Genomic DNA, 121726 nt, shown 5'->3' with positions numbered 1-121726 from the left:
GTCGCATTGATTGTGGGTCTTTAAAATGACTTGCATTTGCATTGCTTTTTAAGGGAGAGCATAGAGCTGGGTGGGAATTTTGTGTCGGGAGGGTTTTCCATCGGGAAATGTCAACTGGCTGCAAGCAAGGGAAACGTTCTGGAGAAATGTGTTGATTTCAACAACATTTAATTTGGGGAGAGGGCGGTGGGAAGGGCCGGGCCTGGAAGCATTCTGACACAATCAAACGTTCCATTTGGCTGGTTTGGGAACTCAGTGTTTCCATTTTTCATTTCAAAATGACTTTTCGTTTTGAGGTTTCTTTTATTTTAAATTATAATTTAAAAAAAATCAAATTGTCAAAATCGGAATGAAATATTTTGATTTTATTGAAATGAAACATTTCCATCCATCCAAGATTATTTTATTAATGTATTGATGAGAATTTCGTTTCACGGGAAATTTCTGATTTTTTTGTGTTCAGGTTCCATTTCAGAATAGGACAAATGTTGAAATCATGGAATTTCCTGTGCAATGGGAAATCCAGTTCCCGCCCATCTCTGGAGAGCAGCACTCTTACAGGAATGCAAACTTAACATGAGCTGAGCACTAGATAGTTTCCTAGCTCTGGGCTGATGTGCCAGAAAGGGAAGAGGGACAAAGAGTTTTGCTTTGCCTAGGCCTTGTTCCTGCACAAGGTAAAACTTTGGTCATCATACTTCTGGTGTACGAGGGCTAAGGGACTCTAGCATTAACAGTGGTAAGGACAAGGAAGGGGAAGTGTGAGGGCAGAGCCAGAGCCCCACCCCTTCACTGGCACCAGCTTGCAGTGCACTGGGTATGTGATTCATGAAGCAGCTGCTCCAGTGCGCATTCTCCCATCTCCATTACTTTGCACCTCATGGCATCATTCATGCCTGTGCCAAGTGGCAGAACACTACCATTCTAACTTCAGTGGTTTCTACTCACTCTGCACAGGTGTCAGATGACACAAGGTGTCCAGTGAAGTTGATGTTCAGTCTTTCCTCATGACCACAGTATCAGCCCAACACAGGTTGTATTGCCAAACAAGCCCTGTCTGCGCTCATATATGCCAAAAAGATCAGAGCTACAGTGTGAATATGAATGACAGAATTTAGAAATGGAAAAGACCTATGAGGTCATCCCAGTTATTCCTCTGCCAGGGCAGGATTGTTCCCACTAGTACATTTCTTAGTGATTAGTTCATTCTACTTTTAAGTGTCCCAAGTGAGGGTGTTTTCCCTGTTTCCCTTTGGATATTATTCCCTGGCCTAATAGATCTCACTGTCAGGAAATCATATTCAGCCAAAATCTTCCCTTATTTACTTTCATCTTGTTAACTCTTTCTGTGACCCTCTAAAATTTCTCTCCCACCTTAGTAGTTACACAGTTCACACATCTGTAAACTGCTACCACGTCCCCTTCCCCTCAGTCTTTACTCAGCAGTTATCACTCAACATTCAAACTACACACACAAGACCAAATCCTGATATCCTGACTCATTTTTTTACTTCAATTCTTACTCAAAGCGCTCATCAGGCCAAATTCAACACCTAGTTTCACTGGTGCAACTGCATTGCCTGGTGTAACTGAGAACTGAATGGGGCTCTTTGACTCCACTGAGAGTTCACATCACTGAGACAATATTTTGGGATTTGGTCCACAGTAATTCGCTCTTTCAACATTTCCTCTAAAGTAAATCCTTCCGGTCCCTAATTATTTGTATCCATCTTCTCTGAGCACACTCTAGTGTGTTGTGTCTTTCTGGTAATGAGGTGCCCAAAACTAAATGTACTATTCCTTGTGCAGGAACCTGATTCTCCCCATATTACTTGGGAGTAACTCCACTGAAATCAACAAGATTACAGCAGTGTAAAAATGGATTGAGACAGTGGTGAATCAGGCCGAGCGGCCAGCTGGCTCCCATCCTTGGTGCAGTCAGACAATTATGACTACCTCCTGTGCAGAGTGTCCTCTTCCTTTAACACACCTGCTCCGGTTCAGTCATGATTTGGCCTATTGAGAGAGAGAGAGAGAGAGAGTGCTGAAAAGAGCCACTGCTTCAATTAACTTTACCTAAAGTCTGCAATGACTTTTAAGAGCTATTTAAGCAAATCTAAATGCTTAATGGATTTAGTAACTTTCATCTAGCTCATATAAACAGCCATCTACTTGTCCTTTCAAAGCCAGTAAAAGATTGTCCTGTGGTTTTTGCCAGCTTAATATAAAACTAAGCATATGTTTGCAATAATAAAGAAAGAAAATAGGATAGAATACAGTACCTAAGTAAACACACACTGAGTGTATGAGAACTAGTATCTCATCCAGTGCCACATTATGTGAGCAAACATGTCTAATCTATAATTAATAGAAATAAAATAAGTGCGAGTTTTTATAAATACAGGTAATAGTTAACTGTCAGTTATTCTTTGCTGATGCTAGGTAGACAGTGCACTTTAATAAGCCTAAAATAGTTCCAACAGGTTTTATTTGAAAAATATATGTTGATATACTAATCTATGGAAGGAAAAATTATCCTGGGGTATTGTGTTACAGTGTGTAGAAATAGCTTGCTTGAAAGCATTTGGCATTTATAATTTCACCAAAATCCAGTCCCTTCACATTATTCCTGGGGCTAAAACCCTTGTTCTTGCCTTTGTCTCCAACTCTCCATCTTTCTCTTTGACTACTCCAGCCTGAACTGCCTTGTCTCAAGTCAGTCTGCTTCCTTCCAGTCTAACCAGGGTGCTGAAGCAAAAATTGTTACTTTCTCATTGCTTAAACCAGTGGTTCTCAAACTTTTTTTTCCGTGGACCACTTGAAAATTGGTGAGGGTCTCGGCAGACCATTTAATGATCTTTCCAAATGTTGTTTGTACTGTTAGCTAACTATTGTAAAGCACTTTGGATAAAAGCACTATATAAAAAAACCTTAATAATAATAAACTTTTTATGTTCTACAAATAAAAGCACACGACTCATATTTTAATATCAGTAGTCTTACCTTTCTAATGCGAAGGATGTGCCCTCTCTCCCCCCGCTGCGGCAGCTCCTGAGGTGGGGCTAGGAAGGAGGGCCATCTCTCCCTGGCAGCCGCAGCCCTGGAGCTGGTGAAAGTCGCCTCTTTCTCTGGCCACTGCAGCCCTGCACATCCCAAATTCCCCCCACCCCCTCTTCTCAGCCCATTTCCCCCTCCCATCTGCCCCTTATTCTCCCCAAGGCCACCACCTCACCTTACATGTACATCTTCTCCAGGGTCCAGGCACCTAATTAGTGGAGCCACGCCTGGTGGCCCTTCATTCTCTCATGTGCGGCCACCCAGGCATGCACCTTAGAGGGAACTATCCGCGGACCACCTGAATGGAGCTTGCGGACTATTGGTTGTCCGCGGACCACAGTTTGAGAACCTCTGGCTTAACTATGTTGCTCCCATATTATTGTTATTTTTCCTCAGTATTACATCATGGGGATTTCTTTTTAAAAAATAGCCTTCACAACTTCCAAGATCTTTATGCATAAAAAGGGGAAACCTACTACTAAAATTTGTCCCCATGAGTCACCAATAGCAACTGACCTTGAATCAACCCCTTAGATTTGGGGAGTCAGGAGTGTTATTGAACCCTATGCAGAATTCCTGCATTTTAGGTGCTCAATGCACTCATTCTCCTTTGATTTTCCTTAAAGTTCTCACAATGTCTAACAGGGCTGTTTTCTGGAGGATACTGATAGTGATGTATTGTACTCTTAACATGTCCTTGAGCTGCTCCTCATACCTTTTGGGATCACTCTAAGAGCTCCAACAATCACAGGGATCATCTGTGTTCTAGTTTTCTGTAATGGTTCCACTTTGTGGCAGCATTCTTCATACCTCACTGTCTCCTGTTGTTTCTTTTTTATGTTTCTGTCTGCTGGCACATCACTATCAATTAGCATGGGCTTGTTTGTCTTCTTTTCTACAACCACTATGTCTGGCCTGTGACGCCTGCACTGTTTGGTCTGTGACAATTACCAGATCCTACAAAATCTTAGCCTCTTCATTCTCTAGAGCGCTTTCAATTTGGTGGTTGTAGTTCTGCATGGCTCATTTGAATCTGTACTTGTCACAGAAGCTCCAGTGAAGACACTTGTTTAACCTCGTTGTACCTGTCCATGTACTCTGTCCCAGCCAGGCTCCTGCAAGCACTTAGTATGGGCTCCACCATCCCTTCCTTTTCGGAACACATTCTGCAGTTCGGGGAACAGTTCTGTTGGTCAATTTTGTTGTGAATATAATTAAGGCTTAAAGACTGCTCATGTGCACTCATAATAAGGATCTGTCTCTCTTTTGAGGTTTGCAGTGTATTCTGTAGCTCTGTTGGTGCCAGGATTTTAGAGAGAAAAGATGGGTGAGGTAATATCTTGTATTTGACTGCACCTGAAGAAGAGCTCTGTGTTGGCTCGAAAGTTTGTCTCTTTCACCAACAGAAGTTGGTCCAATAAAAGATATTACCTCACCCACCTTGTGTCTCTTTTGAGGTACCCTTCTACAAGCCATGAGTTTGTTAATCTTGGTTAATCGCTGAAGTGTTCGATCTCTCTCAACCACTTTCCATGCATTGATTTCTGTGTAAATCTTTCAAGTCTGTCTTTGACAATTTGTTTTCTACTTTTTTTTATGCTTTCTTGGGCTGGGATACACAGACAGTCATTGCTTGTTATTGCGATCAGATGATCTCTGCTCTGGCTGACTCCTTATATATTTTGATGCTGCATTCTTCATTGTCAATTGCTTCCTCCACAGAAGCAGACCTTTTCTTCCATTGCAACATCAGATGTACATCCTGTCCATATCTTTTCTTCTCTTCTTGATTTCACTTGATCACCCCAGCAGCGTATGCTACGACTGGTATCACTCACATAGATGAATGGCTCCAATCAAATTCTTCAAGCTGAGTTTTGTTCTTATAGCAGTTCTTATTCATCTGTAATAATCTTTTCTCACTTCTCCTTTGACTTCCTTATGTTGTAATTCCAACATTTCCCTAATTCCAAGGCATTATTATTATTATTGCTAGTATTATTGCAGTGCCTAGTGGTTCTAGTCATGGACCAGGACCACATTGTGCTAGCGCTGTACAAACACAGAACCAAATGGTGGTCCTTGTACCATGCATAAGAACATAAGAACTGCTATACTGGGTCAGACCAAAGTATCCTGTCTAGTCCAGTATCCTGTTTTCTGACAGTGGACAATGTCAGATGCCCCAGAGGGAATGAACAGAACAGGTAATCATCAAGTGATCCATCCCGTCGCCCATTCCCAGCTTCTGGCAAACAGAGACTAGGGACACCATCCCTGCCCATCCTGGCTAATAGCCATTGATGGAACCTATCCTCCATGAATTTATCTAGTTCTTTTTTGAACCTTGTTATAGTCTTGGCCTTCTCAACATCCTCTGGCAAAGAGTTCCACAGGTTGACTGTGCATTGTGTGAAGAAATACTTCCTTTTGTTTGTTTTAAACCTGATGCCTATTAATTTCATTTGGTGATCCCTAGTTCTTGTGTTATGAGAAGGAGTAAATTACACTTTTTTATTTACTTTCTCCACACCAGTCATGATTTTATAGACCTCTATAATATCCCCCTTTAGTCATCTCTTTTCCAAGATGAAAAGTCTCAGTCTTATTAATCTCTCCTCATACAGAAGCTGTTCCATAGCCCTAATAATTTTTATTGCCCTTTTCTGAACTTTTCCAATTCCAATATATCTTTTTTGAGATGGGGTAACGACATCTGCATGCAGTATTCAAGATGTGGGCATACCATGTATTTATAGAGAGGCAATATGATATTTTCTGTCTTATTATCTATCTCTTTCTTAATGATTTCCAACATTCTGTTTGCTTTTTTGACTGCTGCTGTACATTGAGTGGATGTTTTCAGAGAACTATCCACAGTGACTCCAAGGTCTCTTTCTTGAGTGGTAACAGCTAATTTAGACCCCATCATTTTATATGTATAGTTGGGATTATGTTTTCCAATGTGCATTACTTTGCATTTACAATCTACATATAAAACAAGACACAACATATGGGGACAGACAGATGTGGGAGTACAAGGAAACAGTGAGACGATATTGGTCAGTGTGAAAGGCAGTGGTCTCATCACACCAACAGCCTAACCACTGGCAAGAACTTTGTGGGCATCACAGCAAAGGAGAGTTCTGAGAGGGGCTTCGAAAGTGGATAATTGAGTATCTTTGTGGATATTCCTAGGGAGCACCTCCTAAGTGTAAGGGGCAGTATGGGAAAAGGTGCTTGTTTGAAAATTTACCAAGTTGGGTACAGAAGGCCCATGGCCTTCCCCAGCATATCTGAGCTCCTAGACAACTCTCCCTCCACCTATATTTGTACTCATTTCCACCTACTCATTCCACTCCACTTGAGCCTCCAACCTAAACACTCCTCTTTGTAGTGTATATGTCAACATAGGCAAGATGTTATGATTCCATTTTCCACATGCTGCACCTTAAATGTAATGAACCTCCTTGCCTGTCTGTTGAGGAATGGTGCTGTGAGGCAATTGAAAAGGGGTTTTACAAAGTGAGTAACGCACTGTGTGTTCTCTCTCTCTCTCTCTCTCTTGGAAATTTATATTTGTTCTTTGTTGTTGGACACAATCTCAAAAGCAGTCAACCAGACAGAAAGGGCATGTTTTTGTCTTTGGTTATTTGTGAGTTTGTGTATGGAAAACATATTATCTTCACCATCTCTTACGACTCTTATCTTTGGGCCTTCTTCCAAAGTCTCCTTCAAGTCTAGAAAAGCCTCCTGTTTCTTTTGCACTAAAAAGCTCTGTTTCTTAGAAAATCTCACTCTTTCCATGAAGCCTTTCAAGATGGATTTATGCTAGAAACAAATCCACAAATGATACTAAAGATCTGCGTCATCATTAGTCTGTGGTCTTTATTTGGCTAAAATTGCAAACTCTATGCTTGTCTAAGACCCTTGGAGCAAAGACTGTGTCTTCCTCTGCATACTACACAGATTTGAGCACACTAGTACTCAGTTAAGTAATACAGTAGGCATGGATGGTCTATCATGTTACATTATGGTGCATTCCCTTGTGCCAGATGTTGGAATGGTGTTTTAGAAGTTCATGAGACTAACCTATGGTAGTAGTATTTCTAGAACACAATATTTCATGTTTCACATAAGTTTTGAAGCCAGAAATGCAATAAGGTTGATTTCACTTCTTTCCCCAAACGCTGACCCAGATTGCCTTCACTACATTGCAAACATCTTTTCTCCAGGGAGAGAGGAGTACATTTTTAGAGTAGGTGGGCATGCACAGCTCCCACTAGCTTCAGCTTGGGGCTTGAGTGTTCATCACATCTGAAAATTGGGTTCACTAGATCAAGCAGGATGCCAGTTTCAGTCAACACTGCATTGGATGAAGTCTAGATGACACTGGGAGTCAAAAGCTATCTTCTTAGCAGCCTGTATGCCCAGAACCTCTTTATTTATTCTTTTCCCATTCAAATATCAGGGGGTAGCCATGTTAGTCTGTATCTACAAAAACAACAAGGAGTCTGGTGGCACCTTAAAGACTAACAGATTTATTTGGGCATGAGCTTTCGTGAGTAAAAACCTCACTTCTTCGGATGCATCCGAAGAAGTGAGGTTTTTACTCACGAAAGCTCATGCCCAAATAAATCTGTTAGTCTTTAAGGTGCCACCAGACTCCTTGTTGTTTTCCCATTCAAAGTCACTGTCATGGTTTCTGTGCCTATACTTCTGGTGGTGGTTTCTTGTGAAACTCATGGACATGAAAACCACCAAAATTCAACAGATTTTGGATACAGTCCTGAAAAATTCCTCAGATGCCTGTGTTTGGGCAGGGTGTAATAGTCCCCATGTGTTCAGTGGCACACTAGAACTACGGTGCACAATTTGTATATGATATGCTTTTTATGCCAACTTTCAGAAGTTGGAACCTACCAAATGGGTGCAACTTTTCTTCCTAATGTTGCCAGCACATCATGTGGTATTTAATGTTTTGATCTTTATTTACATCAGTATGACTTAGCTAGCTGTGAGAATCTGTGTGTTGAACTGAAAACTATGTGGAAGATAAATGTGTAATAGAAATAAAATTTGTCATTGATTTGTTCCCGTGTAACTTTTTTATGTTGACATAAGTATATGGAAACTGTTTTATATCCTTCCTTGACAAATACACTACAATAGAAATTTTTATATGGTGTTGACTTCTGGATTATTAACGTCTATTTTTTGGCATGATCAAACACTTATTCCTTTCCAAATATATTTATAGTTCTTTAAATGAACGGAACATTCAACTTCACACTATTATAATGTTTAAAGTAAAAGGCCAGGTCCCCTGTTGATATAAATTGGTGTTGCTCTTTGATTTCAGAGGAGCTATGCCAGTTTACACTAGTTCTGGCCCACTGACTCATTGCAGATGATCAATGACCATCAGTGCCTGGAGTAAAGGTTGTGATTTCTACACATTTACACCTAATTTTAGTTGCTTTTTTGGCCTGAAAATCAGCAAGTTACACCACTCATCGAAGGGAGCGGTAAAGAGGTCTTCAACATTGTGCTTTGAATCCTATTTCTGTGATACACTGGCGGTTTGGGTGAGATCAGATCACAAAGGACATTTCTTGGGCATATAAACTGGCAGTATTTCTACAGTATTTAGTGTATTGTAAAAATGAGCTCCAAATCTCTTGCTGAATTAAGGGAAGGTTTTCTCCACCCCAGCATATGTGTCCACGTTTCCATAGTATTTTATATAAAAATGGCCAAATTCAGACCTGGAGTAACGGGGGCCTGGCTGCAGCATTTAGTTTCAGTGTGTCACAGAATACATTGATTTCTAGATTTGAAGTCAGAAGGAACCATTATGATCATTCACAACAGCAACACAGGCAGTAGAACCTTATCAAGCAATTTCTACCTCAGGCCCATAACTTCTGGTTGAGCTATGGCATATGTTTTAGAACAGCAGTCATCCTTGATTTGAAGACTTCAGGTGACAGATAATCCATCACACCCCCAGGTAAGTCATTTCAATGGTTATTTACCCTCACTGTTTAACATTTGAACCTTATTACTAGTCCAAATTTGCCTGGCTTCTATTTCCAGCCAGTGGATCATGTGATGTCTTTGTCTGCTAAGTTAAAGAGCCGTCTACTATTAGAAAGCTTTTCCCCATGTAGGTACTTACAGACTGATCAAATCCTCTCTCAATCTTCGCTTAGATAAACTAAATGGAATGATCTTTTATTTTAGTCTATCACTGTAAGGAAGTTTTCCAGACCTCAGATCATTGTTGTAGCTCATACTGAACCCCTTCCAATTTGTCCACATCCTGTTATACCTGGTCGAACTCATCGGGGAGTTTTCCCAGAACTACATCTAAAATCTGTTGAATTTTGGTTGTTTCATGTCCATCATTACCCAGGTACAGAAAGCATGAAAGTGACTTTGAATAGAAGAGAAATAGAGAAATGGATTCTGTGCGGGCAAGAGGCTAAGAAGGTAATAGTCTTGAATCCAAGTGTCATCCAAGTTCACTTTATAGTAGACCGTGTGTGTGCGCGCACACGTGCACACACACATGTGGGTGCAGAAAGGAAAATTTTAGACATTTCAATTTACCACTGTAGATTATAACACATGATTAAACAAATGGGTCTTTCTTATTCCTTGGCAAACTATGGAATAACAGTTAACACATGCCCCCTGCAGGATTAATGGTATAATTCCATGCTATCTATATACACTGTGGGTTAAAGCAAATTTGTTAGCAAAAAATGCTATTGAGCCCCTCTTTTTAAAAAGCTGAAAAAATGGTCATGTTGATAGCGGGCTAGTGCTCTCCATGGTGTCACAAAGAACTTGCTACATTCTCATGTTTGTCTTGGTAATTCCTGATTGGGCAATCTTCCCCCCCTTAATATTGAAAAATAGTGTTTTCAGAAGAAGGTCCACAAACATAGTGCTTGAGTTGATAACCATTTCATGAAGACTATCATCCAGGGCTTAAATTCAGCTGGAGCTGTCTGCAGTGGAGCTCCAGTAAATATTTTCCCCAGCGCCTCCCCTGGGTCCTGAGTGCACCCCACAGGGCTGAAGCCCCAAGCCCAGCACCTCCTGCGAGGCTGAAGCACTGAGCCCCCGTGTATCCCCCCACTCCGCGGGGCTAAAGACCCCAGCCCCAGTGCCACTTTCACCCCCCACAGGACTAAAGCGCCGAGACCCCCCACCCCACAGCTGAAGTCTGGAGTCCCAACTGGGGGACGCGTGGGGCTCTGGGAAATAATCTCTGAGAATTTAATCCCTGCTATTATCAGTATGAAAACAGAGACTTAAAGGGCAAACTAATTCATCACAGAACTGTAATAAGTGCTTCCTCAGGAACAAACACTGCTCACCAGTAGATGGTGATGTTTGAGCATTTATTTCCTTCTTGTGCTAGATCCAGTCTCTCATTTTCTGCTCTGACTTTCTTTTAAGTGGAGAAATAGCCTTGTTTGTCCAGGAATGTGCACAACATCTCCTTTCCCCTCTTCAAGTGAGATTCTACACAATGTGAATTATTATTTTTTATTTGTATTTCAATAGCCTCCCCTCCACTCAGAGATCCCAGTCAGCAACAGGGCTTCATTATGCTGGGCCTTGGACAAACAAAAAGGAAGACATGGACTCTAGCTGAGCTAACTATCTAAAAAATGTATAAAAACATGTGGGTGATGCTTTGAGAGATGTGTTGTATTTTTTCTTCTATGGTACCTTCCATTTGAGAATATGAACATTAATTAACAAAAATTAAATAATTTTAGCCTCTTAGCACCCCCTCTCCCTCCCGGCCATGAGTTAGATAAGCTGTATCAGTACAGCTGTGCTGCTGTAAGTGTGTAAGTGTAGTCATGGTGTAAGATAAAAACGACCTGTGCGTCACTCGGAATGTACATTTTTTTTCAGTGAAGACATACCTGTCTTTGCCAAATTTTGTGAAAATCTTTTTGGCCTTAACACAAGTGCGTGCTCCTAAGCACTTGCCAGCTGCAAATGGTTTTGCAGTTAATGTTTACACTCTGCCTAAGTGGAGGGTGTCCCTGGGAAAGAAGGTAGGGAAGCCAGCTGAGATTTTCTATGTGCAGCTATTCAAACAGCTTCACCTTTTCTGTGAATTTTCCAAGAACATGGACTGGGGTTGGAGAATCCGTTCAACCGTGACTGAGATGCATGGAGAGTTTATGCAGATATTTCACACAGTTGTACCAGCAGCTCTCACTGGAGTAGCTGCAGGTCATCAAGGCCATGAAACTACTCTTCTTTTGTGTGAGACAGGTACCACTGATGCTTCCATCACTCATTCTCACAACTAGTACTACAGGACTGGAAAAGGTACTTAATAGGTTTACATGCCTTTCTTTGAACACATGGTTTGAACTAGCTGTGCTATCATACAGGAGCAATTCATTTTATGTCTCAGATTTGACATTCAATGCCTTACAGGTTACCACCACTGCTAGTCATAGCACACATGGAAATGTTCAAGAGTGGCAATTTGCTAAGTAAGAAGAATGACATCACACTGCCCAAAACTTGGTTATTTTGTGTGTCCTGTCAATTACTTCATCTGAAAAGTCCTTTTTACATTTCATTTATATATGTGATTAGCTAGGGCCTGATTCTCAAAGGGAATCAGATGCCTAACTCCCATTGAAAACAGTGTGTGTTAGCTCCCTTTAAGAATCTGGGTCTTAGGACCTGATCCAGAACCAATTGAAATCAATGGCAGACTTTTCATTGATTTCACTCAGCTCTTTAGTTAGCAGGGCAAAAGTGCCATTTTTCTTGTGTAACCTCTCTCACACACACATTGTCGCTGACTTACCCTTCTGCATTCTGGCTGAGGTGCACATCCTTTGATATTTGTCATCCTGGAGAGAAATAAAGACATTCATATGCTAGCCAGTCTCAGAGTTTGACCAAAGTTTAATATAATTTGATCAAAGTTTTGCTTTTGTTCATGTTATCCACCTACAAGGCTTGTCATTAACAGGTCAGCATTTGCCACTAGATGACACGTAGGGCTAAATTCACAAAAGGACTGAGGCACCTAACTGACACTTTTAGGCACCTAAATCTCAGAATCAGGTCCCAGTGGGATTCACAAAATCCCTGCTCAAATGCCACTGAACCCTATAGATACCTAAACTTGCTTGGAGTCTGTAGCCTGGTGGTTAAAGCACTCACCAGGAAGATGAGAGACCCAGGATTCACTCCCCCGGCTCTAATTTTTTAATAATTAAGTATCTGCAGTGGAACAACTTCAAAAGGATGGACTGAGGGAGGCCCACATCAAAATAGCCCATTGCTCACAGCTTAGGGCACCCACCTAATAGGTAGCAGATCCCTGTTCAGACACTGTTTTTTTTACACCCTCACATGGAGGACCCAGGACCTCCCATTTTCCAAGTGAGTACTCTAACTGATTGGCTAGAAGTTAGGAGGAAGTGCCTCCTAGTTCCTCCTTCCCAGGGTTCTCACAAAAATGGTGTCATCACCTAATGCCAAGAGAGTGTTTGCAGCTGAGAATCCCAAGCAAAAGGAGGCACCCCCTTGTAGACTAGCTGCCTCTGTGTGAGAGAGGTGTGGGGCTTAGCGCACACCCCTTGGCTTGGCATCTCAAGGAGGTTTTGTGACTCCCATTCAGAGGTGCCTGTTTCTCCCCATTCATTGTATAGGGAGCCTAGATGCTGAACTCAGACTTTGGGAATCACACAGGTACCTAAAAGTTAGACGCAGTGATAGACGTGTCCATGCCTAAGTTTCTTAGTGAATTTAGCCTGTAGTAGCCACAGTTATTTTTCTAGTCTAAGGCGTAGGAAGAAATTGTGGTGTGCTTCTATGAGGTAACTTTTTGCCAAAGCTGATTTTTAATGGTTACAACTGTGTATCATATATTCAGTGATGGTCAGAGAATGGCCAAAGCGCTTATTAAGTGCCTGTCTTCAGTGGGTTTTGGATCAGGCTATACTTGGCTAGCTAAATAACAGTTACATGTACGTTTTCAATAGTGGTGTAGCAGTGTTAGTCCCATATGAGGGATCTGAGAGAGACAAGGTAGGTGAGGCAATATCCTTTATTGGACCAACTTCTGTTGGTGAGAGAGACAAGCTTTTGAGCTTTCATGTGACCTGAAGAAGAGCTCTGTGGAGCTTGAAAGTGTATCTCTTTCACCAACAGAAGTTGGTCCAATAAAATATATTACCTCATCCACCTTGTCTCTCAGTTAAATGTATGTTCACTTTACTCCATACAAACAATCATGGAAGTACAGCACCCTTAATGAAAACACAGATATTTTCCGCCAAGATCATTGGGTCTGATATCCTTATGACAGTGGGACCACAGCTGTAAAAACAAATCCTGGTCAGAAATACCTTCTTTTATTCTTTTAAAGTAAATAAAAGTTGCTTAGCTTTCAAAGTTTCTGAGCACCGGGGTGGAGGAATCTTGGGATGCAGGCCCAGTGGTGAGATGAGGATAAGTGAAATAGAGACAGTTAATTCCTTGCTCTGACTCTAATCCCACACTCTGAAAAGGATTGTGGGGCTTGAGATGGGCAGACCAAAAATAAGGGGGCCAGGAGATTAACTGCTATAGTCCTCAGAAATACACAGCAATGTCTAGGTTAACAGCTGCCTGTGAAGTAATGTAATAACGGACAATGGGGCAACAAGCCTACCTCTTTCTTACTTTCTGTTTATGACACCAAACCACAGGGTACAATATCCTCTTAGTTACAGCCAGCCTCAACTAGTCTATTCCTTTAACTGGAACTCCTTAAGCACCATCTGTTCAGTCTGGAAGTGTTTTGAAAACATCAGAGAGGCCATTACTGTGTCTCATCAACAGACTAAATGAATGGCAGATTTGTGCCGGATAACAAATTTAACAGTACAGCCTGCTGCAGTCGGAACCTGATGTACTCTGTAGTTATAGGCTATTTGAATCCTTTGTAATTAAAGGTATTTTTGTGCTTCAGTCTTCTGAACTGCTGTTCAACACTGTGCCTCATAACAAAACAGTACATTTAGTGGGGATTTGTTTTGTCTCTGCTCACGGGTAATCACAAGAGCTCTGTAAAATGTTTGACTCAAACCTCAGAATCACAGGTGACTTGAGTCTGGCCAGTAATTCATTGTCATTTTTATCTGTCTGCAAACTGTATGTCAAAGCTTGCTAGAGACATTTTTTGATGCATGGTGAAGAAGGATGAGCTTGCAGTTAAGGTGCTAAACTGGGAACTGAGTTCCATTCTTGCCCCCACCATGCACATCCTGCTTTCTTTTCGACAAGTCACTTTATCTCTCTAGTCCCCATTTGTAAAGTTTCGATTTATTCTCCCTTTTGTCTGTCTAGCCTTTTGGGGCAGGAATTGCCTTTCAGGGTATGTCTACACTTTGATAAAAGACCTACAGCACAGCTATGACTGGCCCGGGTCAGCTGACTTGTGCTCACAGGACTTCGGCTGAGGGGCTATCAAATTGGAGTGTAGACATTCAGGCTCGGGCTGGAGCCAGGCTCTGGGACCCTCCCCTATTGTGGTGTCTCAGAACTCAGGCTTCAGCTGGTGCCTGAACATCTATGGTGCTGTTTTATGATCCCACAGCCCACGCCCTATGGGCCTGAGTCAGCTGACCTGGGCCAACTGTAGGTCTTTTATTGCAGCAGAGACATACCCTTGCCATGTGTATGAACAGTGCCTAGCTTATCCTGGTGGAGCTCTCAAGGTGCTAATGTAATACAAATAATAGCCAATTACAATGTATCTTGATTTCTGTGAAAAGGGACCATGAAATTTTTTTGCTCAAGAAAGAGAAAGACCTTGTTCTTTACAAACAAAGGTTAATTGATAAAGTGGCTGGATGCATCAAGGACAGGGGTGTCCTACATGCCAGTCATTGTAAAACTAATTGGCAGCAGTATGGGGAGAAAAGGGATGTTAGCAGCAACACTGATCATAACAAAACAAGGTACATGAAAAGTCACTGGAAGAGTCTCTCCTCATGCACGTGACCCCAGCACTCAAGGAATCTGCAGAACACTGAGCATTCAGATGTTGGAAATTTATCTTAGGACTCTTCTGTTGCGACAATGAGCACTCACCCAATGTGAGTAAGGGCTGCACGATCTAACCCACAATATATGAATGATTTAAGCAAGGGGTTCTCAAACTGGGAGTCGTGACCCCTCAGGGGGTCATGAGGTTATTACATGGGGGTTGTGAGCTGTCAGCCTCCCCCCGCCCCAAACCCTCTTTCACCTGCAGCATTTATTACACTGTTAAATATAAAAAATATAAGGGGGGGTTGCACGCAGAGGCTTGCTGTGTGAAAGGGGTCACCAATACAAAAGCTTGAGAACTACTGATTTAGGCTGACCTACTTGAAATCAGGAAGAGTCCCCCTTCCTTCCCCTCCCCCCATAATCTCCTTTGTTGTTCACATAAGAACATTCTTCCTTCTGGGAATAAGAGATAGTAACCAAGATCAACCCTCAGCAAAACCTAATTCATTGATCTTTTTTTTAAAGAGGCAATTATTCAAAAGAAAGGGTTTGACAGCTTTTCTGTCTTACACTTCTTCAGCATTTTTTTCTTATATGTAAACTTGCTGAGAACATACACTGATTTATCTCCTGATTTATCTAGTTCCAGTTCAATGTCACTTCATTAAAAAGGAGGCATTTCCAAAGTCATTGTTTATCATTTTAAAAGAATATAAATAAAACAGACTGGACAAGTACTAGGCCTGGTGAACATGAAAGCTCTCATGGGAATGAAGCTCACAGTGGGAAACTCAGAGGATGGGTTCAGCCTCATAGACTCTGAAAAATTCATAGCACAAGGACTCACACTACCATCTGGACAGTCTGTGAATCTTGATTTTGAAATATGAGCAAAAAGAGGGTCTCAAGAAAACTGTGAGGATTTAAAACTTGGCAAAAGAGCACTGGGAAATCACCTTAGCAAAGTACAAAACCGATTGTTTTATGAATTGAATTATACATAATAATATTAGCACTTTACAGCTTCAAAGCAATGCAGATGCTCTACAAGGTTAATCCTCACCATCTAGTATCATTATCCCATTTTTACAGATAAGGAAGATAACCCATGCTTTGGCTAAATCCTCTCTTAGGTTGTGTTGACATTACAAGCTAGGAGTGTGATTCCCTCTTCGTTTACACATACTCATGCTAGCTCTCCTCAAGTTAGTGCAAGAATAAATAGCAGTAACACCGGTAGTAGCAGCAGAGCCAAAGCTGAGCTGTGCCCAGTACAAACCCGCCTGAAACCAGTGGGTATGTACTCAGCATGGTGCTACCTGTGTTATGGTGGCTACCCTCCTATTCCGATTCCTACTAGCTCGAGGAGAGCTAGTGTGAGTATGTGCCAATGAGCAGGGAAATCACACCCCTAGCTTGTAGTGTAGACACAGCCCGGGTTACATCTTTGCAATTCCATTGTGATTTTCCCAAGGTCACTCAGCAAGTTAGTGGTAACATTGGGGTTAGCACTGCGGAGTTGTTGATTCCCAGTCCCATCCTTAGATCACATGGCCTCTCATTTAGAAAGTATCTAACTGCATTTTGTAGAAATGGGAGTGTGGGGAGACTAGCACTCTTAGTTCCTTTATTTTTAGATGTTGAAATGAACTGAATGCTTAATAGAATGCTGGATGGATGAGATTAAACATAAGGGAGCCAATTTCAGCCCTAAATGCATAGTTGAAGCTGCCACTGAAGACAGGCACATGCATTTTTGGAAGGAATTTTGCATGATGTTTTATTTACCACACAACAGGCAGCGATAGATGCTGAAATCATAGTCTCCCCACAATTCCGCACCAATCTCTCTTTAGCCCTATTCTGGAGAGACACCTCTAGGAGTAACAGAGCCGTCAGCTCTCCAGGGCCCAGGCGAAGGCTCCCAACAATGGTGCCAGCTGTAATAAGAAGCTATGTGTGTGTGTGTGCATGTGCAGTTACCATAGAGATGGGAAAAAAGAGACAGTCAAGGTCAAAGCATCTCTGTTGAATCCTATCAACCCAGTTGTCCATTCAAGGGAGCCTCGTCTGAGATGTTTTTGTTTTTCCATCCCACAGGATGAAGTTAGAACATTGTTTTAAAACAGTGGATATTCATTTCAAACTATTTTTTTATCCAGAGCCTCTTTCATTTTGTCTTGTTTCATCTCTGGCTTTTAGTGACTGAGTTGCCCGTGGTTCCAATGCCAGAGAATTCGGGAGGCAATGCCCAGCCTAAGAGTGCTTGGAGTTGGGAATTCCCAGTGCTATATGCTATTGCAAAATTAATAAGCCAAAGCAGGGCTGTGGTAAGAGCTGCGGCACCTGTCCAGGGAGCCCAAGTCACTGTGGGCACCCCTGGACCCTCCAACTGCCCTGGGCAGCACGTCCTGGGGGGCTGGGACACAGACCGGAGGCTACTTTCAGGCCTCCTGGCTCCCTGCCTAGGGAAGGTGGAGGGTTCGGGGCTCCCGACAGCGACCTGAACTCCCTCGGCAGCTCTGGCTTCCGGTCTGGCCAGGGCCCAGGGAAAAGAGGAGGAGGGGTGGGGCCAACACTCCTGGGGGCCCCCAAATTGGCTGGGGCCCCTGGGCACAGGCCCCCAGAGTTGTATAGTGGGGTGCTGAGAGCCACTGAACCAAACTGTAAACCCTGTATATTATGGAAACCACTTGAAGCCAGGGGGTGCAGCAGCACCCCTCGTTCCAGCACTTATGCAGACCCCATGGACCCCTGCGTTAATATGCCATTGTGCCAATTGTTATCCAGCTGTGTATCCTAAAATGATGTGAGTGATTCCAAGCAGCCGGGAATGAAAGTTTAACTGAAGATGCAAGTCCATGTGTTCATTTGCCTTTCACAGAATCCTGGAGTGGCCCTTAAATATACTAGTATGAAAATAATAGGTAGTTCCCTCTCCTCCAGGTTGTCCAATTTAAAAGAATATGGGTCAGATTAAAAAGCATATATTTAAAATGCCCTCACTTATGTTATTAATAAAACCTAACCAGTGCATTTATAACCTCTAATTTACTTTTCATCTTTAATGGTGATTTATTGATTTTGTTTCTTTCTTGCAGCTTGGACAATGAGGCATTAGGGGTCTGTCTACACTGCAATCAGAGATGTGATTGCAACTCCTATAGGAATACGCACACTAGCTTTAAAATAGCTGTGAAGCTACGGTGGCACAAACGTCATGCCGGGGACCCTGGGTAAATACTCGTATTGCTAGTCCACACTGAAGCCCCTGCTGCCAGGTCTTCACTGTTATTCTCAGCCTAGATAAAAGTTAACGTGAGTAGGTCTACACAATCTGCAGTCACTCCTCCAGCTGCAGTGTAGCCATACCTTTAGACTCCAAGGTAATGAGTGTATTTCAAGTAGCACAGACAGACAGACAAAGAGACACAGGATAACAAGTTTCACTTTTGTTTCAACTCAGTTTCACTTTCTGCTCAAATACTACCAAAATAGTACCATGCTATTTGGTTTTCCAGCACTGTATTGGAATGTGTCAATCCAAATAGAAAACTGCTTCCATGGAATTTAAACATAAAATGTCATGGCAATGTTTCTATTGCCTTTACATTTTGTAAACCCCTTTGCTTTTTACAAAAACTACATTTTAGATTTAAATCAACTTGCCAATGACCCTTTAGTAGTTTGTGTGTGATTTGGGGGCAGGGGACAGAGTGTGGCAGAGAAACTGCTTGTTGTACATATAGTGAGCCATGCTATAGGATTATAGAGTACATGACACAATAAGCATGACAAAATAATTTTGTAATTGTTTTCATTGCTGCTGTTGAACTTGCCACTTGAAAAAAATGTAATATAATACGTCAGTGTTGCTCTCTTGCTTTTTATTCTCCCATTAGTATTTATATCTTGAAATAATATCAGTGTTATGTCGTCGTATAATACAAAACTATCTGCAAAGTCCACTTTAAATAATTAGATCATATTGTGTTTAGGGTTGCCAACTTTGGCTGGATGAATTCCTGGAGGTTTCATCACATGACATTATCTTTAATTAAAGATTAATCTTCAATTCCTGGAGATTCTAGAACAATCCTGGAGGGTTGGCAAACCTAGTTGGGTTTTGAAACCTGGTGAGGGAATGTTTGGTCTGTTCTGCAATTCACTGAACTGTTTTATCTTCATGATGCCAGGGTAAATCTCTCAGGTCCAATGGTGCAAGGTGGTAAGCACTCACAGCTCCCCTTGATATCAATGAGCACTGAGGATGTGCAATACCTTGCAGGATCAAACCTCAATCACTCTGCTATGACTAAGAGCAGAATTTGGTTTGCTGTTTCCAAACTTCTCACTAATTAATGAAACTATAGGCAGTAGCAGACTAGCTGAAGCATAAATGCTGGTGGTTTTTTTAAGACCCAGCTCCTGGAGTCATGTCATTATGTGAGAATTTCAGCTTTCCTTTTTTTAAAAAAGTAAGTTTCTAGTCCTTGTGCTTGCAGAGAAAAGCTTGAAAACATGCACTCTGAAGGTTCAAACACCAAAAAGCAAATAAAAGAACCTCAATGTATTATTATTATGCATCTCAGGATTCATCTCACCAAAAATTGTGAATGTTTCACAGCTATTCCCTCCAATGTGATTTCTTTACCACTCACAATTTGTGCTGGCAATACTAAAGTTAACACTTTTAAAACCAAAAACGTTATCTCAGTCAATTAGGGTGACCAGATGTCCTGATTTTATAGGGACCATCCTGATTTTTGGGTCTTTTTCTTATATAGGCTCCTATTACCTCCCACCCCAGCCCTATTTTTCACATTTGCTGTCTGGTCATCCTACAGTCAAACCATAAGTCTTTTCAATTTATAATGTGCCCACATTCAGGCAACTCAATTCTACCATCAATGTATATGAATTCAGGTAAAAGATAGTTGCACCCATGTAAATGAGAACCAACTTTGACCAATAATATTTAGGAATCAAAATATTCTCATTACAATATATTTGAGGTAGATGAAACACTTAGAATCAGTAAAGCCATTCATGATTAGTGTAAAGGCCAGCCTGGCAGCCCTTGCTTGTGAAATCATAGTTGCAGTTTCATTTAAATCAAAGAGTTTAGTTTCAAGTTAGAATATATTTACAGAGTCTACATACTGCCATATGACGATACTTTCTCCCACCACTGGGAACAAAACAAAAAACATGAAGTTCCTAAGTGAGTGCTAGAAATCAATGTAAACAGCCATGAGTGTGAGAAGATGGAAACCATGATGAGTTTAGGCAAACAGATGGCCAAGCATCCGAGTCCAGCAATCATCTCTGTTGTTGGGTCAAGTAACTTATGCCCAGGCTTCTAACTTTCAGATATTCTTTTTCTCAATGCTTCTCTGGTTTGCTGCTGCTGGAACTCCATTTGCTGCAAGAGCGTGCAAAATCTTTATAGCAAATTGCAAAACTACTTGGGGATGAAAGCTTTTTGCAGATAGCTGCAAATTGAAAAATGGGCCCATTTTGCAGAAGATATCATTAAGCTAAGTGAATCTTCTGAGAAAAATCAGGGATTGAGAAAATGGGCCTATTTTTAAGGGGAAATGACTTTTGCATTAAAAACATTCAACTTCTTGACATCAAAATAGTGAATACATCTAAAAGTCAGGGATGTGAAGTTGCATTAACTGAAATGGTGAAATTTTTCAGTCAAATGTTTGTGGAACAAAAATTGTGAATGTTGCACAGCTATTCTCTCCAATGTGTTTTCTTTACCACTGCAACTCTGTCCATCATTGGCTCTAACCAGTTCTTATTATCTTTTGCTTAACCAAGAATTGCATCTTCTTCCCTAGCTTTGAATTTCACCTTACAGGTTATGAATGTAATGCTGACGGCTCTTCCACATATAATAAGCACAGGAGCAAGGCTCTAAATAGATGCAATGCTAAGCTCCAGAGTAATCCAAAGGTTCCACAACTACAGGTCTGTGACTGAATCTCTAACTAGTATGTGTTTTACCACACCAGTATATCCTGAATAAAGGAGGATACATTTTTATTAGTGATTTTATTTATTCTTATAACTGTGGCTTTGAAGGGAATCTCTTATTAGTTGCTATTTAGTAGAAATGAACTAACACAACAACCTGTTACTTACATTATGACTAGCCAGAGGTAATACTGAAATATTTCCTTTGTGTGAGCAATTAGAACTCTCCAGTACCTGCACTCAAAACAGATGTAGAAAGTTAATCTGTTAATTAATGGTTTATAATAATCTGTGTTAAGACAGAGCATTTGAACAGAAGACTATCTACTGATTTTTTCGCCATATCTCCCTCTCTTTGTAGTCTCTTAGCAGAATGGTTTCCTGCAGATTCTTTGTTTGTTTTTTTTCCAGGAAATTTCTACCTACCTTATCTCAAAGGAATTTTTACTGGGGTCACCTGCTCTGGCTGTATGCTGTTTGCAGAAGTGTGTTTATCCTTATAACACAAGCCTTATTACCTGAGCTGTGTCTTTTCAGTTCTTTAAAAAAAAAAATAGCATAAAGGTAATAATAATGAAGAACTTGGGTCAAATTTTCAGAAGTGCCAAAGTGATTTAGGGGTCTAAATCCCATTCGTCAAAGTGACCTACACAGCCTCAGATTTGTAAAAATATTTAGGCTCCTAACTCACATTGATGTCAATGGGAGTTGGCACCTATGTAACTTTGAGGATCTGGGCCTTAGGAGCCTAAGTCTCATTGAAGATCAATATGGATTAATTTGCAGGGTTGGGCCCTCTGTAGATGTTTCAAGGAACAAGCACACTTTGTATTAACTTGTTTTTGTTCTGAGAAGAGAGGAGATAAGGTAAAGTAAATAAAATTGGGTGATTGATTCTGAAAAGAAAACAGACAAATATCTTGTGTTTGAGTCACACCTGCCACACCTGTATTTTATGGGACCTATTTGTAAAAACTTGCTTCCATTTCTCTACCCATTACTATCTGAAGGTGACTTGTGTCCTCTGAATATGTCAGGACTCATCCTTCAGAAAAAATAGAATGTGTACACATGATTAAAGGCTCTAGCATAACACATATATATTTTGCACAGCATGAAAGCAACCTTAGTTTTGGAGCATCCTAGTTTTCGAGTACTTGACTTTGCCGCTCAGATATTATATTACATTATAGTAACTTGCTTTTTGTATGTAATATGTAGAGAAGAAAAATTACAAACGGCATGTGAACTTATTTAAGACATTGTTTGACCTTACATCATATCCTTGGTGTAACCTTTCCTTTTTGAAGGGCCATAATCTTTCCCATTAATGGAAGTTCAAACTGTGCCTCCCTTCATTAGCGAAGGACACTGCAATTGGTAGAGGTGGGGTTTATTTTTATCACTGTCTTTCCCCCAGTGGTTCTGTAAAGGGAAAGCTTTAATCTCTCACAGCTTCACAGGAGCCTAATCAGTAGAGGCTGCACTGATGATGTACTGTATCAGCATATGTCCTGACTGCATCCCTTCCCAGCCAGAGCAGACCACTTTAGGGGCTGCACAGGGTGACTACAGGCCCGGCCTCACTCACAAAAAGAAGATTGACAGCTCATAGCATTATTAGAACCCTCCATTGGGCAGACTTTCCACCACCCCAGACTTCCACAGAGTCTATTGTAGCAAAAGCATCGTGGATCATAGCATCGGGTGATTCCAGCCCACAGACAGCATCGTGTTAGCATAGATATTACAGTTCTAAGTCTTCAAGGACAAAAAATATACATTTTCCCATTATGTAACTCATGTGACAGCAGCCTAGAGGACAAAACTAATTACCTTGAAAACTGAGTTTGTTTCTTTAGGAGTTAATGTGTTTGGTTTTCAGCCAATCTCCATCTGACTGTGGATGATTTTTTACTTTCTATGACTGTGACGACCCTAAGCTTTTTCTCTTGGCACAGTCAAAAAATAAAAATAATAGGCTGTCCTCTGCTCCATACTTTAATTTTCACTTTTTAAAATGAGCTTACACTGTTACCAGTGTGTACAAGTGAATGTTTGAATATAATTAATTTAATGTATTACTTTCTTCTTCTCTTCTTTCTATTTCTCTTCTTCTTCTTGCTTGTCTGTTTGAATGGACTGAGTCAAAAGACACTGGGCTAAATTCAACAGTGATGTTAATCTAGAAAACAGCATCTTTTGCCCACTGCTGCCACTTCTGGGTTGAATTTTTGGGCAGAATTAGGGCAGCTGGTTTCAACAGTGTTACTAAGAATGCTCAGTCTATGTGAGCATGCTCAGTCCAAACCAAGCAGCAAATCTGGGGGAGCATGTGACCCTAATGTCCCCCCCTCACACAACTTGCCTCTGCTCATGCTAGCTTGAGGAGAGCTAACGCGGGTATAAATAGTAGTGTAGCTGTGGTAATATGGGCAGCGACTGCATGGGTCAACCATGCTGAATACATACACAGGAGGATTTGTACTCAGCATAGCTAAGCTGTGCCACCACTGCCACTGCCTGTGTTACCATGGCTACACTACTATTTCCACTCATGCTAACTCTCATCGAGCTCATATGTGAGCTGGGATCATGCACCTAGCTTGTAGTGCAGTAGACATAGCCTTAGACACATATGAACATTCACATTTCACCCTGACCTTATCTTCTCTTCACTAGACTCAAGGCTATGACTTTTGGACCTGTATCTGGGAGGTACTGAACACCTTCTAGGAGACCCGGAATACCTTCAGCTAATAGTGATTCCAGAAAGACCTTGCAAGAGCAAGTCCTTTAACTTTCACTGCTTGCGAGCCTTTCAGGCAAGCTGTTCACTCCTCAGTGATTTCAGAAGGGCCCTCTAAGGAAGACATATACCCATTGTTAGTTTGCTGGCCAGAGCAATAATAGGGACATGAGCGGAGTGAGATGTAGACAACAGCACTCACAAACTGACATTTGTATTGAATGAACCTTTAAAGGATTAGGGATTATGAAACCACAATATTTACAGTACTCTCAAGATCAAGGGAGTGATGTAGGAAGCTAACACTTTTTTTAAACGGACGCTTCGAAAGGCAAAACATGTAGCATGGTGGGAAAATAGCCAGTCTTTAACCCTGCTCAAACGCAAACATGAATAAAAGAAAACATTGACTTTGGCTCTCGCATAGCTTTTTAAGTACAAGGGCATCATATGGCCATGTATTTTTTCTAAGACAAAACAATTACCGAGGAATCCATATTATGCAAATAACGTAGCAAGCCCAATGATATTACTGGAATGTATCAGAGCAACAAATATTTGCAATATACATTTCATTTTTATTTAAAGAGCAAAGAATCACATACTCTTAGAATTGCCTTGACCAGCTGACTCGGCTGCAACCATTACAACAGCAGAGCAGGGAAGAACTTGCTTGCTCAGATTTTGGTTTCTGTTGTTCTCCAGTCACTGTTACGTTGGGAGATCATGTACACAGGACAGATAAAATCTAGCAGAGCTCATGTACAAAGCCACAGTGAGACAAAGCTTACTTGTCATCTTGACCTTCCTGGTTTATTTATGATTGCATGTCCAGACTGCATTTATCCAAAGTGGAAACATTTAACACTGACAGATTTTGGGGGCTGGCATAAAAGAGCAGAGCTAATCGCAGCCACATACAAGCATAGAATCTGTGCAGGGGTGGTTGAGAGGTGATACAGTGTGTGCTTTGAGCTATCAGAGAAATGGGCTGGATCATTGTAGGAATTTGCTGAGAGGGGATCAAATGTTCAGTTCAGCCACAGTACCTGCATTTCCCATCCACACGAACACTGACCAGGTTCAGAATGAACCAGTGTGGGTAGAATTGTTTATAAAACTTGCTAAGAGGTGGTACAATTGGCCACACTTATGAAATAGGACCACTTGTGTGTGTCTCACAACTGCTCCAAGTGATTGCACCATTACTGGAAATGCCAAAATTCTCTAATTCTACACAAGCAAGAATAAGAGGAGATAATCAAACTGAAGGAAAGCCACTCCTTCATAGACCAGAAAAGCATTTCAAAAGTGTTCCACTAATTACTGGCCTGTATCTAAAGCTATTTCTGTAAGAATTACCAACAGACTTTTGGATCACCTAGGAGACATCTGGGTGTCTCTTCACATAACATGGAGAATCCCCCGTGATCATCCCTTTCTTCTTTCAAGTAACTCCAAGGAACAGATGTTTTATCTTAAGTCTTCAACATTTTCTTAGGGTCTGTCAGGTCACTCCAGCTTTCCCTGAACACTTCTTCTGCCCATCAGTGAGGAAGGGCAAGTCTTTCCCCCAAGCACCTTGGTTGAGTCCATGGTCCACAATTCAAGTGGCTTCACAAAAAAAGGTCCTTTGAATGAGCATCACTTTTGTCTAGGATATGCAATGAGAATATCTTTACAAATCCTCTAGCCCGTGGCTTGCACCTTTCTACACCAGAAACTGGCTTGATATTTCTTAAATAAACCTTTCCTGTTTCTCTGCAAACAAGGAATCTCTTAGTGCTATGATACAGAGGGACTTCATGATCTGATGTACACCTTGTAAATTTCCAGTTTGTAAAAATTATAATGCATCAATGAAAAAGGGATTTTTCAACTATCTAACTGATTCTACACTAGTACATTAGGTATATTTATCTGGCTAAGATATTTTTAAGCACCTAGCACCTTGGTATCCAAGCAGCAACAGATAACCAGCAGTAGGATACAATGCTAGAAATAAAAGCTTAACCCAGCTATCCACAAAAATGTTTTACACAGTATTGGTCCAAGGGAGGAACTCCAAGCAATTTAGGTTATTGCTCACATCATTTCAGGATGTTTTTTGTGCATCAAATTATGCACAAATTATGTGTAATGTTTATTCTGTCAACTTCCATTTTCCAAAATGAGGAGACAAGGATTTCATTTTCCAAATCTAATCCTCCTTTGTAGAAATGACTAACTTGTTGCAGACAGGGCAGGACAGAAATTCCAGCTCTTACCTGCTTCTAAACCACAAGCCATAATTGCTAATAAATCTTGAATGATCAAAACTGTAATCTCATTGTATCCTTGATGCAATAGTCAATGGTAGGTCCTTGAAAGTTAAATGGGGTAAAGTGTCCATGTGTTACTCTAGAGATACTTGAATCTTTCTCACTAGCTTCTCAAGGGAATGGCTAGCTTCAATTCCAAGCTGTTCATATTTCAGAGGATATCATTTTGGTAGGAGAGTTACAAGAACACATATACAAAACGAGATGTTGGATGGCATTTGGTGGTGCAAAAGGCTATGTAATGAACAGTGATTACACTGTGATTTTGCTTGGGGAAAAAAATGATAGAAATCTATCAGTATGTGTTATGCCATCAATATTTAAGAAGCATGCCTGTAGAAAAACAGAATATTGCATGGGGTTGGTTAGTCCCAAAGTAGGTGTGGTCCACATGTAAACCAGTGTAAGTACATTACTGTCAAACTTGATTGACTAATCCTGCTGTGCAAAGCATCTGAGTAAGTTATTCCATTACTGAGATGCTAAGTGGATCCACGCCTCTACTTATTTGCATGCTGATATTTGGCTTGATTCTAATCAGATTCTGGTCACAACGCAATATTGTGCTAAATGGCTATGCTTATGTCACTCTTGGTGGGTGAATACCTAAGTTGTTACAATAGGTGGCCAGAATTTGTCAAATAATGAAAAAAAAATATTCAGCCAATTTATGTTGTACACCCACAAACAAATTTGGGCTGCAAATGAGAAGATGGTTTCTACCCATCCGAGGGGTAAGGTTCTGGAACAGCCTTGTGGAGGCAAACAACTTAATTAATTTGAAGGGAAATGGACAAATTTATGAGTGCAATTCTATGACAGGATTGCTTGTGATGGTAGGGGCAGGGCTCAACAGCCTTTGGGCTCACTTTCTGTTTATATCTTATGTTCCTAAAAGCACACACTTCAACATTTCAGTTGCTCAGCTGCAGGGATCAGGAAGGGACCCTCCCCTACACCCAACATATTCTGTTTTGTGTTTATTTGCTTTGTTTTTTATCTCCTTCCTCTGAAACATCAGGAATGGCCACGTTTGGAGATGGGTCACTGGATGGGGAAGGCCAGAGCTCTGAGGTGGCCCTGAGCATTCTTTCTCTCAGGTGCTTAGCTGGCTGGTTCTTGCTCACATGCTCGAGTCTAACTGATCACCTTATGTGAGATCAGGAAGGAATTTCCCCCCAGGTCAGATTGGCAGTGACCTTGACTATTCTTTGCCTTCCTCTGAAGCATGTGGGTGCAGGTCACTTGCCAGGATTTCTGGGTGTTTTTCTGGGTGTCTCTCACTCAATCATTTCTCTGCCATTTCAGGGGCCTGAGTTCTGGTGCACCTCAGTCTCACCTATTCTCTGCCTGTGGCACAAAATAGTCTAATCTCCTGAGGGCTGCAATATTTGCGTTTAATTTCAGGTGTTTGGTTTAGCATGTGGGTGCTGGGTGGTGTTGGGGGCCTGGGATATACAGGAGGTAAGATGAGGTGATCTGGTGGGACCTTCTGGCCTTGAATTCTATGATTCTATGACTCTAAGCTAGATCTGAATCTAGCCCTGAGTTAGGAGCTGTGTTGGCATGGTATCTTGCATAGGTATTCTTACATATTTGTTTCAGTCTTTAATTGTGTTTAATCATAAATAATGATATGATCTACCTCCATTTACTTGGTGTAATGCAGTACCATTGCTCTGTTTATAAGGATTGTAATATAAACATCACGGGTGAAAGCATCTCTGTGGCTGGTGCTTTCCAGCCTGCAATACAGCTGCCACATCCCTGAGAAGGGCTGTGGCAAACGGAAACACTCAACCTTGAATCTGTATTGACAAACCCCAACTTGATCACAAATCCCTGTTGCACGTTTCCCCATATATTTGTTGACATCTGGTGAATCTTTCTTTGGCCTGTGGTCATTCTTTCCTCTTCAGCTAGTGAGTTCTATTGCCTAGGTCCCATTGTCTCCCAGGCCCATGAAGTTCTGTCTCCCAGGCCCAGGAATCCCCCTGTGTTACTCTCACGATTTCAGTGCAATATAGCTATCTTGGGAGGACATGGTTGTGGAGCAACAAAATTTAGGACTAATTTCATGGAGGGCTTTGAATATCAGGACCAAGACCTTGAACTAGACTCTGTATTGAATATGGAGTTATTGCAGAGAGAGAAGCGACCCGTGTTTCTAAATAGATGGACTTCTACATTTTGTACCAGGTGGAGCTTTATGAGGGTGTGTAGATTGATTATTAGTTCTGAGTTGCAGTAATCAAGCTTGGAGGTCACCGATGCATGGATTACTGCTCTTCTCCCCATTGCTAATTTCAGCTAGGCATTGAGAAAGCCAGGAGATGGACATAAAGAAAAGATATAACTCCATGATGTCTCCATATTCATCAGCTGCTGAAACCTTTATGTCCCTGGTAATATTGTGTCTGGCTATCCTCTACCTTCTAGCAGTTTTTCAAGATGACTTTGTTTATACAGTGCATTCTTCAATTCAAATCTCTTTGTCACAGGTGAATCTTAACTTACTTTTTTTTCTCATTTGGGACAAGCATTTATTCAATACATTTTGGGGGTCAAATTGCATATGGATTTATCTTATATTTGTCTGGGTTGTATGTGGGTGTACAACATAAATTGGCTGAATATTTTTTTTTCATTATTTGACAAATTCTGGCCACCTATTGTAACAACTTAGGTATTCACCCACCAAGAGTGACATAAGCATAGCCATTTAGCACAATATTGCGTTGTGACCAGAATCTGATTAGAATCAAGCCAAATATCAGCATGCAAATAAGTAGAGGCGTGGATCCACTTAGCATCTCAGTAATGGAATAACTTACTCAGATGCTTTGCACAGCAGGATTAGTCAATCAAGTTTGACAGTAATGTACTTACACTGGTTTACATGTGGACCACACCTACTTTGGGACTAACCAACCCCATGCAATATTCTGTTTTTCTACAGGCATGCTTCTTAAATATTGATGGCATAACACATACTGATAGATTTCTATCATTTTTTTCCCCAAGCAAAATCACAGTGTAATCACTGTTCATTACATAGCCTTTTGCACCACCAAATGCCATCCAACATCTCGTTTTGTATATGTGTTCTTGTAACTCTCCTACCAAAATGATATCCTCTGAAATATGAACAGCTTGGAATTGAAGCTAGCCATTCCCTTGAGAAGCTAGTGAGAAAGATTCAAGTATCTCTAGAGTAACACATGGACACTTTACCCCATTTAACTTTCAAGGACCTACCATTGACTATTGCATCAAGGATACAATGAGATTACAGTTTTGATCATTCAAGATTTATTAGCAATTATGGCTTGTGGTTTAGAAGCAGGTAAGAGCTGGAATTTCTGTCCTGCCCTGTCTGCAACAAGTTAGTCATTTCTACAAAGGAGGATTAGATTTGGAAAATGAAATCCTTGTCTCCTCATTTTGGAAAATGGAAGTTGACAGAATAAACATTACACATAATTTGTGCATAATTTGATGCACAAAAAACATCCTGAAATGATGTGAGCAATAACCTAAATTGCTTGGAGTTCCTCCCTTGGACCAATACTGTGTAAAACATTTTTGTGGATAGCTGGGTTAAGCTTTTATTTCTAGCATTGTATCCTACTGCTGGTTATCTGTTGCTGCTTGGATACCAAGGTGCTAGGTGCTTAAAAATATCTTAGCCAGATAAATATACCTAATGTACTAGTGTAGAATCAGTTAGATAGTTGAAAAATCCCTTTTTCATTGATGCATTATAATTTTTACAAACTGGAAATTTACAAGGTGTACATCAGATCATGAAGTCCCTCTGTATCATAGCACTAAGAGATTCCTTGTTTGCAGAGAAACAGGAAAGGTTTATTTAAGAAATATCAAGCCAGTTTCTGGTGTAGAAAGGTGCAAGCCACGGGCTAGAGGATTTGTAAAGATATTCTCATTGCATATCCTAGACAAAAGTGATGCTCATTCAAAGGACCTTTTTTTGTGAAGCCACTTGAATTGTGGACCATGGACTCAACCAAGGTGCTTGGGGGAAAGACTTGCCCTTCCTCACTGATGGGCAGAAGAAGTGTTCAGGGAAAGCTGGAGTGACCTGACAGACCCTAAGAAAATGTTGAAGACTTAAGATAAAACATCTGTTCCTTGGAGTTACTTGAAAGAAGAAAGGGATGATCACGGGGGATTCTCCATGTTATGTGAAGAGACACCCAGATGTCTCCTAGGTGATCCAAAAGTCTGTTGGTAATTCTTACAGAAATAGCTTTAGATACAGGCCAGTAATTAGTGGAACACTTTTGAAATGCTTTTCTGGTCTATGAAGGAGTGGCTTTCCTTCAGTTTGATTATCTCCTCTTATTCTTGCTTGTGTAGAATTAGAGAATTTTGGCATTTCCAGTAATGGTGCAATCACTTGGAGCAGTTGTGAGACACACACAAGTGGTCCTATTTCATAAGTGTGGCCAATTGTACCACCTCTTAGCAAGTTTTATAAACAATTCTACCCACACTGGTTCATTCTGAACCTGGTCAGTGTTCGTGTGGATGGGAAATGCAGGTACTGTGGCTGAACTGAACATTTGATCCCCTCTCAGCAAATTCCTACAATGATCCAGCCCATTTCTCTGATAGCTCAAAGCACACACTGCTCTAGCCTGATAATCCACCTTTCAACACAACCCATTGTCTCTTCCCCTTTACTCAGTTCCTAGTCCACCTAGCATTTATTCCAGCATCCAAGACAGGAGCTGTGCCCACCCTCTCCCAGAGAGGGTACTAGAGAGTTATTGCCTACTACTGTATCCCATCACATTGAGGACTCTGCTTCCACAATACCAAGGCAGTGAACTGACCTGAGAATCGGAGATCAGATGTCTTCTTTAACTAATTCCCTTAATTTCCCAAAGTCTGCCCTTTTGAAATCAAAACTCATAGTTGATGAACTGATTTTGATTATCATTCCATTTCATTTAATTGAATCAACTCATGGTGTAAATCAAGAGCAATACCAGTGAAATAACTAGAGTTAAAGCAATGTAAAACTGGTAAAAGTGAGACTCTGCCCATCTGTGATTGCCATAAGCACTTTAGAAATTGCAGTCTGCTGTCGTTATAGCCCATGAACAGGCAGTCTGAATATAAGATGGAAAGAGGGAAGGCAGCTGATGAGAGAGAAGCAAACTGTGTGACATTATATAACAAAGAATGAGGTAGACTGCTGACTTTGGTGGAGATTAACATGCATATTTGCCACTGGAAACTAAAACCAACTATCAACATTGTGAATGGAGATTTTTAAGAGGCTAGCGAGAAGGCTGAAACTAAGCCTATGAGTTCAAATTGAGTATACAACGTGCATCCTGTTTAAGTCTTTATGTCAACAAGGAAAAGGTGATTGCTTAGCTGAATATGTCTGCTATGTGAAAAAACAATATTCTTATATTACAGTTGCATTTGATAAACACCTAGTTGAACCAATTCTCTTCATAGTGATTTGGCACTCTACCAAAATAGGCAGTGTATTGAGAAGTTATTGTGAAGATATAAAAATAGGTTTGCCAATGTCAAGAAAAATCAAGTCTGTTGAGTTTTATCTACTCTGTATCCTAAGGCTATGGTGCTGTCTGTGCAGTAGCATCACTTGGATACTGATCCACAGGAAGTAGGATAATGAGTAGTTGTGATACATTAACAGAGAGCAACCATATGCTAATGATTAATATTTCTTTATCAAAAATAGCCTTTTTAAAAGAAAATTTCATCAAAAATGATGTTCTAAATGTTATGAGGTTTATGAAAACTGACAAGCCAAAATTTGTTTTTTTCCCCCTCTTAGCCCATTTCCCCCCTTTTCAGAATGGAAAAGAAGTGGTGAAAAAAGGTGGGGAAAGAGAGGGAAAACTGAAAATCAAAAATTTTAAATAAAAACATTTTGTGAACTAAATTGAAAAAAAAATCAGTTCTGTTTCCACAACCTTGAAATGAGCATATTTTCAAAGTTTTCAAAAGTTGTCATGATTTATTTATTTATTTATTTATTTATTTATTTTCCCCATCTCTACTGCTAATATACAAATGGCCAAAAATTCTAGAAAGTGGAATGTATGAAACCTCCTCCTCCTCCTTCTGACACCCCTTCATCGGAGCACCCTACATTTGGGGCTCACCAGGATTTTGAGGGGACAGGGCCACCTGAAGCTGGGTAGAGCCAAAAACCAACCTTTTTAAGTCTCATTAATTCATCCCCAGGGTATATGGCCTCCTTGGCAACCTGAGGATTTTCTGACAGAAAAGCTTTCCAAAATTAATGCTACTGTTTGCAGCATACATTTCTCCGTGACTTTTCCCAGAGAGCAAGGATTAAGCCACAACAACAGATTGAAACCATTGGCAGTGTAACTACTCCGAGAATTATAGTGGGAAAAACAAAATCTGGGCTGCCACTCCAAATATTGGTCCAATAATGCCCTCCTCACAAAAACTCCATGGAAGGCCCAGAAAATTCAGGACAGAGTTTCAAAATGAACCTGCTCATTTGTTTTTTTCACAGTCATAGGCAATTATTGATGGTAGCAACATTTACACAGAGGCTCAGTGTCTCTGTGCTGTACAGTTGGCGACCTATCAGCATGAAGTGGGATTCCATTTGATATAGTCCTGTGGATTTGGCAGGAAGTGTTGTTGCTGAAAGTGGCTATTCCCTGCCAATCACAAATCAGAGCCATCATGTTCATGGAGATTATTTCTGCAGAGTCAAACGGAGAAGAGATGTTACACGCATTCCTTCTAACAAAATATAGCTCAGACCAGCTTGTTTTTCACTGATTTATTGCCTTTCAGGCTCAAAAAGCAGAGGGCATGATCTGGCCCTTTACTTACTCAGCACATGCTCCAAAGCCCATTGAAGTCAATGGGAGCTGGGCTTTGGATCCAGCCCATCCAAACGTGTATTTTATACCAAGATATTAAAAAGTTCTCAGAAAATGGCTGTGAGGAAATGCAGTCTGGAGACAACTTCTTTCAGGGCCTGCTCCAAAGCCCATTGGAGTCAATGGGACTCTTTCCAATATCTTCAATGGGTTTTAGATCCAGCCTTTAAAGCTTTTCGTGGCAAAATTGTGGATATGGTATTTCTACTAGTATTTTCCATTGTTTGATATTCATATGCCTTAGGTTAGAAGATATTCAGGATATGCTTTTGACAGAGTATCCCAAATTTACATCAAAATATTTGACATATGTTTCATATACAGCCCAATAATATATTACTGTAAGTACACAGAATTTTTGTGCCCAACATCCCATCTATTTTAATAAATCTATTTCAGGGCTCTCACTCAGCTGTTTGTAAGAGTATTGCATTAGTGGCATCAGGGAAATAACATGAGCCTTTTGAACTAAACACAGGCATCTGGTGAGGTGTGACTAGCTTTCAGTGCAGCCCTTTTCCTTTGTTGCTGTTTACAGGTGAAATAGGAACAGTGTTGTTGGCACTGTAGCTAGCTTAATTGACTCAAGGCAGCTAGTAAGCAAGTGAAACAGAAACATGGCATTAGTTGGTTTGTTGATCCCCTGCTTTGTGATCAGCTTTGATGTCACCCACTCTTGCCAGAATGCTGACAATTTTGTGGGTGCCAGTTCTCCCGGGGACATTGTCATCGGAGGTTTGTTTGCAGTTCATGGCAAAATGCTACATCCAGAAGAACACCCCATGAGACCAGTGATTCAGAATTGTGCTGGGTGAGTAACATTGCAAATAATACAAATGAAATACCAAGATGATATCACTGGAACCACTCATGAGCAGACATAAAAAATGCTTGATAAATTGCATTTCTGAATAATTATTTATTAAAAACAGGTTAGTCTTGTGAACCCTCCCAGTAAGGGGGGGAGGGGTGTGCAGAGCACAGAGTAGTGTAATAATATGCTCCCCAGAAGATACTGTGACCGGCTGAACTTGGGGGTGACTCTTCCTCTGATCACCTGGATCTATTTACCCCTAGAAGCAAATGGCATTGGAGGTTGGGGATGAGTAATCTTTTTCATTTCAATTATCATTTTAGCTCTGATTTGTTTTTATTTGCCTAAACAGTACCCTACTGTATTATTATTTATTATCAGTAGTGCCTAAGAACCCTAGTCCTGGACTAGTGCCCCACTGTGTTGGGGCCCTGTACAAACACCGAACAAGTAGACCTCATAAAATTTAGAAAATCATTTTTGATGAAATTTTCTTTTAAAACGGCTATCAGTGTAAATAGGATAGGATCTGAGGCTAAAATAGGGAAAGAACAAGTAGACAAGTTAGATGTCTTCAACTTGGCAGAGCCTGACAAAATACATCCTAGACTGCTTAAGGAACTGACCGAAGAGATCTCTGAGCCATTAGCAATTATCTTTGAGAGCTCACAGAGGATGGGAGAGATCCCAGAGGACTGGAAAATTATCTATCTTTAAAAAGGGGAATAAGGACACAGGGAATTATAGACCAGTCATCTTAACTTTGGTATCTAGAAAGATAATGGAACAAATAATCAATAGTCAAACAATCTATTTGTAAGCATCTAGAAGATAATAAGGTAATAAGTAACAGTGAACATGAATTGATCAAGAATAAATCATGTTAAACCAACCTAATAATCTTCTTTGACAGGGTAACAAATCTTGTGGATGGGAGTGGGGGAAAGCAGTAGATAATATGATATTTCTCAACTGTGGTAAGGTTTTTGATACTGTCTCACCTAACCTGTTCACAGGGCCGGCTCTGGCTTTTTTGCTGCCCCAAACAAAAAGAAAAAAAAAATCTGCGGCGCGGCTGGAGTGGCAAAGCAGGAAAAAGAAAAAAAAAAACCTGCAGCGCGGCCGGAGCCAGGGTGCAGGGGGATTCCCTGCGCTGCAGACGTGCCCTGGCTAGCGGGGAGGGGAGGGGGTGGGAGCAGGGGGAGAGAGAGAAGGGGGGTGGCCAGGGCTTCAGCGGGGCACTCGCCATGAGGCCCTGACCGCTGCGCCGCCTGCCGGGAGGGCTCCGCGCCGCTCCGGTCAACGGGGAGGGAAGGACCTGGGCTGCCCTGCCGGGCTTGCTCCAGACCTGGCACCAGCTGGGGCAGACGGAGTGCGCAGCCCGCTCCTAGCAGGGTGCTCCCCTCCTCCGCGCTGCCGCCCCCTACAGGGCGGCCGGAGCGGCGAACAACAACAAAAAAAAGCGGCTGTGTTGCCCTAGGATTGGGCGGAATGCCGCCCCGTAGAATCTGCCACCCCAAGCACGAGCTTGCTCGGCTGGTGCCTGGAGCCGGCCCTGCCTGTTCATAAGCAAACTAGAGAAATACAGCCTAGACAAACCTACTATAAGGTGGGTGCACAACTGGTTGGAAAACCGTACTCAGAGAGTAGTTATCAACAGTTCACAGTCAAGCTGGAAGGGCATATCAAGGGGTGTGTGCAGGGAGTGTCTTGTATCCAGTTCTATTCAATATCTTCATTTGGATAATGGCACAGAGAGTATACATATAAAGTTTGCAGATGATACCAAGCTGGGAGGAGTTGCAAGTGCTTTGGAGCACAGGATTAGAATTCAAAATGATCCTGACAAACTAGAGAAATGGTCTGAAATAAATAGGATGAAATTCAATCAAGACAAATGCAAAGTACTACACATAGGAAGGAATAATCAATTACACAAATACAAAATGGGAAATGATTGCCTAGGAAGTAGTACTGCAGAAAAGGATCTGGGGTTATTGTGGGTCACAAACTGAATATGTTGCAACAATGTAATAGTGTTGCAATAAAAGCAAACATCATTCTGGGATGTATTATCAGGAGAGTTGTAAGTAAGACACAAGAAGTAATTCTTCCACTCTATTCAGGACTGATAAGACCTCAGCTGGTATACTGTGTCCATTTCTGGGTACCACACTTTGGGAAAGATGTGTACAAGTTAGAGAAGAGTCCAGAGAAGAGCAACAAAAATTATTAAAGGGTTAGAAAACATTACTTATGAGGAAAGATTGGGGAGGGGGAGGTATTTTTAGGCTGGAGAAGAGAAGACATGAAAGTACATAACAGTTTGTTATAAAGCGGAGGGTGATAAATTGTTCTCCTTATCTACTGAGGACAGGACAAGAAGTAATGGGCTTAAATTGTAGCAAGGGAGATTTGGGTTAGACATTAGGGTAATTAAGCACTGGAACAAATTACCTTGGGAGGTTGTGGAATCACCATTGGAGGTTTTTAAGAATACAGTCTTAAGTATGTATTTTAACAATACATGTCAGGAACGGTCTACTAGGAGTATTATGAATAGGACATTAACAAACAGCAAAATAAATGCATAAATTAGGTAGCTGTTTGAAGTGTGTAAAATTATAATCCATTTTCACGTGAAAAAATATGTATTTGAAATACAAATAATGTGTGTTTGAAACATAAAGTATTGGTTTTTTTCTTTATCATTTATACATTCAAAATGAGATCCTTGAAATAGTATTTTATTGAATTTCATAAAAGACCCAGGGTGGGATTTTGAAGAGTACCTAATGAATTAGGAGCAATGGCTTTTAATGGGACAAGTGATCCTAACTCCCTTAGGTATTTTTCAAAATTCTGCCCCAAATCTATAGCCAGATACTGAAGCTCTTCACTAATCAAAGTTCTCAGTGGGTACTTTTGCTGAATAAGGACTGAGCAAGGATATTAAGATTTGGACTGCAAAAGTGAAAATCATAGAATCATAGAACTGCAAGGGACCTCAATAGGTCATCTACTCCAGTCCCCTGCACTGAGGCAGAACTAAGTATTAACTAAACCAGAGGTGGGCAAACTACGGCCCGCGGGCCGGATCCAGCCTGTGAGCCATTTTAAACTGGCCTGGGGTGCAGGGTTGGGGGACGCACCACGGGGCTCCCAGAAGCTGCGGCATGGCCCTGCTCCATCTCCTATGCGCTCCAATGGCCCCGCTACAATGGGAAATGTAGGGGCGGTGCCTGCAGACGGGGCAGCATGCAGAGTCGCCTGGCCGCACCTCTGTGTAGGTGCTGGAGAAGGAACATGCTGCTACTTCCGGGAGCCACTTGAGGTAAGCGCTGCTCAGATCCTGCATCCCTGCGCCTCTCCGCATGCCCCAGCCCTGATCTCCCTCCCACCCTCCAAACCCCTCAATCCCAGCCCAGAGCACCATCCTACACCCCAAACCTCTCATCCCCAGCCCCACTCCAGAGCCCAGACCCCCAACCAGAGCCCTCACCCCCTCCTGCACCCCAACCCCAATTTTGTGAGCATTAATGGCCCGCCATACAATTTCTATTCCCAGATGTGGCCCTCGGGCCAAAACGTTTGCCCACCCCTGTCCTAGTAGCTGTTTATGACTACAACTTTGTCAGACACAGTGTTTTTCCTGCATGCTTTTTTTTTAAATCCTGATACAAACCCTCAATTATCATTTTGAGTTTTGGGTTCAAAGGAACACAAAATCTGAAAGTGCAAATCAGTTGAAATATTCAGGTGTCACCTGGTTTTGCATCACAATTATACAAAATTGCAAATTTTGATGCAAAATCATAAATTCATAGATTCATAGATTCTAGGGCTGGAAGGGACCTCGAGAGGACATCAAGTCCAGTCCCCTGCCCTCATGGCAGGACCAAATACTGTCTAGACCATCCCTGATATACATTTATCTAACCTACTCTTAAATATCTCCAGAGAAGAAGATTCCACAACCTCCCTAGGCAGTTTATTCCAGTGTTTAACCACCCTGACAGTTAGGAACTTTTTCCTAATGTCCACCCTAAACCTCCCTTGCTGCAGTTTAAGCCCACTGCTTCTTGTTCTATCCTTAGAGGCTAAAATGAACAAGTTTTCTCCCTCTTCCTTATGACACCTTTTAGATACCTGAAAACTGCTAGCATGTCCCCTCTCAGTCTTCTCTTTTTCAAACTGAACAAACCCAGTTATTTCAGCCTTCCTTCATAGGTCATGTTCTCTAGACCTTTAATCATTCTTCTTGTTCTTCTCTGGACCCTCTCCAATTTCTCCACATCTTTCATAAATTGCTCCACTTGAAATTGATTCCAGCTTCACTTAAAGCCTTGTGAACCTTACAGAACCTTGGCCAAGTGTGGAGATGAAGTAGTCTTATTGTGAATATTTTGTACATCTCTACTTATGATTAAGGGTCTGATCCAATGAGAATCTTTCCACTGACTTCAATGGGCTTTGGATCAGGCCCTAAGAGCATCCACCCAAATGCTATATGGGTTTCAGATTATAGTCTCAGAAATGTTTATTTCCCTATAGTCTTTTCTCTTTCTGTTTAAGACCATAAGAACATTACTGCTGCCACACTAGGTTAAACCAATGGTCCACCTAGCCCAGTATCCTGTCTCGGACAGTGGCCAGTACCAGAAGTTCTGGGACACTCAAAGAACAGGGTAATTTTGGAGAGATCCATCCCTGTCTTCCCCTCCTGGCTTCTAGCTGTCAGAGGTTTAGGGTTGCCCAAAGCATGGGGTTACATCCCTGACCAGCTGGCTAATAGCCATTGATGGACCTATTCTCCATGAACTTATCTAGCTCTTTTTTGAACAGTTATATTTTTGGCCATTACAACATCCCACAGCAATGAGTCCCACAGGTTAATTGTGCATTGTATGAAAAAGTACTTCCTCTTCAGGTGTATGTTAAAGGAAAATGCTTCAAATGGAAAATTATGGCCAAATCCTCAGGTGATGTACATTAGCAGAGAGCTCTGAATTCGACAGAGCTTTGCTGATTTATACCAGCTGAGGATCTGGCCCATTAATGTATATAGTTTGACAATTGAATTGTATTCTGCTTCTCCATGACATGCAAATTCTTATTTACATTGTATTCATGGTTTTGTGTTGGCTTCCTAAATCTCACATTTGAATGTGAGACAAAATAATCTAAATTTAATATTTTCCCCCCAAACCAAACAAATCACACGTAATAACAATTTTGACATTTCATTTTAGTAAATGTCAGGGGCTAAAGAACTGATTTTGTTCCAGCCTTGATTCTGCAAATCTTTACTTAAAGTAACAATTCTGTTTCATGACAGTTTCGAAATTCAAGTGTTTCTTCAGACTCTTGCGATGATACATGCCATTGAAATGATCAACAATTCAACGCTGTTATCTGGAATTATACTGGGCTATGAAATCTACGACACTTGTGCAGAAGTTACAAAAGCCATGGGAGCAGCTTTGAGGTTCCTGGCTAAATTCAATGCTTCCAAGGACACAGTAGAATACAAGTGTAACTATTCAGACTACATACCAAGAATTAAGGCTGTCATAGGTTCCAGCTACTCTGAAATAGCAATGGCAGTTTCAAGGCTATTGAATTTGCAACTAATCCCACTGGTAAGTTTGGGGCAATATTTTCATTTTGAATAGAGGACCAAATTTAGCAATGGTATAAGTAGGCATTGCCCCAGTTGAAATGAATGATAGTTGCACATGCTTACGCCACAGTTGGATTTGGCCCAAAGACTTGTCTGTTGTCTTCAGGAATCAAAGAGGGAAAGTGCTTCCAGTGCTGACACTGCAGTCACTCTCTTTCAGTTATTCAATGGAAGGACATAAAGCAAGAGCTCTGAAGGGAGTTGTTCATTTGCCCTCTAAACCACAGAGCAGTGGTACATGATGATTTGGCCCCATCTGTCTAACTAGAAGGGCTGGGGAAACTGAGGGCCTGATCCAAAGCCCATTGAAGTCAGTGGGTGTCTTACTTGGTCTGGGGTGACTGTGTTAGTGTCTTGTCCTGTGCTGAAAAAAGACAAAGATCTAGTTTGGGGATAAATTTGGAAATTCTCCTCTCCCGCTCCGTAGAGCATCCAAGGATTGGTGGAGCACCTGGTGCCCAAGCCACATCCTCCCTGCAGCCAAATATCCTTCTCCATCCCTGACATGGAAGCCATGAAACTGGAATGTTTAAATTTAGGCACATGCTTCAGTACCTGCCTTTGGAATGCTCCAGTGGTGCAAAAGGGGTGGAGTTGGGGGCCAGGATCTAGTCCTGAATATACTGCTAACAGTACGGAACACATCACTTTGACTATATGGTAGGACATAGTAATTAGAGAGATGGGAAAAAGACATATAAGATCACTAAATCTCTCCTTCTGCAATGATAGGAAGGGAGCATACTCTCCAACTCCCTTATTAGGCATGTAACAGATATTAAACTGATCCTAAACTTGATCTTAATCAAAAGGCAGGTTATAGGAACAAGTCATACATTGGCACAGGGAGATGGGAAAGATGACCTAATAGAAGTTTTTCCCATCACTAATTTCTATAATCAGCTAACAACAATAATAGTTGGTATCAATCAGCCTGGTCATCCTTCCCTTGTTGGCAAGTTTGTATTTATTTTTGACAGTTAAGATGCCAAGGAGGACAGGGAATATGTGCAAAGGAAAATCCACAAAGACAAACAGAGATTAAAAGTTACTTTGGTTTAAGTTAAACTTTTCCACTCATAGATATCTGAGTTATATTCCATGGAATCAGTGCATCAACTAGTTATAATAAAATAATAATAATAATTTTATTATTTCTTATAACTAGTTTTATAAAAGAGTTTGTCTCACTCTTTCTGGAACTACACTTTCCAACTATTTGCTACTATTTTCTCAGGGACGTTCCTCCAGTAGATATTGAGATTGTATTTTTTTTTTAAATTAATAAAAGTTCTGATAAATGAATATGTATCTGTGCAAACAGTTGTGCCAGGCTTGGTGATAGTGTTGCCCTACAAAGACTAAGGATATCAACAGTTTGAACAGTAACTATTTGAATACTTCAAAAAATTTTGATTAATGTTTTTTTAATAGCAGGTTGATGTCATCTGAACAAAGTTTATCTGTAAAATAAAATGACAGTACTGACATAGTTGTCATTTCTTCTTTTAAAACCAGATCCTCAGCCATCATTAAGATCGCTCTGTGCCACCAGAGTAGGACAAAGGACCAGAACCGTAAAGGTATTTAGATGCCTAAAGATGCAGATAGGTGATTAGGCACTGTTGAAAATCCCACTAGGCACCTGTCTGCATCTTTAGTTCCCTAAATACCTCTATGAATCTGGCCCAGAGTCCTCACACCAGCCCTAAATAGTCAGCTGATCTTTCCCCTGACATAGAGGAATCCTCAGCTGGCTTTGTATCACCCAAGCCAATTGTCTAGCATACTGGGAATGTTGGGGACAGCAAAGAGGTAGGGAGGAGGGAGGTTCAGGTCATGACAGGGTGGATGTGGAGTGTGATGAACTGGGTGATCCCGGGCTGCTGGGAATGTCTCTGAAGCCCCCAGCCAGCCCCAGGATTGGGGGAGGCAGAAAGATGGCCTTTGCCTCTCCCACGCACAGCTGCATCAGGCTCAAACTTGGCACACCTGAGGATTAAACCTTTAGTACAAAGCACAGCTTTGGATCTCTTGGCATCTACTCAGAATTCACAGTTTCTGTAACTGAAATATTCTGTCCCTTCCTAGGTTAGTCACGCATCAAGTGCTGAAATCCTCAGTGACAAAATCCGCTTTCCTTCCTTCTTACGCACTGTGCCTAGTGATTTTTACCAGACGCGAGCAATGGCCCGCTTGATCCACAGGTCTGGATGGAACTGGATTGGATTAATAGCCACCGATGATGACTATGGGCGATCTGCTTTGGAAAGCTTTGGGATACAGGCCATGGCGAACAATGTTTGTATCGCTTTTAAAGAAATGTTGCCAGCCTATCTCTCTGATGGCACCATTAATGCCAAAGTTAATCAAGCACTTGAGAAGATTGTCCAGGAAACCAGGGTAAATGTAATCGTTGTCTTTCTCAGACAATTCCACGTGACGAAACTATTTCGAAAAGCAATTGAGAGGAACATACATAAAATCTGGATTGCAAGTGATAACTGGTCAGCTGCCGTCAAGATTACTACCATTCCCAATATCAAGCACCTTGGAACAGTCGTGGGATTTGCATACAAAAGTGAAAACCTTTCTACATTTCATGACTTCTTGAAAACCCTGCATTTGCAACCCACTGAAAACAACATGTTCTTAAAAGAATATAGTGTGCTTTTGTCAACCTGTGCACATGTGGAGGACCAGGATTTGAACAAGTGCATTTCAAATTATTCTCAGGAGAATTTGATCTACCAGGCTGGGATACGCAGTCAGATCTGGAGAGATGATTTTCTGAGGGCCAACATTGAACCAGGATTTATCCAGAGTACTATGCTCGCAGTCCACGCTATTGCATATGCTGTACGGGAGCAGTGCAAAGACAGAGACTGCAAGAATCCTGTTGCTTTTGCCCCCTGGGAAGTACGTTTATGATACTTCTGCATTTCCTCCTCAATGAACACCATTCATTCCCTAGTTCTTCTTTGTTACCCATATTCACTAGCTGTGCACTTCTGTCCTCTTGTTACTGTGTAACCTACTCTTTCCCACCAGAAACCTGTTCCCTGAATTGAGGCACATGGGTACATGTTTAGTCCTTCCTTCACCACTGCTATGCCAATTTAAACCAAAGTTTGTATACTAGAGATTGGTCAGACATCTTAGATACAATCAGAACAATCTAATCAATCTATTTTTAAGACATTAAACAGCCACTACTTTAGTATCTGAACATCTCCGAGGTACTAAAGACCCAGAGGCTGCATACCAATTTAACAATATGCAGTGGATGCTCTTGATAGACAGGATTATTAGAGAAGAAGGAAGTTCTTCAAAGCATTTCCCACTTCCTCCCAACATTACCTCCATCTTGCCTGGGTTCAGTTGTCTTTCATCTGACATGAACCCTCACCTGAAAGTCAAACTGAAGCAAACCATTCTTTTGTATGTGTTTGTGTTAATCTTGATTTTACATTGGAGTGAATGACAGGAAAAGCAGGCCCTGGTATCTTTGGGATGGGTGAAGTATTCTGCCTAATACCCATCTGTTTTGAGGGGTGGGTGGAGTGGGGAAAGAGCAGGAGAAATCAGACAAATAAACCTGACGTGACCTTTTACCGAAGTACCTGGTCAGGCCTATTCACTTCTACACACTTTTACTGAGATAGTTAAACAAAGATCATTTAAAAGGCAAACAAACTCTGAAGCACCCTGACCTGTTGTGACCTGTTATCCCAGGTCAGGGCAGGTCAAACCAAGATAGAAGGTTTTTGTATAAGAAAATGTAATGACTTGAAAGGCTATTAACTTCAAAATTCCCTCTCAGCCCCATCCTGTAACCATGGCATTAGATGACTTGTCTTAATCAGAGTCACAGTTGAAAAATGTTAGAATTGGACATGGATCTGAACAATCCCAGAGCTTTGGGAGAGTTTGGATCTGGATCCATATCTGAGTCTAAACACTGTCCATCTACCTCAGATACAGCTGAACAATAATGGCTGGCATCAGCCAGAGTAAGGTCTGTACAAGAGGATTGTTCTTGAAGGCCTTCTCCATTGCTTGTCAGCAGGATCTTCTCCTTTCCTCATTGTACCAAATTGTCACTTGCTGGATAGGCAATAACATGAGCATTTGTGTGATTATATAAAGTAATGATAAGAAAACTGCTTTTAATGTATATACGCCAAAAGGACCTGTATGATTGTCTTGTTTGGCCTCCTGCCTAATGTAATTCTATGGCCTGTGTTATGTAGGTCATATGAGATGATCATAATGGTTCCTTCTGATTTTAAGATTTTTATGTTCCTAAAAGCAGTATATCTTATCTTTATGCAATCATATAAATGATAAACTAGATCCATTTTACCAAACTGAAAGGAAATTGATGTGTTTGCTTATTTTTACTGCTACAGCTGCTTGAAGAACTTAAAAAAGTTACATTCAATGACAATGAAAAAGAAGTTCACTTTGATGCCAAAGGAGACCTTAACATGGGATATGATGTACTTCTCTGGAAGGAAATCAGTGGCCACATGGTGATCACTGAGATAGCAGAATATGACCTGCAGAAAGATGACTTTATCTTCAAGGATGAGGAGAAAGAAATGGAGTTTCTGAATTTAAAGGTATCTGGAGGATACACTGTGTTTGTACTGTAAAATGTGAAAGTGTTAGTGAACAAAATATAGTTTGGGAAGTTTGTTCCATGCCCTTGCCATTCTCCTGCAGAATATAGCACTTGGGGTATGTATTTACTATTCTCCTCACATGTACTTAGTATTATTAGTGAAGACTCCTCCCAGATGTCATGGTTCAAATGCTCCATTACTTTAGAGACAGATTCTGCCACTCTGGTTTACTCTGACTCATACCTTGATCTGCGAATGGTCTCAATTATTTCAATTGAAGCATTGCTGAGATCCAGATTACGTCTTTCCTAAGACTTCTATTGAATAACTTGATAGTGTGGTTCTAATTTAAAAAGTAATTATGTAGAAAGGTCAACTTCCTATGCAACGCATCTATTCTTTTTGTTTATGGTCACTTTAGTGACAAAAATAAGCCTTTGTTGCTCTTTGCTTCTACTAGCCTTGCAGAGTCAACACAACTAAAAGAGAGTGTGCTAAAATTATGTTCCTTCTGGTGCCTTATCGATAGAATTGTTGTCCAACCCCATTGCTGTTTTGGGGGATTGTGCGGGAAACAATCCCAATCAGTTACACCTGAGCAACATTATTATCTTCAGTGGAGTCGCACAGATGACACTGAGGGTAAAATTTGATTGCCCAGCTGTGATTGAACACCTAATCTGATATAAAACCTTTATTACTGGTGATGATGCAAAAGAAAGTACTCAAAAGTCAGATTCAGGGTCAAATTTTCAAAAGCATCAAAATGACTTAGAAGCCCAAGTCCCATTTTCAAAAATGACTTATGGGATTTGCGAAGTTATCAGTTAGAAACTCCCCCATATTTTAACTTGTAAAATGAATACATATAGAAAGTATTGAGACAATAAACATGGAGCCCTACAATGCAATGTTTACAGAGTCATTTGTAGGTTGTATTAAAATGCTGTTTAATAGCAAAGAGTTTGATCAAACCGTAGAATGACCCGAGTGATTTTATTTTAAATGGGAGATGTTCTAGTTATGCCTAGTTTGTGTTTTGTTTGTTTTCTCCATAACATTGCAGAAAATTAAATCAACATGCTCCACGAAATGTAGACCAGGGGAAATGAAGAAGGTTTCAGCAAGTCCGCACACATGCTGCTATGAGTGTGTGAACTGCCCAGAAGACCATTATACTAATCAGACAGGTAATGAATTATGATCCAAATAAAGCATTTGTTTTATTCATGTACAGTATATGCTTTGGAAATCTGGAAAAAACTTGTAATGAGATAAATATATGTGTCTACATTCAGTGCCCTAAATACACAGGGCAGGAGTATTCAGCACACAACTCAGTTTACATTTTTCTTTTAAATCAGTTCTTCCAAAGCTAAGGTGATTAGATGCCCCAATTCACTGGGTTTGTTCTGGGATTGTGAGACAGTCCTGCTACCATATATGGTTCTGTTTAAGGTAGAATGGCTTGAACCCAAAATCTGGATCCAAACACCCTTGAACTTTAAGAAAATTCAGATCCAGATTCAAACTGACCCTTTATCTAACCCTGACCTCTCTAATGGACTGAATCAAACCTCCAATCCAAATAGCCCCAAATTTAGGATCTGATTCTACAACTGGATCCATGTAAGTGGAGGTCTATTGACTTCACTGAGGCACTATTTGGGCACAGGGCATTAATTACGTGGATCCAATGATAGGATCAGGGCCTAAGTTTGCATCTCTGGATCACTTCTCCTTAAAACTAGAACAGGGTCCTCCTAGTCGTTCTGCAGTACATCCATTTCACTATAAGTACTGTGGGTTTTAGTTTTGGTTACCAAACATGTTTTGTCTATAATGGGAGTACTGTCAGGTTAGGGTATACAATAATATCTCCTAGATGCACGTAGGATGAGGACTTCAATACTGCCTTCAGTACCTAGTTTTAATAAAGCTTTTAAAAATGGGGAGTGAAGAGTAGAAGAGAGAAAGGAAAAACGTAGTCTTAAGAAATTGTTCAATACCATATGATAGCAACCAGCAGTAAACTACATTCCACCCTCTTTTTATGCTGATCATAGAAACCAAAGCATTTCCAAAATTTCTCTGCAAAGAATTTTACAGATATCTTCAACAGAGCTGTGCCAAAAGGTAGCCCAGTTACAATAAAGTTAGACTTTTAAAGGGCAAACTACAGTAGTGTCTGTCCTCACTATTGTATTTTAAAAAGGTGTCCGTAAAATGAAAGTTACTGTAGGGTATTCAGAAGTTTCCCGCACAGTAGAAATAGAATTTCTAAAGGAATTATAGTTCCAAGTATCCAGGAGGTAATAGGTTTAATTTAAAGGGTATTATTTTGGGTCCCAGATAAAACAACATTTGTCCTGTTCTAGAGCTCAGAACAAACCCTCTATCTCTGATAATCGGCCTACTTTGGGCTTGCTCACTAAACTCCACTTCTCTCCTTTTAGATATGGATTATTGCTTTCTGTGCAACAACAAAACTCACTGGTCGCCTGTGAACAGTACTACATGCTACAAAAAGACAGTCGAATACCTCAGCTGGAATGACTGGTTTGCTATTTTGCTAATAATCCTCTCTGGCCTTGGAGTTGTGTTGATTTTTGCAATTAGCACAATATTTACTAGAAACCTGGATACCCCTGTCGTAAAGGCATCAGGTGGTTTAACTGTTTGTTATGTTATTCTCCTCTGCCACTTCTTCATTTTTGCTAGCACTGTTTTTTTCATTGGTGAGCCGAGGGAATTCAAATGCAAAACCCGGCAAGCTTTCTTTGGCATCAGCTTTGCACTCTGCATCTCGTGTATTTTAATGAAGTCACTGAAAATTTTACTTGCCTTCAGCTTTGATCCAAAATTACAGAATTTTCTGAAGTGTCTCTACAAACCTGTTCCTATTGTGGTCACCTGCACTGGAATTCAAGTTGTCATTTGCACTTTTTGGGTAATATTTAGAAGCCCTTTTGTTGAGCAAAATTTCTTTATTCGAAGAGTTATTATACTGGAATGTAATGAAGGTTCTATTGTGGCTTTTGGGGTCATGTTAGGCTACATAGCTGCTCTGGCCTTTATTTGCTTCATATTTGCCTTTAAAGGCAGGAAATTACCTGAGAATTACAATGAAGCTAAATTCATAACCTTTGGCATGCTCATTTACTTCATAGCTTGGATTACATTCATCCCTGTCTATACAACTACGTTTGGTAAATACCGGCCAGCAGTTGAGATCACTGTTATTTTAATATCAAATTATGGAATTCTATGCTGCACCTTCCTTCCTAAGTGCTACATCATTCTTTATAAGCAAGAAACAAACACAAAATCTGCATTTCTCAAAATAATTTACAACTATTCTTCCAAAAGTGCAGGCTGCCTTACGGTTAGCCAAATTTCTTTGGCGTCTAACTGTACAGCCCCCCAGTATCCCATCACAAACTCTTGCTGTAAATCTGAAAAAACCTCTGTGAATGGCACCTGCCACTTTGAAGTCTCCAAACATAGTCTGATAAGAGAGAACGTTCCTCCGAAAAATACCGCTGGGACAATATCAAGGAAGAGATTGTCTAGCATATGACTGTGTAGCATTGGAGCAGCTAGGTAGGGAAAGAGTAATTTCAGTAAGCCAGCTCTTCTCCAGGTCTCCTGTCCCTTGGCTCTCCCCAAGGCCCTGTCCAGCCCACAAGGAATGTGGTCTTCTAGGATGCATAAACAGCTGCACATTGGCATGACAATTCAGGAGAAGGCCAAAAAAATAAATAAAAAAAACCAACACAAAAACTAAACACCAGCAACCATCACATCCTATCCTCAGGCAGAAAGAGGAGAGTGAAAGTGCTCAGACGCCAGGGTGATAAGTAACTAAAAAGACAGACTTGTATCAAAAAGAAAGCCTTCCCCACAGTTCTGTATCTGCATTTATTGTCAGTCCCTTTCTCTCCCCCAAATCCTCCCACACAGACTGTAGCTCCCATGCATGAGGAGGGAAGAATATGTCAAGAGAACCTGTCCCAGATTGCTTGTCCAGAGGTGTCATCTTTCTCCAAATAAGGAAACTCTGTGTTAAAACATGATAATGGCACTTACTTCAACACTAAAGAATTCTCCCATCTCATTTGGATAAATCACTCAATGGCTGGGATCAATGAAAAATGTCATGAAAATTTTAGCTTTTATAATACTAGTAAAGAAGTCTTGAAAGAAAAATGACAATGAACTCTTTCTGACACCAAGCAACAGCACAACGTTTGACTGATATTAAATACGATTGTAAAGAATAGTTGGTTAGTTATGCCATTAACCTGCAAAATTGGAAAATATCACTTTATATTTTTACTTCTATGCAATGGTAGTCCAGAATTTCACAGATTTAAATAGAGGGTCCTGTGGCACCTTTAAGACTAACAGAAGTATTGGGAGCATAAGCTTTCATGGGTAAGAACCTCACTTCTTCAGATGCAAGAAGTGAGGTTCTTACCCATGAAAGCTTATGCTCCCAATACTTCTGTTAGTCTTAAAGGTGCCACAGGACTCTCTGTTGCTTTTTACAGATTCAGACTAACACGGCTACCCCTCTGATACTTGACAGATTTAAATATAACTTTTGGATAGTGGGCCTCACTCTCACTTATACCAGCATAAATCATAAGTAACTTGAAGACAAGGAAGATCAAAATCAGGCCCATTGATTCCAGTGTCATTTTACTTACATCTCTATTAGCAATCTACTAAACATGAAAATAAATACTTTTCTATTATACTTTTGTAGTGTTTTAACAGTGTCTATTAAAACAAACCTTTGATTTTTGTGCTAAAATAGGCAATGCAGTATGTTATTTTTCTTATTATAGATCACTTTCAACTATAAGCCTGTACAACACAGTGATTTTGATACGAAAATGTGCACTCATTTATAATGAGTGTGAATTATACAGGTGCAACTTATGTACAGGAATGAGCAGTTGTGCGTATAATTTCTGAGCCTGATTAAAAGTATATATGTATATATATTTGTATATATGATTGCTGCTCATACATCACAATGTGGTAAGAATTCTGTTCTGAATGTAAAACATTTTGTATTGTAAATCTGAAATTGCTGGAGTTTAGCTGCTTCTGCAACAGCAAAACTCATGAAAAAGAGAGAGACAAAGCTCATGCTATGCTGGTCACTTTTTAGCATCTGGCCAGTCAAAGGCATATATGTTGAAGGCCACTGTAGGCATATATGTATGTTGCTTTCAGAAATTTTAAGACTAGGATGTCTTGAACATATAAGGAAATGGTATGATTAATGTCATAAAATGTATTATTTAAAACAGTGTTTGTTTGCTTTATTTCCTTATCTCTCCCTCGGAACTTTTGCTCAGCTTCGAATAAAAAGAATATTTAGCTCCAAGTTATTATTAATTATTATTATTACTTGTATTTCCATAGTGCCATGGGACCAGAACCCTATTGTGCTAAGCACTGTACAAACACAGAACAAACACTGTACAAACATAGAAAGCCCCAGTGCTTTCCACCCATACATATCAGTGTATTTTAGGCAAAATATCGTATTGTTTAAAAGCTGAATGTGGTTGAGGACAGGGGCAAGGTGTGGGGGTGGGAGCAGGGGGCAGGCCATGAGGCAAAAACACATTAAACCATAGAAAACATAGAAATGTACAGCTAGAAGGGATCTTGAGAGGTCATCTAGTCCACTTCACTGAAGCAGGACGAAGTATAACTAGACCATCCCTGATGGGTGTTGTTCCAACCTATTCTTAAAAACCTCCAATGACAGGGATTCTTCAATCTTTCTTGGAAATCTATTTCAGAGTTTAACTACCTTAGAGTTTGAAAGTTTTTCCTATTACTTAACAAATATCCCTTGCCGCAGATTAAGCCTGTTACTTCTTGTCTGACCTTCAGAGGACATAGAAAACAATTGATCACAGTCCTCTTTATAACAATCCTTAACTTATTTGAAGACTGTTATCAGGTCCCCCCCTCTCAGTCTTCTTTTCTCAAGACTAAACGTAAGACTTTCCTCATTTCTGTTGCTTTCTTCTGGACTCTCTCCAATTTATCCATATCATCTCTAAAGTGTGGCACTCAGAACTGGACACAGTACTACTGCTGAGGCCTCACCAGTGCTGAGTAGAGTGGGACAATTACCTCCCAGGTCTTACATATAGCACTACTGTTAAAACATCCCAGAATGATAGCAGTTTTTTTTGTAACTGCATCACATTGTTGACTCATATTCAATTTGTGATCCACTATAACCCCTAGATTCTTTTCAGCAGCACCACCTGGTGGTTATTCTCCATTTTGTAGCTGTGCATTTATTTTTTCTTCCTAAGTGAAGTACTTTGCACTTACCTTTATTGAATTTCATCTTGTTGAATTCAAAGCACTTCTCCAATATGTCAAGGTCATTTTGAATTCTAATCCTGTCTTCCAAAGTGCTAGCAACCCCCCACCCCCATCCCCAGCTTGGTGTCATCTGCAAATTTTATAAGCATACTGTCTACTCCATTATACAAGTATTAATGAAAATATTCAATAGTACCAGACCCAGGACTGACTCCTGTGCGACCCCACTAAATATGCCCTCCCAGTTAGACAGCAAACCATTGATAACTACTCTTTGACTACTATCTTTCAACCAGTTGTGCACCTTATAGTAGGGTTACCATCTTTTAGTTTTTAAAAAGGAGGACACTCCATGGGGACCCGGCCCCGCCCCCTCCCCGCCCTCAGCCCCGCCCCAACTCTGCCCCCTCCTCTGAACGCTCCACCCCCTGCTCCTCCCCCTCCCCTGCTTCCCGCGAATCAAATGTTCGCGGGAAGCCTGAAACAGGGAGGCAGCAGGTAGGCTGGGGCGGGGTGCGGCGCGGCCCAGTCCGGCCCCCCTGGCTGAGCGGCTCCCTTCGGCGGCCAGCCGGCCCAGGCCAAGAGGCTCTGGCCCCGGCGTCTCCCGCCCGGCTTGGCTCAGGCCCTGGGGCACTGGCTCCCGGCCCAGCACTGCGACCCCGGCTCCCGGCCCCGCGCCCCCGGCTCCTGGCCCGGCCTGGCCCCCGGCCCGGCCCCGCGCCCCTGGCTCCTGGCCCGGCCCCGCGCCCCCGGACCCCGGCCCGGCCCTGCGACCCCGGCTCCTGGCCTGGCCTGGCCCCCGGCCTGGCACCGCGCCCCCGGCTCCTGGCCCAGCCTGACCCCCGGCCCGGCACCACGCCCCCGGCTCCCAGCCCGGCACTGCGCCTGGCCCGGCACCGCGACCCCGGCTCCCGGCCCGGCCTGGCCCCCGGCCCGGCACCGCGCCCCCAGTTCCCGGCCTGGCACCGTGCCCCCGGCCCCGCGACCCCAGCCCGGCACCCCCGGCTCCTGCTGAGCACTGCCGGCCCCGGCCCGGCCCCGCACCGCTGGCCCCAGCCCCAGTGGCCCTGGCCGAGCACCGCCGAGCCCTCCTTCCCTCCCTATTTTCCCGGACATGTCCGGCTTTTTGGGATTTCCCCCCGGACGGGGATTTGAGCCCCAAAAAGCCGGATATGTCCGGGAAAATCCGGATGTATGGTAACCCTATCTTATAGTAATTCTGTTAAGACCACGTTTTCCTAATTTGCTTATAAGAAGGTCATGTGAGACTGTGTCAAAAGCCTTACTATATCACATCTACTGCTGCCTCCCATCCACTAGGACTGTCAAAGAAAGAAATTAGGTTGTTTTGGCATGATTTGGTCTTGACAAATCCATGTTGGCTATTCCTTATAACCCTATTATCCTCTAGGTGCTTAGAAATCGCTTGTTTAATCATTTGTTCCAGTATCTTTCCACATATCAAAATTAGACTGACTGGTCTATAATTCGCCAGGTCCTCTTTGTTCACGTTTTCAAAGATGGGTGCTATATTTCCCTTCTACAGTCTTTTGGGACCTCACCCATCCTCCAGGAGTTCTCAAAGATAATTGCTAATGGTTCTACGACTGCTTCACCTAGTTCCGTAAGTACCCTCGGGTGAATTTGATAAGGCCCTGCTGATCTGAACACATCTAATTTATCTCAGTATTCTTTAATCTGTTTGTGATGTTATAAATATAATATTTCATTGAAAGGTGACAGGGCCAGAAAGTGTTAGTTAACTCACAGACTGACTTAACCCATGAGTGAACCTTAAGGACTGGTTAGAAAGATATGTAAATGAATAGAGCTTTGAAATGCAAGTCTGCATTGTTAGAGATCTCAAGGGTAGATGTTTGCTCAGGTCTTGTGATGTAAGCAAACAAGTCTTGTCTATTGCTATAACTTTAATTCAAAGATCAAAAAAGGAATATTAACTTTTATGATGATACTTGAGTGAAATAGTATTATTGTCTATATGTCTCTTTGAAGGTTGTGGTAACCTGTATCTGAACTGTTTAATGGATAAATTACCCTGTGCTAATTGCCAGGATGTTTGGAAGGAGAGTTAAGCCTATTGTTTTCTCAGGCCGAAAGGCTGCTGGAAATGTATAAGAACCCTGGGACACGATCCTACTTCATCTCAGATCTGCTTTGGGTTTCAAGAGGGGGAAACCTTAAGCCACAAGGATTGAGATCCCCAGTCATTGACTGGAGCCACCCTGAATATGGACATTGGACTATAACCTATGGACTATATCTAAAAGGACTTTTGGCAACTACAAGCTCACCTCTGCTATGTATCTGAACCTCAAGAATTGAATTCAAGTCTGTATGTATATTGATCTTTTAACCAACACTCTCTCTCTTTTCTTTTTTAATAAATTTTAGCTTAGTTAATAAGAATTGACTATAGGGTGTATTTTGAGTAAGATCTAAGTTATAATTAAACCTGGGTATGTGGCTGATCCTTTGGGATTGGAAAAACCTTCTCTTTTATATGATGAGATAAGATTTTCAGTAATCATCATCATATCTGACAGGTGTGTCTGGATGGAGGCCTGAGGTTGGGTACTTTAAGGGAACTGCTTTGTTTGGACTTCTGAGTAACCAGTGAGATACTATAGAAGCTGTTTTGTGCTGGCTTGGTAAATCTAAGTATTGGAATAACCACCAGCTTTTGGGGTTTGTCTGCCCCCTTTTGCTTGCAGTTCATCCTGATTGAGTGACCTCAGCTGGCTCTCACGGGCAGCACCATCACACTGTTCTCTCCCTGTTTTGGCTTGTGTTCCTTTCCCTGGGGGCTGTGGGAGAGTTTGGGAGCAATATGTTTTGGGGGGTCATAGTGGTAACATGTCTGGAGCAGGGGGCTGTAGGATTAGCCTAGCGGGGCAAGCATCCATTCTGGGAGGCATGGGGATGGGTAGGGATGTGGCAGATTTTTATGGGGAGAGCATGAGGGAGATGTGGGGCATGGGTGGCCAAAGAGAAATGGAGATGAGTTGTACCCTGATGAACCTCAAGGCCTCAAGCACATACACTGCTCCTCCCTCCAGGATCATTCTCCCTCCACACACATCTCTGTTCCACCCAGGCACTGAATCCCCTGTCATGGCCTTCTGCTCCTCAGCCCCTTGACTGCCTCCCTGGCTCCCCAGGTCTGTGCAAGGCACCACTTGTAAGTCCAACACTGTAGCTGATAAGGCTTGACAACTCTGCTGGCTATTCTTAGCAGAACTAGTAGAGGATATGCCAAATTATGTTAAGTGATATGTGGAAATGTCCAAGCAGCCTGTCTGGGAGAAGTCATCAGGCCGTACGTGTGTGTGCCATGCAGAGTTTATGGAGACTGTGGTTCTTTAACTAGGGGGAGCTGAAAAAGGGGGAGATGCTGAGGGTTTCAATTTTTAAATGTTTCCTCTGCCAAGGGCAATGTATAATAATAATTAATAATAATTTGTATTTGTATTCCCATAGCACCTAGGAGCCCCCGTCATGGACTTAAAGCCCCGTTGTGCTAGGAACTGAACAAACTCAGAACAGTCTCTGCCCCAAGGAGCTTACAATCTAAGTATAAGTCAAAAGACAATCAATGGGTACAGACGGATAGGTGAGTACAAGGAAACAATGAGTCAATATTGGGGGTGGGATTAGTTAGGAGGGGGATCAGATAAATGGAAAGAGAAGGGAAGGGAAGGGGATGAGGTGGACAGGGCAGGGGAGAAGATGTTAAGTAGAGCATGTGTGGAATGAAGCTGAGATGAAGAGACTGGAGGGAGGAGAGAGGGAATGTTGGAGCAAATAGCCAGTCAGCAGAGAAAGAGAACACTCAACAGTTTTGACTGAAGGTGAAAAAGGTCCCTGCTTCTGTGGCTACTGGCTAGAGTCTGGCTGGCATCTCTTCAGAGTTCTCTCCCAAGGCCATGTGGTTTGCGGGGGGAGGGCAGGAGAAGGGAGGCACCACCTGGATCCCAGAAACAAACAAACAAAAAACTAATAGAACATTCAGTTGCCCTAGGAAGAGTTAATGTGTCAGTTTTGGAGGCGCATTTCCACCACAAAAGTGTGAAAAACAAGGATTTTATTCCCGAGTCAAGTCCAAGTCTGAGCACAACCTTACCTATGGAGTTGTTGTCTGTGTGTCAGGCTGTGTAGTATTAAACAGATTGTGCTGTTTATTTTAAAACAACCTCCACTCTCTTAGTGTGGAAGGACCCTGCCATTCATTGTCACAATGATAGCTGATGTTTTGGGATGCTTTTAAAGACATGCACTTGTAACAGCAGCAGGAGTTATACACACATACACACCTGCCCCCACCCCTTAAACATTATAATGACCACAGAAAGCTCCAGCATGGAATTTTCATTGCTTGAAGTTAGCGGGACGTTGTTCTGTTAGGGGAATGAAATAAAAGCTAATTAAATGACAAAAACTCTCTTAGCTTATTATAATAAGCACAAGCCACTAAATAATTGCCATTTGGAGCCATATATAATCACAATACACAAGATCTCTGGGGGGGAAATATTAAAAACAAAAAACCCTTCAAATATACATAATGTATATTGTACAAGTTACATGCTACCTGACTAAACTCTGATTTGGGAAATAAAATTGACTCAGATACTAAGGCATTTAATGTCTCTTTCCCTTAACTATAGATTGATCCAAAAATAGCTGTCCATGTTGACATGTAGCATAGGTGAGGGCAAGTATTCAAGAACTGGGACATGATCATTCAAAACAGTGCACTGTTATGTCAACAGGACAATACAAGAAAAATTGTACCTTGGGAGCTGTCCATTTTGCTGCAGATCCTAATACCTATTCCAGTCAGCATTTCAGACATAAGGGTCAACTAATGTTACTAACCTGGAAAACTCAGAGGAACGCTCCAGTCAGAGTGGATTTTTGTTGTTTCCATGGCCCCCATTACTGCAGGATATGAGCACTTCATAATCTTTGATGTTTTTATCCTGACAATACCCCTGTGAGATAGGAAAGTACTATTATCCCCATTTGACAGATAAGAAACTGAGAGACAAAGGCCTAGATCCTCAAAGGTATTTAGTCTCTGAAGACCTTTGAGGATCTTGACTTAATTGACTTGTCGTAAATCACCCAGGAAGTCTGTAGCAAAACAGGGAACAGAATTGGGTTTCCTTAATCCTAGGCTAGCTCCCTAACTGCTGCAACATCCTTCCAACTGGTGAGTGTCTCAACATGAGGAACTCAATTTTGTCCAGCCTGGGCCTACTTGAACCATCTAGAGCATTCTTAGGCTACATCTACACTACAGGGGGGAGTCGATTTAAGATACGCAAATTCAGCTACGTGAATAGCGTAGCTGAATTAGACGTATCGCAGCTGACTTACCCCGCTGTGAGGACGGCGGCAAAATCGACCTCTGCGGCTTCCTGTCGACGGCGCTTACTCCCACCTCCGCTGGTGGAGTAAGAGCATCGATTCGGGGATCGATTGTCGCGTCCCAATGGGACGCGATAAATCGATCCCCGAGAGGTCGATTTCTACCCGCCGATTCAGGCGGGTAGTGTAGACCTAGCCTTAGTCAGGGGGAGCCAACCTCCCTCATCTTAGTCTGAAACAGCCAAAGCCTGTTGGCTTTCAGGGCATGCTACAAAGTACATTTTTTGAAGGGAGCTTTTGGGGGAGAGAGATAGTCTGGGAAGTGGGGTGACATACTGCAATCTGCATCGTAGAGTCTATTTAATTATGGTTATACTTTATAGAGTTGCTGTTAGTTCTTTATTTTACTGTCTTTAGTGCCCATGTTTTCCAGCAATTGTCAGGGCCACAGTGTGTGGCTCTTAAACATTTGATTTCAGAAACAGTTAAGATTATGCCTATATTTAGATTTATAAGACTCACAGAGAATTGCCTACCTCACCCTCCACCAGTGGATAAAATTAGGGTGAACTGTTTGGTAGCACTTCAATATTTGTTTTAAAGGCAATAAGCCATATTAGCATTCCAGATGCATTTCAGCAATGTTGATCCTACTTGCTGAACTAGTGTTTTATGTAATTTTTGTGCTGCTGCCATCTAGTGGTGCATTAATATTGTGGTTTTTGTGTGTGTGCTGGACAAGGAAGTTCTAGTACTGCCTAATAACTGTTAAAGTGATCTGCCTCTTTGCTGATCTATTAGAAATATTTTTAATGCAAAATTAAGTTGCATTATTATTGGTGTTGTGATGCTGTTTGCAGTGATTTCTTTCCCATTTCTTCTAAAATCCACATATATTTGTTTCAGTTGATGTAGAGATATTAATTAGTACTACAAATGTAAATTGTAACTTTTAAAAATACAACTGATCTTTCATAATTTCACAGAATTTAAGGACTGAAGGGCCCATTAGATCATGTAGTCTGACTTCCTGTATATCACAGGCCCTTAAATTTCACCCAGGTACCCCTCAAATGAGCCCAATAGCTTGAGCTAGACCAAACTGGTGCGTGCCACAGGCAGAGAATATAAGAAAGCGAGGTGCTACCACTTAGGGTTGCCAGGCATCTGGTTTTCAACCGGAATGCCTGGTCGGAAAGGGACCTTGGCGGCTCCAGTCAGCAGCCATTAAAAGTCCGTTAACCCTGACGGTCGTTAAAAGTCCGGTTGGTGGCACACCCCAAACCCCTCATCCCCAGCCCCACCTCAGAGCCCATAACCCCAGAGCCCTTACCCACCCCATGCCCGAACCCCTTGCCCCAGCCCTGCTCCCCCTCCCACCCTCCAAACCCCTCGGTCCCAGCCCTGAGCACCCTCCTACACCCCAAATCCGTCATCCCCAGACCCACCCCAGAGTCTTCACCCCTAGCAGGAACCCTCACACCCCCCACACCTCAACCCCCTACCCCAACCCAGAGCTCCCTCCTCGATCCCAAATCCCTCATCCCTGGCCCCACCTCAGAGCCCACACCCCCAGCCAGAGCCCTTCCCCCACTGCCCCAATCCCATCCCCTGAGTGAGCCTGGCAAAAATGAGCAAGTGAGGGTAGGGAAAGAGAGCGATGGGGGAGGGAGAATGGAGTAAGCGGGGGTGGGGCCTCAGTGAAGGGGCGGGGCAGGGTGGGGACTTGGATGAGGGGTGGGGCAGGGGGCAGGTGTGACGTTGCACTCCATATGCTTTATGGAAGTATGCTTTTGAATATGATGTAACTGGAATATGCTCTATGCGAAAGGTCTCTTGTGAGGTATCATAACAAAGGTTATAAACTACTGAATATGTTCCTCCTATTTGTATGCATGTATCATTCTTGTATCTGAAGCTAGAAATATGAAGTATAAGTCGGAGATCCTATTGTAATTATGCAAAGTGTGGGCCATTAATGGTGATTTAGAATCTTGATGGTGCCCATTGACTAGGACAATTGGTTATAAATGGTTTATTTACCTGCAAACCTTCCTGTGTACCTGTGGGCCAACCCTGGAGGAATGGAGACTAGGGGGTCTTACAGTGACATGTGACCATGTCACCTGATAATGAAATCAATCTTAATCCTTGTACTTTTCCATTTAGTAGGATGGGTGGGGACCCAGAGAGACAAAAAATTCCTGCCTTGTGCCAAAGCTATAAAAGGAGGTGGAGAAGGGTAAAGGGGGCTGCCAGTCATGGGAAAACCCCTGCTTACCACCTGAGAAGTCTGCTGGAACTAACAAGGACTGTACCAGGGGAAAGGATTGGGCCCAGACTAAGAAGGAATCTAGTCTGTGAAAGAAGTTTATTGGAACATCTCTGAGGGTGAGATATTATCTGTAATCAGTTTCTTAATGTATTAGGCTTAGACTTGCGTGTTTTTGCTTTATTTTGCTTGGTGACTTACTTTGTTCTGTCTGTTAGTACTTGAAACCACTTAAATCCTACTTTTTATACTTAATGAAATCACTTTTATTAATAAACCCAGCGTATTTGGGGGAGCAAACAGCTGTGCATATCTATCAGTGTCCTAGAGGGCAGACAATTTATGAATTTACCCTGTATAAACTTTATACAGAGTAAAATGGATTTATTTGGTGTTTGGATCCCATTGGGATCTGGTGCCTGGGTACTGGCAACCTGCGGAGCTGTTTTCAGTTAAATCTGTAGCTTTGGGGGCATGGACCAGACCCTGGGTCTGTGTTGCAGCAGGCTAGCGCATCTGGCTCAACAAGGCAGGGTTCTGGAAGTCCCAAGCTGGCAGGGAAAATGGGCTCAGAGGTAATTACAGCACATCAGGTGACAGTCCCGGGGGGTCTCTGTGACTGAACCCATCACAGCAGGGCAAGGGTGTTTGGTTTTGTGTGAGTAGAAAGTTGGCAACCCTACTACCACTGCCTGAGGTCCCTGCAATTATACTACACCTCTTTGCTCTGTCAAGCATTGTAAAAGCGGAAAAGGTAAAAAGTACTTATCTGGAATAAATGTAGAAGTATTTCATTCGAATTTGCATTTTTGAGCCTTGAGAGAAGTGGTGATATCCTAGAAATAGTGATGTATGTGATAGTATAGCATATGGGACATATTGATTCAGCTTTGTATTGAAAAATGAAGATGGTTTGTTCCACATCTCTTTCTGCTACAAGCACTGGATTCTAATGAGGAAAGAGATGTAGCATGCAAGTTTGCTAGAACCAGGGGGCAGATGGAATCAGTAGGGTGGTTTCATTCAGGTGCTGTTTTCCAACTGTGCACTGGGTGCCAGAGGACTTCCTAAATTGAGCCAAATGAATGAAAAATATGCAACACTCTTCTGTCCTCCAGCAGTGGAACGTATTATTAATTTGATTCAATCAACAGAAATTCCTGGTACAAAAGATCCATGGCAGCTTAAAAAAAAACAAAAAAAACAAACAAAAAACTTTTGCCATCAAAATTCCTAGTGGAAGAGATGCATCATCAGGGCTGACCCGGAGGTCATTTCATCTTGCAATGCTGTTCCATTTGCAGCACATCTGAAGAAAAAGTTAGTTTGTGTGCCCTAAAATGGAGAGACAGAACAAGGAGTAATGGTCTCAAGTTGCAGTGGGGGACGTTTAGGTTGGATATTAGGAAAAACTTTTTCACTAGGAGGGGGTTGAAGCACTGGAATGGGTTACCTAGGAAGGTGGTGGAATCTCCTTCCTTAGAGGTTTTTAAGGTCAGGCTTGACGAAGCCCTGGCTGGGATGATTTAGTTGGGAACTGGTCCTGCTTTGAGCAGGGGGTTGGATTAGATGACCTCCTGAGGTACCTTCCAACCCTGATATTCTATGATTCTATGATTCTGCAGCAAAACATGAGGAAAACTACATGAGGAAATTCTGCAAGGAACTAAATAATGCAAAATCCATGTCACTTCCTCAGCTGCATTTTCAACGCATCTCCAATTTTTGCAAAAGGCACTTGGGCATACTGGGCTGCTCTTTTAGGATGTACGTGAGTTTGGACACAAATAATGTATTGTGCGCATGCACAGGGAATAAAACAAAAATCTCCTCCTCCCATCCATGATATAAGGCAGATGGTTTCCTGTGCAGGAAGTACTAAACATACTGCTTTCTATGTGGAAACTATTCTCTGTCTTTTTATTAGGTGAAGATACCACAGGAAAGACACGTGAAGCGCTACATTCCCCTCAGGGCCGGCTCCTGTTTCTTTGCCACCGGAGTGCCGCCCCTTGAAAAGTGCCACCCCAAGCACATGCTTGCGACGCTGGTGCCTAGAGCCGGCCCTGATTCCCCCATAAACAGCAAAGTGAAGAAAAAACGCTATTTACGGCACCCTGAAGATTTCAAGAGTTCCCTAAGGTTGCCATCATAAAGCAGCCAGAATTATAACACTCTTGTGTACCAGGGGCTAGATTTCCTAGTCTAGAGAGCTGCACTCAGTGAGGGGAAAGTGGTGAAAGGGAAGGTGGCTTTATGCCGTCTTTGGGTTCCCTCAATCCTGGGGCAGGCAAGAGGCCACTTTGGTCCCTACAGCCGCAGGGCTGCTCTAAATTGTGCCAAGCTGCCTGTTGCCCCAAAGGGACTGACTGTCTGGCAATAGGATTACCAGGACATAGAGAGCTCCCCCCTTTCTCCCAGGAATGCCCCTACACCAGGAACTGCATCAGCTCTAGATCATGGAGGAGAAATCATCAGCTGACCAGTTAAGCTGGCTTCACAGGTTTTTGAAAAGCCAGAGGAGGACAAAAGAGGCACCATAGGGCTGAGAATCCAGCCTCAGGCTTTTAACGCTGTTGGAGCGAATCACTGTGCTGGGAGAGTAAACTTGGGAACAATTTTTGCTAGGTTGATCCCACAGCCTGTGCTCTAAAGAACTGTTTGCCATTTGACAAACAGGGACACCTTTTGCCAGTTCTGATATTTTTCCACAGCAAGTAAGCAAGCAAAGCAAGCACAGAAACTCACCATGACCTTCCAAGACCTTTGACAGCAATGAAGCTGCACTGTGATAACCTGTTGAGATAGTTGACCCCTCTCAGAAGGGAAAATTTTGCTGGGAGGCTGCATGAAGCAGCATTGTTGCTGTCAGTTACAGCATGCCTGGCACTGCCTCCCTCAGCCACAAACTGGTGGGGTTCCTTCCAATGACTGAGGGACCTGTGACCATAGGATTCATAGAGTGACAAAGGCAGAAGGTGGCAGAAGGGGTACAATGTATAATCCAAGATCTTTAAGAAAAATCAGTGATGACTTTTCAGTCCCTGCAGTCTGTTAACTTTCATTCACAAGACCATTTTTACATGGCAAAGGACTAGAAACATAATTTAGCAACATTGAGATTAGCCCAGATATTTTGAAGCTTCGGAAAATTAGCTGTTGGCTTTGCATGCTAATGGGTATTTTACACTGCACTGGCACTAGTTGCTAGAGGCAAGAAGGTGATTTATGAGTCCCTTTTAAACAGAACATCTACATTTTCTTGTTGGTCATTTCATGCGTATCAGAACATGATGAGTTCTCATGTTGGCAAACCCTTTATTTGTGCTGATGTTGGCATTTTCCTAGAATGGCAGCAGTGAGAGTCTATGCAGGGACAGGATCTATTGTTATTTTATTTGAATTGTGGTTGATCTAATGGTGCCATTCAAGAATCAGGCCTCCATTTTTCTAGGCATTGTGCACACTGGGGCAGTTACTTGATACTTCATGACTGGCAAGAGGGATGTCTGATGTGCAGGCACTGACTTTCAGCCCCCTTTCTCCCTCCCCCCATTTGCTAATTTACAATGGGTCTATCCCACATTGGTGTGAAGTATTTTCTGACCACAGGCCTTTACTAGTGTGTAGCAAACGCTGTTGTTTCTCTCTCCTTCACATTTTGCCAGCCTGGATCAGCCCTCTCAACCCTGGCCCAGCAAGAAGCAAAATCTTCCCTGGTTTCTCGCACCCATCAGATCTAGCTCATCGGAGCAGAAACGAGAGACTTGCTGGGGGCAGCAGTTTGAGGGGGTAGCAGGTAAGTAGTCACACTTCCCGGCCCAGAGGGCAGGCACATGGAGATGGGGCATCTTAATGAGCGAAGAGAAACAGCCCCCTCCCTCCTTCCTGCATAGGAGATGAGAGAAGTGGCAGCAGCATTCCCCAAGGGGTGAGAGGGAAGCACCAGCCACTTGCTTGCTGGACCAGAGCTGCAGCAGCTGGGACTAGCAGTTTCCCATGGGGGAAATTATGGGACGGGGGGGTGAAGTGCCTGGGGGCCTGGTGAAGTTCGCTGGGCTGGAGGGAGGAGGCAGATCCCGAGGGGGGCTGCAGCCCTGAGCAGGGCTAGCGAGCGGTGTGGGGGCAGAGGCTGGGAAGAGCTGCTGGCGCTCCCCGGCCCGGAGGAGGGGGCGGTCGCAGGGAGGCTGCGAGGGGCTGGAGCTGGTGCCGGTTGCTCTCTGGACTGCAGGGGGTGCGGGGTCCCCTCTCTGCGTTGCCTGCCCAGCCTCAGCCGGCTCGGAGGCGGCAGCCAAGCAGCGCGGTCCTCGCCATGCTGGCGGCAGCTGGGAGCCGCGTCTGCCTGGGCCGGCTCCTGGCCGAAGGGCAACTGCACGCCCCCCTGCTCCGGCCGGCAGCCCGTGGGATCGCGGCCACTGCAGCTTCCTCCAGCAGCGCCCACAACCGAAGCCCAGGGCCCATCAGCTCGGGTGAGTAAACGGGGAGCCCGGGGCTCCCCTGTGCTGTGACTCACAGAGCCCCTCTCTCCGCTTCTCCGGCTGGCAGGCTGCTTGCACCGCTACGCTGCACCCTGCCCCAGGGCCCTGGCAAGCACCGGGGCTCCCCGCTGGGACGTGTCCTAGGGGAGCGTTTGCAGCTCTGCCCAGCGCTCCGGATCTCACTTCTGCTTCAGGCCAGTAAAGGGTGGGGGTGGGAGAGAGAATAAACGCTGGAACTGCCTCGATCCAGCCAACGTTTGGACCCAAGCCCCCAAATTGTACCCTTAACACAGAGAACACAGCTACTTCTCCCCTCCCCCCAAATAAAACCACCCTCCGGCCTGCCCCAGGAGGAGATGGCCGGGGCTACCTTTTGATGATGGAGTAGTAGAGGCATTTGTTCTCGATTTTGAGGGCAACATTTATGGAGTTGGGGCCAAAATTTGCCAAGATGCAGCAGCATGAGCTGAGCATTTAAGGCAGTGGTAGTGGGACCCCAAGTGGTTCAGGAGCCAAATTGGCGATCAACATTACCCAAAAGAGCTAGAGTAGTGTGAATTCATTGGTTCGTTTAGGGCCCCCCAGCAAAATGACTAAGCAAATATTTTACAATTGGTTAATAACACATTAAAAACATCCTGATTGGTTAATTAAATCACATGGTTTTTTAATATCATGTCCTGCAAAAAGCCCTAAGAAACACATTGAAGAGCCACTTGTGGCTCCCATGCCACAGTCTGAATATCTAGTTTAAGGTGCTGATACAGTAGGATGTCCCTGGGGCTGGGTTTTTAAGATGCAGCAGAAACAGCTGAACATGTTCTCATGTTAAACTGTGGAATTTGGGTGACTGGGGCCAAAGTCTTGCAGGATCCAGCTACCAGATCCCTGCTCGAGCAGCTGTCATAGACCCAGGCTGAATTAACATCTGGATGGTTTTGCTGGAATGGAAGCAGCTAAACTTGTTCTCTGATGAGGCTTGAGCATTGGGAGTGGGGTTAAAAATTGGCTGGAGGCGGGTGTGGAAATGAGGTTTTACAATACTCATGTGTCATAGTGCAGCAGGGTTTAAATTTTTGAGGTGCAATAGGAGCAGGAAGACTTGTTCTTTAGGTTGATGGTACAATTCAGGCACATGGGTACAACAGTCAGCAGATTCCAGGTAGATCCAGTTTCTACCCAGATCGACAAGAGTGACCCAAAAGGAGAGAGAAGCTTTTCAGCTCCACTGAGCTCTTCTTCTACGCTCTTTCAGCAACAGAAGTCGGTACAGTAAAAGACATTACCTCACCCATTTTGTCTCTCTAGTATCCTGGGACCATCTTGGCCACACCACCACTGCAAACATAGAGAACATAGGTGATTTGAGGTACAAGAAAGGTTACTCAAGAGTAAAGGTTAAGGTCTTTACCAGAACAAAAAGAGCCCTGAACCCAGTAACAGAGATGGACCATGGCTAGGGACACTCCCCACCAATCCCATTATCTCTCCAGTGAACAAAGTGATGAGGGGCTTTTCTCTGGTTCATCTTTCAGCTGAGAAGATGTACAAAGTACCTGGTAGTTACAAACCTTCCAACTTTGACAAAAAAATCCTCATGTGGACAGGACGCTTCAAGACTGAAGAAGAGATTCCCTCAAGGATCCCGTAAGTGCATCATTGGTTCCTACTGAGGCTTACTGGGCTGAAAAGACAGTTCCTCCTTTTCAAACTGCCCCAAAAGTTTGAACCTGTCAACGTTTTACAACATTTGAAAGGTCAATGAAAAATTAGGAGACAGACATAAGGGAAGGGGAGGTGCTGTTCCCCCTCTTCCTCTGCTTCCATATCACCTCCTCTCTCCCACCCAGTGGCTTCTAGTCTATTAGGTCCCAGCTCCATTTGCACCCCAGGTTGCCATTGTATTCTCACTTGCTGGGAGTCAGGTGGCTGCTGAGGGATAGAATCTTGTATCCTATTGTGGTGGATTCCTGAGACAGAACTGGCTCCTTCACTGAGCAGCCCCTTATTTGTGGCCAGATGCTTATTAGCGGCTCATGACAGAATTTCCAAGAGAAGCCAAGCACATACTATCAAAACAGTTAATACGTCCAAACAAGGCTAGGTGCAATCAATGAGAAGGGTGTTAAACCTTCAATATATGATCTCTGAAATTCGGAAAACTCAAAACGCTAAAATATAAGCCAATGGCTAAAAGTTTTCCAGATCTCTCCCTCCCCAAGTTTCCCTTGAGGATTTCAGGTATTTTTAGATGATTTTACAGTTTACAGTTGCTCATCATCATCATCAGAAGTAAACAGAACTACGCCCCTGAGCAAGATAGACAGGATTTGGTAGTGCAGTAGTGGTTTGAGCTTTGGTTGTATTTACAGACCAACTTGTTTATTTGCTTGGTTTATCTAATGTGTAATCAGAGAAAGACTATCAGTAAATGGTATTTTCTGTTTACTGATTACATAAACAAAATATATCTTCTAACGTGTTTGATGTCATCATTTAGTGATCATCCATTCCATACACTTTATTACAAGGCAAGGAAGTATTTGAGAAAGAGGGCGGGAGGAGAGATAGAAGCATGTACTTACTGCCTGTTAAAAAAATACTGTACTTTAAAAGAGGTATTTCTAGTACAATACTGAATACCCTGAGAGTAAGTCTTGATGCCAAAATATTGCTCCCCCACTAACCACCACCAGCGCAGTTCATGTCACTGACAATTCTTCTCCCTTTTCCCTCCCTAAGTAGTCAAATATAAATGTGAAGTTCATGTAACATTAATGTTCATTCCTCAGCCTCATTGATACAAAATGTAACTCATCCACAGAACAACTGTACTTTTTATCACCGGCCTTCATCCCTAGTTGGCCATATATAATATATTGGACTTTATTGAGAGACAGTTTCAAGGATGACTCCAGGATGTTTCCTTTGTTCCCAAGTTTCATTCCTACTGCAGCTGAGAAAATAAGCAAGAGCATCTCTGCAAGCAACAATAGCCCCAACTTTTGTGTAATATTAATCCCATGGCTGTTCCCTACTCATCTCACTCTTGTCAGAATTTCCTCCCTTACTGAGAAATCCTGACCTCTTGAAGTCAATGGCAAAACTTCCGTGACTTCAACAGGGCCAAAAATTCACACTGTCTTCAGTACAAGAGAGTTATCCTTTAGAGAGAAATAGGAGAGCAATGTAATATGTATTTTTGGAAGATTCAAATGTAAAGCAATTAAAAACAAAAATGATTAGCTATCAAAATGGCCCTTTGCAATGGCAAAGCAAATGTTACATGTGAGTAAAATCTGTTCCTGTAAGATATTTGGCATGAAGGACCAAATCCTGCAGTCCTTATTCAAGATTTGCTTAAACAAATCTCCACTGATTTCAGTAGAAGTTTGGCTTGAGTAAGGATTGAGGGATACAGTCCTTAATGAAAGACTACAGAAAACCGTAATTAGATCTGTTTCCTTGAAACAGTGGCAGAAAGCAGGTAGGAATTGGGATTCTGCTTCAGAACAGCTTCAATTAGTGCATTGTGAAATATGATTAAGGCATTAAAGCAAACAAGTAATGCATTTATATTTTGGCTTCTGCTGCTCCAAATGGATCCTAGATTAATAGTTTTATGTGCTAGTCTGGTTTTGATCTCATACCTAATGTGTTTAGCATTATGAAATACAGCTACAGTATCCTCACACTGATGATCAAACCTGCAAGCCCTGACAACCCCCTTGGAGGTGCACTACACCCTCAACTCATAACCCTCATTTACAGTAAGCTCAGTTGCTTGTAAGATCTGCCATTATGTGTGGTGGTAAGTTTTTATGGGCTGAAGGGAAGCACTGCAGGCCCCACAATTTCACTATACCCTTTCCCTTTTAAAATTGTTCTATGTTAAGGTAGATTTTGCAGAGCTTGTTACTAAATGCTTTGTCTGCTAGTAATGCTGTCAGGTTCTCGTGTTTGTGCACTTCACAGGGTTATTTTTTGGAGGGAAGGTGTGAAATTGTAGTCTAAGCTCATTAGATGTAGTTTTCACAGTCTCTCTTTTCATATAGGATGCCTTTTAGAATGTATTTTTAAAAAAAATGAAGAGCCAATTAAAACTAAACTGAATTTTAAAAGACCATTTAATGCAAAAAGTGAACAGATGAAATTGGATGGCTTAAACACAGCAAATCCTGCATCGTGACAAGGGGTTAGACTAAATCACAGGTTCTCAAACTGGGGGGCAGGGATGTATTCTGGGGACTGGGGGGCATGAGAAGCTTTAGGAAAGTGGCAGCTGCCGGATGGGCGCCCAGTTCTGAAGGCAGTGCTGTGGCCAGCAGCAGCAAAGTAGTAAGGGTGGCAATACCATACCATGCCACACCTGTGCTGCTGGCAATGGCATTGCTTTGAGAGCTGGGTGCTTGGCCAGCAGCCGCCACTCTCCGCTCTGCCTTCAAAGCAGGGTGGCAGTATATGCAGTTGTGTGGCAGGAGGTGGGAAGGAAGTGGCATAAACTACCACAGACAAAGAAGGGGGCACGTTCAAATAAGTTTGAGAACCACTGGGCTAGATGACACTTGCAGTCCTTTCTAACCCTATGATTCCCGATCCTGCAGATGCAAGGGTAATCTTTAGAATAGTGTTTCCAGGCCTCGTATCCAGCAGGCAAAAGGGTGAAATCAAACTTGGGAGACCATTTGTGTGTGGTTTGGAGAGATTCTCTGTTTTTCTGCTTCCCAGCATGTGTTTAGTGCATGGTCCACTAGTGGTTCCCAATTATTTCAGGAACTAGAAAGCAGAGAACGCTAAAATCAGGAATGCACACATTGAGAACAAGGAGAGAACCAGCAAGTGATGGGGAAGATCTGAAGCAGGGGATGGGATTGTTGAAAGCCAGGATAAGGAGGGAAGAGGGTGTTGGGTTTTTTGGTAGGTAAAAAGCTGTATTTTAATGTAAGTGTGGCAAACATTTTTCAAGGAAAGGCCTGTCTATGCTCTATGGAGTCAACAAATCAAACTACCTCTGTCATGGCCAGCACGATGATCTGCTCTTTTTTAGGCATGCAAAACTGAAAGCATGCAAGCGTTGCCTGTGCTAATTTAATACCAAAATTATCCTTTTAAAAATAAATGGGTGATACATAAAACTAAAACCCATGATGGTGTGAAACTGATCAGTTTTATTAACATAACCAAATAAATGAAATCCCAGATCTATAGTAGATTGGATACAGTCAAAACTTTAAGCAGTTTTTGAAGTGCTGTTTAGGTATTACAACTAATACATACATCTATTTCGGAACAGTCAAGAGAACGCCTCACATCAAGCAATGTCAGTTCCCTTCTAACAGAGTCCTTTCATATATGTGGAAGTATTTGAAATTCACCACATCACTACTGACCAGTAACTTTAAATGTGGTTTACGCCCTGCTTATCTCAAGCATTACAAATAGTTATAGGAAAGATCAAGAATCTCAAATCCATTTGCATTGTTTACAACTAGAGATGGATTAGGTTCTACTGTGCAAAACAGTCAACAGTTAGACAATGCCAAGTAATAAATGCCAAGCCCACAATGGTCACATATTAGCAGCTGGAAGTTTATTCCTAGCTATAGGGTATTTAATTTCTGTTAAAAAAAAAAAACCAACCAACCAAAGTAATATCTGTGGTGTGCTGAACTAACTTCTTGATGTTTCATGCTAATTTTGTTCAATCCAATTTTAATTGTAGGCCAGAAATGCTGGACACTGCAAGAAACAAAGCTCGGGTAAAAGCCTGTTATCTAATGATTGGACTCACAATTATCGCCTGCTTTGCTGTGATTGCATCAGCTAGAAGGGTGGGTATATTGCCATGTATTTTTAAAAACCAAGGTGATAAGTTCCATTCATATTTACAAGAGATATATAGATCTCTCTCTATATATAGATAGATAGATACAGTATATAGATAAATTGTTGCTACTGACAAATTTAAATCAAATTTATGTATTTTAGTTAATACTTCTCCCTCCACAAACCTGTATTCATAAAGCACGAGATAAACATTAGCTACTACCATGATGCAAGGTTTTTCTTAAGTGTAATTTAGTGATTCACAGGACTCTACTCTTAAGCTGCTTTTTTTTTTTTTGCAGACTGAACACCATGAGTCCCTAACAAGCTGGAACCTAGCAAAGAAAGCCAAGTGGCGTGAAGAGGCTGCAGTATCAGCAGAGTTTAAGACTAAATAATATTTCTATTAAAAGCTGTGAATTTGCTAGTAGGAGCAAACACCACAAAAAAAACAAACAAACAAACAAACGTTATTTGGCATAATTAGTGACTAACTAGTTAGCAGACTGCTCTGTTAAATAACACATTGGAGCCCAACAATGTTGCACTCAAAAAAATGTTGGGAACGAAGGGAATAGGGTGTCTTTTTCTACATTACACAGAGATATTTTTAGTACTTGCAGCAGATGACCAAGGTCAGTTCAAATCTTTAGAAAGTTCTAATCATTCCTTTTTTGCCTCAATTTGATAAAAAATATGTAACTGTCCACAAAGACAACACATACATCACCTACCCTGTCCTGAAATCTCTTCCTGCTAGATTTGATTCTGGAAATTTTTCTATCGACACAAAATTATATTACTGACAAGAACCACCATTTGAAAACTGTTATATATTAAAGAAATTAAAGCATACTAAAAAAATTGTGCAAGCCAAAAATCATTTAAATACTAGGGAAGCCAGTGACTATGTAGTTGGAAAAATTAATAGCATCCCTACAGTATCTCTGTTGAATCTCGTTTACTAGACCAGGCTGAACTGACAGAGTTTACTTATAGTGTTGTAGCTATGTCAGTACCAGATATTAGAGAGACAGGGTGGGAGGGGTAATCTCTTTTATTGGCCCAACCTCAAAAGCTTGTCTCTCCCACCAACAGAAGTTGATCCAATAAAAGGTATTACCTCAACCACCTTGTCTCACTAAAGTTTATACCTCACCCACCTTGTCTTGCTAAAGTTTACTTAGTTCTTTTGCAAATAAAACACAATAAGCAGCATTTTAGTGTCTATAGACTTTTCCTCTGAAAACTCTTGGGAAGTCCCATTAATTTTGCAAATGAAAAAAGGATGGAGGATGGTGATGGTCAGAGGCATGGGATGCTTAGAGAGGAGATATTTTCAAGGCTAGTTTTAAAAGTCACTTCATGCAATATTTTGTTTAACCCCTCTCCATAAAGCTGATTTTTCTAGCATGGCACACTATTTATATAGCATGGAAATCAGCCACAGTTTTTACTTAATTCAGCTCTTACATTAGTATAGAGATTGTATTTATATTTGCTATTTTCTAAGAATCAGGACTAATTTTAGAATACTAATGAATACACTCACCACTGTAAAATAGCTTTTATTAGTTTTTGTATAGTATTCTGAATTGAAACATTCCATAATATTGCATACTTTTCACGTGTTGGTTTGTAGAGATACACAATAATGGGCCTCCAGTCTGGATTAAAAGATGCACTATCACTCTACTTAAAGTCAATATAGGCATTTTAGATTCATACATTACATAAAACCATAATGCCATGAATGAGAATGAAAAATTTCTCATTTAAGATTTCAATTAACCTTTGCACTGGTTTCGTGCTAAGCAGCAGGCATTTTACCCTGCATATCAATTTGAACTTTAAAAAAAAGTCTCACTTACAAAAATTAAATCATAAGATTGAAGACAAAAACCCAACTGAGGTAATTGACCCTGGAGGAAAAAGGATAGTGCATCTTTTACACATAGACCCAGTAGAAATCATTTTTCCAAACTTGTTCTACAGTAAAGTTATTTCTGCACCAACATTATTACTATTTTTTGTTTTCTTCTTCTGATTGCTGCTAGCAATAGTGTTTAAAGGAAATACTACAAAATTAAACAGCAGTATGAACAAAGTTCTCAAAGACAGAAAGTGCTATGATAAAAATTCAGTAGAAAATTAGTTATGATTTAGTGTCCAACAGTTTATGAAACTAAAACAGATGTGGCATATTTGCATAGATTAACTCGTCAGAATTCAAATTCAAACAGAACAAATGGTAAGCTATTTTGAAAAACACTTGTTTTTTGGAACAAGCTGCATAACTAAAGGGACACTTTAGTACTTTGTCTATTATTTAAACAAAACCCCCAAACTCGTAATAGCCTTTTGGATAAAACCAGTATGGAAAAAAAAATCTAGTTAGCAAACACAGCCCCTGCTCAATCCCCCACTCCTAAATGCTTTCCACAGCAGAGATGATTTTTTTTCTGTCAGCGTCATTGTTTTCCTAAGCATCACTGATGCCATCAGTGTCAGTTCTGACAACAGGTTTTGTTAACTTGTGAAAACATTCTTATTCCATGATCATTCATTAACAATAGCTATTTAAAAAAATAGTGTTCCCAGTGAGACTGGTGGATTTTAGATATACATACACGTAGCAACATGATAGGATAATACCAGATTTAACAATTTTAGGATTAACCAAATGTTGAGATTAAATAACTAGTGTCCCTTTCAGTAACCAAAGTCCATCAATTTTAGTTCCTATTTACACTAAAAGCACTACTTTGAATATACCAGAGGCATGAATTTGTATTTACATACATAAAGTGCAGTCACTTTAACCACTCAGACATACACAGTAATAGATCCACAAAAATGAAATAATCCTCTCAAATAGTATAACTCTCCCCCCCTTTCTTCCATTTACAAGTCTTAATTAGGGGGTTTGTTTTTTTTTAGTTTAGATTTGGCTTAACTGAAGAGGCTTATAAATGTAGTGTCTACGGGGTCCTCAAAATAAAAGCAGGCACAGCTGGCTTATGCAATATCAAAACAATGTTTGCAAGAAACAGTGGAATACCCTGTTACCTGAATACTTATATGATTATTCTTGCACTAAAAGAACAGTGAAAATCATCATAATTTAACCAGTAATCCTGTAAATTTCCAATATTATTACCCTGAACTTTAAAGAGACGATGCAAAAAATGCCAGTAAAGTCTCAAACTATCATAAAAAAGGGTACAAATACAATTCTCAAACATAAGAAAAATTTGGCTCAGCATTGTGCACAGTATTCAAACCTGCTGTATATTATACAAATCTAGGCTTAAAGTGTTTGCTAAATCTTTCATTATACAGAATTTGCAAAGTAACCACACTCCTATATTCACTCCTTTCCTCATAACATACCTTTGAAATTTTTCTCCTGGAAATAAAATGAGGATGAATTTTTTGAATTGCATCTTGCTACTTTAAATATGTTAATAGTCACAACCGACTATTAATCTTATAAAATCTGCTTCAATTCTCACCTTGAAACTACTACACAATATATAGTGCTTTAACAGTCTCAAAGTGAAACACATTATGAATTTTAATTGAAAACAGTATTTGTACATTTTATAAACAAGTTTAAATCCAGAACACAGTATATAAATGATACCATGCTCTAATTTGGATTTCTCAGCGTATCAACATTTTGTTTAGTGACAAGCACGCTACCATGGGAAGAGTGATTTTAACTGTTGAAATTTCAACTATTGTACATGGTTCAAATAGTTTCATAGCTCAAAGAAGCTTTCACTATTATTTCAACACAATATTTGACTAATATTTAACCACAATTATACATTTTCATTAATCCAAATTCAGACTGGCTACTGGTAAGTGAGATCAAGCAGTGTGGTATAGACATTTTGAATATACAAAAAAAATCTAATGTAGATTTTCAAAGCATACAGAAGAATTGTTTCAAATTCTTAGATATATTTCTTTTGGCGGGTAGTAGCAAACAGACATTAAGTGTTTTAGAAATTAAATATTTAGCAGACATCTTCAGATTCATTTTGGTGTTCATATACTTAATATTTACAACAAAGCAAACCTTTTTCCTTCAATCAAATGGAAAAGAGATTGTTTTCCCCCAGTTGCAGCAACACTATGGATTATAACAGGGCACATTTCTACAGCCTTGTCTAAAATAAAGAAAATGGAGACATTTGACTTAAAAAAAATTCAAAAAGCGGTAGCATATTTGGTTAAAAATACAATATGTACATACAGTCTAAACTTTGTTTAAATAAGTAAATGTTTCAAGAAAGGCAAGTATTGCAAGATTTGTCAAACTTTTATATTGTTACCACATTTTAATATGGAGATAGTCACATAAACCATCTCCCCTATCATTTACAACTGCGCAAATTACCTCCTTTCTCATTTACAATTACAACATCCCTGTGGCAAACTTCAGCAATTGCTTACACAGCAATGTATTTTATTTGTAGCTTACCTTTAATGCTGTTTAGCAGCTTGAAATAAGGAGCCAGCATCACATGACCACCCAGCTCTCTGCTGATTACAACTTGAAAACCACATAATGCAGAACAGCTTTTTTGTCACATATTCAAAGCTACATCTGGTATTTAAACAGTATATGCTTAAACAAAAAATCTGCATTATGCTTTTAAATGTTTTATAAATATATTTCACTGGTCTATGCTCTATGCAAAGTATAATGCATAAAACTACATTTCACAATTTAAATAAATATTTTTCACATTCTAAATTTAGCTTTTGACAAGCTCATCTTTATTCATGCTTTAGTTCTGAAGCAACTTTTTTGCTTCAATGTAGAGGTAGATTTGATATAGATTGGGCATGTCAAGTTTACTGCCAAAATGCAATTGCCAACAGCTTTACTGCAGTTGCAGAAATTGCATGAAAAATTCAGAACCACTACCTAAAATCCTACTAAAGTTATTATTCAAGCTTAACCATTCTTGTTAAATCACATAAGCCTTTATATTAGACTTGATTACTCACAGAGTTAGTTTTCTGAACATATGAAATACACACAAATACAAAAAAAACCCAAACCAAAAAACACTGAATGAAAAGTTGTATCTAACAGAAAAGTATAACAGTGCACTGGCTGCTTCTTTACCTGTGTTCTGCCAAACACATTCAAACCTCTCCTCTAACTTTGGCCATGAAGAGGAGACCCCTGAAAAGTTACAAATGTTTATATTTTTGCCTTGTCTTCACTTTAATAGTTATAGCTGAAACCCTTCCATTGGTGCTTCCTGCTGCTGAAACACAAATTGCTGCTGACTCTCATCCACCTGAGGTGCAATACTGGTATCCTCTTCTTCCACACCAAAGTAATGTTCTATAAGTTCGAAAGCCTTCTGGTAGATCTCTTGGTTTTCATGTCTTTGAAGAAATTCAATTTTATCCAGTCCTAAATTTAAAAACAAACAAACAAAAAGACATGCTCTAAATCCAACAGTTCCAAAAGATTTAAAGGTGAAGTACAAAGCCAGGATGAAAATAGAGTTAAGCACATAAATGTGTTTTGAATACTACCACTAAGTTGTGTGATGAATGAATCAAAGAATTAGGTTTTAATATGAAATATATTGGAACTTTCTAGTTTAAGAGAAAAGCAACCCAGATTGAACCAATCTGTAAAATCACTGATATACATTAGCCCTGAGTATTCCAGGATTATTATTTTAAAAACAAGGTGCATTTCTTCTATGCCAAATACTCCCAACAGCCTGACAAGAGAATGTATCAATCATGTACTTACAGACTTAATTTTTCTTTTACCTTTTCAGTTCAATTTGACAGTTTATAAACCATATGAAATGAATGTGAAAAAAGCAAAATAGAAGGAGGCTCAAATATCTACTTAACACAGAATTAAAAAATATTAGTATGCAATATTGATTCTGAAAGCAGGACGATTTATGAAAAAAATCTGCCAGCGAAGCCCCCCATATCCCTATTTCCATGTTGCAGTTCCAAAAGAACTTAGCTTCCCTCCTCCAATACTCAACAACTCTGGCTTCTGTCTAACTTTCCCTACCTGTGGTGACTAAGGGAAGTCCAGTGGCTTATTCTTGCCCTTTTTTAAAGGGGTAAATAAAGAAAGGCTGAAGTATGGACACGGGACAGGTAGAAAACTTGTAATGTTTTTAGACAAGTTTCAATCTTTTTGTGGTGTGAGGGTGTAGTTATTACATCTTACGGGCTGTGATTAGCCTATTTATTGCTCTCCCATGGTTGACAGGTATGTTCTGGAACTCAGCCCGAAAGTGCTATTTAATCCAGTTATTTTCCTCTGCCTCTCAATAGTAAGGGCTGAAGATTTTAGGCACAAACCTAACAGCCAGGGCAGAACAAATTCAGCTTAGGTCCCTTTAATTCTCCCCATTTGATTAACATTATGAGACCCAGAAGTTATTCTGCTTCCATATTAGGTTGTCGAGAGGATTCCGTAAAGCTGCTTCATCTTAAAAGCCCAATTCCCAACCCACTATCCAGGTTCATTGAAATCAGAGACTTTGCTCTACAGAAAAATGCATAATGGAATATCTAATCAGATATTCCCCAGTCACTGAAGACAGGAGATTCCCCCTAAGAATTATTAGCCTCCTCCGAAGCACAGAGAAGCCTGCATAGATTTTCTAGTAGAGCAGCTGCAAAGACTAATTTTGCCTAGCCAGGTCCTTATGGAAGAGATTAGTTTTCATAATAACATTAAATCTATTTTTACCACTAACTTTGTGAAACCAAAAGTAATCTGCCTAAATTTCATAGATATGACCTGATTTTACTTTTGAGTTTTTGGCTTACTAACGTTTGGTACTTTAAGAACTCTTCTTTGTTCTGTTCTGCCTTAAATTAGATATTTGCTGAATTTTAACTCCAGCATATCAATTTAGTTTGGTCTGAAATATGGCTAGAAATTGGTATGGCAAATAGTAGGTCCAAGTAACTTGTAACTATGTTAGCTAAGTGTTTTACATTATTATCCCTTTTCAGTTACAAATAAGGCAACTGTAAGCGCACAGCTTCACAAGAAATAATTGCTTACCATATGCTTCCTCTATAAGGGCACAGTAAGGATTAATGCCCATTCCATTTTGTTTGGATTCTTGCTCTCCAAGACGCAGAATATTTTCAAGTCCATTCAAAGCCACCTGCACTATTTTGGAATCCATCACAGTCAGGAGATCACAAAGAGGCTTAGTACAACCTAATGCTACCAAATACCTTTGTAATGATGGAGAAAAAAGAGGGGGGAAAAAGAAGGACTGATAATCAAGTACAACTTTGACACACCATTCTTCTATGGTATTGAATTCTGCTAAAAACAGTAACTAACCTGCTGAAATAAGAGCATTTCTATAACCTATGAAGGCAACCTTACTCTGAAATACAGTCAAACCTTGGTTTATCCTAATGGGACAAGAATACAGCAGTTAATCTTATAACTGATGTTTGGATTATGTAAAAATTTTCAATCCCTTTTATACAGGATTCTACCTTGTTCTAAAAACATGCATTTCAGACACTTCTGATTATATAAGAATGTTTCTCCTGTATGTAACAGTATGATGCAACATCCTCTTTTCTCGAATCAAGAGTAATATGTAATGGCCAAAGCTCTAGGCAAGTCTCTTCAAAGAGACAAGAATGTTTTTTTCAATTCAATATCAATCCATTAAAATATGAACAGAACACATTTAAATAATTCTGAAAATCAGCTACCAAAAAGGGAAGGATGTTGTAACTACAGCAAAGGACTGGGATTCAGAGGATTGGTTTCTATTCCCAATTCTGCCACAAACTTCCTGTGTGACTGTGGGAAGTCACCACCTTTGTGCTTCAGTTCCTACTGTATCAGTAAAACTAAGACAGTAATGCTTACCTACATCACAGAGTTGTTTGAAGTTTAGTTAATTATGTTCATAAAGCACTTTGAAATCCTCAAGGTGCCATTACTTAAGTGCAGAGTACTTAAGAGGTAAGCTCTGTGTGACAGAGATCATACCTTTTTCCGTGTTTTGTAATGTGCATTTATGGCACCAAACAAATATTTAACTTACAATCAAAGTTTCAGGAGGAATCCACATCACATATTCTATCAAATCTCCAAAGTTTTATTTAAAATAAAGGGTATTATATTTTTAAATGTTAAGTTATGAGAACAATTTAAAAAAAAAACAACCTTATTTTTCTGGTATTCTGATTAGAATATTTAGCGGCTGTAGTGGTGCAAAATGGTTTAACTGTTTCCAGGAAATATACAAGTACTTAGCACACTTTTGGTTTCACAAAAATAAGCCTATTTTTGTGGCACTTGCCATTTTTGCTTAAAAAGGACTGTTTACAACACAACTATAGAATTAGTTACCAGGGTAGTCACATATTATCAATAAGTCCTTTAAACTAATAAAAATAATCCAACTAAAGGTATTCAGATAAACCAGAAAAATGTTTGGTTCTGTTCCGTCACTAAAGAGATCAAAGCTATTTTTCCAAGTCAGACCATCATAATAATACAGATGGTTATCTGTGGGAATACCCTAGTAATTACAGGCCTGGCTTGACATGAGTAATTAAAAATGGGTGAGGCCTCATTTGTTGGGAGACAACATTGGGGAGGTAAATGGATCAGTAAGCTGGCAACAGACAAATAAATAGGTCAGTAAGCTAAAACACAGAATGTCTGTAACTTCCTAATATAAGGAGGGAGGAGAAGGGTAGGTGGGGAACACCCAGGGAACCATTTACAACAGACAAGGTACGCCTGGAAGGTAAGATGAGGTAAAGAATATGTCACATGTGGACAGAGCATGATGCACAGAGATTTGGGATTGATTTGGTTCTTACAAAATAACCAAAGGCATGCAATATATAGTAAATGCAATGTAATGTGTAACTGTATATAAAGGAAGAGGTTTCTATGCAACTTTGGATGCATGGTATGCTCCTTACGCACCCCCTATGTTTAAGTCTCATCAACTCAGCATAGCTGAGCATTTCCCATATGCCAAGTAAAGATACACAAGTGACAAAAATCTGGAGTCAAACTGAGTTCTTGGAAAGCCGAATGGAAAGAAGTCTCAGAGAGAATCCCAACAGTAATTAAAGTAGTCTGAACAGATTCAAAATGATTAAGCTACATTTTGCAGCTGTAGTCAGATGTTTATTTAAAAAGAATATTCTTGTTAAGTTTTATGTAACATGACTGCCTGAACTTGGAGTCAAGAATATATTTTTTTAAATGTCTCCCAATAAATAGGCATGACCCCAGTTTCATGTGGCTGTAATACACCCTAGACACACTTGCTGTTCATAAACTGCTCAAATTTTGCTTTGACAATATGACATTAGCAGAACTCTTTGTGGGGGATTATTAACTTCAGTGTTCAGAGCTTTCACAAGGGTGAATTTCAGTGAGTGAAATTACAGTATTTCAGCTGTACTGCTAATTCAGTTGCATACTGTGACAATCAGGGTCCAGACACAGACACATTAAGGGAAGAATGGGGGGAGGGGGGGGAGGGGATTGAATCCCAAAGAATAAGCAGTTGAATCAAATAATTATGTACAAAGTTTGTGCTATAAAAGTATATTGAGTGAGGTATTTTATGAAAGCTTGTAATGTTCTGAACTTTATAGTCATTACGAATTACATATACGTATAATTACGACTTTTTTTGTATTTGTGTATAAATAAAACAATGTTAATAATTTATGCTGCAACATTCAGCTCCACTTCACAGTGGGGCAATAGGCAGTCAAGCAGGGAGAAGCTACCTCCACAACCAGAGACTAGGTCCAAGCACCTAGCATTATACAACCCAAGAAAAGCCAAATGATGGGCCATTAGATTTAATGGGAAGACAATGAGACATCCCAGCTAGAATTTCCCCAAACTCATAACAAAACAAACCCCCCGCACACACACTTTCTAAAAAAGAAGGGGTTTGAAGAGTATCCAGAAACTGAGGGACAGTTATTTGGCAGGTGTTGTCCATGAAACACTGGATTAGGCCTAGAGGGTACACTGGGAAACTGTTCAGAGGCAACAGGTAATTTGTATTAGAAAAGGGAATCTATCTAATTTGCTAGTCTAAAGCCTGAGGTTGTATCTTTGTTTATTTTCTGTATAACTTGTATATGTTTGCTATTCCTTACTATTTTATCCTTGAAACTGTGATTTCTCTCTATTAGGTAAATCCTTCTTTTACTTTTACCCCAAACAGGTGTCCGGTTTGTAAACTATGTTGAGTGTGTGAACTAAAGTAAGATGTGTCTGGGGGATTGGTGTCACTGATGAAACAGTGAGGAAAAGTCCGAATGGCTGGTAGCAAAGAACTCCGAAGACAGATTTGAAACTGGAAGGGATGTTAGTGTCACCCTGCAAGGAATAACTAGGCGGTGGAAGCCAGGGTGAGATCTTGTGCTTGTGGGCAGGCTACTGGTGTCAGGGGTCTGAACCAAAGCTGCTCAGCATAAAGGCACCCCAGGTTACAGGGCAGAAGGTGACAGAGCCCTGTAGTGGTCTGGGTGATCCCCAAAATTTCACACATACTTTATACAACCCATTTTCTAAGTTGCAATAAAAAAAAATCACTGTATAAAGACAACTAGTTCCAAGAAGACAGCTTTATTTTTAAGAATTTATTGTGAATTTTGCTAGAATCCAATTATGGGACTAAGAATTTTCTCTTTAAGAAAACAACATTTGAGGTCAAAGAGAAAGGTAAGTGGCAAAATACTTAACTGTGTCTCAATTCACTGGATTATTTTCAGATGAACACTAACTGAATTTCACATATTAATACTCCTCTGAATCAACTTCTAATTCATTACCTTATCTGTTCAGGAGTACCTCCTGATGTTGCATTAGTGATGGCCCATGCTGCTTCTTTTCTGGTGCGAAATTCAGCTTTCTGAAGAATGTCAATCAATATTGGAAAAATATTTGCATCTATAACAGTCTAAAACAAGACACAGTGACATTATACAATAGGCTTTAAATGGTAACAAAAACAACCAAGCTAATATAAATGCGAGAAAGAACATTAAAGATGTTTCCAGAATAGAGAATACCACCATTCGGTAGAATCTGTCAGCCAATCCTTGTTTATTTTGAAATTATTTGTTAAAGATATTCATTCTTTAAGAGTGTACCAATCAGCCATTGTCTATTAACATGTGAAGATTCCAGTGCACACTAGTTTATATTCAGGAAGGTCCTGGAGTATCTTTCTAAAGAATATTTTACTTATAGATTTGCCTCATGATGAGAATCTCAGAAGTTATAGTACAAAGAATAGTACCTTTTGAATAAGGATGTTTAGATTGGGTCAACATATTTAAGACCCTGATACAGTCCTGACAAAGTTGATGAAAATCTAGGATTTCGATTTGAAGTTAAAACTTTGAATAAAATAATTTAGCCTCAGCCAGACCAACCAGCTCGGAGAGCTTTTGTGACAAAAAGGGCTTGTGTTCTCTTCAAAAGCCACATTTCTACAAATGTATTTAAAAAACAAAAAAAACTTAGAAGATGCACAACTACACTCAGTCCCCACATTAGGGCCACTCAACTAATTACAGAAAGCCATTGAAGGAATGTTGGCTGTAAGTTGTAAATGAAAATCTGACAATTTAAAATGGTGTATTGTCATCATAATATCTGAACACTTAGGCTAGATGTCTGTAGGATTAAAAATGTGCAAATACATAGGCTGATTATCGTTGTGCAAAACAACAAAAACAAGTCTTTCACAGGTTTGCTAGTTAGTAAAGATGTATCTTTACACTGCATACTGTTCAACAAATTTGTTTTTTGAAGTTACACTAAAATTGCAATATCTTAATCTGGAATTACGAGGCTTTTTCATGGTGAGAACTAGAGCTGCTTGGGAAATGGAATTTTTTTCCTGTGGAAAATTTTGAGGTTTTGAAATTAATTTCCATATCAAAACAGGATGTAAAAATATTGAAAAAACTTCACAAAACAACAAAACCCCAGAAATTTCAAGTCAGTAAGGTTTAAATTAAAAATATTGTTTTGAATCTACAAGTCTACTTGAAACAACAAAACTGTTTTTGATTGTGCCAAAAAAGAAAAATAAAATATCAAAATAGACATCTTCCCACAGAAAATTTTGATTTAAATTAAGTTAAATTTAAGTCTTTCACTGACGTGAATTATCTACATGCTATAATGCACCGTCTGCCACATCAAGCTACTTTAACATGTATTCAGTTGACAGAATTTATGAATTTATGTTAATAGAGATTAACATAGTAACTTGGGAAAAACAGCAACTGTCATATTAATACTGTTGAAAAAATATTGTATAAGCTTCCTTTGCATCTTTCATGTTTGTCGAATTTAATCATGTCCTTTTAATATAGAAATAGCATTTAAACTCAATTTGCTTTTCAATAACTGGGAACAACAGACCCAGTACATAATTCTGAATGTTGCATATAAAAATCCTGTACACCCCCAGAAGACTTCCATACTCCGAGTCCATTCTGTAATACACACTTTGTATATTTTTTGCAAAGCTCCATAAACATTTTTAAGCACCGGTCATTTAAAACTTTGTAAGCAAGCACCTGCACGTAAATATTCTTTGCAAACAATAATACTTAGAACTTTACATCTTTTAAATCTTCAATTCACTTTATAATCATTAACTAATTATCAGTCCCTTTAAAAAGTCAAAACAGGAATTGGTATCGTTAGCACAAAAACAATGCAGATATTCACATGGTTTTATTTTTATGTAATTAGTTGTAAACTTAGATTAGAATTTCTAATAAGCACCACAAAGGCTGGGAAAAACAAATATAAAACTCCAACTAGAACTAAAAATCAAAATGGAAGGGTAAAATATGTTAGCTACATTTTTCCTTCCAAGAGAAAAGCATTAAGTGCTAGGTCGGAAGAAGATGGTTAGATTACTAACATTTCATTACCTGAATCTGAGCTCTGTTTCCTGCAGTAATATTAGAAACAGTCCAGCATGCTTCTTTTCGAATGGATTCCTTAGGACTACTCAGCAAATGAAGGAGACAGGGTAATGCAGAGCAATTTAGAATTACCTAAAATAATTTGAAAGTTGAAAATTTCTGCCTATACAACATAAAAAGGTACAGTTCACAGTTTACAGATGAATTCAAAACAGACAGGCTTTATAAGAATAGTTTAATACTTTATAGCACCTATCAGATACTGTATTCCAAAATGAAGGTATTTAATGACAGCATAGTGCCACAAAAAGAGAAACAGATAATTTGGTGATTTGGGGAGAGGTGCAGTTGATTAGGCCAAAATAGGAAAGCTGTTATGGAGGGAGGGAGGGGGGGGGGGGGGGGGGAGAAGGACCAGCTGAAAGACTAGTATACAAATTGTTATATAACTTAGGTGGGCAACTGTATGCCTACTTTACACTAAAGTTACTGAAGCTAGATCCAAAAACCAAATAAATGCACATGCCAATGACAAAAAAAAAAAAAAAAAAAAGGCAGAAATAATGGAGGTACCAAACCCCGCCCCCCACCTCCAATAATGCTCAATGCACAAATAATTAACTATTAAGGTCCATATTCTGCACTCAGTTATGCAAATGAAACTCCTACGGAACCACTCTCTTCAACTTTTGTGGCCCTATCCTATCCTGATTCTTCTTCTGCCGCCAATTGCTGCTTCAGTCTCTTTTAGCAGTTTATCTTTCCCTCCACCCTTGTGCGTGCATTTCCCTCTGCTTGGTCTTGTCTTTTACTTATCCTTTGGGAAGGAATGTACTCCACAGATTCAATAGCTATATGATGGCAACTCAAAAATCACTCTTCACACCTGACCTATGCAGTACCATTAATTCAATTTAGACACAGTTTCTTGTTTTTCCTCCTAAGCCCCCCATTTCTTCCTCCTTCCACTACTTTTGACAATATCTCCATCTCTCAGGCCTTTACCTTAAGTCATTTGACTCCTACCCTTTCTTTTGACACATCCAGGCTGTCACAAAATCCTGACACTTTCTATACAACACTTTAGAAAGCATCAACCTTCCTTTCTATTCCATATGCTTAAAGTTTTGTCCAGGGCATACTCATCTCCAGTCCTGATTACGGTAATCGCCTACTCTCTAGCATCCCTGAAACCTATCCTGTTCCCCTCTTGTGAGTCCAAAACTGCAGTGATCAAAATTTTATTTCTAGCCAGCCTGTTTACTCTCTTAATCCACAGTGCATTACAGGACCTTGCCATTCCATTTAAATCCCTCCTAAAAATTTACTTCTGTGAGGCCCAATAAAATCACATAACTATTTAAATCAACCCCCTCTTCTCTAAGTCTTTTAGACAGTAAGCTATTTACTAGCTATTTAAAGCAGGGAATGACTATCTGCACAGCCTCAAATTCGATGTCATCACTTGACTAATCTTTAGGAAACCTTGTACAAGTGGGACCACAGGTTCATGGACAAATAATTAGTGTACCACCTAACTACTCCATTCTTGTATTTATCTGTTGCAGAGTTTCCATACAGGAAACTAAAGCCATTCTATAAGTGTTGGTTAATATAAAACATTCGTCTATTGCTTGTGATTTATAAGGTTCATACTGAAGTAGAAGCCATAATTACAGTCCACTTTGATACTTCTGTATGAAGTTTTTATGGAGAAAGAGAGGAAGTTTTGAATCAGTTCGCATGCGTCTAAGAAAGAAAATAGAATGGCTACAAAAGACACTTTGCCCAAGTGGGTTATTATATAGATGACTCCTATTAATAATTACTGAAAACGTGTTATGTTAATACCTGGGAAGAATAAAAAAAAGAGTAACATTTTAAAATGGAATACAGTATTTTACTCATAGAAGTGGAATGACTAAATTAACCTTATCCTCACAGCAATTACACTGGTCTACAATTTTTGAGAAGTTGTCTGCTTCAGAGATAAAATGTGCTATTTATTATGTATTTTGATGTGCTGAATTCAAATATGACAATTAAAACAACTGATTGGCTACTGTTTCTAAGATATTTAAGTTTTTACATTTTATATGTCCATGTATATTGTGTAGATAGTAGAGTTTTAATCATAAATTGTAAACCTAGGTCTTTTCATGTGTTTATGGTTGCTTTACATGATAATATTTCACCTGTCCTGTTTATGTAACACTTTAAAAATCAGCAGAAGAGTTACAGAAATAAAATTTACTATGAAACAAAAGGCAAAAAACTATTATGTACATAGTTTAGTCCTATGCAGTGTCTACTCGGCGCTTCTTGGCTTGTCTCTTGTATTCATTAAATGGAGCATCTCCTGTCATTGTCCAGCAACAGTCTGCAAGCATTGATGGACTCCATTTGCCCTGATAGCGTTTCTCCATTGTTGCAATGTCCTGGTGAAATCGCTCACCGTGCTCGTCGCTCACTGCTCCGCAGTTCGGTGGAAAAAAAATCTAGATGAGAGTGCAAAAAGTGTATCTTTAGTGACATGTTGCAACCAAGGCTTTTGTATGCCTTGAGGAGGTTTTCCACCAACAACCTGTAGTTGTCTGCCTTGTTGTTTCCGAGAAAATGTATTGCCACTAACTGGAAGGCTTTCCATGCCGTCTTTTCCTTGCCACGCAGTGCATGGTCAAATGCATCATCTCGAAGAAGTTCACGAATCTGAGGACCAACAAAGACACCTTCCTTCATCTTAGCTTCACTTAACCTTGGAAATTTTCCACGGAGGTACTTGAAAGCTGCTTGTTTTGTCAATGGCCTTGACAAAGTTCTTCATCAGACCCAGCTTGATGTGTAAGTGTGGTAACAAAATCTTCCTTGATTCAACAAGTGGTGGATGCTGAACACTTTTCCTCCCAGGCTCCAATGACTGTCGGAGTGGTCAATCTTTCTTGATGTAGTGGGAATCTCTTGCATGACTATCCCATTCGCAGAGAAAACAGCAGTACTTTGTGTATCCAGTCTGCAGACCAAGCAAGAGAGCAACAACTTTCAAATCACCACAAAGCTGCCACTGATGTTGGTCATAGTTCACGCACCTCAAAAGTTGTTTCATGGTGTCATAGGTTTCCTTCATATGGACTGCATGACCAACTGGAATTGATGGCAAAACATTGCCATTATGCAGTAAAACAGCTTTAAGACTCATCTTCGATGAATCAATGAACAGTCTCCACTCATCTGGATCGTGAACGATGTTGAGGGCTGCCATCACACCATCGATGTTGTTGCAGGCTACAAGATCACCTTCCATGAAGAAGAATGGGACAAGATCCTTTTGACGGTCACGGAACATGGAAACCCTAACATCACCTGCCAGGAGATTCCACTGCTGTAGTCTGGAGCCCAACAGCTCTGCCTTACTCTTGGGTAGTTCCAAATCCCTGACAAGGTCATTCAGTTCACCTTGTGTTATGAGGTGTGGTTCAGAGGAGGAGGATGGGAGAGAATGTGGGTCCTGTGACATTGATGGTTCAGGACCAGAAGTTTCATCCTCTTCCTCGTCTGACTCAAGTGAGAATGATTCTGGTGCATCAGGAACTGGCAGTCCTTCTCCGTGGGATACTGGGCGTATAGCTGATGGAATGTTTGGATAATGCACAGTCCACTTTTTCTTCTTTGACACACCTTTCCCAACTGGAGGCACCATGCAGAAGTAAGAATTGCTGGTATGATCTGTTGACTCTCTCCAAATCATTGGCACTGCAAAAGGCATAGATTTCCTTTTCCTGTTCAACCACTGGCGAAGATTTGTTGCACAAGTGTTACAGCATATGTGTGGGGCCCACCTCTTGTCCTGATCTCCAATTTTGCAGCCAAAATAAAGGTGATAGGCTCTCTTAACCATAGTGGTTATACTGCGCTTTTGTGATGCAAAAGTCACTTCACCACAAACATAGCAGAAGTTATCTGCACTGTTCACACAAGTACGAGGCATCTCTGCTCACTTTGGCTAAACAGAAATGTGTCCCTTTGCAAAATCAAACACTGACAAATAAGAGAGCATGACACTGTATGATTTCTAGAGCTGATCTAGGGCAATTTGTTCAGCAGAGTGATGTAAGCTTCGTTGTGATTGCATCATCCATGACTTCTAGGAATAACAGGATGCAATTCATATCATGTATGACGCAATACCAACTTCAGATTGTATCATTCATTGTTTTGCCTAAAAAGCAAGTACTGTCCAAACCCAGTCAGATTTATTCATAGATCCAGTCAAAGATGTGTTTTAGTCATTTCCGGTTTAAATTGAGATCCCTTTCCTTTATAACTCACTTACCTCCGCCATTCCCAAGTCAAGGGTCGTATATACTGACCCAATAGCATATCTTGAAAACTAGAGCCAATCAACAATTTTAAGCATCATTTTCGTTCTCAGTGACCCAGAATTAGTAAAGTTTGACTACATTTATTTCAGAAGCATTTTGGCTGTAGAGCAGTGTTACATGTAAAAGTCCTTGGCCAAAATTATTAATATCTTGCCAGACTGGTAATACAGAATGTGTCTTCATTCTTATATGGCCCCTTTCACTACAGTATCTGAACACCTGTTGCTAGACAAATGTGAATACAACTAATAGTCTTGATCAGTTTCCTGAATAGCACAATTCATTCCTACACCAAAAATATTCTATGTTCTTTTCCAAATTAGCTATATTTCTCAAGTTAGAAGTTGGTCTTACCTGTGTTTGAATATCATCACCAGTCACAATATTTCCAACTGCTCTTAATGCAGGAGACACCACCTTGTAATCATTGTGCCTAGAGACAATACAAATGTTAAACTGCTTGAGGCTGCCAAACTTTATACAATAACTACAGTTGGAGGGTTTAGGCTTCTGATAGGATTTAAACTTATGGCCATGGCAACAGAAAGCCACCTCTTGCAATCTTCCACTGTTTGGCCAAATTCTCCTCCATAGCCGTTAAGTCCAATTGATTATTTTAAAGGAAGGATTTCCCTTTGGAAGTTGCAACAGTGATGGTCTGTCACAGAGAATGCTATGTCTACAAATCAAGGATGTGAATGATTTCACCTTGCCTGAATTTCACAGAATAACTAGGCCTTTGGGAATGAAAATTCAGTGAGCAAAATTCCTGAAGTAGCCATCTAGCCTAAATAGAGAGGCAGTGAAATTGAAAATCTCCCCCTTCCTCCAACTAGTTTTTTGGGAGGCAGACTCCCTTCTGTTCTCACAAACCAGTAGCATGGAGACACCCCCGCTCCCCCCGCAATTACCAATTAGGACAAGAGTCTACTGAACTGTCCTTCACCAATCATGAAAGAAAAAAAAATGTCTAACACTCTCTCCCTAAAAGTATCCTAGCCATCTATTCATAGGGAGTAGTTCTGAATGAGCAGCTCAGGGATCCATACTCTGCTATTCTGCAGTCTCATAGTGCAGAGTGGTTTTCTGTTTTTTTCCCTCTTGGCAGACTATGAACTGTCCACCTAGTAAACTGGGAAAATGTGAAAAATAGCACAAGTCTATTTCTGAGATTTATGCACCCATTAACTGTCTATCTTTCTGCTAGTGGACCCCTTAAGTTTAATATTACCAGCAAGAAAACAAATACAAAACTCAAAAACTGAAGTTTTCAGGACAGTTCATGTCTCAAGCACAATCCCCTTGCTTTCCAGGTTACAAGTGCTGTGGAGGAAGCATCTTTCACTAGCAACCTAGGAAAAATTCAAGGAGCTGATCAAGCCAGAAGTGGCACTGAAAGGCTTCAGATTGAAGCTATGTCCAGTCCTCCTCAACCAAAGAGACAGGCACTTTACATGGGCCATAAGAGAGGACAGAAAAAAATGGAGTAACCTAGAATAGTGGCTCTCAACCTTTCCTGACTAATGTACCCCTTTCAAGAGTCTGATTTGTCTTGCATACCCCAAGTTTCACCTCCCTTAAAAACTACTGGGACAAAAGTGTCACAACACACTATTACTGAAAAAATAGCTTACTTTCTCATGTTTATTATAATTATAAAATAAATCAAATTGGAATATAAATATTGTACTTAAATTTCAACGTATCATATATAGTGCAGTATAAACAATTCATTGTCTGTATGAAATTTTAGTTTGTACTGACTCAATCAGTGCTTTTTATGTAGCGTGTTGTAAAACTAGGCAAATACAGTATCTAGAGGAGTTGATGTACCCCCGGAAGAGCTCTGCATTCCTGATTGAGAACCACTGCCCTGGAGGACAGTCCATCAATACTGTAGGCCCACAGTCTGAGCTCATGTTCATGTTGGCAACATCCTAAAATAGAGATTTGACTAAAGGCACTTACATAAGAAGTTCCACCAATCTTCGACAGACTCCAGAATCAATAACTGCTTGAATTTTATCATTGGGTCCATCTGAAAGGTAAGAGAGGGCCCAACAAGCATCTGCTAATACATCTGGGTCACTGCTAAATAACAGTCTTGATAAAACATTTAAGCAAGGAGCAACCTAGGTTAAAAAAAAATTATACATGATTAGATGTTTCCTCTATTTTTTGTTTTAAAATTTGTTTTCCCTGTGCTAACAGAAAAATGTGAATTAAATTACATGCACTGTATGGCAAGTAGAGTAGGCTTACTGTCTCAGAATGGATTGTTCCATGGTCAGATGCTAAGGATGATTGATAAACCCAAATCAGAACTCTGCAGAAATTACCTTTACTTTATCACTCAGTCTGCTACAAAGACATTGCAACCATGCAGGAATGCTAGTCTTTGCATGAAAAGGAAATGATTTATTGTGTGTTTCAGAATTTATTAATCAAGGCTTGCTTTTCAGCCTACCCACTTGAAGGAATTACATTATAATCACTTTACAAAAAAGGATCATATGTTTTTCAGCTGCCCATATACTACTGAGTTTTACAGAACCAAGCCAGGCAAATTTCTTCTGATCTCAGTTCCCATTCACTTGCAGTCTCTCTGGGCAGAGCTTGGAACCCAACCTCCTCCTATCACCTCTACATAGCAGTTTGTCTGATGAAGAGGCCAGTTTTAGCCCCACCTCACCCCTCATTTTTCCCCTCAATGGTTAATGTTGGGAATACTGGGTTCTTTGTAGGAATTACGAGTCCTTTTCTCTTCAGCTGACAGTTGCTACACAATTCTGCTTCCTCTACCTCCTTTTAATGCTGCTATTGTGACGGGCAAAGGAACTACTCTGAGTAGCAGTTGCCCAGAGAAGAGAATAAGTAAGTAGCAAAGAGCATCCTTGTTCCACGCTACCAGAAAGGGCTATTATTGAAGGCAGCATCTTATAAATTGGAATAGCAAGATGGGGAAACTACTCACCATTTTGTTAACATCCCCCCACAAGAGTAAAATTAAAGTAGCAAATTAATAATCAATCAATCTCACACTCTATGAGAAAAGTTATGCAGAAGGGAAAACAGAGAGGCTGAGCAATTCACTTACCCAAGGTCACAAAAGCCAATGGTAGAATTGAGACTAAAATCCAAGAGTCCTGATCTCACTCCCCTCCCCTCTTCCAGAATACCCACTGATTTACTTTAATTAGATAAACTATTTAAAAGCTTTAGGATAATGATACAAAAATGTTCCTCATTTACAAACAAATATTTACATTTCAAAGATGGATTGCCTTTTCAAAGTTAAAACATCACCACATTAATACTATTCTGCTGAAGAGCTATAGCAAAATACAAGAACCTTGTTTCCTAGCAAGATACTGCAGACCAAGTTGATGAAAAGTTAAGTGACACTTTTCAACTACTTTTAATAGTTTATTCTCTTGTTTATAGAAAGCATGATAAAAGATTAACATAGCTTATGAATGGTTGGGCCATTACAAACATTGAAATCTATCTCCCCTTGTAAGTATTCTCACACTTGTTATCTAACTGTCTGTCTGTGCTGGGCTAGCTTGATTATCACTTCAAAAGTTTTTTTCTCTTAATTAATTGGCCTCTCAGAGGTGATAAGACAACTCCCACCTGTTTATGCTCTCTGTATGTGTGTATATATATCTCCTCAATATATGTTCCATTCTATATGCATCCGAAGAAGTGGGCTATAGTCCACGAAAGCTTATGCTCTAATAAATTTGTTAGTCTCTAAGGTGCCACAAGTCCTCCTGTTCTTCTTATAGCTTATGTAGACACACTGGATTTGGTTTGGTTTTCAGATAGCTAATGAATCAATATTCTTCGCACTTGCATTAAGGTCAGCAGAAATGCACAAAGCTCTGCATATAATGTGGTAACATCTACATTTTCTGTTGTGTCACACAAAATGGTGACTATTTATTGGTGAAGACTTAATTTAAATCACGCTCAGAATGAGGAGAATAGATAATATGGATCTACTGCAAACATGTCTTCTCATAACAAAAAATTCTTTACCCCAGAGACTGACTGGGTTGACTACAAGAAGATTCTTCTCTGTATGAGAACACCACATTACAAGTGTAGTGCCCCTTCAAATTTTGTAAGTTCCTTAAAAGTGAAATATTTTGATACCTTACATACCTTACTAAAGTCTGGAGGTGGATTCTTGCCTCTACAGAGGTTTGAGAGGGCCCAGACTGCATTTCTAGTTGTTGTAAGTCTATTTGAATTTGTTAACAATCTGCCAAGGAAAAGAACAAATATCACATTAAATTCATTACCAAGGAGTGGTATTCCCTTGTTTTCCTAGGATTCTTAATACTGTCAAAAGTCTAGAAATAATTCCTATCTCCCTGCACTAGTTTAATTCCTTTCCTCTCACAAACACTGATTTTTGCCTGCTTTGAAATATTCTCACGGCACAGACCAGTTTAATAGATTATGTGGTTCACAAGAGATACTTTCCCTTACACTACTGTATAGCATCTCTCCCCTCATTCACAATCACATAACACTGCGGTGGCAAGTACAGCAACTGCTCACATGAAAAATAATAGGAAGGTAATCAATTGAGTTTCTTGTAATGCAAGATAGCAGCTGCTAAAAGGAGGAGCCAGGAACAGCAAGTGGGAACCTTCCTTATTAACATAGGTATTTTCATTTAAAGGAACACATTCAGGCTAAGCTATTTTTAAAAAGATTGCTACCTATGTTACTAGAATAATTTTTTAAATCTAAATTTACTTTTTAAGCATTTAAGTTTGAAAATGGTAAACAATGCTGCGATATTTGGGCTGCAAAAACTGGGAAGGAATGGATAGACACGTTGTTCTGTGTTTAACATTTTCAAGTTGTCTGTAAAGTGCTGAGGTTATTTATTTTAACACATCGTTAAAGCTCCTCTACACTTGAAAGTTTATTTGGACTAAAGTAGGGTCCAAATTTAAAGTACAACAGCTATTCCTGAATAACTCTGTAACCCAGGAACCTCTTGGTGCCAACTGGTTGGGGCCATAAGGGTGCATAGTTTTACAGGGATCCCTATGTCACATATACTCATAGTAAGAAATTGCAGGTGGCATATGAGATGTCTACTGTGAGGCAGTAGCTCACCAGTCGTCATAATCATGAGATTTATATATGGATAATATTTAAGAAGTTCTATGTAGGGCCCTACCAAATTCATAACCATGAAAAACACGTCACGGACCATGAAATCTGGTCTCCCCCAGCAAAATCTGGTCTTGTGTGCTTTTACCCCATACCATACAGATTTCACAGAGGAGACCAGAGTTTCTCAAATTGGGGGTCCTGACCCAAAAGGGAGTTGCACGGGGGTGGTAAGATTATTTGGGGGGGGGGGGGGGGGGGAAAGGGTCGCAGTATTGTCATCCTTATTTCTGCACTGACTTCAGAGCTGGTGGCCAGAGAGCAGCAGTTGTTGGCCGGGCACCCAGCTTTGAAAGCAGCGCCCCAACGGCAGCACCGCAGAAGTAAGAGTGGCAATACCATACCGTACCACCCATAAATCAATTACAAAATCCAAACAAATTCAGCCTAGCTATTCCAAGTGTTAGAACAGATATAGGTTTTTTTATTTTTGGTGTTATTGGTCTAAGAGATTGTCATTTTTGCTTTACTATCTACATTCAAATATTTCCTATAAAAAGTATAAAAGCCTATGTAAAGTTTTTTTTTAAATGCACACACACACACACACACACACACACACAAAATAACTTGCAGTGTATGGTTCCCATTCTCTAAAACCATATGTTTTACTTACAATATTAGCTTAAACACTTACTCCAAGAGTGGTGGGAGTATTCTACAGTTTAAGACAAAGTCTCTGCATTCTGCGTTGTCACCAGCAATATTACCAAGAGCCCACACTGCCTTTAGAAAACAAAGTGCTAAAGTAAGCTAATATAAACACAATAAAAGTTTCTCTAAAATACTTTTATAGCGTAGACTATACATTATGTATTCCTCTTATGACAAACTCCTAGGATGGAGTCAAAATAGCTCATGATTATAATTATTACCTGAACAGTCCAGAAAAGAAAATCCTCATTGTGCAACTTTCTCAAATCAAACTTGTATACTTGATAAATTACACGCAAGAAAGGGCTTGCTAGCCTTTAGCCAAACTTTATAAAGGCCATATAGTTGTACAAAAATCTCAAACACTTGAATAATTATATCCGTAAAGAATGGTATTTTATAATGTGAATATGCTTACACCAAAAAAAGATATCTGCATTTTCCCCGCAACGATAAAAATTTCGTATCTGCATCCGATCCGCGATCTCCAAAAATGGTCCATGGATATCCACATCCATGGAAATAAAATGGATATCAGCAAATTTGCAGGGCCATATCCATATGCAATTAAGGATAAAGTTCCCTTTGGCTAAGCAACTCAATTGCACACAGCTATTTACAATGGAGTCATTATAAAGGATTTGTTAGATCAGGAACTATTATTGCTTATCATTTTTCAGTCACTCCAAAATGAGCTAGGCAACTTACAAACGAGTAAATGACAGTCCCAGCTCTGAAATGCCACACCCTAAATTCAGCAAGACACACTGGGGTGGAGGGAAGAAGTTGAGAGGAAAGATAAGGGAAACAACAAGATCATGTGGTAACTCAAGAAAGAATATGGATATCTTGGTGGTGAAGTTATTTTATTTTCTCTATTGCTATGCCTTAAGATCCCCTCACTTCTTGCAAACATCACAACAGAAAATGAGTTTTTAGGAGGAAACAGAATGAGATAAAAGATGTAGGCTGGCGAAAAGGAAGCATAAGGGGCAGCACAGAAAAAAGGCAGACATTAGTGAGACGGAAAAAAGGAGCATACAGTGTGGAGCCTTATTTTTGTAGTCATAATAAACTAGTACACAAATTCTATTGATCAAAACTTTTTAAACCATACACAGAGGAAACAGAAAAAGGACAGTTATTTAGAAATTACAAAAACACAAATATGTACCTGCTCCTGTACATCTTCATGTTCTGAATTAAGCAACTTAATAAAAACTGGAACAGCTCCAGTCTCAATTACTACTTTGGTGTGTAGAAAAGTTCCAGATGCTATATTTGTCAAAGCCCAAGCTGCTTCAAACTGTTGAAGGAGAAAGACAAACAGAAGTCATTAATGGGAAAGCAAACATTAAACAGAGTAGATTTTATGTATTTGGAATTTTTATCAGATTATCCAATTAGATTTTTCTTCTTTGATACTAAAATAAATCTCTCCATTACTATGCTTTTACAAAGAAGAAAGTCACTAGCATTAACTAAATAATCTTAGCAAAGGAACTTGGCTTGATTACATTTTCTACACATAGTTATTCCTGATTCACTGTTCCTAATTTAATTCCATGCGTGGACAGTCTTATTCTGGAATAAGACTGTCCATACAGGGAGTTAAATTAGTAACAACTCCATGTGCAGTCAAGCTCTTAGGCTTTGACAACACAAGCAAATTGCACTGATTTAACTGAAGGTGTCATTAAATCAATTTCGTTCAACTGATGCAAACCCCTGAATGGACACTAATTTCAGTTTAAACCAGGTTTAGCTTAAAATTAATTCTGGTGCTACTTTCTTAGTTAGACAAAGCCTTAGGCCTGGTCTGTGCTACAGAGTTAGGTTGATATAAGACAGCTTATGTTGACCTGTGTGTCATCGTGTGTCTACAATGTTCCTCCCACTGATTTAACTTGCCCGCTATGCCGACCAAATAATTCCACCTCCGTGAGAGGCATAGTGCTTAGATCAACATAGTTAGGTCAACATAGCATCCTCATACACTCTGCATTGCTTACATGGCCTGTTGCTGTCTTTGACAGCCCAAGGTCCCCACAATGCCCCACTTAAGTCAGTGTAAGAGCTCCAGGTGAGAACACACACCACCGATAGAAGAGCATAGCGCAGACACGAAGAGACCATTTAATTACTGCGGTGGCTGTAGGTCGACCTATCTTAAGTCAACTTAATTTTGTAGTGCAGACATGCCCTTAGTCTGGCTTTCCAGGTGGCAAGAAGTGTTGGGCGGAACTAGGTGTATTCTTATTGTTTGTTGAAAACTTCGTAAAGATTTTCTGGAGGGGCCAAATAGAAATTTTTTGATTTACCATTTTTTCCTAATTTTCTTTTACAAGATTTGTGAATGAAGTTAATGGTCACAAAAACATTTTCAAACCAGACGGTGTTGACAGGTGCTGTGTCAGCTTGCTTACACATCTATGTCAATGCCTCTGATATTCCAGTTTGAGGGCTCTCTTGAACTGAATGCCATTCACACAGAAGAAGGATTTGATAAAATGAATATAGGGAGACTAGCATGGAAGTCTCTTGAGGGCCAAGTCAGGATTTCTAGTAAGTGGCAATAAGCTGGCATCTCATGCAACTGGAATACAAATCCCTGATGACCACATATTACTAAATCCAATTCTAAAGCCATATTCTCCTCAGTTTGTTTTCTGAGGTTTTTTCCCATTCCCAAACCTAAGTCAATATCAGTAATATTCACTCACTTGGAGAGTGCAATTCTCATTCCTCTCTAGAAATTTCACAAACCTCTGCACAACTCCTTGTTTCTGTATCACTTCATCTATAGGTGGATTAGGCTCTAGGGGAAAAAAGAAGGTTATTTTCACTAATGAAAATGAAAGGCAAGAGCTTAAATTACATCATAAATATAAGATTACTGAGCACAGTTCTCAGGAAATTCCTGCCATAATTGTAACCTCAAATAAAATTAGTTCCCTCATTCATTATCTTAGGACTTGTTTGCACAGGGGAAAAAGCCTGAAATAGCTAATTTGAAGTAGATTAACCTAAAGTGCACAAAGACACTCTTAGTGCAGAATAAGAGCATCGACATGGGAAGTTAGTGCAGAAAAACGATTGCACTTTAAATTTACAACCTAGCTGTTGGAAATAATTTCCCAAGTTTATTAAGGTTTACTACTCCTCAGTTTCCACACAAACATTCCTTTATTAGTTCCAAAGGCCACTCGGTGTGTGTTTAATACAAAATATAAATATAAGCATATACACCCATATTCTATACCAAGCAACAATATAGTCATAAGCATTAGCCAAATTACTTACAACAGGTTCAGGCCAGGGAGACACATTCCCATCATGGGATGATTCCAAAGTGGTAAGGAAAAACTCAGGCAAAGAACTGCTAAACAACCTTGCTTTTTAGACACAAACAAGTGATGTCATTGCTGGTTACTGGATTTTAACTAAAGTCAGCTCAAGCAGTTTAGGACACACTGAATTCAAGCTCTCTCCCCTTATCTCACTTAGCTATATTTTCCCCTAGCTACTGAACTGAGCATTTCTAACTAATTTACCACACCTGGTGCCCAATTAACCACGTTTTCTTTATTTCTATTGCTTAGCCCAAATCTTAAATAAGATAACATTTGTATTTTCAGGGTTACTAGATGTTTAACAAGCAATTCACTCATTCTGGTCACATTCTTCGGGCCTATCACTTACGTCAAGATCCAAACTCAATTTAACTTACAAATGTGAGACTATATTCCTTCACTAGCTATTTTCCTTTCCTGTTGTTAGCGTCCCTGCTGACAAGCACTTAGATACAGCCCCACTAACCTACTGTAGTGTATTAAGTACCTTACTGTGTATAGCCTGTGGTAATATGTCAAGCCCCCTGCGTGATGGCCTATAATCAGCTCATTGTAACACAGTTTACTCTGTACCAATCTTTCAGGGCAATGTCATCAAAGTAATCAGTCTGAGAAGTTGCTTTTAAGTATTCATTACTTCTTTTTGCTAGCTAATAGCAATTATCTAATAATTATTTCTGCTAGATAATAAATAGCTGTACAATGTACTATTCATAGCTATGTATTCAAAATTGAAGAGCCACAAGCAGGCACCTGAAGAGCTGCTGTTAGGATCCCAACTGCAATCCAGAGAGAAGTCTGCTTTTCAAGCAGATCATTGTTCAGCTAAAACTTATCAGAAGACTTATGCAACTCACCAATATCCAAAAAATAAAATCAAAGCAATGAAGATCCAGAATCACGAGATGAAAGAAAATAACTCAGAATCCAGTAAAAGTCAGACTACATATACAGCTTGTTAAAACTCACAGCCTGATGTGCGAATGTCATTCGACCACTTCCTTTTAGAATGTTTCCAAATGTCAGTGTCTGAAATTTTGTCTACAAGTTGTGCCCTGGGGGCTCTTTACTTGAATAGTAGATTGTACAGCTATTTATTATCTAGCAGAAATAATTATTAGATAATTGCTTAAGGGAGACCATCAGTTTAAAAACTACACTTATCTCAATTTTCTATGAACTTACTATTGTTACAGATAACATCTAAAATTACATTATAACAGAGGTTACAGGGGGAAAAAATATATTTTTCCCTTTTGAATTTTTGTATCTGGCAGCACATTCTCTACAGTCCGTTTCAGCTTCAGCGCCAGCCTACCTCCCGGCCTCAGAGGTAAGGAGGGGCACAACCCTGAAAAGTTTGTGGCCCACTCCCCTAAAGCACGACAATTCATATCCATCCCAAATTTAGTTTTAGTTATTCTTATCTAATGCAACTCTGAATGTTTTCATAAATCAATATAAAAGTCTAGGTTTTTTTCAATCCTACTAAGCTCTTGGCTTCAACGATACATCGTGGCAACGACTTTCACAAACTAACTGCATTTTGTGTAAATATATTTCCTTTTATCAATTGCTATACCAATAAAGCAAGATATCCAAAAATCCAGCTGCAACTTGTAGCTACATATTATAGTTTGTACTACAAAAAATAAAGTACTTTATAAAAATATGCTCAAGACTGAATACTTTAATTTGGAAATCAAATAGGAATAATGCAACAGGAGAATACCAAAACAGTAATGGTTAGATAGATAGATACTTTAAATAAGTAGGCATAAACATATTGAATATGGCTTCCTAATAATTTCAGTTCTCTAGGCTTCTTTTGGATGTATAATTATTTAAATATTTATAACATTTGACTCACTTTTGTTAAAGATCTGATTATACAGAACAAGTCAATTGTGTATTATGTTCCATATAAAGGAACAAATCAGCATTAGAGATAGAGGACACTATGGTATCAGCCACAATCCCAACTACAATAAACTGGAAGTATATTTTAACATTAGCAGCTGAATCAAAATTGTTCAAGGAATTCAAGCATTGCAATGAGCACTGGTAAGTGTGCAATCACTGCCCTAGCTCCCTTTAATCACAAAGTCCTTGCTTTTATTGCTTTATCTGAAAGACTTAACATTACTGTAATGAATCTTTTTGTGTTTAGCTATTATGTCCAAATGAATGTGACTACTCATCTGATTTAAACATAGCTAGTAGCTCCAGACAGATCGTTTTTTTTTTAAAGTTACAAATTTAAGATATATAAATTCAATGTGACTAATATTTGTTAAATGAACATAAAGCAAGCAGCATAAAAAAACTAAAATGCTGATTTACCTTTAGAAAGCAGTTTTCTAAATTTCTGTGTTGCTGTGAGCTGTTGATCAGGATCATCTGAGAAAATCATCTGTACCATATCAGCTGTAATAACTTCTTCCTAAAAATGTAAAAATGGTATCTTGTTTGCAATTTTAAGCACATTTGTAAAAATACTTTAAATGTATTTATGTATTACTTACTTCTGGAATAGGTACAGTAGAGCTGACATCAGGATCCTGGATGGGGCTTTCTACCATAGACTCTTCATTTCCCAGGAGAGAAACATTTCTGCGTTTAAATAACTAAACAAAGAAAAACGTGTCAAATTTTACATTGTTCTGTTTATTTTAATTTATGGGATAGATATGCAAAGCATATAGAGAGATGAACTGCTACAGATTTTTTTTTTATAAGTTTGAAGAAAATAAGTTTCCAAAAGCAGTCATCAAAACCTCTCACCAATTCTCAGAAACTTCACAGAAAGTAGTGGATCATATGAAACAGTAAGGCATATAGATTAGGATGAGTGATAGTAATGTCTCAATTTTCAAAAAAACCCTGAATTTTAACAATGACTGTATACTGCCTCTCTTCTTCTCCCCAATCACTCATGAAACTGGGGATCTTAAAAAGAAGTTTTAGGAACTTAAAGGAAAAACCCAAACACCCCTGCAGTATTTGTAATCCAGAAAGAGCTAATGTACCTTAGAGCAGGGGTTGGCAACCTTTCAGAAGTGGTGTGCCGAATTTTCATTTATTTACTCTAATTTAAGGTTTTGCGTGCCAGTAATACATTTTAACATTTTTAGAGGGTCTCTTTCTATAAGTCTATAATATATAACTAAACTATTGTTGTATGTAAAGTAAACAAGATTTTTAAAATGTTTAAGAAGCTTCATTTAAAATTAAATTAAAATGCAAAGCCCCCTGGACCGGTGATGAGGACCCGGGCAGTGTGAGTGCCACTTGATTATGACACCGAGGGTCCATTCTTCTGACACTTCCTCCTAGTCCATGTTTTGTTGCACAGCGAACAGATGACTGATTCCACGTCTTCACCTCCATATTTAAGCATTTCAGAATGAATGCTGTCCAAACCAGGTGCCTTGTTGTTTTTCAGCTTCCACAATGCTTTTTTATTTTTTTTACTTCTTTGATATTTACCTCAGATAAACCATTAGACCTAGATATAGATGTATCATTGTTAAATTCCAGTCTTGTAATTGTTCTGGTTGGTCTTTGAAGTGTTCCACCGCTCTATTTTCTTGTTCCGTCTGTGTTTTCAAAATTTCTCCTTGTTTCCCTTTCACTGGGACACTTCTTGAAACAGTTAACAGGATATGGATCAAAATTCAGATCATGTAGACAGTTCTTGTATCGTTTCTTTCCCATGCTTCTTCAGCTTCACTAGCCTTACTTTCTATCCAATTTCGCTTATCTTTTTTGCATTGTTTCTTTACTGCTTTGTTTTCTTCTTTTGTCTATAATTTTCCATGTTTCTTCTGATCCACTGATCTCTATTGTTTCCTCTCTTTCTACCAATTATCTTTTCAGCTGCTTCTAGCATAGCTGTTTTGAAAAAAATCCCAGTATTTTTCCACTTCGTTTTCTTCAAGATCTTTAAGGGCCTCAAACCTATTCTTGACCTCTATCTGGTACTCTTTTTGTATCCTGCAATCTTGTAGTTTCTGTGTATTGAATAATCTGAGTCGGTGTTCTTTCTTTTTAAACGCTTTAAACTTCAATTTGATGTCTGCTTTCAGCAAATAGCGATCTCTCCCTATATCTGCTCCTCTGAATACGCGTGTGTCTAACACTGATGTTTTCCACCTCTAACACAGATATAGTCGATCTCATTTTTTGTATGGACATCTGGTGAAATCCATGTCTTTTTGTGCATATTTTTATGTTGGAAGGAAGAATTGCAGATGCTAAGACTGTTTTCAGCACAAAATTCAAGAAGTCTTGTGCCATTGTCTGTCGTTGTTCCAGTTGTATGTGGGCCAATGACTGTTTCCCAACCTCTTCTTTCATTCCAGATCTGGGCATTAAAATCTCCCATAACTAGGACAAGATCGTGGTTTGGTATTTCTTTCATTTTCAATTAGTTAAATTCTGTATGGAATCTCTTTTTGTCCTCTTCATCTGCATTGTTTGTGGGAGCATATGCCTAGACCAAGGGTCGGCAACATTCAGCACGCGGCTCGCCAGGGTAAGCACCCTAGCAGGCCGGGCCAGTTTATTTACCTGCTGACGCGGCAGGTTCGGCTGATCGCGGCCCCCACTCGCCGCAGTTCGCTGTTTGTCTTTTTTTTTTCTAAGTTATTTTTAGCCCTTATAGAAGCAAAGGTTGCCTTGAAAAATGAACCAAGTGTAAATCACTGCTCTGTTGATTTCCTGAATGTTCAGATAGCCAAAATGATAGTTCTGAGAGACATGAACTGTCCCATCTATCTTAGTGTATTTCTCACACTTGAAGATAACTATTTAAATTTCAACATTAACTATTACATTGTAGATCAGGGGTCGGCAACGTTCGGCACGTGGCTCGCCAGGGTAAGCACCCTAGCGGGCCGGGCCAGTTTTATTTACCTGCAGACGCGGCAGGTTCGGCCGATCACGGCCCCCACAGGCTGCGGTTCGCTGTCCCGGGCCAATGGGGGTGGCGAGAAGCGGCGCGGGCGAGCGATGTGCTGGCCGTGGCTTCTCGCCGCCCCCATTGGCCCGGGACGGCAAACCGCAGCCAGTGGGGGCCGCGATTGGCCGAACCTGCCGTGTCTGCAGGTAAATAAACTGGCCCGGCCTGCTAGGACGCTTACCCTGGCGAGCCGCGTGCCGACCCCTGGTCTAGACTATGGTGCACTTAATGTGCCGAGAGTGGACTCTAGCGGCCAGTAGCTTATCTGATATTGGTTGCCAATTCATAAGTGATTTTGCAGTGCTATTCATGATGATTTCTACACCTCTCTCATGTTTGGTTCCACCTGAATATAATATTGCTTTTTCTCCAGATGTTATCATACCTTGATCTTTCCATCTAACTTCACAAAGTCCTAGGATGTCTATTTTATATCTATCCATTTCTTTGATTACCTGTGCTAATTTTCCTGCACTATTTAGAGTTCGCACACTCTAGGTAGCTATGGATGTACTCTTTTTGGCCGTTACATATTAGATAAATTAAATTACTTTTTAATTACATAGTAACAGACTAAAATTAATATACATTGTTTTAATGCAGTTCACTGAGAAACTTTAAAGAAAAAAGACATTCATTTCCAAACTGACATCACAACAGGTCACTACCAAAATATAAAATATTTACCATCATCACCTGAATATACCTAGCTTAATATATTAGCCTCCTGTATCTGTTTATATATTGGAGATACATCAACCTCAACTGTAATATTTATGCTTTAGCAGACTGTTCCTAATTTTTTTACATGTAAACAAAATGTCTGCTACTGTCTTGATTTTCTTCTAGAAACCAAACTTTAGTCTGTATCCGTAAACAACTACAGTTACTGAAAAATCAGTCTGTTTATATGAATATTATGTATAACTAAATCTTTATGAATGGAAAGCTCTCAATTGACAACCACGTTTATTACATTTTATGGTTAAAAACCTACTTGTTCTTCTCTTTTTTGTTTCCGAAGCTGGATTCCATCCTCTTCTCTCCGTCTGCGCATTTCTTGAGGATTGAGTGCATTGTTCTTGTAACTTTTCATTCTATAATTATCTTTTCCTGGACTCGCCATTGTGTCTATAACAAACAAACAATGGGATTTTTACCCTCCAAAAATCTATATTTTGAGAGACATAAGTGCCTTCTCTTGGATTATGAACCTTTGGGGCACAGGCTGTGTTTTCCTATGTTTGTGGGCAGGACCTAGCCCATTTTGAACACTGCTAAAATACCAAAAAGAGAGAATATAGTGACTTAACAGCTGTATTTTGTAAACTCTAGCTTAGACTATTGCAATGCACTCTACCCAAGATTAACCATGAAGGGCACTTAAAAGCTGAAAAATGAAGCTGCCAGCCTTATAAGGAAGGTGAGCTGGAAAAAGCATATTACACTGTGAACCAACTGCAAGTCGCCTTCAAAATGAAATCTGAAGTGCTGATTATTGCCACTAGTAACAGTTAAAATTTCTATTGATGTGCAAAAAAAAAATTAAACCCCACCCTCATCTCTTAGCAGCAACCACTCTGCCAAAGGGAATTGAAAGGGATTGGTATTTGTTACTGAAATAATCAAACACACTGAACACACGCAAGGTGGTCTGCTGAGTAAGGTGGTACCTTTTTCACACAATTAAAAAATGCATCTGAAAAGTGACTAACCACCCAAAGGCACCACGATAAGCGCTCATATGTGGAATTCTTTGCCACCAACAATAAAGCCCAAATTTCTCAAGAACTGTACAAACCTCTTTGCCCAGGCTTTTGCTAATTAATGTATTCAGGCCACTATCAAGTTTCCATTTTTCTGCAGAATGCTGTTCATTTTGTAACCTCATCCCTCCACCCACCTGGCTGTTTTGTCTATCTGTTGCATCCTGACACCTAGATAATAAACTTTCTGAGACAGAGACACAAAGTGGGTGGGGCAACATCTTTTATTAGACAAACTTCTGTGGGTGAAAGGGACAAGCTTTCTAGCTACACAAAGCGCTTCTTCAGTTCAGTACAGCTTGAAAGCGTCTATCTTTCAACAACAAAAGTTGGTCCAATAAAAGATATTATCTCACCCACCTTGACTCCCCAATATCCCAGAGCCAACGCAGTTATAACAACACTGCATATACCTTTGAGACAGCCACTATCATCTTTGCTATTTGGCTATACAGGTCCTGGCACAATGACACCCAGAACGGGGTTTCTAGGCCTACTGTTATACCCTGATCTCCCCATCTCAGTCCCGTAAATATGTGGTGTGACATGGGTTTGGCTCGAGATGTATTTTCTAATCCAGCTTCTAATCCAAACCATATGAAGTCCACCCAAACTCTCTGGTGAGAGCAAGTGCCACTAGAAAGCAGACAGCAAAGAGGCTATGTAACTGAAATAAAAAGGGGCAGGGAAGTTACATTCCAAACATTCCGGAACTGAAGCCCCATCTCTGACCTGAGACGAGGAACCATCCGAACGCAGGCGGGGGTGGGCGGAAGAGACCACGCTCCGGGTCAGGGCCGGTTCTCAGGTGCCGGCCACAAGAAACAAGCAACTACGACCAATGCGGGGCTGCACCCGCTGCCCAGCCCCGTCCCCGGCCCGGTCCGCCAGCTCCGCGGAGAGTCTCCCGGGTCGCCCTCCTGTCACCTGCCCGGAGACCCAACTGCTGGGGACGCCGGCTCTCGCTGCGCTGAGCACCCTCGACGGGCAAGGAAGGGCGAGAGTCGCGAGCGAGCGTGACGCTGCCGCTCCCAGCGCCGGGACACTACGCGGGAGACGATGGGAAGGGCCCGATCCGCCGCCCCCGGGGAAAGGTGACAGGCGCCACCGAGCTCCGCTACTGGCACCCGGAGCCCCGGCCGGGGCGGGCGGAGACACCCCACTCCCCCTATTGCCCTCTCACCCATCTATGCGGCGGCGGCTCCGCTTCGCCGGAGGGCAGAGCAGCGCCCGGAGAGGTTCGCAATTCAAAATGGCGGCCTCAGCCCCGCCGCCGAGTCCCTCCTTCCCAGCAGGCTTTGCGCGCCGAGCTTGAGCAAGGTTGAGCCAGTGACAAGCCGGCGGCGCCTCAAAACACTACATGTCCCATCATGCATCGAGGGGCGGGCCTTGGTAGCAGGCGGGAGGGAAAAAAACAATTGACCCTTTCAAACCGGAAGTTCTCGAGTCCGGGGATAGAGTGATGGCCCTAGTGATGTCATGACGTCAGGCAGCTGAGCGACTCCTACCGCGCATGCGCTGCGCTTAACTTGAAGTTGAAGCAGAAACGAAACCTGCGGGTGAAGAGGGGAAGCGCTGACTAACGGCAGCCGGCCCGGCCCGAGTTGTTGATCCGGTCCCTGGCCTACCGGCGCCATGCTGCTGTGCGAGCTTTGCGGCCAGGCGCTGCGCACGGAGCCCGAGATGAGGCGCCATCTGCTGCGCGCGCACCTGGAGCGCGAGCCCCGCTGCCCGCTCTGCTCGTTCTCCGCGCCCGGCTACGACGAGCTGCGCGCTCACGTGGACAGCGCGCACCCCGAGCCGGGGCCGGGCCCCGCCCCCGCGGGCAGCCCGCCCCAGTGTCCCTTCTGCGGGGAGACCGGCGCCTCGGGCCGGCAGGTGGAGGCGCACGTGAGGTCGCGGCACGGCCACCTCCTGGACCCGCCGGCCCCGGGTGAGTGCGGGTCCCCGTTCTGCCGTGTCTCCTCTCAGGCAGCCCCAGGGGCTCTGTGTCCCTAGCCCGGCTCCGCACGCCCCAGCACGGGTCTGAACAGCCAGTGAGGCAGCGAGAACCATACACCCGAGCCCTCCTGTACACACGGCTCGCTACGCGCCCGAGCTGTGCCGCCCACACGCCTGTCTTTAGCAGAGTAGTATCAGAGCGTTAGCTGTGTTAGTCTGAATCTGTGGCTTGAGGCAAGTGCGGAAGTTGCCTGCCTTTTTGTGCCGGGTGTAATTACGTGTAGCCTACACTCCGCCCCACGTGTGGACAAGCTCTTAACAATTAGCTCACACAAGACAGGCTCCCCTGCCCAGTGCTCCTGCATCTGCTTAACTATGGCTGAAGGCATCATGGTGCCTAAAGCTAAGCATGGGCGTGACTGAGGGCCACGGGTGATGTGTATGTATCCGAATACTAAGTACAACACTTATTGGAGTTATAGTATTGCTTAGTCATGCAAAAATGTGGCACACATAATAGTGGCAACAAAGGCTAAGGATTTTTGTGTGACAGATTAAATTGCCTTTCTATTTGATTTATAAACTAATAACAAAAAATATCCAGAAATTGACAGAGTAAAGTGACATATTTGACCGGAAACTATCAAGCTATTCATGTACACTTAATGCTTGAGACAAAAAAGGCATTCAGCTTGAGGAAGAGGGCTGAGAAAGCCATAGGAGCTGAATTGGATGCAGTGTCCCGCATGAGCCTGGGAGAGAGGAGGGACAAAGGTGGAGAAGACAATGAGCATCCAGAAATCCTAGTCTTAATTTTAGTGTAGTCAAAATGCTATGCTGTAGTTAAAAGTTGAGATGGAGTTCTATTCTGAACACCAATATTCAGTTTCTTGTATCTTCAAATATGTTTAGTCCTGGCATCTCAGCCAGGAAATGATTCCTTTAAGAGTGTTTGGGGTGACTACAATACATTAGTGTCTTCAGTTTTAGAAAGCTGTCCTAAGGAACAGTGATACGTTTATATGTTATAAAACAGGGGTAGGTAACCTATGGCATGTGTGCCAAAGGCGGCACATGAGCTGATTTTCAGTGGCACTCACACTGCCCGGGGTCCTGGCCACCAGTCTGGGGGACTCTGCATTTTAATTTAATTTTAAATGAAGCTTCTTAAACATTTTAAAAAACTTATTTTCTTTACATACAACAATATTTAGTTCTATATTATAGAGTTGTAGAAAGAGATCTTCTAAAAACGTTAAAATGTATTACTGGCACGCGAAACCTTAAATTAGAGTGAATAAATGAAGACTCGGCACACCACTTCTGAAAGGTTGCCGACCCCTGTTATAAAGTCACATTTTACGTATATTCCAATGTCCAGTCAATAGCTCCAACTGTGTATATCTCAAACTGACGTTTGAGAGTACAGTGAGCAGTGGGAGCTGTAAGCATTTCAAGGTCTTATGTAGTCGATTCTTTCATGGCTGCAGGATTTGCCATATAACCCATCTCTTGATGCAGATATGAGCTTTAGAATCCAGCTTTCATTTTTGTTTTTGTTTTTTTTCCTAAGTTATTTTTAGCCCTTATAGAAGCAAAGGTTGCCTTGAAAAATGAACCAAGTGTAAATCACTGCTCTGTTGATTTCCTGAATGTTCAGGTAGCCAAAATGATAGTTCTGAGAGACATGAACTGTCCCATCTATCTTAGTGTATTTCTCACACTTGAAGATGACTATTTAAATTTCAACATTAACTATTACATTGTAGATCGGGGTCGGCAACGTTCGGCACGCGACTCGCCAGGGTAAGCACCCTAGTGGGCCGGGCCAGTTTTATTTACCTGCAGATGCGGCAGGTTCGGCCGATCGCGGCCCCCACTGGCTGCGGTTCGCCGTCCCGGGCCAATGGGGGCGGCGAAAAGCCATGGCCAGCACATCGCTCGCCCACGCCGCTTCTCGCTGCCCCCATTGGCCCGGGACGGCGAACCGCAGCCAGTGGGGGCCGCGATCGGCCCAACCTGTCGCGTCAGCAGGTAAATAAAACTGGCCCAGCCCGCCAGGGTGCCGAACGTTGCCGACCCCTGTTGTAGATCATTCCAGCAGAAACATTCATCTATTGTGCGTATCTCACGGTTCTGAACTGTATTTCATGTTTCCACAACAGCCCCTTCTAAACTGTCTAAACCTGCAGCTTCACTCCTGACAAATTCTACAGTACAGTTGTGTACCATTACTACAAAAAGAAAACATAATGACAGCATTAAATGCTAGAATTTAATAAAAAGATGGGGGAGGCACTACTATGCTGATTGTGTATAAGATAACTACATCTTCCATTAATTTTACACACATACACACACACTCACTCTCTCTTGCAGAATTCTAAAGTGCTGCATACTTTTGTTGCTGAATGTAGGTCCATGGAGCATAAGAGGCCTTGTCTCTAATAGTTACAATTTTTTTACTCATGGTGAGCATAACTCATTGCCATTTTCCTGCAACAACAAGGCTCCATTTATTAATTCTCATATACATTGAGTATGTCCCAAGAAAGGGAATTGAGAAAGGAAAGTGAATTTTTGTAACTCTGTAAAACTATTTTTGGTGTTAACAACACATTAAAATCAAAAGAGTGATTAAAAGTTCTAAGAAAAAGTCTTTGTCAAAGATTCATCACAGTGTCCTTTCTATGTAAATGGAATAAGCAATTCCCATTCCAGTCTTCTGGTCCTCCAAGGAAACCTTTAGCAAAAACAGTAGGCAAACATAATATATTTTATATTTCTAAGTTTAAAAAAAAAATAAGCAGGAAAAATCTCTTTTGGGTGGCGGTAGGGAAAACTTCCCACCTCTTTTATACATCATAAAGCAGAAAAATTACCAGCTGATTTTTTTCCTTTGCATGTTGGTTTCACAACTGTAGGGCTGGACGCGTGTTCTTTTGGAAACATGGGTTTCTCCCTTGACAGCAGACATTTCTTTCTTTTGCTTTTGAATGGATGTTTCAAGCTAAACATCATCGCTCTGAAAGGAAGAATTGGTAACAAATTCTGATCATTAAGTTAAATGGGGCAGGATATTATGCTTGATGAACAGTTATTTGATAGAAAAAAAGAGAATCCCTCCACCAGCAGACTTGTCATAGCTTAAGTGGGAAGAGTTTAATTTTCTTAACATACAAACTATATAAAAATCCATTTTAAGAGTATAATTACTCTGTACATTTCATTGGGTTATCCAGTAGGAAATTCTTTTGCTGTCAATACAAAATTAATCACTGTTGTCAGCTTGAACATCCCTCTCAGAATATATACTGTCAACTGTTTTTTTTCCTCATATGAAATACCAAATAATAGCATTGTTCATCACATTTAAATCAGTTCTTCTTTAAATACAGGAAATAGTCAACAGCTATATGAATGTCCAATGTGTGATCTTGTCTGTGCAAACGGTCAGATTCTCCAGGAACATGTTGACTTGCACCTAGAAGAGCACCGCTTTTCAGAAGGTACATGAAAAGATCAAAACTTGGTATTGATCAAAAGTATTTTAAATTAGTTGTACTTCATTTATATTTATTTATAGGTACCAAAGCAAATCAAGAAAAAGATAGTTTGAACTTCTCAAGCATTTGTCTAGGTTTGTACAAGAAAAAATATTACTTTATTAGGCAGATGCCACTATCAACTCTGAACTTAAGGTTACACTAAACTTTAGTCAATAAGTGAGAGGTAAAACCCTGTAATTCCCTTTTACAGGTCACTTTCACAAACTACACTTACTGCAAACCATCACAATTTATTTTTTTATGGAACCACTAAGCAGATGTAGTGTACATATTTGGCAAAATTAAAGCATTTATAATGAGACACTTTAAAAAAAACTAGCCCTGCTTACCTTATGTTTTTTCCAACTCCCTAAAACATATCCATACACACACATGCTCTAAATTTCACATATGTAGGTTTTCTATGGTAAAGTCACAATTCTTTTTTTTTTTGCCAAGAGTAGGTGCTGGTGCTGGTTGACCAGTTACTTCTGTCCTCTTATATGGGCCTCTCTGGTTCCCTAGCTCTGTATCCTTCTATCAGATTCCCATTCAGTCCCTGACACCAGGTTTCTTGTTTCTCACTTTCAGTCCATGCCACCCAACCTGTCATGGATCTGATAAAGTTTGTCTGCGGGAGTCCTGGTCTTTTGGAACTAGTAAGGTCCAACAGATTGGAGCTCCTCTCTAGCAAACTAAAGGAGAATTTTTTCAGACACAGACGATGCCTCGTTGGTAGCATTTACGAGTACTGCTTGTCAGGTAACAGTGCCCATAATCTTCCATAGCATCAGATCACACCTACACCAATTCTATTTAAAGTTTTTTGTTAATAACTTAGTAAAATAGGAGATTTTTTTCCCAAAAAGAGTTATCCTACGGTTAAGTTCACTCAACTGTATTTCCTGTCAATGCAATCACTAAAAAACAAGGAAATACTAGTTAACTTCCAGACAAATTCAGTTCACATGCTTTATCATCCACACATAACCCAAATCCACAGATGCCTTAGCTTCACAAGAGTCCCTTACAGTTCAATATACACCTGTCCAGGGCATACCCATCCAGTTCCTCAACATTGAACTCTACACACATCCTAATGTCTGCCTTAATTCTTTTGTTGTCAGTATACAGAAAGCAAACATTTTAACCTCGGCATTCACCATTTCATCCTCTACCCAGCTATGTGTATGCAAACACATTGGTATAGGTAAATATATATTTTTATGTCAACCTATTGAAACGTGCATGCATCTTCTTTTCTTTTAAAATGATACTAGTAGATATAAATGTAGGTGGAAGTTTAAGTGATTTGGAACTGGCTCAGCAGATCCAGAATGAAGAAGACAGACAGCAAGGATTAGAAGAAGCAAGACGAGAAAGAGAAGAATTCCAAAAACTGCAGGTACTGTAAAATTTTTCCATGGCATCCAAACGGTACCACTGAAAAATTTTGCAACCACAAACTAAAAACAAGTATCTTGGAGTTGTTTGTGCATTCTCACTTTAGCATCTCACATAACTCTTTATTTGTATCTTGCTATTTTTCACATTTTTTGCCTGGTAATTTCCTATGACACAATTTGCTAGCAATTTAGTAATAACAAACTGAACAGCTATAATAGAAACTTACATTATTTTTATTTTGATAACTTCATATTATAATTCAGATTAATTTGAGTAAGGTGAGACTTGGAGCCCTTCTCCATGAGTGATAAAATAGTCTTGCTTTTCACAGTTATGTATATCTGTGATAAATATTGTGCAGGCAGAGCTGAACCTGAAATGATTAAATTTGGTAGTATCCTAGTTGTGATGTACTATAGGTGCAGTGCATTTTGTACCATATGAAGAGAAAGTCATGCTTTTCTTATCTATAGTATAAGAATAAATTCTAATACGTGGCTAGTGATATAATAAAAAGCAGTCAAGCTCTGGCTTGGAGTAGGTTTGAACATAGCTACCGTGTATCTAACTCAGGAAATTCTAGTCAAGCAGCTCTATCAGCCCGTCATACTTTATTGCTTCAGTCATTACCACATCACTGTAAACAAATTTTTGACCAATGAAATTTGAGTATATAAAAAGAAAAAGCTCAACTGCTTTGATTGGCTGAGTGACCTTTGTCAGGATCTCACTACAAAACAATAAGCTGGGGAAAATGCTTCTATTAGGAAGTCTCTAATAGGAGTGTCATGTTGAAATTCAGAGCTGACTTTGTGGGAAGGTAATGTGGTCTTGGAGAAATGGGCAGTTTGGGAGTCAGGAGGTACTGGGTTCTAAATATGGCTTTGCCACTGACTTGATGTGTGGCCTTTGGGCAGGTCATTTCACTTTTGTCTCATTTTCCCCAACTGTAAAATGTGAATCCTCTCCCAAGGATATTTTGAAAATTAATTAGTTAAATATCTATACAGTGCTTTGATTATGCAAAGCACTAGATACATGTTAAGTATTATTATTTAATTTTATTTATTTGCATTAAGTAGCTATGTCATGCCTGTGTATAGTAGCTGTCACATAATAAAGTATGAATGTAAAATTAATTCCTTTGAGAATGGGAGTTTGAGAGGTCCAAATTCAGTAAAAGCTCATGGTAGGCTTTATTAATTTAAATAAGCATAAAAATTTCAGTAATAATATTCATGTGTTACAATTTATTTTTGTATTGAGTCCAATAATAATCAAACACTTTCCTCAGAAAGGTGCTTTCCGGCAGACTGATGTTATCAGTTCAAGCTTGACATAGCTGCAGCAGAGCACAAAATGCCACATGGCAGAATTAGTTCCATGTTAAGAGCATTTCCAAATCATTGTTTGTTTGTTCAGAACAATACCTGTTAATTGCATTCTTTTTTATTCACAATGATAATCAGCAGGAAGAAACACATTAAAATTATTCATATTTTGTGCTCAACAGAGACAATATGGATTGGATAGTTCTGGAGGCTACAAGCAGCAGTCACTAAAGAACATGGAACGGGAAGTAGCTAGGGGAAGGATGCAGCCTTCTGAATATCATAAGAGAAAAGCTGACATGATGGAATCTTTGGCTTTTGGTGTAGATGATGGGAAAACAAAAACCTCAGGTCAGTATTTAACCTGTGTTGCTGGAGGAGCATGGATCCTTTCATCTTTTCAGCTCAGATTGATCGAGACCAAAAGTTGTCATGATGGCATTGCTATGACTGCTGCTGTTCTTGTTATTACTCATGTAGTTGGTCTTCTCATTCTGTCTAGTTACTACTATGTAGCTCACCTCCGTTTCTGTACCATGTATTTAATTAGACCGGTGGTTCTCAACCCATTTACCATCACGGGCTGCATCTAATACTACCTACACGGCCCTGAGGATGTCACATGGGTCGCAGCTCTGTGCTGATTGGGCCACAGGTTGAGAACCTGAGCTAGATAGAGAGGGGTTCCGTCTCAATTCAGGGCTGTTGGATATCGCTAGCTACTTGTACTATCTTTTAATTAGGTAGAGCCCAGCATATTCCTGACTTCTTGTTTAGTCCCATCTTTCTGCGATCGATGGCCCTAAAATTTTGGAATCTAGCTGTCTGGTCTGTCCATTTGGCCCTCTGCCTGCTTGTCTGGATAACACATGATCTAATAGGGTTTTTTCAGGTCTTTGTTTTGCAGTTGAGTCACTTACATTTCTATTTGTGTTTGGCAGGATCTCAGCTAATTCCATAAGGTTCTTTATTTAACCTTCCATCACTAATAACGTTCACTTTCTCCTGAAGACAGTGTAGTGCTTGCTCAGTGGCCCAGGTACAGTATGTACCAATGATATAATGTAGCGAAAAGACAGCATACTCAGCTGTATTTTTTCCTTAACACTTCCCTGCATTTTATTCCACTGAAAGGTTATCCTACTGGCAGCTTTTGTTTTCTAGCAGTGATTCTTTTGGTGACAACTTCAACTTCAACTCTCCTAATTGGAGAGCCCAGGAAAAGATTCTTCAGTGGTAGATGTTTACTTAGTATCTAATTCAGATAGCATTTAATATGCTAAAGTTTAGATCCCAAGCTACTTCCAGTATGTTAAGTGTACTAAAAATTACCAGTGCCTTTTAAAAAGGCATTGAAAATCCTTTCATTTTATTTGCCTGCCAAAACCAGAGTTCAAGGTTTTGTTACCTTAGCTATAGTTGGCAACTAGTGCTTACAGAAACTTCAATTCAGGCCTCTGATAGTTAAAATTTAGCTTTTAATTCCACCTGCATTAATTGGAATTAACAAATTGGTCTTAAAGACTTGAGATCTTAAAGGTGAACTGCAATGCTTTTTAAACTTTAAGGGGTAATGTTTATGGCAGAACAACAAATGAGGCAGTATATGGCCTTTGGGCACTTACATGCACCGGTGAATGCAAAGCTACTTCCAAGAATTTTCTTGCTGCATAACAATAATAGACTTGACATGCCACAATGAGTGGCTTTTCTAATTTTTGAAAGTTTGAGTTCTATGCCACTGTTTTCTTGGACATTACTTTGGGGGATGTTGCTTGGTGAGTAATTATTCAAGGACTGCCTTAAAAAGTGAGGGTCTGGAAGAAGTGTGAGAGGATTACCGATAGTATCCATAAGGATGTTCATGGTTGAAAAGGGATAACATGATGGGGATAGAGTGTTAGCATTGTCTGTTGGAATTACTTGTCATACAATTAGTAGTAATTAGTCACATCCCTTGTATCACTTCTGTAGTTCACAATTGACCAATTATACATATGCTGTTATATTTTCATGCAGTGATGCTATATTGATCTTAGAAAAGGCACTTGATGTGGCTGCAACAGAAAAGCTCAGCCAGATTTTTAAAATATATGAGAAATATGTTGATTCATCAAGTTATGGTATGTGGGAGAGAAATGAAATGGCCAGATTGTCTAATGTCTGTACATGACCTAAGTTCACGATTTAACTGACTGCTATATGCGTATTCATCAGTTCTGACCTGTGTTGTCTTTTTGATTTCTCAACCTGTTCCTAGATAAAGAGAACCTGCCCCTACAGAATATTAACTTGTGCATTGTGTAGGCTTAATATTTATATTCTATCTTTTAGGAGTCATTGAAGCACTGTGCAGGTACTATCAAAATGAAATCAAAGATGTAAGGCGTGTATGGCTTTCTACAGGAGTGGATCACTTCCACTCATCTTTGGGAGACAGAGGTTGGGGTTGTGGCTACAGGAACTTTCAAATGCTGCTTTCTTCATTATTGAGGAATGGCATGTATAATGACTGTTTGAGAGGTATGTACAGTGAGTTACCATTTTGAATGTTAACTTCTGCATACAACATTCTGATTAATTAGAAATCAAGGAGTGTAAACTTTGTGATACTTAATAGGTTAGTGATATCTATGAAATACTTTCTTTATCGTTAGCGGTATTCTACAAATTTTCAGGAACAAATTTGAGACAAGAAGACTGAATACTGAAGGGGACACAACTGAAATTAATATTTTAGAGTAAAGAGCTAGAAATAGAAATGTATTTTTGTAACACATTAAGGCTGTTTGATTATCTGTCATTCCTGTTTTTATAAATGAAACACTGATTAAGACTATGGCCTGGTCTACACTGGGGGGGGATCGATCTAAGTTACGCAACTTCAGCTACGTGAATAATGTAGCTGAAGTCAACGTACTTAGATCTACTTACCGCGGTGTCTTCACTACGGTGAGTTGACTGCTGCCGCTCACCCATTGACTCTGCCTGCGCCTCTCACGGAGCTGGAGTACAGGAGTTGATGGGAACGCGCTCGGGGATCAATTTATCGTGTCTAGACTAGACACGATAAATCAATCCCCGTTGAATCGATCGCTGCCTGCTGATCCAGCCGGTAGTGAAGACATACCCTTAGTTGCACTTTTAGCAAAAGAGACTGCTTCAGTTTATGGTATCAGCAACATAAATGTTGCTTTTTTTATTTCAGATATTACTTTAATTCCTTGTATTCCAAAAATTCAGTCCATGATTGAAGATGCTTGGAAAGAAGGTTTTGATCCTCAAGGAGCATCTCACTTCAGCAATAGATTACATGGTACCAAGGCATGGATAGGAGCATGTGAAATTTATTCTCTGTTAACCAGTCTCAGGTTAAAGTACGTGAAGATTTTCAATAATCTCTTAAGAATAAGGGATGTTTTCGGTTCCAAACTAAACATATTGAGCAGTAACAGATGATAGTACACTATGTTGTTTGTCTAATTTTATAATTATAGAGCTAATAATTGACCACACTTTTATGTCTCTTCTCTTCACATCAACTTTGAAGGTGGTGGAGGTGCCAAAATTCTTAGTCTATACGTATGCTGTGTTTTGTATATCTGCACACTCAAACCAATTTAAGCCATTGGTTTCTTATTTTAAATTCCTTTCCATGAGAGTGAGAACCAGGCACACTGCTTTTGGAGCTGTATAACTTATGCAACTTCATTGGCTTTAAACTTGACTGATCTTTAAACGCACATAAGACTGAAGCTTGGTCTAGACCAAGGGTAGGCAACCTATGGCACGCGTGCCGAAGGCGGCACACGAGCTGATTTTCAGTGGCACTCACACTGCCTGGGTCCTGGCCACCGGTCTGGGGGGCTCTGCATTTTAATTTAATTTTAAATCATAGAATCATAGAATATCAGGGTTGGAAGGGACCTCAGGAGGTCATCTAGTCCAACCCCCTGCTCAAAGCAGAACCAATGAAGAAAATGAAGCTTCTTAAACATTTTAAAAACCTTATTTACTTTACATACCACAATAGTTTAGTTATATATTATAGACTTATAGAAAGAGACCTTCTAAAAATGTTAAAATGTATTACTGGCACGCGAATCCTTAAATTAGAGTGAATAAATGAAGATTGAGCACACCACTTCTGAAAGGTTGCTGACCCCTGCTGTAGACACTTATCAGAGGGATAGCCGTGTTAGTCTGGATCTGTAAAAAGCGACAGAGTCCTGTGGCACCTTATAGACTAACAGACGTATTGTAGCATAAGCTTTCGTGGGTGAATACCCACTTCGTCAGACACTGTGTTCCTTACAGTGGCTGTTGGGGCTCACAGCTATAGCTGTGAAATTGACAAGAATGTCAATTTCATGGCTGGTAGGCACCATGCTGTGAAATTGAGCCCAGTGGAGGGCTTACAGTTTGTCAATTTCACAGCTACAGCTGTGAGCCAGGCTGCCCTGCACTGAGAGCCCAAGCTCTCTGTGGAGCTCCTGGGTGGAAACCAAGCTGTCCAGGCTGAGAGCCCTGTGGAGCAGAGACAATAACAGCATGAAATTGGCAAGAATGTCAATCTTACGGCTGTGAAATTGAGCCCAGTACTAAGCTCACAGCTGTGGCTGTCACCCTGAGGTGCATGGCTCCAGGTGTAAGCACCTTGCGGCTGTTAGTGCCCTTCACTTGGCTATCAGTGCCACAATTCAGTTGGTGCAAGTGCTCCTGGTGCGGATGTGCTTCATCAGCAAAAGGAGGGTAGTATGGACACCAACAGCCAATTGAATTACTTTGGTGGCTGTAGGGTGACCTAAGTTAAGTTGACCTAATTTTGTAGTGTAGACAAGCCCTTAGTTAAAGCACCACACAATTTGTGAATCTGCATAGAACTGCAGGCAGTTATTCGGCTTAAAACTTAGGGCATGTCTTCACTATGGCGCTAAATCGGCACCACTGTCAGTGCAGCAGCGTCGATTTAGCAGTCTGGTGAAGACACAATAAGTCTATGGGAGAGCACTCTCCCATCAATGCAATTAATCCACCTCAATGAGAGATGGAAGCTATGTCGGCGGAAAAGCTTCTCCCGCCGACATAACGTGGTGTAGACACCGCATTAAGTCTATGTGAGTTACATGGCTCAAAGGTGTGTGGGTTTTTTATACCCCCGAGCAACTTAACTTACATTCACTTAAGTGGCAGGGTAGACAAGGCCTTAGTAAAATTCCATACCACCTATGCATAAAACTCACTTTAATTAAAGCTTCACATTCATTAAAACTTTCACAGCCACTCTTCCTAATTGAGATCTAGTCTTATGAAAAAAGTTTTAAGTGCAGCTATTGATTTGCGTGTGTCTCAATTTACTACTCAAACTTAAAATATGATGTTGTCCTGTCACTTTGGATAACTCAAGGTGAAGGTGAAAGGATTTTCATAAACTCCCCAAATTACCTTTGAGCTGAGACTAAGGATGGAACATTTGTAACCAAAGGGATAGGTTTTTTTTTTCCAGTTTTGGGCAATAGAAATCACATTGCTTCTTAAGTATAGCTTTTGCTCTAGTTGTAAAAAAATTTTAGGCATAATATGAAGGTATCTGGCTGAACTGTCATCAGGCCATTCCAGACCAGCAGGGTCTGTGGTCTGTTTCTGGTTCCACACAATTATGAAACTACTGCTAGTGCTATTTTTGTAAAGGCAGTGATAAGTGTATCGGACATTTCAGACTAAAGACTAGGCACTACAAACCATTCAAACAAAAAATCTGGACTTACTATAATACTCTGAGTTTTCATCTTAAATCTCCTCTAGGTGTCAAATCATTGACTTTCACAAGCCAACTGGCCCCTTGGGTACACACCCTCGTTTATTTGAATGGGTTTTGAGCTACTATTCTTCAAACAGAGAAAGTGGTACAAAGGTTGTGTGTACCCCCAAACCACCTATCTACATGCAGCACCAAGGTCAGCATAATCTGTACTAGTTTCTTGATCTCTTGTATAGAATTTTATTATATTTGTATAACATGGTACTATTTCAAATGACATTTCATATTCTCTGCCTCCTTCATCCCTGTATGTAGGAAGTTTCCCAATTTATTTCCTGTTAATCTTATTTGTTGTAAGTAAAGAGAAATATATAAAATAAGATTCCCATCAGATTAAAATTGTTACAGTCGACTGAAGGCCAGATTTGGGGTTTGAACTGGTTGATATCAACTTTTCATTGGCAAATAGCTTGTTAAATAAAATGTTCTCATTCTTTACTTGGCCAAAGGACTTGTAGCAATAAAGGGATAAAAGAAGTCCTAGTACCTGATGCGAGTTTTTAACTGTCATTATTTTGTTTTGAAATTAGGGCATAGCCGTACTATTGTTGGCATAGAAGAGAGGAAGAATAGAACATTATGTTTACTAATATTTGACCCAGGATGTCCATCACAAGAAATGCAGAAACTGTTAAAACAAAGCAATGATGATACCAGTCTCAAACTACTTCGGAAATTTGTGGGTAGCTTAAAAGATAAGCAGTACCAAATAGTGGCTGTAGATGGCGAGCTCTCACCAGAGGAGAAAGTTGTAAGTATTCAAGAAAAGTTTCTGTACACAGAAACATAATAGAATTAACCTTTTGTCTTAACCACTCTGGATATATACAGTTGATAATCTGGGTGTGTTGTGATCTTTTTTTCATCTTTCCTCACCCTACACTCCAGCAAAATACCCCAAAACAAAACGCCCATCTATTTATTCTTCACTAATAAAAGTAAGATCTTTAAAACACTTTAGTATATATTCTTATACTCATGTGGTTCAAGTTCTTGTAATTCTAATTAAAGGAATATTCAAGACCAAAATATATATACTAATTCTACTATTCTTAAAAACAGTTTCCTAAATCAGTTTTGTGAAGCTTGCAGCTTTGTGTATGTACATAATACTTTACATGTATACAGCATTTTCTCCAAAAGAAATACTGAGCTCTTCTCAGAAACAAAGAATACCATACCCAATTGAAACTGCAAAGAGAATTTAGTTAGATCTTGTCTACACTAAGATTAAGGCTGTAGCAATAGGTTATTGTTTTATATGTAAACCAGTGGGGGATGAGACACACATCACCAGCATATTTCACACTGGTATTGGCTGACAGCAGAGAAATATAGTCTCATGACGCCTAGGTTCACTTCCTGGTTCTGGAGGGGAGTGTACTCAGTGGTTAGACTAGACTGTTTTTCCCCTGTGTCTCCTGTCTGTCCCTTTCCCCCTCTCCCTCTGCTGCTCTTCATCCTTTAGGTCCATTCCCCTGCCCCTCTGCATTCCAGTCAGGTTGCTTTCTCCTCTATCCTGCCCAACAGTGGCAATATTGATTGCTTAGGAGACACTGTCTCTGCTGAATTCTATTGCCAGACACAGCAGTTCTCAGAAGTGTTGGCGGAGCAATTACAGGGAAAGTTCTGTTCAGTCCATGCAGCCATATACTGATCATGCTTCAGCCCAAATCATAGAAGATTAGGGTTGGGAGAGATCTCAGGAGGTCATCTAGTCTAACCCCCTGCTCAAAGCAGGACCAACCCCAACTAAATCAACCCAGCCAGGGCTTTGTCAAGCCGGGCCTTAAAAACCTCTAAGGATGGAGATTCTACCACCTCCCTAGGTAACCCAGTCCAGTGCTTTACCATCCTCCTAGTGAAATAGTTTTTCCTAATATCCAACCTAGACCTCTCCCACTGCAACTTGAGACCATTGCTCCTTCTGTCATTTGCCGCCACTGATAACAGCCGAGCTCCATCCTCTTTGGAACCCCCCCTTCAGGTAGTTAAAGGTTGCTTTCAAATTCCCCCTCATTCTTCTCTTCTGCAGACTAAATAAGCCCAGTTCCCTCAGGGTTTCCTCATAAGTCATGTGCCACAGCCCCCTAATAATTTTTGTTGCCCTTTGCTGGACTTTCCCCAATTTGTCCACATCCTTTCTGTGGGGGGGACTGGATGCAGTACTCCAGATGTGGCCTGACCAGTGCCGAATAGAGGGGAATAATCACTTCCCTCGATCTGCTGGCAGTGCTCCTACTAATGCAGGACAATATGCTGTTAGCCTTTTAGGCAACAAAGCAATATGTTGACTCATATTCAACTTTTTGTCCACTTAATCCCCAGGTTCTTTTCTGCAGAACTGCCACTTAGCCAGTCGGTCCCCAGCCTGTAGCAGTGCCTGGGATTCTTCCATCCTAAGTGCAGGACTCTGCACTTGTCCTTGTTGAACCTCATCAGATTTCTTTTGGCTCAATTATCCAATTTGTCTAGGTCACTCTGGACCCTGTCCCTACCCTCCAGCATATCTACCTCTCTCCCCAGTTTAGTGTCATCCACGAACTTGCTGAGGGTGCAGTCCATCCCATCATCCAGACCATTAATGATGCAGTGCTCCATGGATTTAGAATTCTAATAGGCCTCTGCTGAGCACATCCAAACAAATTTTTCAGAGGTTTATAACTTGGCCAAATTTGGGGTGAACTTTTTGGGCAATCATCCTTGACAAAAGACACATCCTTGACACCAGGTGACCCCCTCCACATGAAGGTGTTAGAGCTTCTCAACAAAACAGTTATATGAATTTTTTAGTATAGGTAAAATAACTACTTCCCTAATCTCATTCTTTCAGCTGAAATTTAAACCGTCAGCCTAAGGTAGACACCCAGCATGGAAAAACTTCACCGTGAATGTCTAAAGTTTGGTAAAGTTATAAGCAACTGCAAACAAGGTTTATAATGGAAAGAAATAGGTAACTTTAACTCTAGGTTAAAGTTATTTAATACTTCAAAAAAAATTATAACTAATTTATAATACTGTTTTGAAATTACTTAACATATACTTTATGTAAGTGTGAGCATTATTAAGTGATATTTTTGTTCTCTGAATGCATCTAAATTTTTTTTTTTTTTTTAAGGTTCGCTGCCAGGCTTCTCAAGTGTTCACAGCAGCGAGGATTCCTTAAAGAAGGGCCTATTTGCTACTTTTCTCTGGAACTCAGTGGATGTGAAACTTTAAATGCATTTAGACAGCTTTTCAATCATCTTATTTATAATGTGTTAATATTTTTGAGCATCTTTACTTATATCTTGCCAAAAAAATAAGTTTGTCCTGCTAATTTTTTAATAAATATTTATAGGCTTCATGATTGTGTACTCTATACGCTGCAGGAATATAAGGTTGGGCCTTATGTTAGCCCTGTAGGATAATAAAGTGGGGAATCTGGTCAATTTACTGGAGTATGGAAGATTATAGTGACTTGCTCTGGATGGGAATAGTACTACAAGGTTGTAACTGCAATGTGTCACTGCTGTATGACTCATCAAGGCTCTTATTTACTCTTCCACCAGTTTTTATTAGTATCTACTCTACCACCCTTTCTGTATAGGAGCAACCCTATGGGGCTATGTGTATCTATGTTATTTATAACTGCCTTAACAGTTGCAAAGTTCTTGTTCTTCTATATTCATGATGATGTCTTAGAGGTGAGGAGTTGTACCATATGGTGAGGGTCATGCACTGTACATGTGGAGCTGCTGCTTCACCATGAATCAGTGTTGCAGAAAAAAAAATTCAAAGGTGGAGCTCAGAAGCGCTAGTAAAATTGGAGCAAAGGATTAACTCACAGCTGGCACTCCTTTCAAAAGACGTGTTGGATGGGTTCCAGTCCTGCCTCTAGAGCCTTGCCTAATACGAGTGTTTCACGGTCCGCTGTATTCAATCGTGGTGTGACGGCGCAGCTAGTGTGCTGACGGGAGGGGCAGTATTCCTGCAAAGAGCTCTGGGTGGCTGGACTCTGACTCGGAGCCATATTGTCCCGTCCCCGTGCAGACAGTGAAGGGAAGATAGCAGAGGGGTGATCCTAGCATCCCCCAGCCGTGCTCCGGCGCCAGGGGCGACGGGCCTGGCGTGAGCAAAGCGGTGTCTCCAGCGCAGGGGCCGCTCCCCTTTTGTAAGCGGGGCGGGGCGGCGTCTAGCTGCAGGCGGGGGAGACTCATCCGGGCCGGAAACTTCCGGCGTGTCCCCAGCTGCATCGCGGGAGAGTAGAAGGCAGGGGCGGGATTTATCCGGGCTGCAGTGGCCGCGGCTCTCCCCGGCTTGTGGTGCAGCCGCACCGCCTCTCGGCCGACTCCGGCCAGCGCCCTCCCGCGGCAGCGGCATGTCCGGCGGCGGGCGGCTCGCGGGCCGGGTGTGCCTGGTGACCGGCGCCTCGCGGGGCATAGGGAAGGGCATCGCGCTGCAGCTGTCGGAGGCCGGCGCCACCGTGTACATCACGGGCCGGCAGCGGGAACCGCTGGTCCGGGCGGCGGCGGAGGTGTCGGCCCGGGGCGGGCGCTGCGTGCCCGTGGTGTGCGACTCGTCGCGGGAGGAGGAGGTGGCGGCGCTGTTCGAGCGGCTGCAGCAGGCGGACGGCGGGCGGCTGGACGTGCTGGTGACCAACGCCTTCTCCGGGGTGGATGCCATCGCCGCCGAGCTGGGGCTGCCCTTCTGGGAGAGCCCGGCCTCCTTCTGGGACCAGATCAACAATGCGGGCCTGCGGGGCCACTACCTCTGCGCCCACTACGCTGCCCGCCTCATGGTGCCAGCCGGGCGCGGCCTCATTGTCGTCATCTCCTCGCCCGGTGGCCTGCGCTACATGTTCAATGTGCCCTATGGCGTGGGCAAGGCCGCCTGCGACCGCCTGGCCGCCGACTGTGCCCTCGAGCTGCGCCCCTACGGCGTGGCCTGTGTGACGCTGTGGCCCGGTCTCGTCCGCACTGAGGCAGTGCTGAAGGAAGCCGAGGGCTCAGGCCCGTGGGTCGTGCAGCTGCAGAAGATGATTGGCAATTCGGAGAGCCCAGAAGTGAGTGGCAAGTGCGTGGTGGGCCTGGCGTCCGATCCCGCCATCATGTGCCACAGCGGCAAGGTGCTGCTCACCCCAGACCTCGCCCGCCGCTACCGCTTCCGTGATGTGGATGGGAGACCTGTCTACAACTACGTATCGGTGCGCAATATTCTCGTGATGCTGATGCCACGGCTGACCTGCCTCTTCCGCCTCATCCCAGAGTGCGTCAGCATACCCAAATGGGCTCTCACACTTTACTCTAGCAAATTCAGTGTCTACCCGCCCCTGCAAACAGCCCCCAAACCTGGAAAAAATATTTGATAAATTAATAATAAAAAATGTGCCCGTGATGTTTTTGAATTTTCTGTTTCTTCGTTTCTTTCTGAAAATGTGTCTTGGAGTTGAAACTTTCCCCTCTGATGCCCGGCGAGTCTTCAAAAATCCTCAAAGCTGGCTTTCCCCAGAGCTTATTCCTTTTTGGTGAGGGACACTCCCTGATTTGGATGTTAATTTTAAGGTGGTGTTTATAATCTCTCCCTCTGGGGAGGAAGGGTTTGGCTGAGTGTTTCAGAGAGCTTTTGAAATCATCTTCAAAGTTTTGCAATAATTCCTGCCTTCGTTTGCTCCCCATGGCCAAAGAACAGCTATTCATGCTAGTTCCCCATAATGCGAAGACCATAGAACTTTTATTTAGTATATAACCGCTTATCCATTTCCTGGAAAAAATTTAAATTCAGATTTAATCCTTTGCTGTTTAAGAGTTTCTCATTAGAATGCTTTGGATACCCATAG

The 121726-nt window shown here is 40.9% G+C and overlaps 5 protein-coding genes across 10 annotated transcripts; 4 read left to right on the top strand and 1 right to left on the bottom strand.

Moving 5' to 3' along the window:
* The first annotated feature begins 33643 nt into the window (after window positions 1-33643).
* Window positions 33644-48111, top strand: GPRC6A (G protein-coupled receptor class C group 6 member A). Its single transcript, XM_005306378.3, has 6 exons — window positions 33644-33903; window positions 39245-39548; window positions 41681-42508; window positions 44002-44214; window positions 45284-45407; window positions 46674-48111. The coding sequence occupies exons 1-6, from the start codon at window positions 33710-33712 to the stop codon at window positions 47795-47797; spliced, it is 2787 nt and encodes a 928-aa protein (XP_005306435.1). The 5' UTR covers window positions 33644-33709; the 3' UTR covers window positions 47798-48111.
* A 14298-nt stretch (window positions 48112-62409) lies between these two features.
* FAM162B (family with sequence similarity 162 member B) lies at window positions 62410-70567 on the top strand. Its single transcript, XM_005306352.4, has 4 exons — window positions 62410-62715; window positions 64260-64371; window positions 68447-68555; window positions 68853-70567. Exons 1-4 carry the CDS (start codon window positions 62559-62561, stop codon window positions 68946-68948), a joined length of 474 nt encoding a protein of 157 aa, XP_005306409.2. The 5' UTR covers window positions 62410-62558; the 3' UTR covers window positions 68949-70567.
* KPNA5 (karyopherin subunit alpha 5) lies at window positions 70103-103414 on the bottom strand. 5 transcript variants are annotated; one of them, XM_042845575.2, is made up of 14 exons: window positions 103294-103414; window positions 101092-101225; window positions 97657-97758; window positions 97475-97574; window positions 94502-94596; window positions 92953-93084; window positions 91762-91850; window positions 90096-90195; window positions 87894-88057; window positions 86280-86358; window positions 81553-81678; window positions 79426-79553; window positions 75635-75813; window positions 70103-73993 (listed from the first exon to the last, which is right to left on the bottom strand). In XM_042845575.2, the coding sequence occupies exons 2-14, from the start codon at window positions 101218-101220 to the stop codon at window positions 73806-73808; spliced, it is 1611 nt and encodes a 536-aa protein (XP_042701509.1). In that variant the 5' UTR covers window positions 101221-101225; window positions 103294-103414; the 3' UTR covers window positions 70103-73805. The 5 variants fall into 5 exon arrangements, with proteins under 5 accessions (XP_042701509.1, XP_005306412.1, XP_065444457.1 ...); XM_005306355.5 differs by having other exon boundaries at window positions 103044-103352; XM_065588385.1 differs by having other exon boundaries at window positions 79426-79505; window positions 103044-103352.
* Window positions 103415-103495: 81 nt separating this feature from the next.
* ZUP1 (zinc finger containing ubiquitin peptidase 1) lies at window positions 103496-119254 on the top strand. 2 transcript variants are annotated; one of them, XM_024109367.3, is made up of 9 exons: window positions 103496-103793; window positions 107200-107310; window positions 108633-108754; window positions 110270-110438; window positions 112422-112610; window positions 113296-113464; window positions 115893-116044; window positions 116439-116659; window positions 119027-119254. In XM_024109367.3, exons 1-9 carry the CDS (start codon window positions 103496-103498, stop codon window positions 119072-119074), a joined length of 1479 nt encoding a protein of 492 aa, XP_023965135.1. In that variant the 3' UTR covers window positions 119075-119254. The 2 variants fall into 2 exon arrangements, with proteins under 2 accessions (XP_023965135.1, XP_008170958.2); XM_008172736.4 differs by having other exon boundaries at window positions 108630-108754.
* Window positions 119255-120124: 870 nt separating this feature from the next.
* Window positions 120125-121294, top strand: DHRS1 (dehydrogenase/reductase 1). Its single transcript, XM_005306379.5, has one exon. It carries the CDS (start codon window positions 120269-120271, stop codon window positions 121253-121255), a length of 987 nt encoding a protein of 328 aa, XP_005306436.4. The 5' UTR covers window positions 120125-120268; the 3' UTR covers window positions 121256-121294.
* The last annotated feature ends 432 nt before the right edge of the window (window positions 121295-121726 follow it).

This window comes from Chrysemys picta, chromosome 3 (assembly GCF_011386835.1).
Source record: "Chrysemys picta bellii isolate R12L10 chromosome 3, ASM1138683v2, whole genome shotgun sequence".
Lineage (NCBI taxonomy): Eukaryota > Metazoa > Chordata > Testudines > Emydidae > Chrysemys > Chrysemys picta.
The sequence above is the reverse complement of the archived record's forward strand: the minus strand, read 5'-3'. Positions and strand labels throughout refer to the sequence as shown.

What these genes read in the sequence shown, in the direction of transcription:
- GPRC6A (XM_005306378.3), top strand. Translation starts at nt 33,710, where the DNA reads ATGGCATTAGTTGGTTTGTTGATCCCCTGCTTTGTGATCAGCTTTGAT. An exon ending in GTGATTCAGAATTGTGCTGG is followed by an intron (nt 33,904 to 39,244) that starts GTGAGTAACATT and finishes GTTTCATGACAG; the next exon opens with TTTCGAAATTCAAGTGTTTC. An exon ending in TTGCTTTTGCCCCCTGGGAA is followed by an intron (nt 42,509 to 44,001) that starts GTACGTTTATGA and finishes TTACTGCTACAG; the next exon opens with CTGCTTGAAGAACTTAAAAA.
- FAM162B (XM_005306352.4), top strand. Translation starts at nt 62,559, where the DNA reads ATGCTGGCGGCAGCTGGGAGCCGCGTCTGCCTGGGCCGGCTCCTGGCC. An exon ending in CCCAGGGCCCATCAGCTCGG is followed by an intron (nt 62,716 to 64,259) that starts GTGAGTAAACGG and finishes TTCATCTTTCAG; the next exon opens with CTGAGAAGATGTACAAAGTA. An exon ending in TGATTGCATCAGCTAGAAGG is followed by an intron (nt 68,556 to 68,852) that starts GTGGGTATATTG and finishes TTTTTTTTGCAG; the next exon opens with ACTGAACACCATGAGTCCCT.
- KPNA5 (XM_005306355.5), bottom strand. An exon ending in TAGAAAACTGCTTTCTAAAG is followed by an intron (nt 94,597 to 97,474) that starts GTAAATCAGCAT and finishes TTTTTCCCCTAG; the next exon opens with AGCCTAATCCACCTATAGAT. An exon ending in ATGAGAATTGCACTCTCCAA is followed by an intron (nt 93,085 to 94,501) that starts GTGAGTGAATAT and finishes CTCCTTCAACAG; the next exon opens with TTTGAAGCAGCTTGGGCTTT.
- ZUP1 (XM_008172736.4), top strand. Translation starts at nt 103,496, where the DNA reads ATGCTGCTGTGCGAGCTTTGCGGCCAGGCGCTGCGCACGGAGCCCGAG. An exon ending in AGAGCACCGCTTTTCAGAAG is followed by an intron (nt 107,311 to 108,629) that starts GTACATGAAAAG and finishes AAATGATACTAG; the next exon opens with TAGATATAAATGTAGGTGGA. An exon ending in GTATAATGACTGTTTGAGAG is followed by an intron (nt 112,611 to 113,295) that starts GTATGTACAGTG and finishes TTTTTATTTCAG; the next exon opens with ATATTACTTTAATTCCTTGT.
- DHRS1 (XM_005306379.5), top strand. Translation starts at nt 120,269, where the DNA reads ATGTCCGGCGGCGGGCGGCTCGCGGGCCGGGTGTGCCTGGTGACCGGC.